Genomic DNA, 121423 nt, shown 5'->3' with positions numbered 1-121423 from the left:
TGGAGGGTGACGTGAGGAGCACACTTGTCACACGGGCTGCAGAAGGACAGCACAGGGGTGTCCCTTCCCTTCGGTCTGCAAACCCTTCTGTGCTCCATCCTCGGCTCCCCTACTCATGCTGAAGTGAGAAAAATGCATGGAAACATTTCACAGTGGGGAAAATACACAGAGGCTTTGCACAGTGGGGAAAATGCACAGAGCCATTACACAGTGGGGAAAATGCACAGAGACATTACACAGCAGGGGAAATGCACAGAGGCTTTGCACATCCCTGTGTGGCACTGGGAGAGAGGCTGTGAGCTGGGCAGGGGGCAGCTGTTTAGGTGCTACTTGGGTAAGGAGGGAGCAGAATGTTCTATTAAAGACTCCCTTTCTTCCCAGTTCTCATCAGTTCAGGAATGCACAGGCCATGCTGAGGAGCACTCTGTACTCCTGCCCTCTGCCCTGGGCATCTCTGCCTGGGAAAGGGTGAGGAAATTGCTGAGTCCAAAACCCAGACAAGGAAATCCTTTTGTAATTTTTTTTGGCCATCATGGGACACCCAGGATGCAGGACACAGCACGTTTAGAGCTGTTGACCCAAGGGTGAGTCCAGCTTGTTCCTCATACCCCACATGGTTGCAGTTGGCAGCCCAGACTCCTACAATGAATTTTTTCATATTTCATTTTAAGTAGCCTCTTTCAAATCCCGGCTGCACACCCAAAATGAGCTACACAGACCAACTGCAAGCAGAGGAGAATCAAAATAATGGGCTTAAGGCCAGGAGTGGGGTTGCCAGGCACAAAACTCCCACTAATTAGATGGAACAGTTAAATGACAAAGTCCAGGTGGGGGCTGGGGGATTGGTGTAGGGATTTCTCACCAGAGCAATCTTCAGGTGGCCTAAAGTGCACATAGAAGATTGTAGGGGTCATCTCTGTCTTTTGGGTGATGGCTGTGGGTGGTGGGATTTGGGAGGGGGTTTGGAGGATGTCAGTGTCCAAGAGTGACCAGGGCTGGGGAAGTGTGGCTGCTGACACTGAGAGCTGGGGGTTGCATTCCAGGGCTTGGCTGTGGATGCCATGCAAGCACCTGAGGCTGGCTCAGACCCTGCATCAGGCAAAGATCTGATTCTGAGGGGGACCCATCTCTGGTGGAAGCTGAGTGAGGACCAGATCCTGCTAGATCTGGCATGCAAATTCCCTAGCAATCCTCTGCAACAGGGAATTAGTGTCAGGAGGCAAATGCTTGAGTGGGGTAACTCTGGGAGGTCATTGTAGACTGAAGGAAGAAAGGATCTTGTGTTATAAACCCCCCAATATCCAGCCAGGAAATATCCAAACACTTCATATCTCATCTAAGGTTACCTCCTTAATTCTGTTTTAACTCTCCCACATTTGTGGATGCAATTATTGTCCTATGAAAAAAAAAATATCCTCCCACACAAGTGAGATGAAGACTATTAACTGGAGTCAGCCACTTGTGACAAGAGCTGCTCCAAGAACAGAGAGCTGTGTTTATGGTGCTCTGGTAAGAAGCAAAGAGCACACTTTAAAATAATGATTAAATAAAACAACAGCCGTTCTCCTCCTTCTTCGAGAGCAGCAAGCCCGGCTCCAGCTGTGCCTGTCTCCCAGATGTGCCCGTGGGTCTGAGCGTGGGACTCCTGCCTGCAGACTCGTCCCGCCGGCAGACTCGTCCCACCAGACGAACCAGTTTCACTTTCAGAAATAGGAAGTTCGCCGGGAAGGGCCGGCGAGCGCCCAGACGCGTGCGGGTAGCGCGGGCCGGCAGGATGAGCTCCCCGGCCGGCGGCAGGAGCCCCGCATCCCCCCTTTGCCCGGCCTCCCGGAGCGTGGTGGCATAGCCCACCGCATCCAGAGCATCGCCGGGCATGGAGCAGTTCGTCAGGAAGCGCCTGACCTTCCTGACATCCTTCTGGAACAAGCTCCGTCCCCGCTCCGTGACGGAGAGCTGCTCGCTGGGGTATCTTGGCTCTGATTCCGTTTCGCTGAACTCGGAGGCGACTTCCATTTCCTTCATCCCCAAGTCCTCTCTCTGTATCGCTTTGTACGCTTTCACAGCCCGCAGCGCCGAGGAGCTGAGCGTAAGCGCTGGGGACAAACTGCGTGTCCTCAGAGAGGAGGGCGAGTATGTCCTGGCCCGGCGGCTGCTGGGGGAGCCGGCCATGGGCTACGTCCCTGCTGCCTACGTGGCCAACCTCAGCCAGGGCACCTCGGCTCACCGCCCGTAAGTATCCCCCGCTCTGGATCCACAGGGGGACGGAGGCTGGGCTAGGGCAGCGCATCCCGCAGGGAAAGGCAGCGCTCGCCCTCCACAGCGGCAGCGAGCGCCTGATCCTCATCCCCTGCTGTGGCCATCAGCGGCGCGGGGACTGAGCGGGGACCTGCCCTCCCCTGGGCACCCCTGCATCCCCTGGGCACCCCTGCATCCCCTGCAGCCCCTGCATCCCCTGCAGCCCCTGCAGCCCCTGCAGCTCGTGGCAGCGGGGTGGAGGTGTTCTCCAGAGGAAGCGAGATTTGGGGGATGAGCCAGAGATGCAGGTGTCCCTTCGTGGCTGCATCACCCTCGCACGGGGTGGGCTGGCTCTGGGCTGGGGTGCGGGGTGATGCTGGGCAGGGCTGCAAAGGATCCTGCTTGCTCCGGCTGCTTTCCCTCTTGTTAAAGGGGAGCCAGAAAGAAGAGAGGGAGCTGTGGAGCTTGTACCTGAGCTCTGCCAGCTCCAAAGGGCTTGGGAGCACGGGAAGAAGCATTTGGGGTTGGTACCTGCCAGGAAGCCCAGAGCTCTGCAGGACCAGCTGTTGCTGCCTTCCTGCTTATCCAGGGCTGGGGTTTCCTCCCGGTCGGTGCCTCTCCCAGCCGACAGGGAGCTGGGGGCATGTCTCAGCGCTCTGGCAGCCGGGGAAAGCCCAGGCTCCTCGTTGCATAAGGCAGCCTGGTCCCGACACGTCGGGCGAAGCGCCCCGAGACACGGCTGTTCCCTCTGTGCCCTGAGTCACCGAGCGCGGGGCTGCGGCGGGCGTGGCACCCTGGGGACCCCTCCGCGCTCGCCCTCTGCTGAGTGGGGTAAAGGAGAGGAGGGAGAAGCCCGGGGAGGGTCCCCGATGTGCAGGTGGGATGGGAGAGACCCTCCCTGCGTGTGCTTTGAGCACGGCAAATCCAGTCCGGCTGGGCTGTGCTGGGGCCACAGCGATGTGGACCGCGGGGTCGGCTCCCGGCCTTATTCCCACGGCTTGGGACAGTTGGACAGGCTACAGGGGAGCGTGTAGCACACACACAGGTGTGTGTACCTCTGTGTGTGTACCTGTGTGCATGTACCTGTGTGCATACATATCTGTGTACATGTGTGTACCTGTGTGTGTACGTGTGTGTGTACATGTATGTGGTACGTGTGTGTGTGTACCTGTGTGTGTGTACCTGTGTACGTACATATCTGTGTACATGTGTGTGTACATGTGTGTGTGTACCTGTGTGTATCTCTGTGTACCTGTGTGTGTGTGTATCTGTGTGTGTGTCCCTGTGTGTGTGTACCTGTGTGCGTACATATCTGTGTACATGTGTGTGTACATGTGTGTGTGTACCTGTGTGTATCTCTGTGTACCTGTGTGTGTGTGTACCTGTGTGTGTGTACCTGTGTGTGTACCTGTATGTGGTATGTGTGTGTACCTCTGTGTGTACATATCTGTGTATGTGTGTGTACATGTGTGTACGTGTGTGTGTACATGTGTGTGTACCTGTATGTGGTATGTGTGTGTACATGTGTGCACCTGTGTATGTACCTGTGTGTGTGTACCTGTGTGTGCGTACCTGTGTGCGTACATATCTGTGTACATGTGTGTACATGTGTGTGTGTGTGTGTGTACCTGTGTGTGTGTACCTGTGTGTGTGTGTGTACGTGTGTGTGCGTACCTCTGTGTGTATGTGTACCTGTGTGTATCTGTGTGTATCTGTGTGTGTGTACCTGTGTGTGTGTGTGTGTGCACCTGTGTGTATCTGTGTGTACCTGTGGGTGTGTGGGTGTGTACCTGTGTGTGTGTGTACCTGTGTGAGCAGCAGCCGTGAGCAGCTCTGCCCAGCCACATCCTGCGGACAGGGAAAGGGCGCTGCCAGGGCGTGGGAGGGCAGAGGGCCGGACCGTGCGCGGCTTCCAGCCGGAGCGAGCCGCGAGCACGCCGACTCCGTGGAGCCGCAGGTCGGAGCTGGGTGGTAATTTGTTCACCCCATCACGTATAATTTCCTGCGCGGCTTCTCAGACGCTGGCGATCCCAGCTAATGAAACTGTTGGCTTACATCCTGGCTGCCTTAGGCTGGATGGAGCTGCGTCCCCCTGTGCATCCCGCTGTGTAGGGACCCAGCCAGCCACCGTGCCTTTCCTTACGCGACTTCAGGGATGAATGTCAGTGATGTGACACAGACAAGGGTTTGGCTGGGTCCTCCCCCGTCTTGGTACTGTGAAGTCCTCAGACGTCACTACCACAGCTGGAGCAGCAAAAGGCAATTGCCAGAGATGTTTTCATTGATGCCATTTGTTCCTGGGCTCAGAGCTGGTTCTGCCCGTGAGCTGCAGGTCAAGAGTGCAAAGGGATCCTGCGCCTGCATGTCCATGCTGTCATGGCAGGACACAGGGACAAGCTCTCCAGAGCATCTTCCTCACAGTGCCAGGTGGTTTGTGCTTTATTTACCACAGGCTATCAGCCCAAAAGTGTAAATCTCACCTCAGGGTTTGGGATGGAGCTGAGACGTGGACAGCAGTGTACAGACACTGGTGGAGGAAATGCCCCATCCCTGGCAGTTCAATACCAGGCTGGATGGGGCTTTGAGCAGCCCAGGCTAGCAGAAGGTGTTCCCGCCCCTGGCAGGAGGGGTGGAATGAGATGAGTTTTAGGGTCCCTCCCAATCCAAACCATTCTGGGATTCTCTGATTCTGTGAAATGGTCTGCAGGCAGTGAGCTGCAATAAACTGCAGCATGTGCCTGTAAAGCCCACCCAACGGAACAGCCCTGGTGCATGCAGGCAGCCACATCTACAGGTTTTGAGACATGTTCTAGCCACCGTGCCACTTGGTGGCTGCAGGAATGAGCAAACAGTGGGATCCCAGCAGCTGCTCCCCCTCCCAAGCTCAGAGGATACAGAATCCCCTGAAATGCATGCAGACCCATCTGTGCAGCATCCCCTTGCCCTGCTCTGACCCCTCTGCTCTGCTCCCCAGCTGGTACTTCAGCAAGATCAGCCGAAATGAAGCGGAGCAGCTCCTCCTCTCGCCTCCCAACCAGCACGGCTCCTTCCTCGTCCGGGACAGTGAGAGCAGCAAGGGCGAATACTCTCTCTCAGGTGACCTTGTGGCAATTATCCAGATAAAATTAGCACAGGGAAATGAAGCAGGCTGTTACTTAGGAACAGCTCCTGGTTTGTTTAGCATGGGGTGAAAACAAGAATAAGTTTAAAGCACTTTTCAGCACCTTGTTGAAGGGAATGGGCGGCTTTCTGAGGGTGAGGGGAAAGTTTACAGAGCAGGGGTGGATTGTTGAATCACTGTGGCAAAGGAAAGTGCGTGGCTCCTGTCTGGGATACAAAAGCCATAAACATTTCACTTCAGCACTAACTCCCAGGATTTCATTCCAGCAGCTTTTGTCATCTGAGGGTTGCTTAAAAATATGCTGCCACTCCAGATTACCAGGGCATGGGCTGCTCCCACATACTGAAATCTGAATTCAGGAGGTTTTGGACCAGGCAGTGCCATTATGATTTGTTTTAATCCCCATAAAAGTAATCCCAGGAAAATTCATGGCAAACTCTACATCCCACCATCAATCCCTGAGCTGTGGGAGTCACAGCCACTCCTGGCTTATCCTCTTTGAGCAGCTCTGATGTTGTCTGAGCAGTCCATGGTGGAATTATGCCTGGGAATAAAGCTTATTAATTATCCCTGATAATAAAGCATCACCTCTGTGGTCCAAAGAAGCCTGGCTCACAATGGCCAAGAGTCCTCTGGGCCAGGAGGTGTGAGCAGAAGGGAGGTGGGGAGTGGGATGAAGCAGTCATGGGGAGAGCTGTGTTGCTTTAACTTTATTAGAAGGCTTAGAATCTTTAAAGGAGAGCTGGTGGAGCCAGCAGGGAGGTGGGGAGGGACTGATCTTTGCATGAGCTGAGTTTTCCCCAACCTGGGCTTCCCCACAGTGCGCAACAACACCAAGGTCAGCCACTTCCGAATCTGCAAGAGCCCCAGGGGCAGCCTCTACATCCAGAAGGGACACCCCTTTCCCAACATGGAGGAGCTCCTCGCCTTCTACACGGAGCACTGGAAGGTCATCCAGAGCCCCCTGCTGCAGCCCTGCAGCCCTGCGGTGCGTACGGGCACAGCTCGGCCCCGCTCCCCGCCTTCCCCACCTAGGAAAAGGGAGAGGGAAACAAGGAAACTAGAAATAATTAGTCTGTCCGTTTGGGTTTCGAGCTTTATTAAACTAAATTTAAAGCCCACCATTAGTATAGCTGCCAGCATCACCTTTGATCACCACGTTAAGGCTGGGCGTGGTATTTATAGGTATTTTTGACCAAGCCAAAATGCACAGAATTTTCTGAAATGTGTTGTCTGTCTCAAAGACTGGAAACCAAGTTGTTACAATCCCATTCAGTATGGATTCTGGAAATGCACTTCCAGTTTTTTCCTGAGAATATAAGACAAAACACATGGCTTTTATAAAGTTTTCATACTAATTAGTGCAGTGCTCATAAGTCTAATTACAGTATTAATCCCAAATTGCCAGCTCATTTCCTGATTAGAGTTCCATCCACTGATTATGACTTGGAAATAGCAATTAACCATCTGAATAATCCAAGAGTGAAATTGAAAGGTGTGGGATAAAAGAAATGCTAAATGAACCGAAGTCTAAATCAGCCATAATAGCAGTAATATTAATTCATGCATTTTTATTTATTGGTGGAGATGGAGAAAAGCCACTTTTGAGGTCTGATGAGGAGTGAATTATGACTTGAACTCCTGGTGTTTCATGTAGTCTCCAAACTCTCCCCCTTGCACAGCTGGGGTCCCAGCAGGGCTCAGGCAGAGGATGCCCCAGGTGTTCTGTGCCCGCAGTGAACACGGAGGGAAGGGCAGTGCTCAGGCTCGGCCCCTGGCTGGTGCAGCACCATGTCCTGCTCCTCTGTGGGCACCGAGGGCTGCTGCAGGCTCCAGCAGCAGGTCCTGCCTGGCTGGCTGGTCCGAGTGTGCCATTCCATGTCCATTCCAGACTCCCCCCGAGAGGGACGGTTGGGAGCGCCCGCGCTGGGAGTTCACCCTGCGGAGGAAGCTGGGAGAGGGCTACTTCGGAGAGGTGTGGGAAGGGCTGTGGAGGAACACGGTGCCAGTGGCCATCAAGATCATTAAAGGTACGTGGAGAATCAGATGTTAACAGCAGCCAACTTGTTCACTGCCATTATCATTGACCCTCCTTTATTTTCTCATCTTCGTGGCCACTTTGACTGTTTCATCATGCAAACTGCAGTAGGACCTGGTGAGGAGCCACTGGAATATTTCAGTGCACAAACCTAAGTTTGGGCTGCGTCCCTATAAAATGGCTCCAGCCAGTGGGTGTGTGACAAGTGACATCATATCAAATAAAACAGGTTTCTGATATATCAAGTCCTGATGGGACTGTGATCCTGAAAATGAGACCCAAACCCCCATGGAAAACATCTCTTTGGCTCTGAAACACAGGTTGTACAGACCTGAACTTTGAGAGCAGGGATGGGCTGTGAGGAGGTAAAAAAGGTTCTCATCCCATTTGGAGGCACTGAGGTCCCAATGTCTACATGAGAAAGTGGCTCACAAGGGCTGTGTTGGCTTTCTCCCACAGCTGACATGAAAGCAGAAGACTTCACCAAGGAGATTCAGAACCTGAAGCGCCTGAGGCATGAGAAGCTGATCCAGCTGCACGCCGTGTGCTCCCTGGAGGAGCCCGTGTACATCATCACCGAGCTCATGCGCAAAGGCAACCTCCACAGCTACCTCAACAGTGAGTGCTCTGCTGGCCCCACAGGATGGGGGATCCTGGGGCACTGCTTCCTGTGCCTCAGAGCGGCCCTATGAATCTGAATGGGGACCCTAAGGGAGTGCCAGCCTGGTTTCTGCCCTGTTTGATCAGTGGTAACACAGAGCAATCCATGGCAGTTGTGGGATCACAAAGTCTGCCATGATCCTTTGGATGTCCATGTGGGCTGGGTCTGTATCAAACCCTAGGAGCCCAAGCTGGTTGGTAGGGACCTTCATCCCTCCCCCACCTACCCACGGTCTGCCAGCTCCCACCAGAGCACACAATCTCACTGCTGTATTTGGGCAACTCCACCTTCTTTACCAATGAAACAGCCAATCCTCCCCGTGGGTTTATTCGTGTGCAGAGCTCATAACATGCCGTAGACCACTCATCACATAGTTTAATTTCCTTGGCCTTTCTTTCCCTGACCCAGCACAATCAAACAAACCGCTCCCACCAAGACCTGTTTTTCTCCAGGGTGCTTCCCCTCCCACCCACACTGACCTTGTGTCTGACTGGGGCTCCAGCAGCAGAGCTGGAGCTCACAGGTACAACAGGCTGAGAGGCCTGCAGGGAGATTGGCATGGCAGAAGGTCACCTTTGGCTTTGAACAAGCCATGGATATCTGTGACCTTGGTGCTCCTCAGAGCACCAGGCTGAGGATGCAAATTTGCCGTTTTACATATTCCCCATGTCCCACACTGCCAGCACAGGGTCTCCTTCCAAACCAAAACACCAAAAAAGTTGTTGGTAGATTGCCCCCAATGCTTGGATTGTCTGGATTAACAGGTCCTGAAGGGAAGTCCCTGGGCACCTCCCACCTGCTCAACATCGCCTGCCAAGTGGCAGATGGGATGAGGTACCTGGAGGAGAAGCACATTGTCCACCGGGATCTGGCAGCCAGAAACATCCTGGTTGGAGAGGAACTCACCTGCAAAATCGCTGATTTCGGGCTTGCCCGGCTCCTCAAGGTCAGTTCAGGGGATGTTGTGGTCCCTCCCTGCCACTATCTGAGCTCATAGAGCTGTCCCATGATGGAGGCAATCCCTGCCAGCCCCAAAACTCGTGTCTGTGTTGTTCACCCCATCCCTCATGTCCTGTCTGCCATTGCTTTTCAGGATGACATCTATTCCACTAGCAGCAGCACTAAAATCCCAGTGAAGTGGACAGCCCCAGAGGCAGCCAACTACCGCACCTACTCCCTCAAATCCGACGTCTGGTCCTATGGGATTCTGCTCTATGAGGTCTTCACATATGGACAGATCCCGTATGAAGGTAGGGCTGCTGCCCCTCTCCATCCACCTGCTGGGCAGCTTGTCCATGGTCCCCAAAAGCCAGAGGATCATGAAATGCTATATTGTCCCTTCCCTAAGGGATATGGAAGCAGCTCCTGGAGCATGAGCAGGTTATTGTCCATTTAGGGATGGCTTAGAGGGCTATTCAAAGGTTGCAGAGTGGGTGCAGGAGTTGGTCTGGACCTCCCAGATCCTCTTTTCTACCACCCCTCTGGCAGAGAGACACTGTTTCACAGCATCACCAGTGACATCTTGGCCACCGCAGGTGTACCTTCAGGGCATCCTTTGGGGACATCAGACTCAGGGGCATCTTCTCCTTCCTTGCAGGAATGACAAACCAAGAAACCGTACGGCAAATCACCAGGGGCTACCGCCTCCCCCGGCCCAGCCCCTGCCCTCCCGAGATCTACAGCATCATGCTGGAGTGCTGGAGTGGCAACACGGAGGAGCGTCCCACCTTCCTGGCCCTGAGGGAAAAGCTGGGCTTCATCTACAGGCGGCTGCTCAGCTCCCTCTCCTGAGGGACCCCTTCCCACCATCCTTCCTGCACAAGCCCCTCCAGGCCAGCTCTTGCCGACAAGTTCCTTCCTTCTGGTTTGCCCTCTGACAGGGCTACAAGGAAAGCACATCCCCCCAGAAAATAGCCTGTGGTCCCTCTCAGCCAGGGTGCAGGGAGGTGGCCAAGGGAGAAAGCAACAAGTTGTGCAGAACTCATTGCCAGCACTTGGCTGTGTAACAGTTTGGAGAAGCCCCATGGAGGCATCACTCAAAGTTTACATCTTCCTTCACTCAGTAGGGTGGGAGGCCCCTGCTGCTCCCCACACAAACGTGAAGGTTTGCAGTTCATGTTCAGTTGTGGCTCTGCTTGATTTATCTTGTAGTGTGTGTTCGGTGTATTTATCAATAAATGTGTGTGCATCCACCCACAGGAGTCCTTGCAGGGCGTTGCTGGATGCTCCTCCCTCAGCACACTGCTCCACTCCCTCCCGGGAATCATGGAATGGCTTGGGTTGGAATGGCCCTAAAGCTCATCTTGTTCCAAACCTCCCCTGACACGGACCCCCCTTCCACTAGAGCAGGTTGCTCCAAGCCCTGTCCAGCCTGGGTGTGAACACTTCCAGGGATGGGTTCAAGGAGCCCACCAAGGACAGGTTCAAGGAAGCACTGATTTGCAACTAGCCCCACTCTTGGAACCACAGATAAAACCATTCTTGTGTTTCTTTGGACTGTCTGCACCCAAGTACCCTGTGTGCCTCTGCCACCCCTTTTCCAGGCAGCAGCCCCACATGCCCTGAGGAGTCTGCACAGTCAGCTCTTGACTGGGCTGCTCTGCTCTGGATCCTTGTCTCACTCACCCTCCTGTGGTTATTCCAAGAAAAATGAATGTCTGGGTTCTAATATTGAATGAGTCCTTATCCCAGGTGCAGGCAGCAAAGCTGAAACCCTGCATCAGCCTACTTTGCTCTTTATTCCATCCATGGGGAAAGCCAAGAGATGCTCCCAGCACCCTCAGCTCCTCCCTAATCCCAGGATGTGGCATTGCAGGGGGACCTTGAGCCTCAGGTCCCTCCCTAGCCATGGCAGAGTTTGCTGCACCAAGTCCCTCTTGCCCCCTGCCCATGCACGCTCCCAGAGGCAGGACTGTCCTTGGCAGCAGTGGAAAAACACATGGAAAATCAGGAATTGAGCAATGTCAAGGCTCAAGGCTGGTGCAGGCAGGGGCAGCCTGAGTGGGGCTGTTAGAGCCCTAACACAATTGTGGCACTGGTGGCAGGAGCAGACAGGCTGTGGGTGAAAAGCAACTGGCAGAGGTTTAGAATTCTTCCTGACAAGCTCATCTTGCCCCTTTGCAGGTGACCAGTGGGACTGAGCCAACAGCAATGTTGGAATTTATAAAGTTAATAAAGTTTATATAACATTCCCCATGCCTGGGCAGTGTCCATGCTGTGCAGAACAGCAGAAACAAGTCTGGCTGTTGGCTGAGCAAGTCTCCAAGCACGAGGGGCCTGGAAAGGGGAGGCAGGAATGTGGTTTAGGGGTGGGATGAAGCCTGCTCTGTTCCCGTAGAGCTGCAGCCCTGTCCTGGGAAGGCAGCAGCTCCTGGTTGGAGTGTTCCCAGATGGAAAAAGCAACAGGTTGAGTTTGGACAAGGTTGCAAGAGGAAATCCTCTCCTTGCACAAACATTTTGCAGCTTGATCAAACACCTGAGCAGAGAGCACAGCTATGTCCAGCCCAGGTCCTCTCCTGCAGGAAAGTAAAGACTGAAGGCACATCCAGCAGGTGAAGGGTTGTGGCACACTAAGGAAGGGCAGGGACACGGTGAGGGGAGGCTGCAGCACCTCAGAATCACAGAATGGTTTGGGTTGGAAGGGACCTTCAAGATCACCTTGTTCCAACCCCCTGCCATGGGCAGGGACACTTTCCACTAGACCAGGCTGCTCAAATAGCAATAAAGACTAAATTTGCAGGTCTGGCTGCCACCAGATGGAGCTCAAAAATAAGCAGGAGGAGAAGGGCGTGCGTGGGGTGATGGGGCTGGTGTGGGGCACAGCCATCCATGGTGGGGTACCCAGAGATGCCAGGGGGGCTGGCAGGGCACCAGGCTGTCACACACATGGCCCAAAACCAGCTCACTCAGCAGTCACAGGGAGCTCTTGGAGATGTAATGACACAGTGTTTCCCACAGCAGTTTTCCTTCCTCCTCCTCTTCCTCTGCTGCATGAAAAGCCTGGGTTTGCCCTCCATCACAGTCTGCTGGGTTTTGGCATTTCTGAGAGTCATTACTTGTTTTCTAAAAGTAGATAAAGTTGGGGGTGGGTGGGGAGGGGAACCCAAATTTTCCTATCTGCTCCCATGATCTCAGCCTGAGCTGGGCACTGCAGCCCTCCCCCAAAAACTGGACCAGGCTTTTCCTTAATCCACTCCACAAAGGCAGGAATGCTGGGGTCCAAGTCCCTCCAGCACTGCTCTGGAGTGGGCATTGCAAATCCTGCTGTTACAGGCACCTCCTGCTCCATTTGCAGCCTGGCATGTGCCCGTTTGAGGATTCAAGGATGGGAGCCTTGACCCAGTGGCATTTGGAAGCAGCCTCGGGCTAATGTGATGTATTTCAGCTGCACAGCTCATTTCTATTTTTAAGGTCCCACATCAGCGTTTGAAGGGTGAGGGGGAAGCAGAGCTGCTGGAGGGAAACAAACCAAACCAAAACAACCCCCAGCAGCAAGAGGCAGGGAATGGAAAGAAATACTTCTGGCCGGAGGCGGTGGGGTGGCACGAGGGCTGCTGCAAAGGACGAGTGAGCAGAAAACACCAGCGAGTTTTTAGCAAATATGTGCATTAATCAACAGTTAAAACACCATCGAGGGAGCAGAGGGGGGACGTCAGTCCCTGTGGAGTTGATGCCATAGGAGGTGCGTGCTTGCCCCTCCGTGCAGGAAGAAGGGGATTGATTAGGGAGCTGTACAGTGTATGGGGAACCCCTTTCATTACCTTGCTTCTACTGCACAATGTTTCCCTTGCTATCCCACCACAGCAGCAACACAAGGACACAGGAAATCAGCTGGAATCATAGAATCACTTAGGTTGGAAAAGGCCTCTAAGATCTTTGAGTTCAGCCATTCCCTCAGCACTGCCAAGGCCACCACTAACCCATGTCCCCAGGTGCCACATCCACAGGTCTTTCAAACCCCTCCAGGGATGGGGAATCCCATGCTTGGGAACTTTCTCAGTGTGGAGATTTGTCCTGATAGGCAACCTAAACCTCTCCTGCCACAATCTGAGGCTGTTCCATAGAATTGTGTAATGAGAGTTTTCTCTCATCACTTGTTACTTAAGACAGATACCCACTGCAGTGGAGACAGAAACAGAACAAAAATAAATGTGCTCGGCTGTCAGATGCTTTTCCAAAATGTCTGCAGGCTGTGAAAGGGCAAGAAAGGCCCTAAAATCCTTTCAATCACAAGCAAAAAAAGGCAATACCAAGGGCTTTGCTCTGAGAAATGCCATGAAGCTGCCCAGGAGCATACCTGGGGGGATCTGGACTCTATCTCCACTCCCAGCAGAGAAGGAGTCTGAGGCTGTGACACTTCACATTCAGAAAAACAGCCTTTAACTCATCAGGGGTTTTCCAGGCAGTTTTGCTTCACTGGACAGGGAACCATGGGCAGAAGGGCAGCCTCTGACAGGTGTTGCAGTCCCTGCTGTAAATCCAACCCACCTTGGAGCAGTGTGGGAATGAACTTAGCCTTCATCCAGCATCCAAAAACTGGACAGGGGAGCATCCATGTGCTCATGGCCTCACAGAGCAGCTCACTTAGAGCTGGATCAGGCTGGGGAACGTGCCCAGATGAAAGCCAGGGATGTGGGACTGGTGCCTTTGCTCTGTCACTGCCTCCCCTGGGTGCCTGAGGACAGTTGCTGGGTTTGTCCCTCCATGATCACAAGACCAACAAGCAAATACAGAGATATTGACTTTACCTTTATGTGTCCACACTGATTTCCAGGCTTGGAAAAAAATATTTGTCTCTCCAAAATATGTGGCTTTTGCTGGCAGCCAGCAGCAGAGGAGACCCCTGAGGCACCCTGGGGTTGAGCAGCACCCAAAGGGATTTGCTGAGCCCTGGGAAGACCCTGGGGCAGTGCCACAACCACATGTCCCAGCCAGCCACCCCTCCTTGCCTTGTCTTAGTCAGAAAGGGTTTATTTTATAATGATTTTCCTGTGTTTCATGAAGTTTAAAGGCTGCCATGTGCAGCCCCACAACAACAACAGTTTGCTGCCTGACTGGAAGTCACATCAGGTCAGATGCTGCCATGGACATGGGGGTCACCTTCGGGGTGCTGGCAGTGCCCAGACTGCTGGAACACTCCTGGAGCCATCCCCCTTGGATCCACACACTGATCCAGGGGGAACAGAGGTGCCAGTGCTGCCCTGGCCCCTCGGAGGGACAGGGGACACAGACACTCTGCCCCCATGACAAGGACCAGTGCCTGGGAGAGCAGAGCTCAGTGAAAAGCTTACTCAACACTTTCCACTGTAAAAACAACAGAACTGGAAGTGACCCTGGATGCCCCTGCAAGCAGCCACAAAGCAGAGCAGCCACTTGCCCCCAGCTGCTCCCTGCCCTTTGCTCTGCCAGCACAGGACACCAGGAGGCAAAGTCACAGCTCAGGGGTCCCATGGCCTCAGCTGCCACCAGGGCTGCAGCACCTGGTGCCCACAGGGACAGCCCCACACCTCATGCTGTGGCTGGGAGCAGAGCAGGAAGATTTGGCACCTTTAAATCAACAGCTCCAAGGTTTTGTTTTTTTTTTTTTTTTTGCCTCCAGCAGGAACAAAGGCACTCCCTTCATGCAGGCTCTTGTTTTCCCAGCTATTGGGCTGGTCACGGAAGGATCAAACAGCCAAACTGAACCATTGAAGGCAAAAATCAGGTAAAACAGCACTTGGGGCAATTGGGATCCAGGGCTGCAAACCCAGTGCAGCCTCTGAGCTGCCATCCACACCATGAGCTCCAGCCTGATAGCCAGGTACATAAATGCATGTCTTGAGCAAGTTTAATCTCTCTTCTCATTATGGAAGGGTCACTGTGCACCCCAAATCCTTCCCCCAGCCCCAGCCACACCTGCTCAGGCCCTGGCACTCGCTCCTAGCCTTCAAGCTACCAAAGCAGTGCAGAGCAGCCGTGTGTTCAGGGAACAAAACAAGTTCAGTGCCAGCAGGGACAGGCTGTGTAGCCAAGTAAGGAGAGAAGAGGGCGAGGGGAGGCGTTTGCAACACCACCACAGCCCGGCCAGATCCTGCTCATGTGCAAAACACACATGGCCCAGTGAGTCAGGCTGGCACGTGATACCTGGCACCACCACATCCTGCTGCTGCTCTGTGCTGTGTCCTGGTCCAGCCCCACCAACACCCCCAGCACCGCTCTGCTGTCCCCCTCCCCGGACAGAAACAACCCACAACGTTTTAAAAGGCTGCTCAAGTTTATTCATTGCCATTGTACGAGTTGAAGGTAATAAAAACGTGTTCTGCTTCGAGAGGGCTTAGTTACACCGGGAGAGAGTAAAAAAGGCTGGAGTGGAATCGTCGGGGTTGCTGCGCTTTTCCATCAGAAAGCAGCGCATTTTTTTGCTTGGAGCAGCCGGCTATTCTACAGGGGAGGGGCTGTGCCCGCCGGGGTGGGAGGGAGCACCCCCGAGCCGGGATGCTCGCCCGCATCACACCGTGGGGCCCGCGCTGGACTCGCTGGCGTGGCGCCTCCGCCCTGCGCCCGGGGCTGCCACCAGCCCGCAGGCTACGGGTCCCGTGGCCACCCGCAGAGCTCCCAGGCTGTAACACACAGCAGAGAGACAGTCAGCCATCGTGCCAGCCCCCAGACGTGGCACTACTGCTCTGCGTTTGTTCCTGCAGCGAAGGCGCGGGAGCCCTGGGCAGGACGCGGTCCATTGGGTCAGGATGCGCCCGGGGGGATGCAGCAGGGACAGCCCCACGTGGCCTGGGTGCTGCATTGGTGCTCCCCCGTGTGAGCACTCACCTCTCCTGGGACTCTGACACCGTTGTCATGGCTGGGTGAGTTGTCTTCCCAAAGAAGAAGCTGGCCCACCACTGGCCGGGGTCAGACTTGGGCAGGTCTGAGGAACGGCACATGACAGGGAGAGTCCAGGTCAGGGCCAGCTGGGCACCCCAGCCTCGCCCCACAGGAGAGGCTGGGTCACCTGCAGTAAGAGTTCCCAAGGAGGGACTGGGAGCAGAGTGAGCCAGGACAGGTGACACTTACCCGGGCCATGGGGGATGACCTCCCCAGAGTACTCTGAGCTGCAGGAGCTGGTGCTGGATGTGGAGCTCAGGCGCCCTGTGGAAAAATCACGGCCATCAGAACCACTGCTGACCCATGGCTGTGCCATGAGAAGGAAAACACAGCCTTGGTGAGGCTGTGCCTGGGTGATACGGCTCAGCCTCATCACTGACTCACTCCACTACTTGCCCAGTTTAGTGCCAGGCCAGTAAAAATCACTAGGAAGAGAACACTGGGGAGATTCCAACCACAGGGAGCAGAAAAACACCTGGACACCTCTGCAGGAAAAAACCTGCAACCCCAAGGACAAAATTGAGTGGCTTTGAGAGGCCTCTGCAGACGACTCGAGGCCAAGAGGATGCAAATAAATTCCTGTGTATAATCCATGTGCTTTTAGTAAACAGCCTGCTGCTTGTTTCATCTCAGGAGAATCCTTTAATTCCCTCTGGTTTAAGCAATCCATTAAACCAGAAACTCTCTCCTGGGTGAGGTACCAGGAGCAACCATTGCCCAGACTGGTTTTGGAGCTCACTATTGAAGCAACAGTGCAGGGTGAAACCGTCCACCCCATCCCCTACAATCTTAGTAACAACTGAAGAGATTTGAGCCCCCTCACCAGCTGGTACAGATGGGCTGGGGGGCCCCAAGGAGGGTCTGGGCAGCAGCAGGGACACTGCTGGCTGTGCCCTTTTCTCAGCAAACACTCACATGGGGCTTCAGCTGAAAGCACAGACCTGAGCTCAGCTCCATCTCTGCTGGAGCCACAGCCCCCCACAGCTGGCAGAGACCCCCATGTGCTCACCCACCACCCCAAGCCCCCCCTGGCCCCCAGGCTGCCCTTACTTCTGCGATAGTTGTGCGTGGCCATGAGCGAGCCGCTGGATGGGATGGATGCCATGGTTCCTGATCTTGGTTCTTGTGCAGATCTAAACCTGGGAGCACAGAGGCAGCTGTCAGCACCCACCCTGACCCGCCCCTGCACCCCCAAAAGCTGCAGGGGTGTAAATGGAACCAGTGTGAGTACTGGACGTGCAGCCCTGCACTGGGAACGGCGGCTGGTGCTCACTGCACACGGATTAAATCCACAGAGCTCCAAGAACTACGTGCAAAGCCAAAATAATTCCGTCATACACGACTGCCTGCGCAGAGCACAGCCTGGCACAGCTCCTTCCCGAGCCCCCAGCCCCACCCCGAGTGTTTTTCTTGCAGGAACCCAGCTCCCCTCCTTGGATCAACATCTGGAGTTACAAAATCGCGGGCGGATGTTGCATAAGAAGCAAAGAAATGTTGAGCTGGGTCACACACCGAGGGTGTTCCTGCAAGAAGTTCCAGCCCCAGCCTGTCCTCAGCAGCCTCCCCATCAGCCACAGCCGGGACAAACCTGCCCGCCCTTCACCTTTGATGTGGTCCAGCTCCAGTTCTGAACTGGAGAAGTTCCTTCCCTCTTCCGGGTACAAAACACCTTCCTGCCAGCAGCTAACTCTTCCCCCAGTCCGACCCAAGAAAGCTCTAAGAATTCCCCAAAAAAGCTCTAAAAAACCCCTCAGGGGGTCAAACGCGCCAGCCGCCAACAGCTGGCGGACAGCCCGAACCAACCTTTCCTTCGCGGGGAAACTGAGGCACGGGGAAGTTCCTCCCGACAGCCACCCAGCGCAGCCCCCTGGCAAAGCAAAGCCTCGGGGCCGCCCCTGTCCCCCCCGGCAGCGCACCTGGGCCGTGTGCGGGCTCCGGCGGGCTCCGGCGGGGCCGGGCAGGGCAGGGGGGTCCGGCACGGGGCCGCGGATCGCTCGCACCGCACGGCCTGAGCCGCGGCGCTGCCGAGCCGCCCCCGCAGCGCCGCTTTATCCGCTCCGGCACCGCCGATGGCAGCGGGGGCGGTCCCCGACACGCCCCTGGCTCGGTCGCGATTGTCGCGGCAGGGAGGGGGGACACCCGCCGAGGGATCGCGGGACGGCCCGACAGCGGCCCGAGCGCGGGGAGAGGGGGTTGCTCCCAAAAATCCACACCCCGCTCTTCATCCCGCCCCTCATCTCGGAGGTGGTGCGGCTCCAGTTCCGAGCTGGAGGAGTTTCTTTCTCCTTTCAAGCAATGCTGCGTTTAAAATGAGGGTAAACATGAGAAATAAATAGATACGGATTCGAGGGATTCTGAGTTGGCTGGGTTTTATCAGTTTTGGAAAAGAAGCCTTTACTTCAGAGGAAACGCTTGCAGCTAGGCCAAAGTACAACCCACAGCACAGAGCAGCTCCTCTGTGTTTGGGTACCAGGGTAGCATCCTGTACAGGTGCTGCTCATAAACCACTGGTTTGTGGGATGTGAGGCTGGGAGAGCCAAGGCAATAGATGTGTGTATGAGGAAGCAGATCTGTTGAAGAGAAAATTTCTTTCTGTTTGGAATGGAAATGAGGTTGAGAACAAAACACTCTAAGAGAAGCCAGAGCCTTAAGGTATCTCCACAAAGGCAGTTTGGTACTTGTCATACCTAAAATGTTGCTCATTTTCTCTCCCCTAAAATTCAGTAATGCTCCAGAGCAGAGCTTTGCAGCCCAGCATGCTGAGGGCTGCAGTAAAACCTTGCAGTTTGGGTGCAGCTGTGGGAAGGAACATTTTTGGGGAGTGATGCTTTAACCATTTAGTGATTGAAGGCAGAAGGGAGCCCACATCCCAACCCGGGGTGGTTCTGTCACAAACTCCTCCAGCAATGAGCTTCATTCCTCTCCAGTTGTTTTTTTCCTTATTAACCTGGAGTTATTCTTTAATCATCAGGATGAGGAATCAGTGCCAGGGGAGGCTGCCCTGGGTTGCTCCAGGACATCGATCTCCCTGCACAGCTCGTGGGGCAGTAAAAGGGCCGAGCTGCCCTCAGGGGTGTGTTTCTCAGTGGGGTGTGACCACCCCAGCATGGGGACACTCCGTGTGAGCCATGTCCCCAGCTGACCCAAGAAGGCCACACTGCCCACTGCCATGGCTGCTGGCATGGACACTGCACGCACCCTCCGAGGACAGCAGCCAGCACAGCTTTCAGGGAAAGCCTTGGCACCACAAGTCTGTAAATAAATAGATTCTTTCCAAAATTTACCCCAGAGGTTAAAGCACAACACAAGCACGTGTGTGGTCCAGCTGGGGACTGAGTTCCTCCAGCCGTGCCTCAGTTTCCCCACTGATTATACTGACTCAGCGCTTTCCAGTTTGGCTGAAGGTTGAGATGGACTTTGAATACACGAATTCCAACAGGCAGTTTAAACAGCCACGTGGTTGTTTTCATGCCCAGCATAAGGCTTTGCTTTTGTGCTGCGTGACTGGGTTTGATCATTGGTTGGATTTCAGGGTCCTGGCACTCCCAGCCCATTTGCTCCCAGCCCTGCCTGGCTACACAGCATGGAGAGTTCCAGGGCACAGGCTTGGGAGATTTTCCTGGCCTGGAAGGGAATGATAGAAGGCTAAAAATTCAGTGCTTCAGACATGAGAAGTCACTTTTGTTTTAGTGTAGCCTGTGTCATCTCTCAGGTTCCTCCTCAGCTCCCTAGAGATGTATTCCTGCATCCTCCATCCCCCTAATAATGCACAGAGCAATTAGAGTGTATTGATAGAAAGATTATATTCTATAAAGGATTATCTTCTCCCCAGCAGGTACAGGATGGCTGTGTACCCCACCGAGCCTGAACAGGCTAATTGCTTTAATTAATGATAGACCAGAAATGAACAAACCTGCCCCAGTCCCTCTGTGCAATTACACCACTTACACCCACATTTGGGGCTGCTTTTAAAGGATCAGCTCATTAAGCAGATAACACTGGGGGTGTGATGCTGCCCCCACAGACATGAGGGGTGAACTGGGGCTTTGCTACTTCAGGGGGATTCGTCTCCAGCAAATCGTGCCTTGTTCTGCTTTTCCTCTCAAAATCAATTCCATTTTGCCTTAATGATGCAGCAGGAGCAGCATGGGTAGGACAGGGCAGCCAGGGGAGATTGAGCAGCCAGTCTGGTTTCCCAGGACAAAGCCTGTTCATATCAGGTGTGTTGAAAAGAGGAAGATACATTTCATTTCTATTGATCAAGAAATTGTACTTTTAAAGTGAGCAGATGACAAGATTTGGATAGATTTTTCTCTTCGGTTTTCCTCTCATTAGAGCCTCTAGGTTAGAACCCAGGACTGCAAGTCTATCCAGTTTGCTTTTTAGCAAGGTTTCTGTGTTTTCCTTTTTTTTTTTTTTTTTTTAAACTGGCTTTTAGCTTCTGGCAACTGGCTTTTGTTATCTGCCATTTGTGTGGGCCATTGAGGAAGAGGCTTTTGTGTGAGTTTGAACTTGGCAGAAATTTCTGGAAGCTGGCAAAAGCTGCAGAGCTGAAGGAGCTGCTGGCTCTGGACTCCACTAGCACTTGTGGGCCAGCATCAGTGGGTGTCTGGGGTACCCCAGTGGCTTCATGCTGCCACCACAATCTTCCTAGGGATGTGACATCCCAGTGGCTCCAGGAATTTGGTCAAGAAAAGTTTGCCCAGCAGCCCCTTCCCCATCAGAGTATGCAGCAATTTTCTTCCTGGGTAAGAAGGCAGCACTTAGTCCTGGCACAGCAGCAGAACCACAGACTGGTTTGGGCTGGAAGGGACCTTAAAGCTCAGCTCCTTTCAGCTCCCTGCCATGGGAAGGGACACCTTCCACTAATCCAGAGGTTCTCCAAGCCCTGTCCAACTTGACCTTGAACACTTCCAGGGATGGGGCAGCCCCAGCTCCTCTGGCAGTCTGACCAGTAACGCAGACCTGAGCTCTCCAGAGCGCTGTGCAGCCTGATCCTGCCCCACGGAGGCGTTTCCTTGATTTTCCCTCTGCTGAGGACCTCTTGCTGCAGAGGAGGGAGCAGGCAGGACCTGTGCTCAGGGTTGTCCTCCTTTTCCCCTCCTCCCTCTCTCGCTCCTCCTCCTCTTCCTCCTCCCCTGCCTGTTCCCGGCTCTGTTTCTCGCTGCCAGGTTTGGGATTAGGGCAGCGGCCGCCCGGCACAGGCAGCTGCTGCCACCTATGGATAATAAATACCCAAAATATTCATCCCAGATGCCACACTGGGGCCATCTCTGGTCAGAGCCAGAGCAGCTGTGACACCAAGCCCATGCTCAGGTTGTGGCCTGACAGAAATGCCTGGACATCTTCCCCTGCCTATATGGGTTTAAATAGGAAAAGGGAATGTCCTGGAAATGCAGGGAAAGACTTTCCTGAAGCACAGTGCTTGAGCAGCATATTTCACCTGTCCTGTGGAAATTGTGCTCTGCCTTTCTGGGACATGTGCAGCAGTGACCCAAGTGCCTCCTTGGCAGGAGAATAAACCAAAGTCAGATCAGGATATGGATCGCTGTCCCCATGGTGATGGGAGCAGCTCTGCTCCTCACCTCCTCAGCTACTGTCCTCACCTGCAGTCTGATTTCCAAAGGCACAGGGAATTGGCATCAGGACCCCCAGAACTGTGAGTCTGATCTGAAAATACATTGTGGAGAGAGACAGAGAGTCACAAAGTGTCTGATTTATCTGTGCAAAAGGGATGTCTCCAATTTGGAAAAGCCAGTGAAGAGAGATGACAGCTGCTTGCTGTAATCCAGAGGCTTGTGGTGAACTTGCTTCCACAAGTTCCTGACTTATGGTTCATTTGTTCCTCTCTAAAAACTGGAAAATCATCTTGCAGAAACCAGCAGCAACACTGAGCAGGATCCATGTCTGCAGAAAACTCCTAGACCAGCAACTCCTTTGTGGGATCAGAGAAGATGCCACCACCAGTCACTACCACCACATGAAAACAAATTATTCACCAATATAAAACCTAGGGCTTTGATGGGGGTTGGTTCAGCAAAAAATTTCTCATTAAATTCTCTGATCTTCTTTTCACCCTTTGGACGCACCCATGGCTTATGCTGCTATCCAGGTATCTCCTTTAACATTTCAAATAAAGCCATCAAAACATGTGGGCAGCCAGGGCTCTTTTCACTCAGTGGCTGTGGTTTGCTAGGAAAAGCCATCCCTGGGATTAATCAGGCTTTTCCTAACTGAGAGATGTGCACAGCTGCCAAAACAAACACATCAATCTGCTGTAGCTTGACACAGCACCAGACATCTTTGCTGAAAACCCAGCATGGTCCAGGGCAAGGCAGCATCCTGCAAACAGCACTATACCACAGGGCAGAGGTGCCTTATCTCATTTGGGCTTGACCTAGATTGGGCTCTGCCCCATCCTCAGCTCACGAGGAGATTTAAGGGATCAGAGTCTTGCAGACCCCACAGATGTTGCATCCAGGCACCAGAAATGTCACAGTGTCCCTGATGAGATGTGGATGAAATGGTGTTTGTCTCCTTCCCTGGTGCTAAAAGATATTTCAGGGCATCGAAATGTTCATCCTGGCTGCTTCGCAGATGGACAGCAGCTCAGGATGTGCAGTTTTATCCTCCACAGCCTCAACCCCATAACTCAGATATTTGGTGGAAAAGGTGTTCCTGGAAGAGTTCTGAGTGCTACCACGGACACCCAGGATGAATGGGGACAGTTTTCAAGGCCTTTAAGCATTGTCCCTCCAGCATTGCTACCTCAGATCACCTTGGACCCCCAATGGCTGTGACTAAACCCCACTGGGCAGGTCCCAGTGGTGTGAGCACCATGGTGGGTCCTGAGGAGCAGCCCAGCCTGCACTAGGTACTCTGCTGTCCCATCAGGGATGACATCAGACTCCATCCCCAGCTGGCCAAGTGGCTGGAGGACTTGGATGTCTTGTTATCACTTCCAAAGTTTATTTTTAAATCTCTGGCTCCAATTTAAAGGTATCAGCAGCATGAGCTGAGTGCAGGACCTCAAAATACTCCCTTTCTCCTCTTTCCCCTGCCTTTCTGTCCCATAAATCCTGTCTTTCTCTCTCCTCTCCAGGTCTACAACATGAGCATGAGCTGAAAAACCTGCTCATGTTAAAAGTCCATGAAATCTACTCCATCCCTGGAAGTGTTCAAGGCCAGTTTGATGAGTCTTTGAACAAACTGGTCTAGTGGACCGTGTCCCTGCCTATGACAGAGGGGTTGGAATGAGATGATGTTTAAGGTCCCTTTCAACCCAAACCAGTCTGGGATTTATAATCCTTTATAATGATCTTTTCCCATCTGGTGCCTTGGGCCAGGAGTGCTGCCAGGCAAACACACTGGGAGGGTCATGGCATGTAAACACAGGGACTTGATCCCAAAGCCAGCCCCAGATAAAAATGCTCTAGAAACCCCTGGGATGTACAGCAGGGAATGCCACCCAGTTTTAACACCAGTTAATCTGAGGTTTAGCTGCAATGGGAATGCCTGGTTTGTGTGCACCAGCAGTCAGGATTGCCATGGGATGCACGATGAGTACACGAGCAGAGGAGGGTCAGTGCCTCGGTGTTTTGAGCTTGTCCATCCACAGAAGATGGTAAATACTGAAATATCAGGGTGCAAAACCTCAGCAAAGCCTCCACAGCTGGTGTGGAAGGAGCTGAAAGCCTGAACATGGGAAGAAGGAAACCTCACAGTCTCCACTCTTTCCACAAACCGCCTTTTAGAGGACAACCACTGCCCTACCCACCTTGGATCTGCTTTTCCTATGGCTCTTGCCTGAGGCCAGGCTGCACTTCTTCCTTTCAAGGACTCTATTTCTTTGCATAGAAAGAAAACAGCAATTTACAGCCATTCCTCTGTCCAGCCCCAACTTCTCCCTTGTGAGACCAGAGCTTCTGGAGCAACATCCAGGCTGGCATTCCTCGTGGCTGCCATCTGCCCTGCCCAAACCCCCTCCTTCAGAGACCTGCTGCATTTTATAACCACAAACACACAATTGCACAGTGAGCTGAACACTCACGGGCAGAAACACCCCCAGAGCCAAGCAAATCCAGGCAGGCAGCCTGGAGTGTTCACATCCCAGATCCATACAAATTACCAGCACTGCGGATTATTCCCTCTCCCAGTCACACTGTGAGGGCCTCTTGGGGGGAAAAAAAAATTCCAGTTGTTATGTCTGGGCAAATGGAAATTTTAGCCCAGTTTAAAGCACCAGATCTCAACCCAGGGGCTGTGGGGCTGGATGGGGTGGAGGTGAGGATGGTGAAAGGAGTAAGAGGTCCCTGCCATGTTTGTGTGCAGCCTGCCCATCCCTTCTGAGGAAGGGGGTTTCTGTTTTCTTGAGTCATCCTAAATCATTTGGTGATGGCTTACAGGGAGGGTGAATCAAGCCCCAGTATGATGGAGGGGAATTGTTCCAGGGGGCCGTGGGTCTGACACAGATGGAGGGAGACGAGGTGCTAAACTTCAGCCGCCCTCAGATTTCACTTCCTCGGGTCTCTTATTTTACACGGCTGAACATTTAAGGGAAAATTTCCACCATTTTTTATGAGGGAAAATTATTCCACTCAGGCATGGCAGTTGAGCTTGATGGTCCCCGGGCCCACATGTGCTCGGTGAAGTCCTTTGCCCCGGGTGCCAGCCAGACCTGGGCACACAGCTGTGGCTTTAAGCCTCTCCAGGCTGGGGTAAAGTGGCTTAAGGGAGCCAGGATTAGCCAGGTCTGACAGCCCTCTCTCCTGCTCAGGTCCTGGACTATTTATAGGCTGATGGCCTGTCAGGCTCTATTTCAGTGCAGAACAGGGCACTGCCCAGTTCCCTTCTTTCTGCCTGGGAAAAGGGGTGGAAACAAAAATTCTTTTTACTGGAGAAGGAAAGGAGGCAGGAGAGGCCCATCCCATGCTCACCTGCCAGAGGTGACCAGGATTTACTCCATGCCCATCTTCATTATTAAACTCAGCCATTGCCCTGCTCAGGGCAGTTCCCAGGCTGCCTCAGACCTTGTGTAAAAAAAGGGCAAAGCACTAAAATATGGATAGGAAGAATAAGGGATTTATAAACCTTTCCCTCCTCCACGTTATCACACTTGCTGTCCATCTCCAGCCCATCCAGACCTGTGGTAAAGCTTCTACCCCTGTCCAAAACAAGGCTGGGGTAATCGCTTTAAATCCTCTTAGAGCCTTCTCCTTGGAAGTTTCTTTTTTATTTTTCCTGGCACTCAGTGCATTTTATGTTGTGCAAGGAATGCTTCATAAAAACAAAAGATAGCTTGACTATCATATTTCTAAGAAAATACCAGAGAGCTATAATATTCATTAAAAAAAGCCTCCCTTTAAGAACTAATGAGAAGTTAGGAACATTTTTATCCACATGATAAGTTTTTAACCATTAGTCTGGGAAGGTAAGAGTATTTTCATTAGGGTATCTAAATTAGCTGTTAAATTCACTGGAAGGATGGTCTGGGCCATAAAATTGTTCTGGGTTATTTCATAGCTTTAGTCAAAATTAGCTTTCTTTTGACCTATATTTGGCTTTGGGACACAGAAAATTTTGGATTTGCCTTGGAAATGCACAGTTGACACAGACATAAATATTCTGACCACTACATATTATTTTTTTATGAAAAAAATGCCATTATATTACTGAAGATTTATGGTTTCCTTGTCCTCCTAGGACTCAAACCCTACTTCCCATTAAAAATGAGATGATGTTGTTAAATCACAAATCCATGAGCAGCCCCCACACGTGTTGCAGGTGCAGAAATCTGTTTTGCTGTGTTTGTCCTTTGCTTTGTCACTTGCTCCTGGACTGATGCATTCCCAGCGAGGCAGAGATGTGGGCCAGTGCCCCCAGGGTCTGCCCAGGGTGTTTGTGGCCCCTCTCCTCCCTCTCCTCCCAGCCCCGGTGGGAACACAGCCCTTCTGCACCACTGGGCCCAGAGCAAGGGATGTAGGATTTGGTGGCCCCCTCCAAAGCCAGCCCTGTCCCTTCACTCCCAGGCTGCCATATGGAGTCCAAGTCTCCCTGGGCCAGCACTTCCATCGTTTGCCCTGTCTTCCAAACAGCCCTTCCCTCCATCTACCTGTCTTCCTCCCATCCCTCTGTCTGTAGTCTCTCTATTTCCTCCATCCCTTCATCTCCCTCTCATGACTCCATCATCCCTCTCTCCTGTTTCTCCATCTTTTATCCTCCCATCTTTCCCCCATCCCTCTATCCTCCATCCTGCTGTTTCCCTCTGATTTCAATCTTCCATCTCTCCATCTTCCCATCCCTCCATTTTCCACCCCTCCACCTCTCCATTTCTCCTCCATTTTCCCCATCCTCCCATCCTTCTGCCTCCAGTCTCTCCACCTCCCTCTCATGCCTTCATCTTCCATCTCTCCTGTCTCTCCATCTTTTCTCCTTCCATGTTCCTCCCACCTCTCCATCTTCCGTTTTGCTGTCTCCCTCTGACTTCAGCCTTCCCCCCTTTCACCTTCCCATCCCTCTATCTCCCACCTCTCCATTTTCCCCATCCCTCCATCCTCCTCCATCCCTTTATCTCCCATCCTTCCACCTCCTTCCCATCCCTACACATTCCCTCCCAGTCCCCCATCTCTCCCGCCTCTCCCTCCTTCTCCTCCTCCTCCTCGTCGTCGTCCTCCTCCTCCCCTCGTCCCCCCCGCGCCTCCTCCTCCTCCTCCTCCCCCGCCCGGTACCGCATTGCCGTAGTGCGGGGGGGCCGCTGCATTGCGCTGCCGCCGTCGATAGGTGGGCCCCTCCCGCGGAGATAAAGCCGGCGGAGCCCAAGCCGGCAGCCTCTGGCCGCCCCGACCGCCGCCCCGGTAAGAGCTGCGGGACCCCGGCGGGATGGGGGGGACAGCGGGGATGCGGGGGGGGTCTCCTGCCCCAGGGGCTGCGGGGGATCAGTGCCCCCCTCCCGTGTGTGGGTGCTGTCAGCCCCTGGGGTGGGGGGTACCCCGAGGAGGGAAGGGATGGGGCTGGACCATTCCTTTATCCCGCAGGTGCGTCTTCCCGCAGGTGGGAAGTAACACGCGAGCCGTGGTGCTTCAGGACGTGGAAATCCTTCTAAATGTCGTGCATGAGGAGGAAAAACCTGATAATCCCCCCCAGTTCCCCCCTCCCCTCCCCCCACTCTGCCTTTAGAATCATAGAATCCTCGAATGATTTGGGTTGGAAGGACCTTAAAGATCATCTCGTTCCAATCCCCCGGCCATGGGCAGGGATGTCATTAGTTCCTTGGGGAAGAAATTAAAAAAAAATCCCCAATTCCCAAAGCATCCTGCATCTCCCCCCGTGTGCCAGGGGTCTGCGGGGGAGAGAGGGACCCGCACCCAGGACTGGGAGCTGCGGGACCGAGCATCTCAGTGGAGACGCAAAATGGCCAGATCCGGGCTGGCTGGGTTCAAGGGCAGGAGGGACGGGACAGCCGCCACTGCTGCTGCCCAGGGAACCTTCTCGCTGGGAATGTTACCACCCGCATGACTGAATCGCTATTAGAGCGGCAAACTCCTCCTGACCTCCTTTACTTCTACGGGCAGATTCGTGAAATTGGATTTTATTAGACGTCAGATTAAAGCTCCTAATTGTGCCCGGTTTGTGTGCAGCTGCAGAGCCATGGCAACGCCGGGAGATGCCAGGACAGCTCCCCGGATATATCCGTTTGCGTTTTTAGCCTCCTCCCTCTGTTCCATCCAGTTTCACGGCAGCAAAATATAATAAACCCCCCAAGTGCGGGCTCAGAGGAGCCCTGGGCAGCCCCGCTGTTCCAGCCCTGCTCGGGGGAGCAGGCGAGGGCTATTTTTGTCCGCCCCGTTTTGCAGACACTGTTGTCACCTGAACTGTGCCCAGCTGGGGAGTGGTGGGGGCAGCCCGGGAGGACGGGCACCCTCGGCTCCTCCCAGGGCATGGAGGAGATGACCTCGGGTTTGGAAAGAGCGAGAAGGCAGCAGGAGCAGCCCTGAGCGTCGGGAAGGTTTTCCAGGGAGGAAGGGCACCTTCCAAGCATCGATGACGTAGCCCTGGGAGGAACTGGGGGTCTCCGTGGTGGAGGGCAAAATGCCGAAAAACAACGGCGTCTTGCCGAGACTTGGAGGCTGGACGTGGCAGCCCGAAATAGCCCGGCTGGCCTCCTCCGAGGGCACGCTGGCTCTGACCCAGCGCGGGCAGGGCTGCCAGACGAGGCCGGGCACCCCCGGGCGCATGGTCCAGCGGGAAGGTGGGGCGAGGGGAGGACAGCCTTTCCCGAAGGGCTGGGAGGGGGCTGGCACAAGGGGGGCTCTTTTGACGCTCCCGACTCTTCCCCCGCAGCCTCCCCCCAAAAGGCAGCTGCGTTCCCACCGCCCTCCCCAGCGCCGCCCGCCCCGGCCAGCCCCGCGTAGCCCAGCAGCATGGGGAAGGAGAAGACGCACATCAACATCGTCGTCATCGGGCATGTGGACTCTGGGAAATCCACCACCACCGGACACCTCATCTACAAATGCGGGGGCATCGACAAACGGACCATTGAGAAATTCGAGAAGGAGGCTGCCGAGGTGAGGAGCCCGCCCCTCAGCCTGCCCCCCACCCCGCATTCCCACCCGCGGGGATGCTCCACGCTGATCCCCGCGAGTATCCCGCAGGCAATATTCCCCTTCTGCTGGTGCTGCCCTTCTCTTACATTCCATTTCTCCCTTTGTTCCCACCTATTTTTCTCCCTCTGCACCCCTGGGTCTTCCCGACTTCTCTGGCCTTGGGAAAATAGGCCATTTGGGCACTCGCCACCCTCTTTTCCGGAGCTGGGGACTCCCTGCTGCCGGCTGTTAATGAGGGCAGGGGCACGGCGAGGTCTGCAAGATGGGTCAGGGAACCAGCAGTAATCACCAGGATTCTGGAAAAGCCACAAACCGTGGTGCTTCAAGGCATGAAATTCCTTCTAAATATGGTGCATGAGGGGGAAAACCTGATAATCCCTCACTGCATGGGTCAGGGCTGCCTGAATTTCACTCTGAAGCATCAGTTTCCAGTGCCTGCTGGGGACAAGGTGCAGCATCAGCTGGACCACTCATTTGATCCAGTTGAAAAACCTCATTCCCATTTTCCTCAGGCAGGTGGTCTGGTGTGTAGTGTGATTGGCAGCCTATGATACAGAAAACTGGCTGGAAATCCGAACATTGGCGTTCAATTCTTTTGTTTGACCCTATCAGTGGTGGCATTTTATAACAATTTTATTGTGCATGCATTTAGAAGCTGTCACACAGCAAAGCACCACCCAATACCACTACCCGACAATGTGGCAAAGCCCAAGATTAAAGAGGAAGAAACAGTCTTGGGAAGAAAAATGTTAATTGGGAGTGTTGAGAAATTAATGATGGTAAATTCTAGAGAGGTGGGTGAGCCAGGAACAGCCTGGCTGTGTTATCCATAGGGCAGCTCCTGTCACTCAGAGGATGGCTTGTCGTCATCACTCTGGGAATGCAGATATCCTTCCTTTTTTTTTAAATTTTTTTTTCCTGGCGCAAATCTCACATTTCATTGACAAAAAAAAAAAAAAAAAAGAGATTTACAGAGCTGCCACTTTTGATTTCAAATTTTGCTATCTGTCTGTCTTAACCTTTTTCATTTGCCGATAGCATCTGAGCTAAATCCCTTATTTTCCTGCCTCACTTTCAGCCTTTTTTTTTGCATCCTTAAGCCAAAGAACCTCTCCCTTCATACAAAATGATCCCTTTCCCCTGGTTTAAAATGATTGCTGATATCCTTCCACAAATTCCCCCCCTTTACCTATAAGATCAGATAAGGCATGGTAAGGGTATCGTCGATGTGATTGCAGTGATTTTAATTGAACTGGCACTTTCACTGACTTGCCAGGATCTGCAAGCACCGGAGGCTGCTATTAATAGCCTATTGACTGAGCTTACAGACTCCATTTTCTGATGCAGGGCTGGGGAAGGGTTTGCTTCCATTAGGTGGCATTCACAGGAAATGGAGGCCTGCGTGCACCCAAAAGGCCAACAAAAAAACCCCAGGGTCTGTACTTTTATTTAAGAAAAAAGAGTGAGGATTTCTCTTTTTTCCCCTTTAGATTGAAGGGCAGAGGTAACAGTATCTCTGAAAGAAGAGTTGTTCTGTTTAAAAAAAAAAATTAAATAATCAGTATTTGTGGCCTCCAAATAAAAAGCTGTCCCTCCACTGGGGTTCGATGAGGGAAATTCAGGCTATTTCTGGCACTGAACAGGGAAGGTATTGTGCAGAGCTAGATAATACCCTGGGTTTTTCAACACCAGCCCTGGGTAACTGAATACACCCCGTGAAAGGAGGGAAACTGTTTGCTAAATAAAGGATCTCATTTGTCTTCATGTTACGTGTGATGCCGAGCTCTGGGGGGTCTCACACGTGATGAGCAGCTGGTTGTATGTGTGGACATGGCTGATGGCAAGAAGGTGCTGATTCCCCCTCAGCTGCCCTGGGAGAGCCAGGGGTCTGCTCTGTGCCTCAGTTTCCCCATCCATAAGGGAGGCAGTAGGCTGCTGATGGGGGAGAGGCTGTGGGATGTGCTGATTGACCTCCTGCCCGAGAAGAGCCCATTATTAATGCAATGCACAAATGCACCATTCCCTGCTGTGTCTCCATTTCCAGCAGCAAATGAGTGCACTCTGATGACTCCTCCCTGTTCCTTGGGAAGGGGGAGTTTGATGTGCATGCTGGAAAGGGTTAAACTGGCTCCATCCCTGGAAGTGTTCAAGGCCAAGCTGGATGGAATTTGGAGCAACCTGGTCTAGTAGAAGGTGCCCCTGTCCATGGCACAGGGGTTGGAATGAGACAATCTTTGAGGTCTTTTCCAACCCAAACCATTTTGTGATTCTAAAAACCTCCAAGCTCCTCCTCTACCCCCTTGCTAAATCCAGGGTCAGGAAGATGCTCAGGAGCAGAGACTTGATTCTGGATTTTTCCATGCCAGTGAGAGCTCACAGCTTCCCAGAAGAGATGGGGCATCACCTCCTCGACCTGGCGTCCCCTCTGAGGAGGGGAAATCTTGCCCCTGGCTTTAGGATTTTGCCCTTAATCCTCCGGAGCAAGCTGCAAAGTCATCGCAGCACTCAGCTGTTATGAAACAGGCTGTCACCATTAATTCCTTGTGCTGGCTAGGAACAGGGCTGGAGTGTGGGAGATGGAGCAGACCAGCCCCCAGGCATGGTGTGGGCAGGCAGGTTTGGATGGGATGCTGTGTTCTCTTTCCTGGGGGGGGCTCATCACTGGAGTGTTCAGTACCTGCTGTCGGGAAGTATTTCCCTCTGAGTGGTGATTGATAATGGGCCAGAAGAAACTGGGATTGCAGGGAACAGATGGATGGATGGATGGATGGATGGATGGATGGAGGGATGGATGGATGGAGGGATGGATGGATGGAGGGATGGATGGATGGAAGCAGGGTATCACAGCTCTGACCTTGCATAACAATAGGAGACCATTAAATCATCTGCAAATGACCTAAATTCCTTTCTCTACCTTAAAACCTCCTTGTATCTGAGGCCAAGAGCTGATGGCTGCAGCCCATTTTAACCCCTTGCTTTGGCCAAGCTGCCCTGACTGCCCCAGCTCATAGTGTGGTCAGCAAGGGTGGGCTTGTCCTGCCCCATCTCCACCTTGGCAGAATCCCAGCTCAGACTGGGACCACCTTCTCCACGCTGGAGGGAAATCCAGCTCTCCCTGGTGCAGTGACGTCAAAGGGCTCCAGCCCAAAGGACAAGGCCTCCCAGAAGTGCCACTGTGGTTTTACCAGGGAATGTGCTTTATCACAGGGCAGAAAGATTTACTGGAGCTAATCTCCCCCAGCGTGATTTCCTGCATTACAATGTTGGCTGAGATTTTGGCCATTTGGCAACGACAGTTGGTCTGGCTGCAGCTCACAGTAGCTTTTCCTGTGAATTTGCACACTGTGGCAAAAATCAATCACGTTTCTATTCTGCTCGTAGCAACCATCTCTCATTTCATTTTCTTTTAACCCATTCCACCTCTGCCAGTTTTGGGCTCACTCAAGTAGCAATGCCCTTTCCCACTAACCAGCTGCCTCACAGGTCTGAGTCATGGATTAAAATCACAGAATCAGAGAATCATTGAGGTTGGAAAAGCCCTCCAAGATCATTGAGTCCAACCAGCACAGGCAAACCCACCACTAGACTACGTCCCTTTGTGTGCTTCTCTGTGAAACCATGGGAAATAAAATAAATCTCATAAACAGACATTTTTCAATAACTCCATTAGCATTAGGAAATAGGATAAGTACATAAATATCCTCTCAGAGACATTTAGTGTTACAAGAAGCAGCTTTAAATGTTTCTGTACAGGATTTCCCAGCAGCAGTGCAGAACCATGGTGTTTCATTAAGGAGACCTCATGGGCTGCTGCCTCCAGGTCCTGCCCACCCAGCCCCACTCACAAATTCACTTCATGGCTCTTCTTCAAGCCTCTCCTGCGTCCTGTTGAGGAACATGTTGAGTACAGTATCTCCTTTCACCTGTATTTTTTAGTAAATAGACCACCAACAGATCCTGAATTTAGGGAATTTTAACTTTAAATGTTTGCAGTGTGACCCTGTGCGAGCTTGGGGAGTGCCCTGGAGGGTGGGAGGCCCTCACCAGTGCTGTGGGCTCAGGTTTCTCACTAGTTCTTGCCTCTGTGTTGGCCAGATGGGGAAGGGGTCCTTCAAATACGCCTGGGTGCTGGACAAGCTGAAGGCCGAGCGCGAGCGTGGCATCACCATTGACATCTCACTGTGGAAGTTTGAGACCACCAAGTACTACATCACCATCATTGACGCCCCTGGCCACAGGGACTTCATCAAGAACATGATCACCGGGACCTCCCAGGTGAGAGATGGGCCCAGGGCATGGGGGGCTGCTGGAGGGGGAGGCTGAGGTGTGTTCACAAGCTCAGGGTCCTGCAGGTGCTGTTGGAGTCCTTTGGGAGGTGGGGAGCTGAGAGAGCAGACATGGAGGAGTGTTCAGCAGGGTCCAGCCAAGAGACTGGATGGCACCAGGGGACTCAGCACGCCATGGTCCTGCTCCTCCCTGTGTGTCTGGGAGAAAGGGTGTCTTTGGGCACAAAGAGGTGGTTTTTCCACCCCATTTCCACCCACATGAGAAGGTGGGATGAATGTGGCCTACCTGGGAGATGGGTTGCTGTGAGCTGCAGGGCTTTGTGTGAGGGCATCTCCACACAGCCAAATGAGATATACAAGAAACTTACAACAATCCATTAGGTTTTATTGGATAAAGGAGGCTCCACGGATCTTCCCTCCTTCCTTTTCCACAAAACAGCTGTCTTTGTCCCACATTATATTGCCAAACCCAATGGCCTAGCTTTCCTGAGTAGGGTGGTTTTCTCTCATTGCATTGTGGGGTATTCCTGCATCTCCCTCTGACTGATGGGTGCTGGGTGACTGATGGGTGTTGGGTGAACCCCACTACATGCCCAGTGAGATTTCCATTGAAGTGCCAGTTGGGCTGGGCATGGATTTCTGCCAAACCCAGGCAGCTTCTGCTGTGTTTTGGTACAAAACTAATCTGGGGAGCACTTTCCATTCCTGGAGTCACACCCATCACCCAAGGAGGTTTTTTGCAAGACTTCAGTAGGGTTTTAGATAAAGCCTTGTCTGTAGATGATCAAGATGAGGTCCTGGTCAGAGTCCAGGAGGGATCCACACTGGTTTCCCACCCACAATGCGAACCATGTGGGGTTGGCAAGTCTGAAATAGCACAGCTGGGTCACTTTTAAGGCAGATCAGCAGCTGGCAGGGAGTCATCTGTGACTCCCTCAAAGCCCTTGGGGTGTCACCAGTGCTGTGCAGCAATTCCCTTGCTCTCTCCCCCCAGGCTGACTGTGCTGTCCTGATCGTCGCTGCCGGTGTGGGTGAATTTGAAGCTGGCATCTCCAAGAACGGGCAGACCCGCGAGCACGCCCTGCTGGCTTACACCCTGGGGGTGAAGCAGCTCATCGTGGGCATCAACAAGATGGATTCCACAGAGCCCCCCTACAGCGAGAAACGCTACGACGAGATCGTCAAGGAGGTCAGCGCCTACATCAAGAAGATCGGCTACAACCCAGCCACAGTTCCCTTCGTGCCCATCTCGGGCTGGCATGGAGACAACATGCTGGAGCCCTCTCCCAATGTAAGTGTGCCTTGTGTTACACTTCTCACCCCACCCTGAGGGTCCTGGCCCAGGCTGAAGATGAACTCCATGCTCTGCAAGCATTTAATGCACACGTTGTGCACACCGTGCTGGCCGCAGATGATGTGTCATGGAGCTCTACTTGGCCCTGGGCAGGGTGGATGGGCTCACTGTTCATGCGTGCTGTGCCCAGGTCAGGCACCCCAGCAGCTAACCATGAGCATCCTCAGGAGATGATCTGTCTGGCTTTGCTTCTGGGCCGGAATTTGAAGTTTTCGCCTTGTCAGAACTCGTGGTGACATTAGAGCAGCAATTGTCACTCTCAGGAGGAGCAGTGGGTGTGTTTTCAGGGCATTGTTTCTGAGGGGAGTAACACAATCTGGGGTCAGGCTTGGAGCAGCTCCCACAGTACAGTCGAGCTCCCTTGTGCTGGGTCTCAGCTCCCCTTTCCCATCGATGCTCTGTGTCACTGTGGTGACCAAACCTCCTCTTCCAGTATTGGGATCTCACTCCCACAGGTGGTGTTTTCTCCAGGAAGTACCAGGTTTCCCATGCCAAAACCACAGCTCCCTAGAGCATCCATTTGAGGCTGCTCCTTTTCCAGCTGGTTTTTACTCCCTCTGATGGGGATGGTGTGGGGACAAAGGCAGGGTGCTCTGGGTGGGCCCATGCCATCATTTCATACACCAGAAGGAAGAGCTTAAGAAGGATGGAGGTTTTTGGCAGACAAGCTGTCCATAACTATTCTGGCACTGGTTTTGTGGGAGAAAAAGCTACCTCAGGGTTAGTCTTTTAAATAAATGATGAGCTGGAAAGTTCTGGCCAGAGGAAGGTCCCTGCTCTCCTGGTGACTTCTGTGTGACCTTGAGCAAGTTGCTCAGATCAGAAACCCCAGGAATCTCTTGTGAAACCAATGGGAAATTTGATGCTTAGGGGGACTTCAGGACATCACCTGTGGATTAGGGCAGGGCTCTGTGATGAGTGAGGCAATCCATGAGTCCAGCAGCAACTCAGGGAGGTCAGGGATCACAGCCTGAGGAAGGGGAATGCTGCAGTGGAAACTCACAGAGTCATGAAACACAGCTCCTGCCCTGCACAGGAAAGGCAGCTCACTTGGGATGGCTTGGAAGGAAGGAATTACTGGGGTGCTTGGGAGATTCCTGTTCCCTGAGGAGCAGAGCTGGGATAAAGGTCAGCCACGGCCATGCCAAACCCAGCCCCGTGGTTCCTGAGTGCCTTAAATCAGGCAGGCTCCAAATGTCAGCAGCTGCTGGGTTGGGAAGATGATCCTGAACAATTCTCCTATAAATAGGCAGCAGAGGGGAGGCACGGAGCAGGAGGGGCTCTGTGGCCCCCTTCCTCCAGAGGGGTCTCAGGGCAGGCTCCCAGTGTGATGTGCTGCCTGAGAAAAGGCAGGGGATGAAACAACTCTCTCATTTGTCCTAAGGAACTAGCTGGCTCCTAGGGAATTGGGAAGAGGACCTGGCATGGTCTGGAAGAGCATGATCTCTTCTGGAGAGAGTTGAGGGACAGACTCCTCCTCCTCGTATTGCGCCATCTCTGGGAAAGCTTAAGCAGGAACCTGGTGTAGATGTCTCTTCTCTCTTTCCTCTCCTGAAAAAGCTCTGATTATTTTCACTTGTAATTTCTGGACAGGTTTCACTGAAGCACAAGGCAGTCAAGTGACTTGTCTGTCTGTCAGGGGACTTATCAGAAAGTGGGGATTAGAGCCATGATGTCCCTGCAGCTCCTGTTGCCTCTGAGCAAGGGGGGTGTAGTGGTACGTCAGGCTGCAACTGGCTCTGTGTGGGAGACTCCAGCCCACAGCCCTGTTGCACAGAATCCCAAGGCCAACTGAAAAAATGACAGCTGGGCAGTGCTTCCATCAAAGTTTGGCACTGGAGAGCTTTTTGGGAAGTGGGGTGTTCTGTGAAGCAGTTTTGTGATGCTCCAGCTGGCAGAACGGGGCCATTCCTTGTGGTTTGGGAGATTTTCACCCCATGGGAAGCTGCAACCCAAACACTCCCAGTCTCTGGTGTGGTTGCCTGGGGCTGCAGCCTCAGCACTGTGGTGTGTGTGTGGGGGTGTTGAGGTGCTCATGGGCTGGGCAAAATCAGGGAAAGGTGGCTGCTCTGTAAAATAAACTTTGAGTGTTACAGAGCTGGAGCTCAGCTGTTATTTTGAGGAGCTGGAGCCTGTCTGCCTGCAGGATTTGGTCAGATCCTGCTTTTGCCATAGGAGTGGTGGAGTAGGAATTATTCTTTGGGGGCAGATTTGGGGAATACCTGACAGAGGTTTTATTTGGATGGCCATAGGAGGCAGCACATACCAGGACTTGCAGATGCTTTTCACCCTGAGGCCATGCTGAGGTTTTACAGATGTTTGTTCCCAGGTGTCTAAGTTCATCTTTGCCTGATTCTTGGCATGTCAGAAATCCCCTGGAGAGAGGGACAGCTCTGACAGCCAGGTGTCATGGGCAGAGGTTGTTATTTTCCTGTGTGCCAGAGCTGTGTGGGACACGGACAGGAGCTGTGGGCACTTGGTGGCCATCGTCCTCGAGAGCAGAGCCTGTGGGCAGGTGGCCACCAGGCAGCTGCTGGCACAGGTCCCTGCCTGGCCTTTGGGCCATGCAACAGCAGAATGGGGAAGGTCTGAGTCATCCTGCACACAACACGAGGCTCCCTCACTGCCTGGATGGAGTCTTCATTTTGCCAAGCTGTGCCTGGCTCTGGGTCTGGCTGCACAGCGAGAGCTGCAGTGCCCTGGGAAAGACCCACTGCAAAAGTGTCCCCAGGCTCCTCCTGCCACTGCCACCAAGAAAGACAAGTGGTGTCAGACGTGACCCTCTGAAGGGGCTGACTTGAATGCTTTGGATGCAAGCTGAGTTCCCTGGCTGCATGCTGTCTTTCCCTCTCTCCTTCCCAAAGCTGCTGCAGATTGCAGGATAGGAAACCAGACTTGGATATCCACATCCTGCAGGGATGGCTGGGAAGCTGGGGGCACTTTGGGGGCCTTGCTTCACCCAGCCCCCCATGCCCACTGCACTGTGCCACTCGTGCTGGTGCTAAGGGAAAAAAGCCACATCCACAAAATGTGTGATGGATTTGGGACACATAGGAAGCATTTGACATTGGAATGGGAAAATACTGTCTAACCCTCTCTGTGCAGAGAGAATGGCCTTGCAGACTCTGACCTCTGCTTGTTGTGTTAGGGTTTTCTCAGACCCTGGACTAAATTTTTCTTTCCAGCAAGCTCCAGGTGTTGCTACAGTTTCCAGATGTGCAGCATCACCCCACTACAGCACTGCAGTTCCCTGCATTTAACCATGGTACCTGAGCACATTTCCACCCCTCTCTGCCTCTTTTCTGGGCAATTTTTAGTTTCAAAACCCACTTTAGGGCAGGAGAAGGATCTGTGAAAAGCAATCCTGTCTCTTGGCAGCTGGGTTTGCAGCATCCTCCCAAGCCAGGGTTTAGAATGCAGACCATGGAGGGGTGATAGCAGGAGTGAGTGGGGAGAAGCATCTCTGGCACTCGCCTTAGAGAAGCTTGGACCCCAGGACTGAAGGTTGAGCACTTTGTGTCTGGTACTTGGCTGCAGACCCTGTGGTCCTTGTGCTGGAGGCAGCATTCCTGGAGGGTGGGATCCAGGCAGCTGAGCTGGTGCAGTGCCCTGGGGCTGGTGTTGGAAGTGGGGGCTGTGAGTTTGCTGGCTTTAACCACTTCCATCCTTTATCTCCAGGTAATGGATGTTTTGCTTGTTTCTAGAAGAGGCAGAGGGAGGTTGAACAAAGGGGAGCAGATAAACCTGCAGGGATGGTGGAGTGGAAGGAGCTCCCCAGTGCCCTGGTAAAGCCAGGACGTGGCAGGACTGACTTTATGGATGTTGTCCTGGTGGGACAGCTCTCTGTGTTTACCTCTGGGTGCTGAGGACAGGCACACTCAAGGCATGTTGAAAGGGTTGAAGGCCAGGTTGGATGGGCCGTGGAGCAATCTGTTCTTGTGGAAGGTGTTCCTGCCCATGGCAGAGGGGTGGAACAAGATGGTCATTAAGGTCCCATCCAATCCAAACTATCCTGTGATTCTATGGTTCTCTGTTGCTGCTCTCTTCCCAGATGCCTTGGTTCAAAGGCTGGAAGGTGGAGCGCAAAGAAGGCAATGCCAGTGGGGTGTCCCTGTTGGAGGCCCTGGACACCATCCTGCCCCCGACCCGCCCCACAGACAAACCCCTGCGCCTGCCCCTCCAGGATGTCTACAAGATTGGAGGTGAGCCTTGCCGTTCCTCTGCCTTAACTGGAGTCTTCATTCCATAGAAATTTGGGAATGACATTTCCAGGTATTGGGAAACTGGGGGGATTTAACTCTTTAGACCAGAGATAGCATTGGAGAAAAGGGTGGTAGCTCCAGGGCAAAAACCCCATTTGAGCTTGGGCTGTCTGGGGTGGAGGTGGACATGCCCAAAGGTGCCCAGGGACCAGAGAGGAGCAGCAGGTTTGTGAGCTCTCCCCCAGAGAACACATGATGCCAAAATGGCTGCAAATTTGTGTGTCCCAGAGGTCATGGCTGGCCAGGCAAGTTGGAGGCAGCAAAAAACATTCTGTGACCCAGGTGAGAGACAAGACCAGCAGGGATGGCCACTGAAGCTGGTGCATGGCAGCTTGGTTGTGACCTGCCTGAGCTTCCCAGATGCTGGTATCCATCATTGGCACCTCCTCCTGCTGAGCTGTGCCAGCCATGCTGGGAGCACCGTGGCTGACACATGTCCTCTTCTCTCTGGAGAGGTGATGGGGACACTTTGCTCAGCTATAAATACCCCGTGAGCTCTCTGACCTGCTGGCATAAGTGGACAGCACTGCTGACTCCCTGGCTGCTGGATCAGGCGGGCACAGACTTTTCCAGCTCTTTCCCATCCTTTTCCAAGGACACATGCACTGCAAGGGTCGAAAGTGGGATTTTAGCTGGGTTTTTAATGCAGACTGCTGTTGTTTGCAGTGGACAGGAAAGGTGGTGAGCAGGTCTGTCCTCCTCTAGCTCAGCTGGGGCAAAGGGATCTGGTTTTACTGGGAGGCAAGTCCTTGGGGAGGAGAGACACTGTGGGAAGAGGGGAGGTGGAGGCAGCAGGGTGGATGTGGAGGACCAGATGGGTCCAGCCAACCTCTTCAGTCTCTTTTCAATGTTGTTTCTCTCAATCATTCTTCACCTGCCTCCAAAGGGGAATTTTCCCAGTCTCCTGGTGACACAGGGTGAAAAGATCCCAGCATTTAATGAGCCACCCTCATTCTCTGTCACAGCTGGTGGTGTGGCCATCAGGGATGTGGACAGTGTTGTTGCACACATGCTGGGATGTCCCAGTCCTCCAGGCAGGAGATGCCACAGCTGCTCCAGGAGAAGAATTTTTGGGACATGCAGATAGCTCAGGACTTTCTGACTATGGGTTACTTCTTTTTTTAAAAAAGCTTTGAGTAGGACAGATGGACTCATAGTGATTTTCAAGATCCCAATGTTGATCTGCTGAAAACTTGGGTGTTTGGGTAAGGAGCAAACATGTCCTTTGGTGACAACCAGTGGAGAAATCTTGCTTTTGCTCAGTCCAGGTTCTGGCCCAGGGATATACCAAGCAGATTGAGTTTTGTTGCACTCTGTCCTTGTCTCTGCAGGGATCGGCACAGTTCCCGTGGGCCGAGTGGAGACCGGAATCCTGCGGCCTGGCATGGTGGTCACCTTTGCCCCTGTGAACATCACCACTGAGGTGAAATCCGTGGAGATGCACCACGAGGCCCTGAGCGAGGCTCTGCCTGGCGACAACGTCGGCTTCAACGTGAAGAACGTCTCGGTGAAGGACATCCGCCGCGGCAACGTCTGCGGGGACAGCAAGTCGGACCCGCCGCAGGAGGCGGCGCAGTTCACGTCTCAGGTGAGCGGGGCTTCTTGATGCCACCACGCCTAGCTTGCCACCGTCCCCCAGCTCCCAGCCTTGCCATGACACTGCTCTGTCCCCCAGGTGATCATCCTGAACCACCCTGGCCAGATCAGTGCTGGCTACTCGCCCGTCATCGACTGCCACACCGCACATATCGCCTGCAAGTTCGCCGAGCTGAAGGAGAAGATCGACCGGCGCTCCGGCAAGAAGCTGGAGGACAACCCCAAGTCCCTGAAGTCGGGTGATGCAGCCATTGTGGAGATGATCCCTGGCAAGCCCATGTGTGTGGAGAGCTTCTCCCAGTACCCACCCCTTGGTAAGGGAATAGCTCTTTGGAGGTCTCCTGTGGAGGAGCATGAGGGCTCTGTGGGTGCAGAGCTCACACCAGACATGCTGAGCTTCTCCCAGCTAGATGGGGAGGGAGCTGAGGATGGTTTTTTGCTCCCCCATGTGCTGCTGAGCTGGGTTTGCAAAGGCTGGGTTTTCCATCTGGGAGCAACAAGGCCTTTCCTTTATGGTTACTCAGCTGTGATAGTTTCTGAACACAGAAACATTTCCTCCTCTCTGCTCTAAAACAACTGGTCAGGAGAAGAAAGAAGGAAGCTTGCTTAGTGGAGGCCACCTTTTAATGCAGGGAAATGACATGCTTGAGTTCTAGGACAGTTTGGATTGGAAGTGACATTAAAGGCCATCTGTTCCACCCCCCTGCCATGGGCAGATACACCTTCAACTAGACCAGGCTGATGTTGCACATCTGGAAGCTTTAGCAGTGCTGGGAGCTTGCAGAGAAGAAATGGGGTTTAAGTTTAAAATCCAGTAATTTAAATAGAGGGGAGCATCAGGACTAGCCAGAGTTGATAGCTCAGGGCTTGTCCCTGCAAGAACCTGCTCCAAGGGCAGGGATAACACACGGCACCATGAGTAGGGGTGTGTAGATCCCACCACCACCGTCCCAGAGGAGCTCAGCCTCGGTGTCTCACTGGCATTCCTGCTCTGTCTGTCCCTCAGGCCGCTTCGCCGTCCGTGACATGCGGCAGACCGTGGCCGTGGGCGTCATCAAGAACGTGGAGAAGAAGAGTGGTGGGGCTGGGAAAGTCACCAAGTCTGCCCAGAAGGCCCAGAAGGCTGGCAAATGAATCGTGGGCTCCCAGTGCATCGCGCAGAAACCATCCCTGGCACCAGGACGCTGCCACCGACTCCCCCGGGCGCACGTGTGCACATCAGCTTGTAAGAGTTTATATGTCAACGACTGGATGCTCACCATTAAGGTCCAGTGGAAATTCTTTAAAAGGAAAAGCATGTTCCAGCGTTTGTGAGGCTTCATGTTAATTTTACCAATAAAACTGGTACAACATCCACAGTGGAAAAAATAAAACAAAACAAAACAAAAAAACAAACCAAAACCAGACAAATCCCCCCCTCCCCTAAAAAAAACCCAAACCAACCAACCCAAAAGGTGTGGAGCTGTGTGTGTGTGCATCTGTTACTGAAAGGGGCTGGTTTGCCTGGGGGTTGTGTAGTCTCAGAGTAGATGGTGGGGATGGGCACAGGAGGGGCAGGGATGGAAGTAAGGAGGAAGGAGGACATTGGGAGCCCATATTCAGGGTGTCAGACAGCACTCAGCCCTTCCCCAGTTTGCACCCCTTCACCCAGGTGATTTCCCTGGCCTGAAGAAGCAGTAGCTCTCACAGCAGTTTTGAGGCTCTACTCAAGCCTCTAAAATAATTTTCCAGGGTTTTTTATTATATTTTTTTTCAAGCAAAACAGGCTTAAATTGAGCTCCTACAGTTATGCCACTGAAATAGAGGAAAATGGAGCACCCCATATCTCTGTAAGGGTGAGCAGCATCACTTTGGGTCTTTGTCATTCCCCATCATTTTGGGAGCTGTGACTGAGACTGCCTTCTCTCCCCACATGCTGCTCTGCCTCATACATGGTGGATCCCCAGCCCTTTCCAAACAACACAACATTTCTTCCTGACTGAAGCCCAGACATGACTCAGGTCACACAAGAAGCCCCAAAACTCATGGTCTTCAGCCAGGGCAGTGTCTTAACTCCCATCACAATCTTGCAGTCCCTGGCAAGGTGTGCAGCTCTCCCAGCTCCACCCAATGCAGCTGCCCCAGTCCAAACGGTTGTGGTTGCTGAGTGGTTGGGATTGACCAGAAAGCCCCAACCAGGAGCTGTGAGGGGTCTGAGTAGGAGCACTGAGTGTGAGGAGGAGCTGTAGGTGATACAATGGGGCAGGGAGAAGAAGGGAGGTGGTGTGAGAGTTGTGCTTCCACTACATCATTCCAGGGATGTTTCCAAGGGACATTTCCTCCCTGAAGGAGGCATTAGCAGCGTGCTGGGGCATCCTGAGCTTGTCTGTGCCCATGACTTGGCTTCCAGGAGGAGCCAGTGCTGGGAACAGATGGCCCTACACATCTCTTGAAGGGCAGCATCATGCGAGGCCCTTCCCAGGAGAGCTCCAAAGGCACCAGCATCATCATTACTGTTTGTGTCACAAGGCCCTTAATGATCCTAATTAACATCTGATGCTCTGCAGTGCTGAGTGTCCCCAGGCAGAGCCTCAAGGAGCTGACATGCAGCTGAATTACAGAGGGCTCTGCATGATCTCACCCTGCCTGCTCCCCCAAAACTCTCCCCATCCCATGTCTGCATCTGGCAGCCCATGGACACAGACTGGCTCCCTGGGCCAAGATCCCCAAAACTTTGCACAGACTGCCAAGGCTCCTCACCCCTCTCCGCACACCCCACATCCACCAGCTTCATCCACAGAAATCAATTTGATTCCCAAGGTCTTTGCAGTATCTGAGCTCTCTGAAGTGCCATGTCCTTGGCATGCCACAAATTGGAAGGGGATCTGGGGATCCCTGCAGGCACAGCACAGCCACAGGAGAAGGCTGTTTTCCCACTGATAGTTTAATCTCATCTTCCAGCTCCTCCTGCATTTCCCAGCTCCCAAAGCATGTTTTTCCTGAGACAGCTTGTGCCTCTTCCTGGGTATTTCCAAGCAGGAGAACATCCTCATGTGCATGATCTTCCTGCAGCCTCAGAAGCAGCAGCAACAGGAACTCCTGTGGGAATATCCCTCCCACGCTGTTCAGGATCCTCCAGCTCCCTATGCCCCATGGAAGCCAGCCCCTGGCACAGCAGGAGTGGGGACAACCGTGGGGTCAGGTGGGGGACAGAGAGGAGCAGGCACAAAGTCTGCACCTCTCTCCCTATTTTAAAAGCAAAAACAGGCCTGACAAAACCACGGCTTCGTTTCCATAGAAATATGCCAGGGGAGCTGTGAAAGAGACTCTGGTAGCACTGCACAAGTGGTGAGGTAATTAATGATGGAACTGCAGAACAGCAAAAATATAAACCCCAGAGGATTTAACTCAGACTTGCTCATGGCTCAGAGCAGGGCCAAGTTTTCAGCCTCATTTCAATGTGGGTTGGCACCCCAGGTGATCTGCAGGAGCAGAAAGAAGAGATGGTGCCTGCAGTGAGATCTCACCAGCAGCAGCATCCTCCTTTTTGGGAGGTTTGGGTCAGGATCTTTAGTGAGACAGTATTAACAGAAATATTGTTATTTAAACCCACTTCAAAGCATGAGGTTCCCAAAAGAAAAAATAATATGAATTTCTGGGCATCTCAACAGTATCAGTGAAGCCACAACATGTTTCCAGCCAAACCTTGGGTTTGATTCTATTGTGGATCTGTATTTTGGGATTGGACCAACAACCCACCAAGTGCAAATCACTGCCTGGCCCCACAGGGCTTGCAGGCACACAAGCAGTGATGCCCTTAGTTTGACATGATCCACTTTGGGGTCCTACCAAAACGATAAACAACCCAACAGCCCCCTGAACTGGACCACAGGTGGATTTTGGCAAACCCTGCAGTGAGCTCAAGCTAATTTTGAACCATCAGCACCGTGCTGGAGCAGGTGGGTGTGTATTACCCACGGCAGGTGATAGAGCTGTGCTGGTGAGATGGATTTTAAAACACCAAATTCTCCTCCAATTCCTCCCTGTCATGGCCAGGTGTGCTAGGATGCCACAAGCCAGAGTTTAGAGGCATTTTTTCATGGCAACTTTTATTATATTGGAGTCGTTTTCCATCCCCGTCCTCCCTGAAGGCGTCGCGGCGGCTGCTTCCCGTGGCAGCCTCATCGGTGCCATCTCGTGGAAACAGGGACAAAGTCCTCCAGGAACAGCTGCCAAGCCGAGGAAATCCAGACCCACGTCCCTGATCCTGGCAGGCAGGCAGCGCAGTCCAAAACAAAAGGAATAGATGCAAAGTGCTTATTGCCATTTCTTTGGGGACCAGAGCTTGCAAATGTGATTTTATTTCCTGAAATTTGAAGCTGGTGGAGGGAAAATTAATTGAGGTTGTAGGAAAGTCAAAAAACATCAGGGCTGGCTCTGCTGTAGAGCTGGGGATCAGCTCTTCAAGAGGAGAGAACCCAAAGGGCCTGGAAGAGGAGGGAAGGAGAGGGAGGTGTGTGGGGGCTGGATGTGAACCAGCACCCAGTTCCCAAAAGGAACATCACCTCCACCATGCTGCACACCCTGTGCATAGCATGGCACTGATGCCTTGGTGGGGGCTCCTGATGGAGAAGGGAGGATCCCATGAATGGAACCATCCTGTAGGTGTGAATGGACACCTCTGCCAAACCCAGCCTGGTGCTGACTGCTCCTGTGGCATCCACTGGAATGAGGAATGAGTACTTCTCCTTTCCCACCTCTACCCTTGTGTCTGGCTGCATGCTGTTAATAATTTAAAGTAAGTTTTCTTAATCCACTGGAGCTGATTGGCCAATTCAGCAGGCGTTTGGGGCTGCTCTAAAAAATTTATAAGGCTTTTTCAAGATTGCAAGTGGAATCTAGGCTGCAGATGCTGAGCTGGGGGAATTTGAACTGCCTGCTGCCCTTCTGCACTTGGAGGGGAGTTAAAGCATCAGCCACAGCCCTTTGTCAGCCTGGGCAGGTCCCTGCAGAGACCCAGCACAGGCCACACGTCACCAGCACACAGAGAACTCCAGTCAGGGCAGCTCCTCTCCCATGGCTCCATCATCTGTCAGCAGACTTTGCTGGACCTTAACCCCACATAGGCAGTGAGGTCCTGCCTGTGTCACGCTGACTCAAAAGTCTTGGTGACTTCTGAAGCATTTACACAGCATTTGAAAATACATCCCACTGGGGCAAAAAAAAGCAAACAAAGATCTCCTGACCTCCCGTTCTGGTTTTGCTGCCTTGGAAGCCAATGCCACTGACTGCCAAGGTGCTGTTCAGCCCAGAATTCCCAGAGGACATCACCCAAGGGAGTCCTGCCATCGCTGCTGGTGATGGAGATGCTGAATCATCTGTGGCAGTGGTGGGAATGATGCACATGCAGCACAGAGTGGCTGTGTGACCTCAGACAGTGACTTCATCCCTGAGCAATATCTTCCCTTGTGTCCCAGCAGATGCTTCTCTTCTCCTTGGGAGTTGCACAGCACATTTCCCCTTGCAGAGCTGCACTGCCCTGGGCAGCTCTCCATCCAGCATTGGTGTAAATCACCTCTGCTCTGCTCCCCAGCACAAGTGTCTGGGCTTGGCCTCTTTCCTAAGCAGATCTGCACAATGTTGGGCACCCAGGTCAGAGCAGATGGGGCTGAGGCCATCCCCACAGTCTGGGCAGTGCCTGGCCCTGTGGGGATGAGGAGTTCTCCCTGGGTTTTGTGTCCTTGGGGCTGGTCACACACCCCTTGGACTAAACCTTCTTGGGAAGTAGAGGATGGAGGAAAAAGGAAAAAGCTGATCAGGGCAGAGAACATCCATGCCTGGGTGGGTCTCATGTCTGCATCCTGTTTCCATCACACCCCCTTCACAAGGTCCATCAGCTACCCTTGACCCCAGAGGTACAAATTCAGAGAGAAGGGTGGGAAGCCAGGCTCTCCCCCAGCATTCTGCAACATGCCAAGGGCCAAACCTAGGAGGTTTTGACTGATTTCCTTTAACCACCTCCCTCTGCATTTCCCCAGTTTGAGATCCAGGTGCACCTGCAGCCAAGGGAGCACAAAGCAGCAGCTCTGGCCAGGGCAATGCACCACGTCCCATCCTCCTCTTGGCCTGTGCTTTACCCTGTGCAGAAATATTGCTGAGCTGAAGAGAAACTGGAGCTGTGGCGCAGCCCAGGGTGCAGCTTTGGGCCAGACTCTCCTTCTGCCTCGGGTAGCATTTAGCCACTGTTCTGATGCTTTATGTAGAGGTACTGCAGCATCTTCAAATAACTCATTTCAGCTCTGCTCACAAACACTTCTTTGCTGCCTGCAAATTTAGGATGGCCTGGTTTTGCTTAGTCTAAATGATTTGTAATCACCCTGAGTCTGGCACAGTTCTCATGCCTTATATCTGCTAAATGCTCTCTGCAGTCCCAGCCAGCCACAGCCGAGCACTCAGAGTGATGAGTCTGGCAGCAGCCAGCTTTGGGATGGCGATACAAGCAGGGCAAAGAGAAGAGGACAATCCCCAAATATCAGCTTTGTGGGGATGTGGTGGCTGTGACAGCAGTCACCTCGCACAGGCTGTGGGTGTCTGAGCTGGGTTTGGGTGAGGAGCAGGAGCGCAGGGCACACGGAGTGTGTGTGCCAGCCCTGCCACCCCTCACATCGGCGCGGTGAGAGGATCCTCTCCAAGGACACAGCGGGGAATTGTCCCCCAGCACTGCCCTGAAGGGCTGCGGTGAGCAGCGAGGGCGGAGGAGGTGGCAGTGATCGATGGGTCCCCCTGAAGGGCTGCGGTGACCAGCGAGGCGGAGGAGGTGGCAGTGATCGATGGGTCCCCGTGGATGCTCCGGCTGTTCCGTCACAGCCAGGGCCGGGAGGGAAGCGCTGCCGCAGCCCCAGAGCTTTGGTGTCCCCACACAGCCACAGGGAGCACGGGGAATGTGCCGAGAGTGGGGACAGGGCGGGCTGGCCGAGGCTGAGCTCGTCTCCAGGTGCAGCTGAAGTCCCTCTGCCCGGACAGGGGGACTGTGCCCGGCTGACAGCTCCTGTCGGGCTGCAGACACAGCTCGGCTCTACAGCTGCCTGCCCTGCTCTGCCCGCTCAGAGATGCTGATGGAGGGGTTTTGAGGGCACAGCCGAATGCCCCGAGGACAGGAACAGCGTGAGCAAGGCGAAGTTGCGAGAACAAAAGAGGGGTTGCATGAAAATCAGGCTGGAAGTGAGGAGATGCCACCCTGCAGGCACAGCACCTGCGTTTTCTCCTGGGGGAACGTGCCCAAAGTGCTTGATCCTGCCCTGTCCAACACCCGAGGGGTTCAGCAGGTGCTTCCTACACAGGATCCGAAGTGAGCCCACAAAGAGGGAATTTCATGACCAGTAGAACCAGGGGTGCCCATTTCCCCATAGATTTATGTTCCTAATAATGTCCTGGGGTTCTCTGATGTCCATTATTATCGGCCCATGCATCACCAGTTCCTGCAGTGAGGAGATTTCTGTCCTCTCTCTCATCACGTATTCTCACTCAAAGCAATCTGAAATGTCCCCCCTCTCTTTAAAAAATTGCCCAAAAGCTCTGCAGTTGTTAAAGGAGGGAAGAGAGATGCAGATGCACGTACACCAGCTTTCCTTAGGACCTCAGGTTAAAGATAAATAAATCATAAACTCTTGCCCTTTTACGTTCTTTTGATTTCCCAGGTGTCCAGGCTGAAAGACTGACGAAAGCCTGCAGCAAAAGCCCATGGTGCAGAGAAACTATGAATTTAGTTGCTTCAAGAGTTTTTCTTTGCAGATGACACATGGTATGCTGTGACAGAGGCAGGAGCATGGAGACAGCCACGTCTGCCTGGCAGCTTCCCAACACAATACTTCCATTTTTTTAACCTGAAACATGGATCAAAAGCAGCCCTCCCAACTAAAATCAAAATCTAATATTCTTTCTTTAACATTTTTGAAATGAAAAAAAAATATTACATGGAAAAAATGTAAAGCAGATTTTTTTTTTATTTGGAAGGGTTTTTAAAATCTCTCTCAATAATGAAGAGGTAAAATAATTAGCCTTCAAGCTTTTCAGTATTTCAGTAATTGGGTTTGGTTTTCTTACTTGCCAAATCTGTAGATTTTGACATTTCAGAAAGAAAGAAAAAAAATTATAAAAAAGCTTTTGCATAAAAAAAAAAAGAAAATATATTTTTTCTGCATGCAGGTTTAGACCTTTTGCATCTCCTCATGCTGCTCCCCTCCTGCTGGCAGCCTTGTACCCCCTTTCCCTGCTCTTCCCTAAGGAGCACCCCATCCATGGGACAGGGTCAGATGGGATTATCTCCTTCAGAGACCCCCTTTGATCCTGCACAGCTCCCCACGTGCTGTAACCCCCACAGAGCTGGAATCCCCCTCACATCCTGCCCCAGCATTACACACCATGTCTTACACCCCTACACCCTTTTCTGCCCCCAGCACCTGCCAAGTTTGGGCTCTAGGAGGTCGCTCCCAACCCAGGACACCTGGCATCTTCTGGAGCCTATTTATTTGAGCTGGTTTCCCTCCCATGTCAGGAAAAAGCACAGATCAATATGATGTGCCCCTCCTTGCAGAGATGATGTGTCAGAATCAGCTATTTCAGTATGGGCTTGTTTCTTTCGGATGACAACCTCCAGTCCCTAAATATTCATGCAGGTTTTGATTCAGCTTTGAAGTCAGTGGGAGGCAGGTGCTTGAATGGGAACAAAGCACCTAATGGGCTTTGTGGGACTGGGTCTCAGCCAGGATGCAGTTATGGTTCTGGGAGGTGCTTTACTGGGACCAGAGCCAGGCCTGAGCTGGATTCCAAGCTCCTGAACCCAGGCAAGACTGGAAGAGCTCCCAAGTGAGACCAAGTTTAGTTTTGTTGCTGTAAGTTGTGTACTGTGGAGGGCACAGCGCTGGTTTGGCGACACTGGAAGGGGGATTTTGGTGGGCAGGCTCCTCCATCTCTGAGTGGTTGTCCCCAGGGAGCTTGTGGTAGCCATCAGGGTGTGGGAGGAGGTCTTGGAGCAGCCTTGGCCTTGGGGATGAGGTCAAAGAGCACTGAGGTGACGGCAGTTTGACGGTGTGGCTTTGGTCCTTGTGGGTGCAGGAGGAGGTGGAAACCCAAGGAGGTCAGGAGGAACAACGTGAGCACTGGGAGACGTGAGGGATGACTAAGAGAGCTAAATTTACAGAGTCTGGGAAAAGGAAGGCTCAGGGGCAACTGTGGTCACTGGCTAAAAATACCTTCAAGGTAACTGCATAAATGAAGAAAAGAAATTACACGTGGTCCCAAAGGAGGTGAGGGCAGGAGGAGGAGCTGGAGGGCAATGACAGAAGTGTGGAGAGTAGAGATGGGGAAGGAGACCTGGCCAGTGGGGAATTTTCCAGGAGAAGGGTCTGTGTGCACTGAGTGGAACAGAAACAGAGCAGTCTAAAGGTGACTAAAGGGAAATGGGCTGGGTGCTGGTCCCTCTGTGACTTATACATACTTTGTGGATGCTCTGAAAGTAACACAACTTAATTCAAGAGAATTCACCTTAATTTTGCTTTTCTTCCACTTGTTTGTCCTTCCACATGCCCAGTTAAGCAGATGTTCTTTCCAGAAACCAGTTTTCCTTAAAGTCAGGCCTCCGCAGCACAAATTAATATTTAGACCTCAGCAATTTTAATCACCCTTAGAAAGGAGGAACATAAATTTCTAGCTAAGAATGGAGCATGTGTGTCTCCCAAGTCAGTTCAGCATAACTTGGAGAGATTTCTGTTCATACAGTTAGACACTTCCAGCTGCAGCTCAAGCTGATCTCATACAGCAGGATTTGTCCCGGGTTTTTCTGGAGCAGCCTCCAATGAGGTCGGTGCTGTCTAAGAACAGGGCAGGAAGATGGATGGTGGCACAGAAATTTTGCATCCAATAAATATGTAATATAAAATAAGCAGCTCTGTCAGCAGCAGGATGAAGGGAGCCTGGCTTCTTATCAGCATGTTGCTTGCAAATTCTGATTGAAGATTTTTAGTGGCTGGGAGGCGTGGCCTCCTCATGGGCACCTTTTCCTGTGCCTGGTAAAGAAGAGAATACACTTTAAAATCCCCTTTGAAGGGGAAAGAATGAGCCACTGGGGAGTCTCTGTCTACCAGGGCTTCTAGTTATGATGAAAATGGATAGAAAATTAATTAGCATTGAAACAGATGACTGTCAGATTTGATCAGGACTGGAAAACCATCTGGTGCATCTTCATTTCAGGTGGTTTAAAAAAAAAGTCTAAAAAAATCAGTGCTGATGCTGTGGTTGTGACTGATTGCCAAAAGCAGTCTTTGCTCTCTGGCCAGTTTGAACCCTCTTGCCCTCGAGGTGGTCCTTCTGCACCAGTGTCCTCACCACCCTGCACATACTCTGCAGCTGTACCACATCTCTTCATCCCAGATGTGGAAGCTTTGGCTGAGCACTGCCTTCTATTCCAGCCAGAAATGCCACACTCGCCTTTCTCCTTTGGAAATATGTAGATTTCTCTATTTGAGCACAGAAATTATCTTTCCTACAGCCTTTTTCCCCTGAAGGCTCCACCTTACACTGGGGAAGCATCTCCTTCCAGGTCGAGTTCCTTGTATGAACCAACCTCTCTTGGGTCAGGGCTGCTGGTTTCAAAGCCAAAACTGATTTGGCATGTGTTGGGAAGAGTCAGGCAGGGAAGAGACATGAATAATCAATAGACAGGAGCTCCTGAGGGCTGTTTTCTGCTCAGAGAAGAGGATAGGGGTGGTGGGAGGTGAGGGGGAGCTGAAGCAGAGTGAGATGGGTGGACACTGGGTGCAGGGAGACCGAGCTGTTCATGTCTTTTCCCTTGGCAGGTTAGTGTTGCTGGGATGTTGCAGCATCCTGTACAAGGGGAGGTAAAGCCATCTGCTTTAGGGTTTGAAAATAGCTCTGGGAGAGAGCTGTGAGTGACAAAACCCAAGCTATGGGTAGCACAGTTCACACAAACCACCAGCTGGGTGGGGATGGAGAAAGGGCTCTCGTTCAGTGTTTCAAGCAGAAATTTATCCCTAGAGTCATTCTACATTATTTCACACCAGTCATTTCTTACTACATCTCAAAAATCGCCAGGGGACAGAGCATGGACTTTCTGTATCTTAACATGGATTGATGGATTTCATCCTACCTTCAGGGTCTAAGCTATCTGCCATGGTGTTTGTGTTTTAAAGCCATCACCAATGTTGAAAGCAAAGGACTGACTCAGTAATTCTGTTTGTTTGTGGAGACATAATGTCCTTGGATCAGATAAAAGCACCTTCCCACTGCTGCTTTTATATACCTCATTAATTCCAAGTGTTAATGGCTGTGTCTTGTCTTCTGCTACCCCGCAGAAGTGGCACACAAGTGACTTCATCTCCAAGATTACCTGCTGCAGGCTCTGTGCAGGACATCACAGCTCAGTAAGTGTTTGAGTCCCAGTTGTTCCCTGAGACTGCTGCTCCTCTCAGGGCTGCAGCTGGCCAGGCACTGGACACTGGATCAAGGGACAGTTCCTGTGAGTGACACGTGGGGGTGGAAGGGGTAAAGCCATGTGCTTCTGAACACTCAACTGCATCTGGTGGTGCCACCCATGGGACATTATAAAAAGTTAGAGATGCCCTAAGGGTCCAAGGTAAAAAGAAAGAAGGGATGAGGCTAGAAGAGGCCTTCATCCACAATTTCAGGCCTTTTCCACCTCCTAAAGATCACTCTATTTACAAAAGGAGTTAATCCCTGATGCCAAGGCCTTGCTTGTCTTTGAGGTTTTTCCTCCCACCTGAGTGAAACAACAATCCCTGACAGTCCCTACAACCACAGCGTGCCTTTCCTCAGCCCACCCATGGCTTGGAAAGGGTGAGATCCCACCCCTTACCTTTCCCACTCCTGATTTCTGGTGGTCTCAGAAATGCAGGACACCCAAAGCTGTGCTGCAGTGTGACACTGCAAATGACCAACTAATTAGGCAAAGAGGAGTGTGTTGAATTTAGATTCTTCTTTAGGGCTCACAGACTATTTGTAATCTTGAATTTGTTAATTGAAAATTGCTTCCTTTGTTTGTTGTTGGCCTTTTTGTGGAGGGGGATATTTCCTGCTTTGGGACTGCGTCACTGGATCTATAATAATGCACTTTGTACATTAGTGCCAGGCACATTTGTAATTGGCCACCCTATTAAAGAACACTAATGATCTTACAAGTGTTCACAAATAATGAATAGAATGGCCCCCTCATTGAATTGAGCAATTTATTCACTGACATACTTGCAGATCTGTTTTTCCAGTATTTAACCCAGCTTTAGTTTTCTGCCTGCCTTGCAGAGATGGATTCTCTTTCAGCCATGTGTTGGAGAGAATATGGGTCACAGGAAACGTTCTGTTCATAAAAAATGTAGGGCTGCTCCACACTCACTCTTCTCTCAATGTGCATGACAGGGTTTGGAGAGTGAGAGGCAGCAGCTTTAATCTCAGTGCTCCTCTCATCCATTAGTTCTCACTGGGATCCTCCTGAAAAATTAGGAGAGGACCAAAAAGCCAGGACTTGAGAAGAGCACTCTGAAAGGTTATGCTGATTTTCTCATTTAAATATGAATTTCGGGAAAAGCTGGCAACAATACAGAGTGGTAAGATTGGTTTTCCAATGAAACCCAGCCCTGAGTGGCTCCTGCAGCCATAAAACTCAGGGCCACCATTTTGCTGCTTTTCTACTCACATTGTATCAAGGTATTTATGATGAAAGGTGCAGCCTACCTGAGATTGCTATTTAATTTACATCCAAAAAGTTTTGTCCTAAAGCCTTGTTTTACTTACAAAGAACATGCAGAGGTGTGCAGTTCACAGATCACCTGTGATTTTTTTGGGTTGTAAGGGACAGAAATGTCACTGGGAAGTAGATGATGATCTTGGGCTTGATTTTATTTGATTGGAGGTCTTCCCATTGCACTGCAAAGAACCCTTTCCATGGAGGAAAATTATGTGGGGCAGGCACCTCTGTCCTGTCTTCTGCAGTCTGCCTGTCTTCTCCTGAGTCCAGTGAAGGTGTGCCAGCAGGAAATATGCCTTGGGGCAGAATCCAGACTTGGTGTAAGGGGGGAAAATGCTGCTGCTGGACTATAAATAGTGGGGTATTAAAGAGCTGATTTGGGTCAGCACATCTGGAGATGGACTTTCTGTGCTGGGAGCTTGGCCTCCAAACAGTTTGGTGACCATGTCACGGTGCAATTTCAGCATGAAAGCTGAATTTGGGCTACCAAGAGGATAGGTTGGGCCTTTGGGAAGAGTGGAGAAAGGGAATGACTTTGCACAGTGGGATTTGTGGAGAGGTTGAGCAGGTCTGCTGCTGAGTGGGCTCACGGAGATGGGGCACAGATTGGGTCCCCCTGTGACACTGTGGCAGTGTCTGCACGCCCTGCCAGTGGGAGCAGGGGGATGGCATCCCAGCACAGGCTGCTGCCCAGCCCTTCCCGGGGGGCAGGAGGAGCCCCCTCCGCGGTGGTCTTGAGGGGGGTGCCAGAGCCTGGTTTAGGGAGCAGACACCGGGCTGGGGGCAGCAGGAAGATGTTGTACCTCGGTCTGAGGGTGGGATGTCCGCCCCTGCTTTAGGGGAGACCTACATTTAGGGGAACAACGCCAGACACTGCTTTTCTTGGTGGGGGGCGCGATCGGACCCACTTTTTTTTTTTTAATTTTGAGGGGGTGAGGAATGCCAAGCCCGGATTTTTAGGAGTGGGGAGGGGTGTGTGTGTGGGGGGGGAGTGCAGGAGGCTGCTGCCGGCNNCGGCCCCGCCGCCCCCCGCCGCCACCATGGTGCAGAAATCCCGCAACGGAGGCGTCTACCCGGGGCCCGCCGCGGAGAAGAAGCTCAAGGTGGGCTTCGTGGGGCTGGACCCGGGCGCCCCGGACTCCAGCCGGGACGGAGCGCTCCTCATCGCCGGTTCTGAGAGCTCCAAGCGGGGCAGCATCCTCAGCAAGCCCCGCTCCGGGGTGTCGGGCAGCGGGAAGCCCCCCAAAAGGAATGCTTTTTACCGCAAGCTGCAGAATTTCCTCTACAATGTGCTGGAGAGACCGCGGGGATGGGCTTTCATTTACCACGCATACGTGTGAGTAAAAGGGTGGGGGGCAAAGCTGATGGCAGAGACCCCCCCCCCCCTCCCCGGGTCGGAGTGCCCTCCTCCACCCGCTGAGCCCCCAAAATGCGCCGGAGAGGAGGGATGCTCCAGCTGCAGAGCGGGTGCGGGGAAGGGATGCCGGGTGCCAGGGCTGGCTGGGGAGCCCCGGGGGATGCTGCGGGGGGCGGAGGCTGAGCCGCTCCCCCACATCCTCCCCGAGATCAGTCGGGCCGCCCGGCCGGGCCGCCGCTGCATCCCGCATCCCGCATCCCTCGCCCCAGCCCAGGCGGTGCCCGGGGACGGGGCGGTGATGGCCATCCGGGGAAGGGGGCGGGGGGGAGAAGCTGTCCCTGCAGAGCTGGGGGGTGGCTCCCAGGAGAGGTGAGCTGCACCGAGCCCCTGTCTCCCCCTGCCCGCTCCTGCTTGCGGGGGAAGGGGCTGCTCATGCGGTCGGTGCAGCGGGAGTGATGGGTAGCGACTGTTCCTCCGTCTTGCTTGAAATCACCATAGCAATGCTGTGAGCACAGGAACAAAAAGCTCTGCTCAGGCACCGTCTCTCCTCCCCCCCACCCCCCAGCATCCTTCCCTCCCCGGCCCCATCTTTGCCTGCTGGGTGGCTGCAGTCGGTTTGGGGCCGGGGTTGGTTCTGGGGCTCTACTCAGGGTTCTGGAGGTATTTCTTGTCCCCGGTGGGAAGCGTCTGAATGGGAGATGTGTCTAGAAAGAAATGCTAATCAGTGTCTGGGTCTCCTTGCCTGTACAGCCGAGCGGTAAACAAAGGAGCATCCCTGGGTGCTCATCTCCCTCGGGTACCCGGGTTTTGGGCAGAAATGGCCCAGCTGACCCGCGTTTGGCAGAAGGATTCCCTGAATCTCTGAAGCATTGCTGCATAGGAGTGCAGATGACTTCCCGTTGTTCCCAGGATTGCAAAGGGAGGGTCAAGATAAATCTCGGTGTTACTGCAACTCCCTTCCCTCTGGGACTTTCCACAGTCCCACCGGGCTCTTCTGCAGGCCTGGGCTCAGGCTGAGGTTCATGTACCCTTGGTGCCAATGCTTTTTTTGTTTTGTTTTTGTGGTTTTCCTCATGGCCAGAGCCTCTGTCAGCCACAGCAAAAGGATTTTTGGGGCCTTTTCTGTTTTTTTTCCCCCCTCCATCCTTTTGCTCTTATGCTGCTGTAAGATAAGGAGTTGGGATGTGCTTTCTGCTCCTCAGCCATTTTGTACATTGAGGCCTTCCCTGGAGGTGTTGGTGGGACCGGTGGGAGAGGGGAGATCCTTGCTGGGTGGAAGGGGGAGGTTTGCCAAGCGCTGCAGCGAGCTGGGGTCCTTGGAGAAGCTCCTCTCCCCAGGGAAATGGGAGAGGAGAAGTGAGAGCATCTGTGGAGCTCAGCTGCAGCTACCAGGAGGAGTGTGAAGTCCAGCACTGGGCATCCTGAGCACCTTTCATGCTCCTGCCCATCCTCTGGAGTTGTGGGTGGTTTGTGTCGCAAAATCTTCCAGAATGGTGTGGAGGGGCCGAGTGCTCACGCTGGGAGCTGGGTTATTGCCTGTGTGTGCACTGAGGGTGGGATGTTGTGTGCAAGGTTCTGTTAAATACACGTGAGACCCCAGCCGGGGGACACTGGGGTGGCAGTGACGGGGATGGAAGGGGCTGAACACCAAATGACAAACAGCAGGGGTAGCTCTGGCTGTGAGGGCTTTACAAACATCTTTGGCTTCTTCAGCTGCTCTGGCTTAACTTCTGACCTGTTTGCCTCTCTGCAGTGGCATTTGCTTGGGCAGCCAGGAGTGCTCCCAGGGCAGGAGCAGGGTCACCCCAAACTGCCCTGTTCCCTGTGCCAGGCTGCTCCCAGTACCCCTTGGCTCTCACCACGTAGCTGCATCCCCTCAGCCCAAGCAGCTGCATTTGTTCTGGGCTTGTGACTCCACTTGTATATGCTGTGGCACCACAGGGAGCCTGTAAAACCAGCATCTGCCCCCATCCCTCACGCACCTGCTGGGAAATGGAGGCTGAATCCAGGGCTGAAGTGGTAATTGCACCAATGTCTGTGAAGAGTTGGTGATATCATCCTTTTTTTACAGTGTATTGGGAAGTTCTATAGACTCCAGTTTTCTGTACTGTACCCAGGACAGGTTTAGCCTTGGCAGTTTGCCGTTACAGCTCTGGAAGAGCTGAAGGATATGGGAACCTTCACACAAAGCTGCCAGGATAAGCTCATGCCTCAGTTATCCCCCCTTGCTGCCCGGGTGAGCCTGGCATGGCCTGTGCCAGGTCTGGGAGTGTTGGAATGGGTTTTGTAACTGGAAGTCAGTAATGCAGACAGACAGGACAGATGAAAAGCTTATTCAAAGGTGTGAGAGGATGACAAGCCTGCCTCAAGGTCACAAAGTTTGTGTGGAAGGGCTGGAGCCATTGCCATGTGCCAAAGGCCAGTGCAGTGCCCTACCTGTGCTATTGGGGTTCCTCTGACCCCTTGTGCCCCAAACCTCATTTTGTGACAAAGCCTGGAGCACAAAAGCACCTTTAGCCCTCATCCTGCAGGAATGGGAGTCCTGAATCAGGCTGTGGATGAGGGTACCCTGTCCTGCCACTGACCTGGCTTCAGTCAGCCCTCTCTAGTGCCAGCACCCCAATTTCCCCGCTCCTGCTGCTCACAGGGACTTCCTTGCATGAAGATTTATTTCCAGTGTGAGTGAGTTTGTGATGCTGCAAGGCTGGGTTTTATCTCACAGAGATGCTTGCAGCCCCAGCTGCCTTTGCAGGCACGGAGCTGCTCCAGGGCTGCTCAAGGCAGCTCCCTGCACCCAAAGCCAAGACAAAAACTATTGGGACTCTTCCAGCAAGGAGATGTTTTAATAAATATGAGAGGTGCCTCTGGGTAAGCACCTCTGCTAAATTCCTGCCTGCAGAGGCCCAGGCTGGTTCTGCATGGGATTCTGCATTGATGCTCTGCCTTGAGAAGCCTGTGCAGGTTGCATTTATTTCCAGTGCTGCATCCTAGATCCAATCCATCTGATTTCATTCCCCACCTCTTCCTGCTGTCGATCATTCCCTTTCTCACCATTTCATGCATAAGAAATCAGGGAAATTCAAACCAGGGAATCTCTCACTCCCCCAGCCCTGGTCTCATCTCAGATGTTGCCTCTCTAAAAGCAGAGCCGTTACCTCTGTGAGCAAAAGCAGGATTTTATAATTCTGTGTTATGATTCATTTTTGTACTTAATAGCTCTTCCTACACTGATACAACTGGGTGACCTGCTCTTGGGAGCTGTGTGTATGATATATATGATATATAATATATATTTTGCATAACCCCATGGACAGCTGAGCCTGGTGGGCCCCATTTTTGAGTGCAGCTAGAGGTGCTCTCTGGCTCCCAGAAGTCTGAGCCTCCTTTAATTCTTTAATTCTCACCTTCTCCTAATATTTCTTATTTCTCTCAGTACCTTTCTTTTCTATTTCTTGCCACCTTTTTTTTTCTCCTTTTTTTTTTTTTTTTTTTGACAAATCCTTCACATTGCAGCACATGGCTTCGTTCTGTTCAAGGCTGAGCTGAAACTTGAAAAGTTGAGCTGTGTCTAAAGAGCAGGTCAGGCTTTTTGAGGGGTGCAGTAGCACTTAGACCTCAATCTAGTTCTTTGTACAGGTAGGCATTTGGCTCCTAAAAGTTTTCCATTTTATTACTCTGAATGATTCTTTTTTTCCTTCTAGTGCTTTTGACTTGGTTTCTGTCACCTGTCATGTGCACAGGAAGGGTTTAATACTTGAAAGTGATTTTTTGTCCCTATCTGCCATCTTATTTCAGGAGGGATCACTGTGCCAGCCTAAGCAAGGTGCTCACACTGGGCTCCCCCATGGTCTGAGGTGTCTGGAGACACATTTGCTGATCCCTGGGTGAGCTGCTCAGCTTTGGTCCCTGAGCTGAAGAAGGGGCTGCATTTGGACCAGTGGCAAGAAAACAGCCTGGGTTCAGGCACTTTTAAAGCTGTGTGCTCAGGAACCAACATAATTCTTGCATTTCCTACTTAGAATTTACAACCCTAATGCATCTCTTTAACTGTGTTAAAAATAGTTTGGGTGCATTTTTCATCTGCATACTGTGCACCATACATTTAGTTAATTAAGCAAGTGCATGGACTTAAATTATAATAAAGAGGAACATTTCCTCCCTGTCTAATTCCATTCAAATTTCCTTGTGCCATCCCTATTCCATTTGTTCTTCCCTTTTCACCCAGGCAGGCCACCTCTGTCTCCAGTGCCCTGCCTGCATCCTGGCATGGCCATGGCTGGCACAGGGGAGCACAGAGAGTGGATGAGGTGCTTCCCTGGAGTTCCAGGGTTTCTCTTTGCAGAAGTGGCCTCTTTTGTGACTTCTTTCACTCAGAGCTGATGGTTATTTCACATAGATCCATTCCCAGATAATCTGTTACACCGGAATTTGGGGTGAATGTCGTCTGACAGTCTCGATTGTCCATCCCCAGACCCTGAGGAGTGGTGGTTCATGGCAAGCCCTCACCCTCAGACAGGGTTGTTGGGGCAGGTACGATGCCACCCAACCCAGCCCATCCACCAGTGACCCCTCCTGGATTCCCCTGCCCACCTCCAGGCTGAGTGGGATGAAGGGGCCAGTGCAGATCTCCTGCAGGTGCTGAGCTTCATGGACCTGCTGGGCTCTGACCTCCAGAGCTTCTGCCCTGAGCTGAGGGGTGGTGTCTGAAATAAATGGACAGGAGATCTTTTGATGCCTTTATTAAAAAGAATCAGCTCAGGTGGGGAGAAACCGACGGGTCGCGCCCATGCCGCAGTCGCTCCCAGGAATGACACGGAGGAGGAGGATGATGATGATGATGCAGCTATGTCCGCTGGTCTGCAGGCAGAGCTGGGGATTCCATCCTCACAGGAGATTAGGAGATTCCCGCCTTTTCAGTTTAACATTTCGGGTCCTCTCTCCAGTTAACATCTTTTCAGGTGAGGGTGAGAAGTAAAAAGGATCTTAGCAGGTACTGGACTACGTTCCTCATCCTTAGACATCACTTAGGTCTTTTAATTCTATGTTGACTCGTTGTTTTTAGGGTTTTTTTTCCTGGAAAGTTACAAAATTCAGTGAAATGCATTCTGATCTGCATACTAGCTCTGAGGTCACACCGTTCTCCTGGTACCTGCAGGGCGTCACTCCCTGGCAAGCATCAGGGGGACAATGGTTAATCACCAACAACTAACAGGTAATTGAAGAAGAACTCTCAACAATGAAGCTAACTTAACTTAATTTGTTTTAACTCTGCAACCTTAAAAAAATAGGTAACTTTTTATCCATAACAGTGTCCACCCCAGGAGCAGGGGACCTTCCTGGTGGGATGCCTCACGAGCTCCTCTCCAGCTGCTTAGTCAGAGCTTGGTGGGAGCAACCTGATTTCAGTCGCTTTAATGTGTCACGTTCCAGCCATCATATTCACCCCACACTGACATTAAGGAAATGAAAAACAAGCTGATCCCCTGGGTGACCTCCTTTTTGTGCTGCAAAACACCTCAACCAGATGAGTCTTGCTGTGGTTTGATGTGTTAAAGAAGGAATAACCCAAAATGCAAGCCCAAAATTCTGTACTAAAGGGAAGATGGGCATAGCTCAAAAAGATATAGTTACAAAAATCAGGTTTCTTGATTTTTTTTTTTTTTTTGCATTGCAGCACAAGGAAAGGGTGACAGGGTGAGACACTGTGCCCAGGTGAGCAGAGCACAGGGTTTGCCAGGCATCAGTGGTGCTCACAAGGATAAAAAACCTGTAAATTTAGTGTTTGGCTTCTGGGAGTTAAGCAGCAAACACTTAGCCCTGCATAACCCTTTTTAAGGTAGCCCAAATGCTCACTGGTTTCTTAGTTCATGAGGAACAGATTGTTCTTTAAATTGTGGTGACAGGGAGATATGCCAGTCCCTTTTCCTGCCGTGTAATCTCCTGTGGAACAGATATGGTAGAGCTGAGAAAGGTGGGGAGTGGTTCCTACAGAGGATTAATGGCCTGTCCCTGTTGGTGTGGTGCCCCTGCACATCAAAGAGAGGAATCTCCAGCACTGAGACACGCATTTCTTTAGAGTAGTGCAATGATTTTTCACCCCTGATGGTCCAAAAGGAACCGCTTTGCAAAACCAGATTGTTGTGGTGGTCTGGACTGAGTTTCATGAATGTATTTAGAATGCATTTAGAGTGTATTTAGATGTACTTGACGAGTGAAAAAAATGGCACAACCAGTGCAGAAGGACAGGGGGTGCAGGGTGCTCCTCCACCATACCTTTAAATGGCTCCTAATCAGGTTGCAGGACAAAAAGATTTGGGCTGTTCTGACAGCACCTGTGATGAAAGATGATTCCACCAGGACTGCAAGAGTAGACATTTCGATGTAAATTTTGTTTTCCACTGAGAGCAATCTGTGTGATGAGCACCTTGTGGGAGCTTGCTCTCTCCCTGAAGCTGTGGTGACCTCGGCTCCCCACGTGGCTCTCGTGGCCTTTTCCTGGGCAAGCTGCAAACTCAGCCTCCTGTGACACTGGCAGCAGAGGTGTCTTGGGGGCGTCCTGGGCATTTATTGTGAGGCACTGAAATAATTACTGTGGTGTTGGATGGGGAGTATCTCGCAGCAGGAACTGGCTGGGATGGCAAGAGCTGCTTCTTTACAGCCTTGGGGCATCTTGGCTGTACAGCTGTCAGTCAATGAGGGGAGGCAGAGAGCTCCTGCAGAACTCTCTGCTCTCTCTTCGGCACCACTCCAGCCTTTTAATGTGCTTTTTAGATGTGTGGAAAAGTTTTGGTGTTGGTAAGCATCCATAAGGTGATTTTTTTTTTTTTTTAGTGGATTGGATGTCAAAGAGCTGCCTTTTCCAAGAGAGGCAGCAAGGAGACCTCTGGAATCTTCTCACCTCTCACTCTTGCTGCTGTAGGGAGGTGATTTAAAGCTACATCAGAGTCACTGGGGTGGCTGGGTGCAAGCCCTTGTGACTGAGTAGTCATTTGATTTGTCTTGGGATCTATAATGTCCAGATGTTTAAGGTGCAGTGGGCTTTCATTGTGAATTTGGTGATGCTCAGACACTTACTGGATTCCTCATGAAAATCCCACAGCAGCCTCAGTGCAGGGTTAGGTGGGCAGGTTTGCCTTCTGGAGGTGCCCATGGCTCTCTGTCGATGGCAGAGGGAGCCTGACTTCTCTTGAAGACCTTAGTGAGAGCTGGGTGGGAGCAGTGCAGGCAAGGAGGAGAGAAGACAGAGCCTGGCATGATTTTAAACTGAAAAACAGGAGTGAGAGGAGGCATCTCCCACCATCTGGCATAGCCTGTGGGAGCTGGGGTGCTCAGAGGCAGAACTGCACTGTGGACACCCCAGCAGGTAAGGTGAAGGGGAGAGATGAGGCTGATCCACATTGAAACGGGGTGACCTGGATCTGAGATCCACCTTTGAGAAGTGGTTCTGAGAAAGGAATCTTTGTAGCAAGCCCTGGTCGACTCTTCTGATCTGCAAGCAAGACTGGGAAAAACCAGCATCCACCAAGCCTTGTTGACACCGATTGTAGTTCCCAAGCAGCTCCAGTTGTGTTTCAGACTGAAGTGCCCAGGTGCCATCTTCATCCAGAGATCCTCCTTTTCCTATTGCCACCCCCGGGACAGTGGAACAGGGAAAAGAAACAAGAGGACAGGCAAAGGCAGAGGGAATCACTGAGTTAGGAGGGAACTGCTGTCTGTCTGAACTTCCTGGCAGCCCATCGTGGCTGGTGCTTGCTGTCTTCAGGACAGATTTTGCCTTCCGGAGGGTCTTTCCCAAGCATTCACAAATTCCTCATTTGTAAACAAACCCTGATCTGCCTGGCAGTTCTGCTCTCTCGTTTAGAGCTCTGCCAGCCCTGGGGAGGTGACAGTGTGGGAGCAAATTAGGGCTGGGGCGGCAGCAGAGCTGCTGTCACGCACTGCAAGGGATGAGCACAGCAGGGCAGGCGCTCCTAACGCAGCTTCCACAGCCAGCCTGTCACTCTCCATGAAGTTATCATGATGCCCAGGAAAAAAATAAGCTATCAGAAATCCTGGCTCAAGGGTGGCTTGTGGACACCTCGTGTGTCTCCTGTGTGAGGGGAGCAGCTTTTGTGTCCGGGCACCTGCTGTGTCTGTTTCTTGCAGATTTGGTGTGGTGGAAAAAACTAATATGGGGTGCAAAGGAAAAAGAAAAGTTAAAGTGAATAGAAAGGGGAAAATATTATTCTATTAAAATTACAGCAGTGTGCAAGCACCCCTAAGGGGAGTAAAAGTCTACAGCTTATCTTCTGCCCATCAAATCAAAAAGAGCCAGTCCCTACTGGAAGACTTGGTGTACTGAGCATCCAAGACACAGAAAAGGCATAAAACAAAGTGTTGGGGCACTGCTGGTAAATGCTCTCTTTGCTCCACTTTTCTTTTTAACAGCATTTCCTGTCAGCTGATTTGCTTTTGGATTGGTGTTTTGGTTTCTGTCTGTGCTCCTTGGGTTTGCAAAGGAAGGTGGGGTTGGCTTTGGGCAGCCTGAGAAGCTCAGCAGGGCTGACTCTGGGCTGGGAGGATGAAGGTGGCACCTTCTCAATGACAGGATCACCCACAGAGGGACAGTTTGCTGTGATCTCACTGTTCGTTACAGATGCAGCACAGAGAGGGCTGTGAATGGGTCTTATTGGCTTTCTCCTGTTGGGTTGTTACATGTGGCAGTGAAATGACAGCTCTGGGAGATGTTCTCCTGCATGTTTATGGGCTTGTGCTCAACTCAGAGTCTCAGAGTGGCCATTAATTTGGTTTGTGCTTGCTGGGAGATTCGTTAACTCATCTGAAGAATGTAGTAAGGGATGTAAGAGCACACCATCTTTCACTCAAGAGGAGAGCAAAATAGGTAAATATAAATATCTGTATATTATAGCTGGACAAACAGCTGGAGTGAGGCTCTCTTTCCTCCTGCCACTTCAAGCCATATGGTGATTCAGCCTGAGTGCTTCCAGGAGGGGCAGTGGAAAACAGAACCTCTCCCTAATAACAAGGACTACTCAGTGCTCTTGAGGCAGGTAGACTGCAGGAAGGGCTTAGGCTGGTGTGACCATTGCCTCAATGTTGGACATTGTTATTTTTGAGTGGTTATTCGTCCTTCCTCTTCCTTTATGCCTGGCAAGTTTGGAAATGCCAAGTCTTGCCCAGTTGACCTCTTGCTAGGCCTTCCTCCAAGCTTTCTGGGGTTTATTAGCAATGATTTGTGCTTTAAGGACTGGTGAGATTCCTGAGTCATCCCCTTAGGCAGGGAGCTATTTATTTCAGTGTGTGTGTTACACTCCCTGGGAGTGGGTGTCTCTCTTCCGCTTTTGGATCCTGCCCTGACACTATATAAAGACTCCAGGCTTGAATGAGCAACAAAACCAACCCTCAAACTGGCTCCATCCTTTGGGAGGTCCGTGCTGCTGATCCCATCTCTCCTGGCTGCAGGAGCATGGCTGTTTGGAGCATGGGTAGGAGCTTGCATGGGATGTTTGTCCATCTCGGGGTGTGGAGCTGCTGGGACAGCTCCTGGGGACCTGAGCGTGCTGCATGTCCTTGTCCAGGAGCAGATCTTGCTCTCCAGTGGCTCATGGCTGAGCGGGAGGTGGGATTTGTACCTTTTTTTTTTTTTCCCCAGAGGTTTCTCTGCTGATCCTGCTGGGTTTTCAATTAGTGGGGGTTTCATTATTTAGAAGAGATGAGGTGTTGAGTGGCTGTAGGTCTCTGTTGGTATCACAGCAGGGACTGGAGGAGCCATGGGCAAACGTGGGTGGGCTCCTCTGAGACACTGCCAGCGCAGGAATTTTTGTTGTGTCCTTTTCCCCAGGAAGGGCCTTTCCAGACACACCCCATGCCTGCAGAAAGCTGCCCTGCAATGAATTTGGGGGGGAAGGAGTAGCACCTCTCTGGGACCTGCACAGAAGCCAGCCTGCTAATGGCAGTGCTCATCCAAAAGCTGACTTCACACCCAATTAAGCATCACCCTGAGCCAGAGGGACAAGTCCTCATGTCATTATGTCTTGAACTCAATTGCTGGCACTTCATGAGGGCTATGTCTCCACAGCCTGAGGGAACGGAGCATTTAATCCGTATCAGCACTAAAGAAACTTGGTAAATGTGATCTCTGGTTTGGTTCTTGTGGGCAGGGGATGCACATCTCTGTCATGGTCTTTTTCTTAGTTATGGCTATTCCTGTAAGGAAGGGAAAAGTCTTAGAGAGAAGGAGAATTTCCTTAGCTCTTCATAATTTAGCAGAGTTTTGCATTGAATTTTTCTTCTCCACGTTTTCTTCTTTTAACATCTTGATGTTTTTAATGCTATTCTTAATTAGCAGCTTCTTGCTTATCGTGCCAGCTAATGAGGGATAGGAAGAATTTCTGCACTGACCTTTTGTAGCTGATGATGTTTTTCTTTTCTGCAACAGAAAACAGATGTAATTATGTAATTTGAAACTTTCTCTAAGCTGCCCCTCCAGACCCAGAGGCTGCACCCTCCCTCTGCCAAGGCAGTTGTGGGTGGTGGGAGCACCTCAACTCTTATTAAATGGCACAGAGAGAGCTGCTGAGGCTTGCTGTGAGGATCAGCAGATTAATGGGATGAATAGAATCATAGCATTGCATTAGAAGGGATCCTAAAGCTCCTCTTGTGCCATCCCCCCCGCCATGGGCAGGGACACCTTCCACTATCCCAGGTTGCTCCAAGCCCTGTCCAGCCTGGCCTTGGACACTTCCAGGGACGGGGCAGCCACAGCTGCTCTGGGCAGCCTGTGCCAGGGCCTGCCCACCCTCACAGGGAAGAATTTCTTCCTAATATTTAACCTAATCCTGTCCTCTGTCAGTTCAGATAACACCATGCGGGCATCAAACTCGGTTTTAAATTGGGGTTATAAGTGTAGGAAAAGGTAATAGAAGTGTCTGAATAAAACAAATAAATAGGACTGTAAAGTTGTTTCTCTCTTACTGTTTTTACCAGGTGGTGGGGATGTAAACATCTACAACTGTGTGGAGCATATCCCAACCTTGGGTCTCCACCCAAGATTTGGAATAGCCAAATTTAGGAGACCTACTAATAATTCAGGGCTTGATCTAGCCTGGACTTGGCCCATCCATGTGCAAGAACTTGGGCACCTGGGGAGCACCTGCACCAAACCTGCCATTTTTGGTTCCCCTCTTTGCAGACAGCCTTTTGTGGGTGTGTGTTTGGCAGAGAGCACCTGCCCAAACCCCAGCCTGCTGAACTGAACCTCCAAGAGGAGTTCAGTCCTCTCTGGCCTTGCTCTTTCCCCTCTGGGAGGTGATGGCCATTGAAAATCACAGAGCAATTCATGAAGGTAATGAATTGCCTCCCCATCTGTTTCTGGGGAAATGCATCTACCCTGCAGCCACATCCCTGTGGAACGTGTTGGGAAGAGTGGCTGGAGTCAAGCCTGACCCTGTGATGGCATTCCCTGCTGGCTGCAGTGGCCTGGTGGGATGTGCATCCCATCTGGATGAGCCCAGGGCAGCAGCATCAGGCACAGGCCTGATGGGCTTGCTCACTTATTTTCCATTTGCTAAAAGACAGCAGAAATTAAATGAAGATTAATTAAACTTTCTTTTCCCCCTCCTTCCTGCTTCCTCTTGCTCTTTGCTGTTTCTAGGGAAGACTGAAAATATCTGCTGGAGAGGAAGCTGAGCTCTGAGCATCCTTTCACGAGTGCAGCATATGGCTCCCATGGGACTGCAGGGAAAGGCCCTCTAATTATGGGGAAAGTCCTGTGAGGCCAGGTTACACAACCAGCATGGAGCTGCTCCTGCTTTGGTTCAGCAGCAGGCTGAGGATGCTGTGACTCCAGATACTGTGACTTCCACGGTGCCAGGTTATAAATTGTGCTCTGGAAGTGCTGTTCCCACATCCCATCACCTCCCCCTGCAGATGACAGTGGCCCTGGCAAACCTGCCTGGCTGTGTTAGACCCAGGACTGTACCTCTAGCTTAGAGAAGGTGCGGATGCAGAGAGGAGACCCAGGGCCAGCTGCAGATCCAGGCAGCTGCTGAGCTCAGTGCTGGTTTCCTGTGGCTCCTGGAGCCTGCAGTCCTGGCTGCAGTTTGCTGTAATTCCCAAGGTCAGATCTGTGCTCGCTGCCTGGAAGGAATGGGTGGTACCTGCAGCTCTGCAAGAGATGGTTTGAGCAGCACAAACCCAGCCGTGGTCCTGCTGTTGGTCATTCCCTTGCTGCAGCAGGGTCTTGCCCCACAGCTGGGCACATCTGTGTGTGCCTGCACCAGGCACCTGCAGCATCCCCGAGTGGAGCTGCTGGATGTGACCCAGGCGGGAGATTCCCTGTTTTTCCAGAGAATGAGCTGTGGAAGCTGCCTTGGGAGCAAGCTGGGAATTTGATGCCTGCTGCCAGGCTGGCTCTGATTTCCTCTGGAGCCCAGGGGAGAAGCACCATCTCCTTCTCCTGTTCCCGGGCTAAGCTGCAGCAGCTCTCCCAGGCAGCAGTACAGCGATGCCGCAGGGCTGGGGGAGCTGCTGGGGGACTTAGATCATGCCTGAGAAAAGGGGGTTAAAAGCAGGTTTTTGCAAGCCTTTGCCTGCCATTTTAAACGGGAAGGATGTTTCCCTGGCAACGAGATGGATGCTTCCCAGCAGAGCATATGGCTTCCATCGACTTTGATTTACCAGCGTGTTGAAATGGCAGCTAGATAATCTCTCTCCAGCTTTACTGTGTCCATGCCATGTGTCCCTGTTCCTTAGGAGTTTTTAAAGGGTCCAGCCCCTGCAGTGCTGCCCCTGCTCCGGTCCCAGGGCTGGGGTTGCTGGGGTCCCATGCCAGGGCTGGTTTGGGGACCTTTGCAAACAGGGACCTGCACAGAAGACCTGAGCATCACCCAGAGCAAGGAGATGGAGGGTGGGAAGGAAAACCTTCCTTGCCTCTGCTGCTTTTCCCCAGCCAAGCAGCTCCTCCTCCTCAGAGATTATAATCCACAGACCTCTCTTCCTATTCTCCTCCCTGCTTTAAATCATTTTTAGATGTTTTCCACCTTTCACCACACAATCATCTGCCTCCTGCAGCTTGCTATTTATTGTTGTGTTTACTGGCACAGGGAAATAAGTAGAGGGAACAAACCTGTCATTTGCTGTGCGGGGGAACGTGGGGGAGCTGCTTTCTGGGAGCTCGTGGCTTTCCCAGGCTGGCTGGTGTGTGCCAGCCCCATGGAGCTCATGTGGCAGCGTCCTTTGAGGGGCAAAAATGGGGGAAGAGGTTCTTATCCCCACTGCTGCCCATCACTGTAGCAAACTTGATGAAAATCAGCCAGCAGGTCCAGATTTTCGGTAGAGACAGGGAGGCAGCCAGACAGAGCATTTGTGTGAGGCTCTTCCATTGTCAGGGGATCCACAGAGGTTTGGTCACCACCTGGTTGGTGCTGTCTGAGCCTGATTCCCATCTGCCCATGTCTGGGTGCTTCATAGCAATGAGCAGCAGTGAGGGACGGCTGTGGGGTTTGGGAGCTGGCTGGGTAATGTAGCCTCCCCTGAAGTGGAGAGGTTGTGCTGACCTGTGAACTGCTGCATTGCAGGGACAGCTGGGGGGCACATGCACCATTCCTCCCCTCTTCCACTGATGGAGATTTTGGGGAAGTGAGGTAATGTCACCTTTTTTGCAGGTATCCAGGTGAGCACAAAAGCCCTGGCCTGCATGTGCTGGCTCTCAACCCCAGCCCTGCTTGCAGCAGGCTCCCAAAGCTGCCCAGTTCAAACGAGGCTCCCTCATTAACTGAGCTTGCCTTGATCTCCTGTGGCAGGCCCATGGCTTTCCTCCCCTTTCTGCAGGGTTCAGCTTTCTGGGCAGTCTCTCCCTCTGCAAAAGGTTCTCAGTGTGTGAGCTGTCCTCTCCTGCTCCCATCCACACCTGGCCATCCACCTGCAGAATCTGGGTTTTGCCAGAGAAGAAGTGAGAGGTGACAGAAGTGATTAATTTTCCTTTGGTGCTGGGGATTAATGTATCAGGTGAAGAGAGAGGCTGTGCCCTGGCAGAGCTGGCACTGTCTGTGCAGGTGTCACGAGCTGCCCTGAGCCAAGGAGGTGCCCATGTGGGTGGTCCAGGATGATGTCCCCATGGCTCCTGGGGAGCACAAATCTGCCTGCTGCTCAGGGAAACTTTGCTGACAGAGAGGAAAAGGTGGAAGAGGACTTTTGAATTCAGAGTTGCAGTTTTGGGAGTCTCAAAATAGTTCTGTTAGTGGTGAAGTTGAGCAGGGATTGACTGGCAGCTGGTGTGGTGTTCTCATCTCCCTGCGGCATAACTGTGCTGGTTCAGCAATTTTTTAGGGCTAAAGAGCACTGTCTTCTAAATGCTGAGCTCTCCAAAGATCCAAGTTTGTTTTGTGTCCCTTCACCCTGGGCAGCTCCTCTGGGCTGCCTGTCTGCATGGCCCAGATGCTGCTCCTGGAAAAAATGTCCCCATGTTGACAGGAGCAGCTTCACAGGCATGGAAACACCAGGGCTGTGTTCTGCCACCCTGCTGTGGAGGACCATGATGTCCTACCAACGTGGGGAGGGGATGCAGAACTCCAAAACTACCACTGGACCTTTATTTCAGTTTGTTGGACCTAATCCTGCATTGTCTTTGCCAAACTCAGGTGTCTCTCGGTCATTGCAGGGTTTGGACTCAGCTGAGCTGGAGCCTCTTCTGTGGCAGTGCAGCCCCCTTGGCTTTTAGGGAGTTATTCCTGATTTGTGCTGGAGTGGGTGAGAGGGAATGTCAATCCAAATTATTGTGGAATTTCTGTTATTCCTCAGGTTACATTTTTTTTACCCAGGTTGGGAGTCATAATATTTGGGGGACTGAAATCAGAAGGCTGTAAGCCAATTCTTTTGCACATTGCCTGTGAGCTCCTGCTCACTACCTGGCACAAGAGAGGTAAAATTAAACAGATGTTGAAATTACCAACTCTTACATTTTATATGGACAGTTTGTAAACATTTCCTTATTTTTCCCAAGATTCTGTTAATTAAACAAACAAATGAACAAATGAAATTAGCAGGGCTTTGGTAATCCTTGCATTTTACACTTTGGTGTTATCCATTAGCCTCTGGTTCTCAGAAACCACATCCTTGTCTTCTGATGATCAAGGAATGAAGCTGGGGATGAGGCCTGGGAAGTGACTGGGCATCTGCGTGCCTCCAGCATTGCCAGTATCTCAGCCATTCTCCTTCACTCTTAGCTGGGAGGGAGCCCAAGAGCAGCAGTTGTGGGGTCCTGCTTTTACAGGAGCACAAGCCAAGGGCCTCCCCCATGGGGAAACAGAGGTTTTTAAAGGCAGCACAAGGATTTGGAGCCATTTAGTTGCCTTCTGTGGGTCTGGACAGTTCTGATGGCTCCTGAGAACTGCTGAGCCCCTGTGGCAGCAGGTCCCTAAGGATGCTCTCAGCAAGGAGTTTTGGTTTTGAGGTGCTGAAATTCGTGGTGCTGTAGAACTAGTGCCAAGGCAGAGATGGGGAAGGGAACCTGCGGAAGCTCAGGAGGATGGAGCTCATCCTTTGTGGGCAGGAAACCTCGGGCTCCAGCTGAATCCCTGCTTCTGGGACAGACCTTTGAAAAACCAGCTACTATTCCTGTCTGTTGCAGGAACCAGCCCGATTGGAGACAATCTTCCTATCTGCAATTAGACCAGAGCCTATTTTTGTATATCACATTCCCTCGAGGAATGTTTAGATGAGATGCAGCATTACATTTTATAGGGACAGCTTTCTTTTAACCCAGTTCTAGAGCTCACCTCAGATCAAGTGACTTGCCCAGGTCAGACAGAGGAGTTTGACTTCAGCAAGAAGAATTTTAATTCCTGCCTGCTCCAGCCATGCAGCATTTCCTTGGCTTCTGAAATTTATTTTTCTTGAGGTGTTGCAGAAAAGCAAGGCTTAAGAAACAGAAATAACTTGATCTTCAAATAGGGATAAAGGTTGGATCAGGAAGGTTTGTATTCCTGTGCTCACTAGCAGTGATTTCTCCAGGGTGGGGAGGAAGCAGAGGCTCTTTTGGGGGAATACCCTGTGGGATGAAAGAGAGACAGTGCTCAGATTTCAATCTGAATAATGTGGGTATTGCATGAGACAGCAACTTTCCCTCACATTAAAATCAATGAACATGATCTGAATAAATGCCTGCACAGACATTTTAAGAATTACTTAAATGTCCAATATTTTATACTCTTAATTTACCTCCCAATGCACTGTAATTGCACCGTGGGCTTTAGGATTCTCTCCCATGAACCATTTCTGCAGCTGCATGAATATATTTCTCCCCACCAAATTTTTTGAAAGAAAGCCTCAGCCCAGCAGAGCTGGATCCCAGCAGGAACAGACTCTTCTGGCAGGTGCACAGGCTTGATTAATACTTTGGGTTTTCCTCCAGACATCTGGCTCCTCTGAGGCTGCGTGTGCAGGGCGAGGAGAATACGCAGACAAGCATTTCCAAGTGATTCATTCTGGGTGAGGACAAAGCAGAACATTGGAGCTAGAACTTTGCATGCAGTCATTATTATTAATAAGGCTTTTATTCAGCCTGAGTTAAATGATTAGAGCCAGCCTGTAAAAAACCCAAGCAATTCCTTACATTTAACTCCTTTTCCCACTGTAAGGGTTCAGATCTTGATCTCCATTCCCTGGCATTTCCAGACAGCTTTTGTTCTTTGAGGCTTCAATCCAGAAAAGCTCTTAAGCTCACTCTTGCTCCTAAGTGTGAGGATACACAATCCTTTGCTGGACTTAGGACAAATTATTTCATCGAAACCCAATTTCAGCTCAAATTCCTGCAGCCTATGGGTTTGGGTCAGGACTCTGGCACTCCTGTTACAAGCAAGGGCAAAAGGCTGGAGGAGCTTTTGGAGTGGAAACTGATTTCAGAAGTGGTGGATATTGAAGGAAAAATTTCCTAAATCCTGCTTTTATTTCTGAGAAATATGCTTCCTCAGTAGGAGGGAGGCAGGGAAAGAGGTTTTCTTGTGACTTGGTTGTGCCACTTTGCCATGGTCTTACAGGGGGATTTCACAGATGTGTGGATGTGGCACTTGGGGACATGGTTTAGTGGCCTTGGCAGTGCTGGGGAAGGGTTGGACTCAAAGATCCTGGAGGGCTTTTTCAGCCTAAGTCATTCTATGATTTTCCTTCCCATCCCAGGGCCAGCCCTTTAACATGGATCTCTGAGAGCTGTTTCTCTGTAGCCTGATGAATTCTCACCTCCCAGCACAGCATTTAAAGCCTCATTGTGCTCACCACAGCCTTCTCTGGAATGCTGCTTTGGTCATCTGGAGATGCTCCAGGGCTCCTTTCAGACCACCTGCTCCAGTGGAAGGAGTCAGCCCCAAGGCAGGGACTTAGAATTAGGTGATCTTTAAGGTCCTTTTCAACCCAGACCATTCCACAGTTCACCCCACAGTCCTCAGTGCCCTTTATGGCTTTGTACAAGCAAGGGTTTCTTATCAAGGCTGCTCAGGCATCACCTGAGTGCACTGAGAATGCACAGGAGCTGTAAATGTTGTCCCAGACAGGCCTTTGATAGTGATTTATTAAAAAGTTTATAAACCATGACATTCCCTGCCTTGGAGCCAGCCACTGTGCTCATCACAAACAAAGTTTCATACCCACATGGATGCTCAGGGATCCTCCAGGCTCATCCAAGGAGCAAAATCCCAGCACAGAGGATGGGGTTGGGCATGGCCAAACCTGAGGGGACTGAGATGCCTTCAGGAGTTATTTTTGGGAAGGAGAGCATTTATTAAGGAACAGCACCAAAAGGCAGGACTCTCCACTTCTATTTCCAGCTCTTCTAGTGACAGATTTTGCCTTGGGAGATGATTTTGGCTGAGACCAAGTGATGTGGGAACCCGGAGTGAGGTATTTAGGCTTCTATTCAGCCTTGGAAATGAGCAGCCAGGTTACAAGTCACAGCAGGATTGCTTACATGAATAAAGATGATGGATGCTCCTGGCTAAGGGTAGGTGCCATACGACAAAGTTTTTATCCCTGGAAAAGTCATGGCTTTCTCAGCATTTTGCTTCTGACTCAATGGAGGTTTAAATTGAGCTGCAAATACTCCCATTCTGATTTTGAGGCTTCTGAGCACTAAAAGGCATTTGCCAACCTCTGTTCCTCTTTGCTGTGGATGCCCTTTCACCTTCACTTATTGTCATTTCTCTATTTTCCTGGCCTTTGATTTACATCAAAGTTTTAGGTACTTGAACTGCAGGGTTTTACAGAGCCCACAGCAAGTGGATTTACTGGGATTGCACATAAGCACGTCAGTTTTGTTTTAGCACAATTATCAATGCCTTGTTTACATCCCCAAAGTAATTTTCAAGTGTTTTAAATGTTTTAAGTTGCTTTTCATTGTGCAGCTCTTGAATGCCTATAGTGAAATACTCCTTCCTTTCCAGCTTTGCCCCTTCTAATTAAACAAATCATTAATAGCCTTTTCCAATTCCAGGGAAAGCCGTCAAAGTGGGCAACAAGCACTGTGGTTTCTTACAAGCTTCTGTCACCTCCTTGTGTTGTATCCATCTCCATCACATCCAGGAACCCAGCTGCTAATTAGTGGTGCTCCATCAGAGGAACCCCAACATTTCTGAATGTCAGTGAATGTTATTTGAATAGGAGTATTTCAGGAATAAATTTAGAGGCCTTTTAAAATTCTTATGTAAATGGGCATGTAGATTCCAAGGGGGTTTCTTTTGGAAGGCAAATTAGATGATTAACCTGAGGAGCTTTATGATGATTCCATCATGTGCTTTCACTGAGGAAGAAAAATAAAAAAGAGAAGGACAATCTTTCGTGTTTCATGCATTTTAAGTATTTTTATTTCCAAGGGGGAGTTCAGTCATTCCTTTTTCTGTTGCTAACCTGAAGCACAGTGGATATGAATTCTGGATATGCAGATTTTGTGCTGGGATTTAAAAACTGTAATAAGAAGCTTGCACAGGTGTTTTAAGTCAACATAACCTTTGGATGTAAAGTCAGACTTTGGAGGTCTTTGGATTTACTGGTATTAGCAGCAGTCAGATTTGTACAGCTGAGTCTTGGCTGAGCTTAAAGGTCTCAGCAACAGGTGTGGGGGATACCAGAGCAGCAGAAGGTGCTGGGGGCCTGCAGGAATGAGAGGTGGGTGAGAAAATCCAATGAGATGTCCTTATCCAACAGGCTGGAGACAGATCTCTCCTTCCTGTCACTCTGGAGAGGACACAGTGGTCCCAAACCACCCTGAACCTGTCCTGAGTTTTGGGGATGCTGGGTGCTGACTCCAGCCAGGCATCAGGCAGGACCTGTGTGCTCAGGAGGAGGATATTGTCTTCTCCAATGTTCCAAGAAGAATTGGCATCTTTAATGTAAAAATCATTAGATGGGACCTAATTAATGTTCGTTATTGCAAACTAACATTTCCCAGAGTCAGGCTGCAGACGTAATTTACTTTCATTAGATAGGTAGCTTTAAAAATTAGATTCACCCCAACTGCTACACTATTTATTGGCTTGTTTCCCTTTCCTTAGCTATCCATTATTATCTGAAGCCCTTTCCTGATCTGTCTGGGTAGATTAGGTGGAATTAAAGCAGAGTCCAGCTCTGAGGATACATGCCCTGATGTGCACGTACCTCTCAGCTTTCACTCCTCTACAGATCCCTCAAAGCCTCCCAGGAGCCACACAGACCTCAACCCCCCAAATGCAGTTTCCTTACAGAAAGGTGCCATTCTCTGAGTCTCCTTTTCCAGCCCCCCAGAGGCTGGTGGGCCACACAGGAGCTGCATCACCCTGGAGCTATTTTGGGATGCGTGTGCAGCTCATCCTGTGCTGATCCTGCATCCCTTGCTGGCAGGACTGCTCCTTACCTGCTGGCTGGGACAGGGAGATCCCTTACCTGTTGGGACTGAGCCAGGGCAGGTTTTGTCCCTGTGGGATTTGGCCATGGATCTCCCATGCTCTGCTGGAGAAGCTGGTGCATTCCCTGCTGCCTCCTGTGCTCGGCAGAGCTGTAATTAATGCTGGCCCTGCCAGCCTCATCTGCATCAGGTCTCCCTGGCAATGGAAGCCCTGGGGAGCCCAGAGTGGAAATTGCAGCAGCTCTGAGCTGGCCCTGGGGAGCTGAGGAGCACAGAGAGGCTGGGGATGAGGCTGCAGGGATGTGCTGGAAGGGGGAGAAGCAGCACCCAGGTGTCCAACTGCTCCTGCAGCACCTGGAGCTGCCCCAGCCTCCCCATAACCACGGATTTCACAATCCATCCTTGGGATTTGAAGTGATAAAGCAATTTCTATTCCTTCCCCCCTCCCATCAATATCTGTCAGCTTAACATACAGGAGTCCTCTTTTATTTTTTGTGGTGTGTGTCCCTGCCAGGACTCATGAGTTGATACTGGCTTTATTCTGGATCCATCCAAGGTGATCAACTGAGCAAACACAGTGTGCAAGCCTGCTCTGATATTGGCATTTTGCTTTTGGCCCTCCCTCAGGCACTTTACAGTAATGTTTGGTCACAAAAGTAAATACAGCTCACATTCTACTTCTTTAATCAGAAAATGCAGAATTCTCTTTTCCCTTGATCCATTTCCATTATAGTTATTTTTTTGTTGGTTTGTTTTCCCTCTTTCTTCTCTCATTGATTATTCATTTGTTTCTCACTTCAGCACAGAAGTTTGCAGCAAAATCTGGGCCATTCCAGGAGTGCAGCAACCTAGTTGCAGCTCTGGAGTGTGGGATTCTGCTCCCCCTGCCACGGTGTGGGCAGCAGTGGGGCCCTCCTCCAGCTCCCAGGGCATGGCCCCAGCAGTGTGGAGGATGTTGGGATGGATGGATGGATGGATGGATGGATGGATGGATGGATGGATGGATGGATGGAGCCCATCTGACTGCAGGGCAGGTTGTGGTGGGATTGTTTATGGCAAGGGTTTTAAGAGACCAGCTTGGAGAGAAAAATATTGAAGTGGGATCTGGACAAGGCATTGAGTGACATCAGTGACATCGTGAGTGGGATTGCAAGTGAGGTTTTCTTACTCTCCTGAGGCTGTTTCAAGTGTCTGCACACCAAATCTGGTGTGAGCAGTGAGAAATCAGGCAATTATCTCCTTGATGCTGGATTTATCTTGTGGCTTGATAAAGCTCAGCCTTGGCTGAGATGGCTCTGAAGGTCCCTCGCCTCCTTCAGAGAAAAGTCTCTTCCTCACCACCACGTTTCAGCCTGTGGTTTGAATAAATACTGCAAATCTCCCTATTTTTACTTGTTACTGTGACATTAATGGTCACTGCAAAGCCACAAGCACGACCTGGTGGTGTGAAACTCCTTTTCTTTATTCACCAAAAAGCAACAGACCCCACCAGCAGAACCAAACCTTATAAATATTCACAATGCAGTTTGTAGGAATGTGAGACAAAGTCAGACAGATGAATTATTTAATGCTCTTAAAGAATGCAGCTTTTAGTTTCTCCTTGCACTGGCCTACTTTATTGTATTAGTAAATCGATCCTGAGTAAATTAATTTCCCTGCTTTTGCTGGAGCAAGCAGTGGGCAGGGGTGGCAGCCTCCATCCTTGAGCAGATGCCAGGACACCTCAGCAGCTGCAGATTCAGGCGCTGAGTGTCAGAAGAGAGCCGAGCTCCTGTCACTCATTCTGTGCCCTTTGATTTGCATCAGAACATCCAGCACTGGGCAGCCTGGATGGGGGCAGGCAGTGAGTGACAGGCTGGGCTGGCACTGCCCAGGCTGCTCCTGGGAGGCTGCCCGTGGATGGAGATGTCAGTGCTGGGGTTTGAGCATCTCTCTGATTTTGTGGTAAATTGGAGGCTGAGTTGATATCGAGGTTGTATCCCCAGAGCTTGTGGTAGGATGAGGATTCTTTTGTCCCTGAAGAGCTGGGACAGAGACCAGCCCAGCTCTCTCCCCAGTGCCAGCAGCACCAAAGTCACATTCCCTTGAGCTGGATCAAAGCCCTCTTCTGTTCCATGTCTGGCCACAGAAGAGCAGACTAACAACCACCCACCTCCCAGTGATGCCCCAGCAAACCCGAAAAGTCACCAGTCTTTCCAGGCAGCAGGGAATTGGTGTGGAGTACCTGCCTGACAAAGGAACATTAAATCCACCCAAAAATGTCCTGTTCTGGCAAGAATCGCAGCACCACTTCTGTGTGAGTTTTTGTGGATGTAAATGCATAAGTAGAGCCCCATGCTCTCAGGCCATGCTCCCACTCCTCAGCCAGTCTGCTCCCCTCTTATCCCAGTTAGAAATGCCCCTGCTCATTTGGGTGCTTTTGGATGTGTGTTGCTGAAAGAGCTGACACTTCCTAGGAGAAAAAAATGTCAGAAGTGATCAGAGCAGCCAGCTGGAAGGGGAACTGGACTGGCACTGGCCAAACTGGGGATAGTCCAGTGGGTCCATCCACACATAACCCTTCCACTTAGCAAAACTGGGCACTTGACTTACACTTTCTACTTTCTGTGCAGTAAATACTCAGAGAGAAATATATCTAAAATTGCTCTCTGAGTTCGTTGGATGAATATGAAAATTTACTGCCATTAAGACTGACCTTTTCTCTTTTTGTGTTCTTTAGTTTTCTACTAGTGTTCTCCTGCCTGGTGCTGTCCGTCTTTTCCACCATTGATGAGTACCAGAACAGCTCAGAAGGGGCTCTTTACATCCTGGTAAGTGGGGGCTGACAGTGAGGTATTAAAATAAGGTCATAACCACAAAAAATCCTGAGATGGGGTGTTTGAGGCAAGAATTTAAGCTGTCCCTTGTGAGAAGGGGACCACTCAGGCCTGTGGGTCAGGAATGGGAAAAAATTGTTAAAAATCTGGGGTTGCTGGATTCACCATCTCCTCTCCTTTTGTCTGTTTTCCTCTTCCCCATTCCTGCCCTACATCAAATCAAAAGGTGCTCCAGACTAATTAGGGCTTCACTGGGTTTGACACATGAGAAAGGTGAGACAAGATCTCAGAGGGAAGGGGGCATTCACAGGATATTCAGGTGGAGATGGAAAGAGCTGGTGTGGCATCAAGGGATGGAGGATTTACACCATGCCTGCACCAGATCTCCCAGCACACACAGGCAACCAGCCTGTTTTCTAGGGAAAAAGCTGAAATCCCCTTTTGTCATCCTCTAGAATTATTCCTGTTCAGTGATTCCCATCTCTGCTCTTCCCTCTGCATTAACTGAGTTGAGTCCAGGAGACTGGTGGTAGAGAGACAGCGAGGTGTTTATCAGTCCTGTGGTGGGGGAACAAGCACAATATGAGGAGGTGTAAAACTCCAGTTCATGACTACAACGTGCAGCACCTCTCAGCACGCTGGGGAGGAGGAGGGAAGACACAGAAGCAGAGATCTGATGATCTCTCCAGCCTGGGCTCTCTGTCGAGTGGTGCAGACTGCTCAGTGCTGTATTTTCTGAGGTCGTGGGTTTCTCCTGGATTCCGGAGCATGCTCTCCACCATCCTTTTTCCCCCACTAATGGCACTGTCCTCCTTCTCCTCGCAGGAAATTGTCACCATTGTGGTGTTTGGGGTGGAATACTTTGTGCGGATCTGGGCCGCCGGCTGCTGCTGCCGGTACCGGGGCTGGAGGGGACGCTTGAAATTTGCCCGCAAGCCTTTCTGTGTCATTGGTAAGAGCTGAGTGCCTGCGTGAGATTCCCCAGTCCGGGATGGCCATTCCAAGCACTGGCTTGCATGGTGCTCCAGTGTCTTGCATGTGTTTTGGGGGTTAAATTTCAACTGCTTCATGCTCACCTTGAGAAAGGGAAAAAACCCCAAAGGCATAATCCATGTCCTAATCCATGGCCATGCTTTTTGTTACTTGTCACAGGGCTCTCCCTGTTTTCTGCTGGCCTGGGAGCCATCCCAGTGCCCTGCATACCTCAAGTGTCACTGACAGCTGTCCACAGCCACAGAAACAGGGTTGAGCCAGGAGAAGCTGAGCACAGGAATCTGGAATCCTGCAATCCTGCGTCCAGCCTCCACACCAAATTGTTCCCAAGTCATTGAGACTCCGTGTCTCACTTTGCCTTCCCTGATGCTGATGAGCTGCCTCACAAGGGAGCTGTGAGGCTTAATTAATTATTGTTTGTAAAGCACTCAGTGAGTCTCCTGTGAGAGGGGCCATCTGGGCACAGCAGTGATATTTTCTGGGATTAGAAATGGACAGAGTGGCCGTGCCCTTCGCTATGGAAGCTGCCTTTGGGAGCTGGCAATGGTCATGTGCAGGATTTCAGTTTATTCCACAGAAAAACACTCTTATAAAATTTGTGTAGCAAATCAGAGAAGAGGGAAGTTCATGGGATGTTTGATATGTATTGAGCAAGACTTTTTTTCTTGGCCAATTTCTTGGACTTTCTTTGTCCTTAAGCACCTTAGGACTGCTATGGAGGATGTATGGATTTTCATTCCCAGTTTAGATGGGGGAATTCCCTGCTCTGTGTAAAGGTAGCTATGGCTGATAAAAGAAGGGGCCTTTGGCAAGGATTTAATCCAATGTTAACACTGAATCAGATCAAAATCCATTTGCAGCATTTGACCCATTTTCTATGGGAATGATGAGCATGGAGAAGGAAACCAGGATGTTCCCACAAGGTGTGCAATGGCTGCTTTCATCCAGTTTCAGATTCGTGCTGTGTCCTTCCAGCAGGGGACACAAGTGTAGGGGACCCCAGTCATGCACAGCCCGAGGCAGCAGCACCACCATTCCCTTTGGTGTTGATGTGGCACTGAGGGATTCACATTCTCTGAACCTGAGAGAAGCAGTGAGAGAAGCAGAGAAGAGAATGATCAAAACAATTCTTATCTCATTTGCTGCTCCTGTGCTGTGCCAAAGTAGAATGCAATATGGAGACTGTTTACCCAAAGTGATGGTGTTTTTTTTCCTTGGCCTGTCGGGGCTAAGTGCATGTGCTGTTGGTCAGGAGACAGCCACGAGGTTTTGTTCAGTTGAGTGTTTGTGCAGTTTCAGTTTAGATGTAGTGGAATATACGATAGAATAATACAGTATAATAAAGTAATTAATTAGCCTTCTGATATCATGGAGTCCTCCTCATCATTCTTCCCTTCATCCAGGGGTTGGCTGTTTTCCGATCTGGCAGTGCTTCCTCACCTTTCCCTGCCCTGTGTTCCCACAGACATCATGGTGCTGATCGCATCCATCGCCGTGCTGGCAGCGGGGTCCCAGGGGAACGTCTTTGCCACCTCAGCACTCAGGAGTTTGAGGTTCCTGCAGATCCTGCGCATGATCCGCATGGACCGGCGCGGCGGCACCTGGAAGCTCCTGGGCTCTGTGGTTTACGCACACAGCAAGGTGAGCAGGGCCCAGGCAAGGACGTGGAGCTGCTCTTCGTGTTCTCCCCACCACGGACACTGCTTTGGTTCAGCTCTCCATCCCAAAGTTCTTCCAGGCCTGGGGAGATTGGAAGGACACCGTAGGTAGCACAGGGGAGCAGCACAGGCAGAAACACAAGGTCTGATGGAGTGCTCCACCGGTCAAGAAGGGAAGGGATAGAGAGATTCCAGTCATGGAACCAAGCCCTGGTGTGAAGGCATCAGTTCAGGAAGAGGTTGTTGTTAGTTTTTTGCTTCCTGATGCTGTATTTATGATTTTAACATTTCTCCTGCTTCTTTCACTTTCTTTTCCCCAGAGAAAGCCAGCTTCTCCAGCACTGTGTAAAAATCACAGGAAATTTGTGTGTCTCCTTTGTCCATCCTTGTACTAATCTAATCCAAAAAGAATCACTGCTGTGAATTCTGAATTAAAATTTGTGGGATAGTCCATCCAGACCCCAATTTCACAGCTCCTCTTTTAGTGGTTTGGACCTGCCCTAAGCAGAATCCCCAGAGATCTGGGGGTTCCTATTTCAGTTTCAACTCCACTTCCCTATGTGAACTGGGAAATTATCAGAGTTTATAAAGTCTCAGTTCCAGTTGTTGCAATAATGGAGCTCTTAACCCTCCCTTCTCCATTTGCTGTGTGTGTTTGGATGATTTAGTCTTCAGGCCTGGCAGAGCCATGGTCCCATCACAGAAAGTGCCATCACTGATCTCCAGCCAATGCCCCAAAACCTTACCAAGTGCAGGGCAAGTTCAGATCCAGCAGCAAGCAAGAAACTCAGTGTTTGGAGATGCACACTAGGACTGCAATTATTCTCTTCTTTCTTTTAATGATCTCACAGGAGCTGATTACTGCCTGGTATATTGGCTTCCTGTGCCTCATCCTGGCCTCTTTCCTGGTGTACTTGGCCGAGAAGGGAGAAAATGAGCACTTTGATACATACGCAGATGCACTCTGGTGGGGTCTGGTAAGTAATTTCCATAGAGCAGCTGCTGGTTATTAAAATAAAATGTCCATTAACCCTCCATCTTCTATCACTTACGTGAGGTATCGACTTAGAGAGTGCTTAGTTAACATTTTTATTAAATGGCCTCAGGCTGTTCCATTTAGCTCTTTTTCTTACATAAACCTCATAGAAATTGTTAAGGGATCACGTTTCTGTATTGGCTGGAGCTGAAGGGGAGCTGAGGACTGGTGTGTTCCCACTCGTGGGATTGAGCTCTGTCATGACAGAGGCAGGTCAGAGAGAGATCCCACACCACGGGATGCTTTGATCATTGTTTTGACAAGTATTGCTGCCCTTTAATTACTTAAATTGCACTTGTGCGAGGCGCTGTCGAATACCCTGGAATAAATTTCATAAAATTAATAAGGCCTAAGTAGCAGAAAGGCTCCAGTGGGCAAGCACTCGCTGTCACATTTCTGCTGAAAGGGCAGTACTTGTTGTTTGCTCTGTGTGTGTGTGTGTGCATGTGAATTATTGGATTACCCGATTAACAAAGAGGGAATTAATGACATTCTAATCTTCTTGCATTATTGTTCTTCTGCTGCATCACTAGTTTGGCCTTGATTACAAAGCATGTAATGAAAATCCCCGATCTGATCAAATCCCAATAACAGGCTTGGGGAGGAATCGGCTGATCAAGCAGCTCCTCCATTCCAACAAAGGGAAAGAGGCAGTAAATTGCTTTTCAAGCCCCTTAGTTACGACAGAAAAATAAAAACAAAGCCCAATTTGTCATAATGAGAAAATAAACAATGAAGGAAAAGTGACAGCCCAGATTAGAACTCAGTCTGGGGAGAACCATGGGCAGATTTATCCCTTCTGCTTCTGAGACTGTTTTGCCATTGAGAAGTTCAGGAAAAAAATTGAACTTCATTAAAATAAACAGTTTTTATCAGAGTCCAGCTCATGTATCCAATATGGGCAGATGTTGAGAGATGGGACAAACCAAATTTCAGGTTCAGAAGCTCATCCCTTGGTTTACCTTAGTGTATCCAATGCTTCTTGTTGTCTATAGAAATTACAAAAATATTGTAAACCAGCTTTGCAGTGATTATGCAGAGAGCCTTGCTCCGACTCTGCATTTCAGTAAGGATTAGCCACATTGATGCATTTTTTAACCACTTGTTCAAAATAGCATCTAATTGATAAGGCTTTTAGTGGGCCCAATTAAAAGGCACTTTGGGATCCTTCTTCCATTTGTGTAAAAGTGATTTTTTATTCTAAATGGAATGCATGTTTCCAGTGCCACATCGGCATGGTGTCGGTTCCCATCCCTGGGGCCAGCGCTATCCATGGAGGCTGTGTGACAGGGACAGCCTTTGAGATCAGAATTCCCAAAGATGTCTCTAATCAGACCATCCCTCTCTGCCTTGTCCTGCCAGTCCCAGGCTCTCCAAATCCTCTTGGAAGCCTTGAGGTTATAGCCAGCATTTCCCACTAGTGATATCCATGGACTGAAGTGGGAAAACGTGTCTTTTTCTGCTGTTTGAAATTCAAGGGACTCTGTCTCCAATAAATCTCTCATGTTCTTCCCCAAAATACAGACAGCAGCTTGCCAGTTCTCTCCTGGTGCACTGCAATAGCACAAAACCCATCTCTAAATGAGGTGGTGTGAAGGAGCCATAATTCATCCTCTCACCCTAACAGGCTGTTGTTAAATAAGGGAGTGGAGACCAGCTGATGGGCACTGCTGGGAAGGCTGGGAATAAACAGCAGCAGACCTTTGTACATGCCAATAGCTTTCCTGAGCTGCCGAGAGGCACTTTGGGGGAACGGAATCGGTTCGCTTCTCCTGCCGAAGGCACAGCCCCTCCTGGGGGAGGTTCCGAGCCACCGCCAGCCTCTGCACCAGATGGCAGCTCTCTCTGTGACAGCAAAAGGCACCAAAACGCTCCCAACTGGTGTGAAACTCAGCACGTGAGCAGGACAGGCGTCCGGGTGTCTCTGCATCTCGTGGAGCTGCCCATCCCTGCTGGTCCCCGAGCTGCACCGTGCCTCGCACAGCTCCGGGCGCGCCATGACCAGGCTCCTCGTGTGCCACTCGGCTGTTGTGGGAGTTTTGGCTGCCTTGTTTCAGTTTTGAGGCTGTCTGACCAAGGGCTGGGCACTGATCTCCTCCCTGCAGATCACTCTCACCACCATTGGCTACGGGGACAAGTATCCACAGACCTGGAACGGGCGGCTGCTGGCGGCGACCTTCACACTCATCGGCGTCTCCTTCTTCGCCCTTCCTGCTGTAAGTGGGTGCTGAGCCTTGTCCCCAGCCCCTGGAGCTGGTGGCACTCTAACAGCTGTGATGTGATACACTCAAGAGACCTCCTGACTCTAATGCTCTGTGGCTTTTGAGTCAGAAAATGAGGGAGAAAAATGGAAAGCCTGTTTGAATATCCACAACTTGGGAATCATGTGCATGAGCAAATGGGATGGGAACTCTAGATTTGGCTCTGCACAAATATTTATGGAAGCAATAAAAAGCATTTTTTTCCCCAGAAGGCTGTTCCTTGGGGTAATTAATGACTTTAAGATGACAGAGGGTAGGTTTAGATTGGATATTAGGAAAAAATACTTTCCTGTGAGAGTAGTGAGACCCTGGCACAGGTTGCCTAGAGAAGCTGTGACTGCCCCATCAAGGCCAGGCTGGATTGGGCTTGAAGCAACCTGATCTAGTGGAAGGTGTCTCTGTCCATGACAGGGGGTCAGAATGAGGTGAGCTTTAAGGTCCCTTCCAACCCAAACCAGTCTGTTATTCTGTGATTACACCATTTCAGCAAATTCCTCCTGTCCCTTTGGCAGTGCATTTAAATGTGTTGCAGATCGGGATTCCAGTGGGGGTAATCTGCTGAATGCCAGCACGCTGGGGTTCTTTTGTATTTTATCAGTTGGCTGGAGGTAGTTTGGGAAAATTTGCCATTCCAGTGAGTGCCAGCAAAGTCTGCTGCCCCTTGGAGAGTGTATGCCATGGCTACCAGAATGGAGGCTCCCTCCTTCTTCTATGTTTGAATCAAAAAATGAGCCAGGAAAAAACCTTTGGAGGGAAAGCTGGCCACAATTTTTAAGTGGAAGCTTAACTAAACCCCTGCTAGTGGCAAATTCTTGTTCTTTTCCCCAGGGCATCTTGGGTTCGGGATTTGCTCTGAAGGTTCAAGAGCAGCATCGACAAAAGCACTTTGAGAAGAGGCGAAACCCAGCAGCGGGCCTGATCCAGGTGAGGATCACATCCAGGGAGCCTTGTGGTGACACCATCCTGGTTTTAGGGGGCTTCACAGACTTAGAAGTTGGGGAGGAGACAAATGGGGCCATGTGTGTAAGGTGTGAGACAGCAGCTGGTGACTGGTTTTGTCTGGGAATAAATGCCAGCAAATCAGCTATGGGAAAACAGCATATGTGGTAGGGAATCTAGAGAGAAAAGGGATGGAATTCAGCAAGCAGCCAGCTCAGCAAGACAAATGCATTAGGACAGTCTGTTTTCACCCTTTTTTTCTCCCCAAAGAGAATATTTATCCTGATTTAAAGGTACAGTTGGGAGCATTTTCTTCATGAGAACAGATGTCCGTGCAGAAGGCTTGCCTAGTTGTGTGTCTTGGAGAATTGGAATTAGTCATTTTACATTCCCCTGCTCCTCTCTCTCCACATTTTTCACTTCTTAATGGGCAACAACACCCATCCTGACCTCAGCCTGGCAGTGAATGCCTGGGACCTGCAGCATTTTTAACTGGACACACATGGTCAGGAGTATGATGGCACCACCCCAAGTTTGCCACTTACCAAATCAAGAGGAAGGCAGAATGCTGGATCCATCCCATAGGACTGGGTGTTGGTTGAGGTTTATAAACCCAGGGGTGGTTCTGGCCATGCCTGGGTGCACAATCCCAGTGGGTTTTCTCCTGCACAGGCGGCTTGGAGATTTTATGCCACCAACCTGTCCCGGACAGACCTGCACTCCACCTGGCAGTACTACGAACGCACCGTCACTGTCCCCATGTACAGGTACCTCCTCCTCCAGCTTCTTCCTCCACTGCCTTCCTCGTGATGCCACTGTCTCCATAGTTTTTTTTGTTATCCAACTATATAATTTTGCTTATTTATTTATTTATTTTTTTTTTTTTGGTTGAAAAGTTGAGTTTGATTTCCTAAGGGCTGGTATATGCTTTTGCTTTTGGAAGTTTTTTTTTGCTTTGTATTTTTTCATTGTTTTTTCTTTTTGACTTGGTTTTAATTTCCTTGTTGCTTTGTGTTTTCTTTTTTTCTTCCCATGTCTTTGTGTGTGTACATGCTCTTCTTTTCACCTTTATTTCTCCACGCCTGCTGGTAGTTGCATTGTGTTGTGACAGTTGCCGTGCCCAGGTGTGAAGACTTCCCTCCAAGCTGCCCTGGATCATAGGTAAACACCACCCTCACCCTACCTGCAGCTCCTTGTGCCCTCTCAGGCTCTCCTTGCTGGTCCAACTGGTCTCTAATGGTCCTTCTGCCTTTCAGCAAACTTCTCTCCCACCCTTGACCAGCCTGGCCCTCTCCCAGGTGCATTTTCCCTGGGTCCTCCTTTCCTTTCTTTTCCTTTTTTATCTCTAAGAGGAGGAAAACTAACTCGGGATTCAGGGAGCGTTTTCCCATTTCTTGTATCTCATTTATCTGTCCCAGGGAATTGACACAAGCAGGGAATGACGTTGGAGCTGTGATGGATGAGGCTGCTGAGCACCAGAGTGTTTTAGCAGTACCCACCTGCCTTGCTCTACCTGCAGTAAAACCAGGCAGGTTTTTATGGTGAAACCACACAGGTTAGAGCAGCGCTGTGGAAATTCACAGCCTCCTGGGATTTGGAGCTTCATGGAGCTGGGGACAGAGTTCCCTGCCATGCCTCCCAGCCCTCCAGGACATGGGGAAGCACTGCATCCTTCATGTCCCCTTTGGGCCTGGTGGCTTCTTCAGAAGCTAAAATGCACAATGTTCTATTCATTTTCACCCCACACCTCCCTGTATCCTGGGCAGGGCCACGTGCCTCTTCCTGGTGTATTTTTAGAGCCTATCCGTGACTCTCTGTGTTTGTAGAATGGTTGGATATGTTTGTTAGATGTTCCTGTAGCTCTGTGGGGTTTTGTTGGGTGCGATGGGGCTCCCTGTGCCCCATCTCCCTGCTCCCATGCAGGGCTGTGGCCCAGCACTGGGCTGTGCCACTGCAGGAATAATCCCTTCCTGATTTCCCATATTACTGATGCCTTCTAGCCCTCAGGCAGACAGCCTGGATGTATTTCCTGGGGTAAGCTTTAGTGTAATTCACACACAGCAGCCAGCCTCTTAGCCCATCATAAAAACCTGTTGGAAGTCCCATTGTTGTGGTCAGTAGGTTCTCATTGGATTCATTCCCAGTGTGTGTCTGATTGGTTGCTTTTTCCCTAGAAATTTATGAACCAACTTGAAGATTTTATCTAAAAAACCCAAACAACAACAGCAACCCAACAGAACAGAGCAAAGCTGTTTTCCAATAGCATTAAACCCACCCATTGAAACCCTCCCTCCCAGTACCTGACCCTCTGGCTGTACCTTTGCAGCACTGCCTGGGATCAGCTACTGGAGAGGATGAGGATGGAGCTTGGCCCAAAATCCACTGCAAAATGCAGGCACTCAGGGCTTGTTTTCAGTGGACTTTGCCAGATTTTACTGCTCTTTGAAATACTGAACTTACCATGCAGCCAGACATGCAGTGACACCCTTTTGATTACCTGTTACACAACCCCCTTGTTAGAACCTGTATTTCCACAGAGCTAATATGCAGGAGGAAATCTGAGCTAAAAATCTCCAGAAAAGGCTAAATAGAAACTCTGGGGAGGAGAAAGAGGGAAAAAAATGTAGTTTGGAGAGCCTCTTATCTTGAGTAAAAAGCCAGGACAGATTTGTAGCAGGGTTGTAGCAGTTTTGCTGGCTGCTGCTGTGGGTTCTGCTCAGCCCCACACAGCAGTGTCACCCTGGGCTTCCTTAGAAATGGATTTCTCTGAACTCTCAGCTTTTCCCTTAAATCCCAGCTCTGTTTGTGCTCAGATCAAGTGAACATCACTTGGGTGAGCGAGCTGTGTGTGCACCCATGGATTCAGCCCTCAATGAAATTGTTTTACCAAAAACCAGTGAACTCCTTCTGGTTATATTTTGAACGCTGTCAAATAAATTAAGTGGATTTTTTTTTTTATTTAAGAAAAAAGGGAGTAACTGTATGTTCTGGCTGCAGCTTGCATCACTCACACTGACCATCTCTCCTTGCCTCCCCACTTCCCCAAGCCAGCTGCAGGCACTGGCAGCCCTGTGCTGCTGCTGCAGCCACAGCAGCACGTCAAGCCCAGCACCCTCTTAAGGCTGTGGCTGCTGACATGTGGCTGCAATGCACAGTGTGGTGTGGAAGTGGGCTAGAGGAACACAAAATCCCCTCTCTGGTGCCCGGGGATGATCTGCAGTCACCACTACCTCAGCATCCTTTCTGCTCAACACTGAGCTGCTCATTCCTCATAGCAGGAGCCTGTGCCTTTAGCTCATCTCTCTTCCCAAGGCATCTCTGGAAAGGCTTGGCTGCTTGATGTGAGAAAATTGTTACACATGCCTTGGAGGAGCTTATATGGCTCCAGAGCATCACTCCAATCACTGCAGTAGAGCTACTCTGATTTGTTTGGGGGAAAATATGGTGGCCTCTGAGAGAATCCCAGATTTCATCTTCAAATCCAAAATGTGGCAGAGCCAAATTCTGAAATATGCACAGGGCTTCTGTGTGCGCAGGTGTGGTTTGGGTTGTGATGCACGAGTTGGCTTGGTGCACCCAGACATCATAAATAACCTGTTCTGCGTCAGCCACTGGATTTATTGGGAAAAAAAATCTGCTCTTATTGTCACTCATGAGAGCAGGACCCTGCTCTGAACTGCTGTCCTGTATTGGCCTTCACTGAAAAAGCCAAACCCATGGGCACATCCTGCCCGTTCAGCAGCCCAGCCCAGGGTATCCCTGGCTGGTGGAGCCAAGGGCTGTGGACGTCCCATGGAAGGTCTCTGGGAGGCCCCCACACTTTCCCTGCCCCGTGGTGCCCATTTGCTCTCAGAGCAAGGTGCCAGCTGCCTGTCCCCGAGGGTGACACGGGCGTGCCATGGCTCCTGAGCCAGCCACAGCAGGAGCCAGCTCAGTCCATGCTCCTGTGCCCACCTGTGGGCCTGGCCACAGCATCTGCTCCCGGGGACACACTTCGTTCATATGCTAATTTTCTTTATTCTGTTTCTTTCCCCCTCTCCTCCACCCCAACTTCCCCCCCTGTTTTTCTTTCTCTTACCCCTTTGGTTTTCTTTGGTGAAAACACTTGAAAAGCACGCAAACGCAAACGTATGGTGCCTCCAGGTATGAAGTGCATGTGACTCTGAAAGTGTGTGTCATGTCACTCCTTGTTCTTCATTTGGGACTGTAACATGCAAAGCCTTGAATTTAAAAAAAAGCCCAAAAAAACCCAACAAAACAACACAAAAAAAAAGAGACAGAAACCTTTGAAGACGAGTTTTTTTTCCCTCATGAGTGAAAGCCCAAAGCAGACACGCCCTGCTGCTGCTACAGACTAAACCCTGCACCTCCATGTACATTTTAGCTATTGGTACACACGAGTGTTGGGAAACTGCCAAAAGGATGATGTCAGGAAGGAGGAGGGGAGCGTGCTTGATAAGCTTGCTTTGTTAAGGATGATTTCTTGATGGTCTTTCCAACCTTCCCTGATCCATGCAATGCTTAACAAGAAAACATCCCCATTCATCTTCCATTGCCCTCTGCCCTCAGTCCCATGTGTTCCCTCTCTCCAGCCCTCTTCTCCCATCCTTCATTGTGTCATTTATCTGGCTCTGAGCTGCAGGAGTTGTGCCCACCTGGCACTGAGTTTGCTGGTGTGGTGGCACCACAAGGCACATCAGTGGTAGCACAGAATAAACCTCCAGAGCAGCTGTGCCTGCTTTTGAGGGTAAAACCTGGAGAAGAGAAGGATCTGGGATGCTAAACTGATGTGATCATTCATTTCTTCGAGTAATCCAATCTGATTTTTTGGTGAAAGAAAGCTTCATCTCAGCAGGACTTTTCCATTTCAGTTTTTAGTTCCAAGACCCATCTAGAGCTAAGCAGTTATTAGCCACAGTTATTCAATTTGGGACTTAACCTTTTGGGATCAATCCAAATGCAAAGTCCTGGATATGGCTGTGTAAGATTTATGATAAATAATATTATCTCAGGTTCTGCAGAAAGGAGTAGATTTGCAAATCACAGGAGTATTTTATATGAGATGGGTATCTGAAGGTGTAGTCAAGTTAATATTTTAAGATGGGGAATAAACGACTTTCATTTCAAGACTGCAGGCCAAGCTCTGTTCTTAGAGCAGTTTAAATCCTCCCTAGATGTAGTAATGCCACTAGAGCTGATGTAATTTAGTGTCTGATTTCGAAACCCAGTTCCAGTTTTCACAGATGCAAGTTTTACAGCCTTAGTAAATCACACTTACTGCTCTGTGTGCTTAATTTATAGCAAATTGCATCAATGAACTGCAAGTAAAATATTAAGAATATATTTTCCTGTTGTGCTGAACAACAGCCTGTTTTGAGAATCAGACATTTTTCTACTACTGGGAGAGGAATAATAATGTGCCACTCCTGTTCCATTTGTTGTAATGAAGTATTTTATAAGCTTCACAAATGTTCTCAGTCATGAAAAATAGCTTCAGTTGGAGACATAAAGTCAAGGTTAGGGCAAAAATTGGCTGCTCATAGAAACTCCAGCACTGCATGGAGGCTCATTTAGGTTCCCATCCCATTCCAGCACCATTCTCCTTGTCACCGTCTCCTTAACTGTTCATCCTGGGACTGTTCCAAAAAATCATCATGGCGTCCGCGAGCGTGTCGTGGTGTGTCCGTGTAGCTCCCACCGTGTCGTGTGCTGCTGCCCTCCTCGTCTTGTGGGCTTCTGGTGGTGTCCTGGCCCGAGGCATGACCTCCCTCCTGTCCCTTAACGCTTGAACAGTTCTCTGTGCTCCCAGGAACAGCGGATCCTCCTTTCCCTGCGGATACGGGAGCCAGCACCTGGAGTTAGCGCGGCCTTTCTCTGTGCTGTACTGGGAGGGGTGGTGGAGGCAGCTGGGGGGACCTGCAGCAGCTCAGAAGTGTTGCTGTGGTGGGTGGCATGAGCTGTGTGTGTCCCGTGGTGTGCACATTCCTCAGCCAGCTCCCCCTTAACCGGAACGCGCTTCCCTTGCTAACCAGTGACACACGGACCAGGAGGAGAGAGAGAAAACATGAGGAGCCCCGGCCAGAGGTTCCTCCTGCACCTGGCATGGTGGCACCTGCGTCCCCTGTGCCCTGGGCAGCATGCTGTGCACCCAGCATTCCGCAGCAAAGCTCAGTTCTGAGCTGTGCACAGTTCTGCCTTTTTTCTGTTTTTTAAGGTTCTGGAGAAATGGTGTGGTGCAGTGGCTGCTCTTGCAGTGACAGGTTAGGCTGAGCACTTAGTTGAGATTAAATTGCAGGTCAAGTATATGTTTTCACTCATTTTTGATGATAGTTATTTCATTAAAATACTGTTTTTTTCCACCTCGTGTACCAGGCCCATGAACCAACCACAGAAACGGTGAATTTCTGTGTTTGTTTTGTCTGTACTTCCTCATGGAAGCATCTGTGGTGGCCCAAGAGGTGGCCACCTTCAGCACACTGCAGACCACGGGCTGAGGTAAAAGAAGTCATTCCTTTTGGAATCCTGAATCCTCCAATCTTTTGAGCTAATGAGCTCCTCAACTGAGACTTCCACCAGTGAGAGCCCGGGATTTGCAATCCCAGCTGGAGAAAATGGGGTGATTTTCCTGTGTTCTGCTGGGTATGGACCTCCCTGGGGAGTTAATTCACCAGAGAAGAGCTGTGCAGCCTTCATTACCTGCTGAGTACACCCTGTGCTGGATTTATGCACCACCTCTGCCAACCTGGAATGCATCTCCAAACCCAACTGAAGAGAGGTGACAGCCCAGCACTCATGCACAACTCCACTGCATCAAGGTCAGCTTCTTCCTGATGTCTGGAATGAAGAGGATCATTAATTCAGCAGATCAGGATGTGCTTTTCTCTGGATGGAAGCGACTGAGGAGCTGAGCCAAAATTTTTCAGGCCTATTTTTACTCTTTTCTCCATACTTAGAATTGGAAAATTTTCTGATTGCCTCAATCTTGTGAACACAAAATCTCTGCTGAACCACTGTGGTTTTGAGGATAAGTTTTGTGCCTGCAGAGAAGAAGCTTTTCCAGTTGAATTGGATTTTTTTTTAGTTAAAAGTGTGAAACTATTGGTCTCATCATGACTGAAAGAATGCAGGCATGAATATCTCCCCCTTTATTTTAATAGAAACCTCATTTCTTACAGTCTCCTCCTGACACCTCCATCCCATGTTTCTCTTGGTTGAAACCTGGCTGGGAATATCAATATTAAATATTTATAGCAATCCCTCCTCTCCCAGGGTCTCAGGGAAAAACCCAAAAATGGATATGGAGCTAATTCAATGGCTTTTAAGCATAAAAGCAGGATTGGCCACAGGATGTTTGTTCACTGGATTTTTAATTCTTACCAGGATTTCCATTGTCAGATTTTTTTTTTTTTTTTTTTTTTTTTTTTTTTTTTTTTAACTGAGAAGGGAAGGAAGCTCTATGTATTCTGGAAGGCAATGACCCAAGATTTTTGTCTCATTTTAGGGCAAAACCTGACATGGAGAGTAGGGAATTGGTTAAACTTGACCCTGTAGCACACTGCTCTTTCTCCTGGGATGCTCCCAGCCCCAGGTCCTTGTTTTCTCTGCTCCACAAGCTTCTCCTTCCCATGCCTTCCCACATTTCCAAGAGCAGCAGGGTTGAGTTTTCCTATTTCCCCCCAAAGCTGGAGTTTCTCTCCATTTAGCAATGCCAACCTGCCAGACTACAGCTCTGCAAAAACACCACCGGGCTGCCCAGGAACCCTGGCAGCTGCTTGGATTTGGGGAGATTCAAAATCCAGTGGTGCAGACAAGTTTCTCTCTCTCTCTCGCTGTCACTTTCTCTCTCTTACCCACTGCTCTGCCTTAGGACACTGTTGGAAGTAGCAGCCAAACCCCTCTCCATCCTTCCTGAGCTGTCCCCCCGTTGCAGTTGGTGGCACAAAGCTGGTTCTGGTTGAAAGGATGGGGCAGCAGGGGAAGTTGCCGAGACAGGAGGCTCTGGAATCAGCTCTGTCTGGATATTAATGCCTGTTGTTTTCTCCCTCTAGACTCATCCCTCCTCTGAACCAGCTGGAGCTCCTGAGGAACCTGAAGAGCAAGTCGGGACTGACATTCAGGTTAGCAGCAGAGTTAAGAGAGTTTGGAACGCACACACTTTGCAATATTTTTGGGTTTTTTTCCTTTTTTTTTCCTTTTTTCCTTCCTGCCTTTTGCATATGGACATCCTTGAAGAAGAAAGAGGTTTGACAGCTGGTCCCACATGGGTCACTCAGTGACCTCCTCCCTGCCCCTCTCCTGTGCTCTACATGAATTCCTTCAGCCTAACTTGGCTCTGGAGCAATGTCACGGTGCTTGACTGACAACTCAAAGCCATATTCTCAAAGGGGCTGATGGAGGTAGTGATCCCAGTCTTCCTCTGACCTTTCAGCTCCTCACCACTCTCAGAGGACACTCAGGCCCATGATGTGTTAATGCATTCTCTGTTCCCTCCAGTGACAGCAGGCAAGGTTGCAGCAGTGAGACATTTTTGCTAAATTGGCTGTGGAAAGTTTTACATTAATCCCCCAGAAGGGCAGGGGTCCTGCACCTTCACCCTCTGCTTGGGAGGGGTAATTCTTTAGGTTTTTGAGCCCTCAAGGCTGCCCTGTTGGTGAATGGGGAGTGTGCAGACCCTGGGAGGGATGGAGAGTGCCAGTGGGCATCGGGGTCAGCTGGGGGCTGTGGGATGGGGCCAGCCCTGGGCTGTGTTCCTCCACCCCTGGGTCAGCCTGAAAATTTTGAAAATTCTAAAATGTGAGTATTTGAGCTAGTGACTGAGGCTGGGCTTCCAAGCTTTTCTGGGCAAGAAGCAGAGGTGGGGGGAAGGAGATTTTTCTTAGTCTCTCCAGGCTGCTGCCTTTAGCTGAGGGAGAGGGATCAGGCTCTGTGCAGGTCTCAGTGGTCACTGCTGAGAAGCATCAGGGGCAGGGCTGCTGCAGCATCTCATTCAGAGGGCACCTGTGTTAGGGGAGGCAGAGCTGTATCTGCTGAGAAAATACTGTCTGCTCCCTCTCTAGGGGGCTGCAGGGGCAGGGCTGGTCTAGGGCCCCACTAAACACCATTCCCCAGTGTAGGAATTGTGAATCAGAGCAGCTTTTCCTCATTGCTGGAGGGACATACCACCAAAATGCCTGCTCAGTGAAGGGGAGGGGTGTTTTTCAGTGTGGCCTTAGCAGTGTCCTGGCTGCCCTTTTGTAGGCATTCAGCTCACTCTGTCCTCAATGATTTTTCAGGGCAATCCAGTTTTGGGTCATGATATGAAACTGCAAACACTGACTGTGGTGTCCCACTCCCTCCATGTCGCCTTTGCCAACTACTTTGGTAAAGTAGCTGCCAAAGACTCTGGAGGCATAAACCCCAGCTGAGGTGTCAGGATGCCAGGGAAGGGGGTCCGTGCTCCTTCCCACCCATGTCCAATCCCAGCACCTGCCGTGAATCCGTGCATTCAGAGATCTGATATGAGCTTTGTCCCCATGGCCAGGGAGGAAAAGCGAATGCACCGAGGTCATGGGAGCCATTCAAACCCTTCCCAATGTGCAAAACATGAGGGCAGTGCATTTCCAAAGGAAGGGGGCTGCTCTCTGAGCCCACGGAAGTCCTCCTGTGCTCACACAAATCACACAACCCTCAGGTGTCTCAGTGGTGCATAGGCACAAGGATGGGTTGGGATGAAATCTTCAACCCTGTGCGTTGTATGTGTCTTCTCTGAGGTTGTGTGAGTCTCCAGTGATCTTCTGTCCGGGCCAGAAACTCCAGGAATTAAGTGCTCCTTTCCCTTTCTTCTGTCCACAACTTCCACTTAGTTGTATTGTTGGTATTGTCGTTTCGTTATGTTTTAACAGTGAAGCAGCAACATCTTTTGCCACCTGACACCATGCTAATGTACTATTGCTTCTGTTTAAAGGAAAGAGCAGCAGCCCGAACCATCGCCAAGGTCTGTATCACTGCCAACACGCCATCCCCATGCATTCCCTGTAGATTTCTGTGTGTGTGCGTGTGTGTACCATGTCGTGGCACCATCGAGGGAAGCATTCCTAGGTACTACCGTGCTTTTCCTGTGCTGTGCAGTCCGATGTATCTACGTGTATGCTGGACCTTAAATCATATCTTCCCTCCAGTCTGCCTTGGGCTGGAGCAGGGCAGCGAGGCTGGGGGGTATGGAGAGTGGTGGCAGCACAGGCAGAGCTGGCAGACACTCACGGGGTGACAGCAGGGCTTTGGTTTACGCTTCTTTATTTTATTTTGGTGCTGGGGTTATAGCTGAGTAACTCTGTATAACGCAGGCTCAGTGCGTGCCCAGGGGCAGGCGAGGCTTTGCCTGTGTCTCTGTCACCCGTGCTGGGCAGAGGTGACGTGGGGAGCATGAAGCCATCGCCACGTCACCACTTTGGCAACTTCTCCTGAGCTCCTCTCGCTGCAGGGCACGGCCTGGACCTGCTGCTCCGTGGGACACAGGAGGGCTCTCTGGCACGGCACGAGGTGGCATGGCAGAGACACCTCGTGCCCTCCCCATTCCCTGGGGAGGAGGCACATTCCCTGCTCCATCTTCCCTCCACGCCTCGAGCCCACGGTGCAGAGCGTGCTCTGGATCGTGGCGAGCACCTTCCAAGGGCAGCCGTAAATCTCACTTGTGGTAGAGCTTTTCTCCGTTCACAACTCCCAGGGAAAGCAGCAGGGCGGGTGTTTGGGATACTTTTAGGACACTCTTCATCCACTTAGAAATATTTAATTCTGGGATTTTTTCGTCCTGTATTTTCCAGTTCTTTTAAAAAATAATTCTGGAACTGAATCTCTTTTTTTTCTCGGCTGATGAGACACAAACTGATGATCAGTGGAGATCATCTGCTCGGCTTTCTGATCTTCCATCTCATTCCTCAAAACACAGCTCATAGCCTAAATTTTGTAAACAATGAATACATTTTTCAGAAGTACAGCTAGAGCCTGGCATTCTGCAGATGTACCTCTCTGCCATGCCTCTTAGCTTATAAGAGGCCAGAAGCTAATTTTTCCTTGGCATAAAAGCCAACCAAAGATATCTGGGTAGATATACTGCTGACTAAAGGGTGGAAAATTTTATCTTTCCTTCCTTCCTTCTCCTTCTCCCCACCCCCCCTTTTTTTCCCTGTCACTCATTTGAGCTTTTCTTTGCAAGCAGAACCTTTTGTAGCACTCCATCTACTTTCCTGCCAAATAACCCAAATCTCCAAGATCATGTTTCAACTATCCAGATTTTTTTTTTTTTGTTTTTTTTGCTTAAGTGTAGCTCAAGTGAAGGCAGCCTCCATCCAGCATTATTAAAGCAGGGAGAATTACTTGGGAATGGCTCTCTGGGAGCAGACCAAGGCTGAAATCTTGGCCACCTGCCTGTGGCATCAGGAGGGTCAGAATTTAATCCCAGGGTCTGGCTGCTCTGCTGCCCTGCCTCAGCCAGTAATAAACTTTGGATGCATCAAAGGGTAAGCCCACATTTCTTACAGTGCAATGAGACAAAATCCCTGTTCAGCCCCATCTGCTCCATAGCCAAGGAAATTTGAGGTCTGACAGTCCCCTACAGGGTTACCCCAGCCAGCATCCCTGCAATCTAATCAGAATAAACAGTCTTATTTCTGAGTCACTAGCCTTATTTCTAATTTTTGAATTTTGGTCCTGTCTTGCAGGGTTCATATTTATTTACTTGACACCTGAAGTTGAGTACAATGTTTCTTCATAGAGGTTGCAGGTTTTTCCCTGATAATTTTCTACTTTCTCAACCTTATGTCACAGAAAGAAGTAAAAATAGTCCTTCCCTGTGCTTTTTCAGAGTGGTTTTTACTATTTATAGGTTCTTCATCAGAGTCATTTCCAAGTGCTGTTTCCTGCTCCTATGGTGCATCTGTCTCTTGTGACACCGATGGGTTTTGTTGCTAAACCCCAGCCCAAGGAGGGCTGAAGCTGAGGGTCTGCAGCTGCTGTGCAGAGCTTTAAGGTTTATTCCATATCCTTCACTTCTGCTGCCATGGCAGCACCAAAGCTCCTTCCTTCTGATTTGTTAGGGCAATACCAATACCTGTCCCCACTGTCCTTTTCCTTCCATCTGATGATGCCTCAGCCCTCAGGAAGGAGTTTTGCGTTCAAGGGGGCCCAAATTGCCTATTTTCCCCAATAAAATTTTCAGGGTGTTTTACATTCACATCCCAAATCTTCCACCCACTCGAATTTCCAGCAGCCTCTCGGTGATGCTCAGTGTGTCATCCTGCCCTTAGAAAAGAGAACTCATCCTGTTTCTCTGCCCACCTGACAGTTAATCACCCACTTGCTGGTGATGCTTCACTCTGGAAGCTCCTGGGAATGAATTGTCTCTCTTAGCAGATCCCAGCTCTACACTTCTACTGCTTCAGCTGGGAAAGGATTTTCCACTTTACATTTCCGTTGCTGTAAGGAAACATTCTTACACCTGGAGGTAGCTGGATCTTCCTCCTGTTCTAGTGATGTGTAGGGAGTGGCTGATTTCCTATATCCTTCTTTCCATAACCGATACACCCCAACCCCCCTGCAGCAAATGGAACAGAAAGAGCTTTTTCACTATTTTTCACCTCATAATATTTCAATTTAGAGAAGGCATGCTGGCATGGCATATGGGATTATGCTATGCAGGATAAACACTGTCTTGCAAGGGCAGGGAACATCCCAAGCATTCTGCCAGAGCACAGGGTGGCTCTTGGGGTCCTGCCCTCTGACCACAGTGCTGCTGATTTCTGCCCACACAGCGCTGGGAGAGCTGCTGCCCAGGCTGGGAGGGCATGAGGAGGTGACGGGGTCAGTGTGGCAGAGGCTCAGGGTCACCTGGACTTTCTCTTGGGTGGCTTTTGATTTAGTCTTGGCACAATGGGACAGCTGATCTGAGAGACAGGCTATGTCCTTTCTCTATGGTTTCTGCTTTGTTTTTCCACCACAAGCTTGTCTGCATCCCCATCCGAGTGCTGGGAACGCTCTGTGCTGTCTTGCTTGGGGGCCAGCAGCTCACCTCCGCCAGAGGTGGAGCCTAGGCTGTGATGAGCAGAAGAGATGCCAGCCTTTTCCTACATGCCATGTACCCCTTTCCCCTTTTTTATTTTCCTCCCTTTAAAAAAACAGATGCTTTCAGAGCCTCCTGTTGCCCATCACTTCGGGTGTTGTGTCCCTGCCCCAGCCAGGCACTGCCCCCTGCCCCTCCCCAGGCTGGCTGTGCTGCCAGGGCACCAGGACCCATCCCACCTCTGGGACAGCACTGCTGCCCTGCAGGGTCCAAACACAAATCCACTCTCCCTCATATCCCCAGGGAAGGGGGCCTGCTCTGTGCTAGGGTTTTTCTCACCCCTCCTGCTGCAGAAAGCCAGCAGATCAGAGTGGTAATGGGGGGTGATTACTCTTCTGTTAATCAGGCTGAAAATTAGCTGTGGCATCTCGTTTCTGTTTGTTTTGCTTTGATTGTAATGTCAAAAAGACAGACACATGGTTCACCAGGGCTATGGAGGCTTCTGTATGAAATGTGAGCTTCAGATGCTCTTTAACAGATGGTTTGAGAAACATCTGAAGGCATCCACGACCACATTTCTTCCTCTTGCATTTTCAAAAAATACAATTGGGTGAGAAGCTAAAAATTAATGAACCAAATGATCATAATAACACATTCATATCAGAGAAAAAGAAACAGAAGGATTCCAGGGAAGTGGGAAGCTAAAACTCAGATTACTTTGTCCAGCATGAGTTCAGTGCTGTAGGTGATGAGAGGAACCTCTTTGGAGGGTTGTTCTCAGCTGTGGTTTGTCCTTGGCCCCAGTGAGCTCAGCAGGACCTTGGCTGTACTGGGTGAATGCTGGGCTGGGTCCTTGTACCGTGTGTGTTTATCTGTGTGTATATCTCTCTCTCAGTGTGTGTATATGTCTGTCTGAGATACACACAACCCCAAGATCTCTCTTCAGGGGTGTGATTAAGGCTTCTGTACGCACTGGAGGATGCCTTTGGTTGACTCAGTGGGCCCCTGCTCATCCAGCCAAGGATGTCCAAGGTGTCCCAAACCTCTACTGCCCATGGAAACCAGGGTCAATCATGGTTGGGCCACATGAGCCTGGGCTGGTGTTTGGCCTTCTAACCAATTTAACTGGTGTCAGAGACTCATGCTGGGACTGACAGTAATCTGGAAATAATCGGTTGCCTTTAGGGGAGCGGATTATTTGCACGGAACGAACTGCATCTTTCTGGAGGGACTGCAGAGGAGACTGAGAGGAGAGAAACCCATGTGTCTCCCTGAGGCTCTGCATGCTCAATATCCCATTCCCACGCCAGCTCCAGGACAGCCCTGGTAGCACCACCGGCCCCTGGGGCTACCTGGGGATGCAGGATCCCTTTGTGGACGCCTGAGGAGTCCCCAGGATGCCAAGGGTGGTGTCAGCTGAGCTTTCATGGGATCCTTTGCCCGTGAGCTCCTCTGATGACCCAACTCAAGTGTAAAACAAGACTGGATTTGATGCCCTTCAGCCTTTCCAGTCTGCCCCTGAATTCGGCAAGAGCTGCCTGCTGGTGGTTGGTGGCCTGGTGGGGTGATGGGGCCACGTCATTCCCCTTCCACAGGTAGAGGGCTGCTCCATGGCGTGGAGGACCCTGGTGCTGGTGGGGATCTCCTGGCAGGGCAGTGCCTGAGCAGCCATTTGGGATGGAGCTGTGGTGGTGCCTCCTCAAAGTCAGCAACTCCCCAGAAGTGGTAGGGCCTGTCTGAAAATCATTACAAAATCCAGATATGTGAACACAAGTGTTCAACTCCCTTCCCATAAGGGACTGCACCACACCCTGTTTTTTATCGATTTTTTGTTTTTTTTCAATGCCAGGCTTAATAGAATGGTATTTTCCATATCAAATAATTGACAGATTAACTAGCTCTCTTTCTGAGTGGGGTTTTTTTTTTGTTTGGTTTTTTTTTTTTTTGTTTTTTTTTGGTTTTTTTTGGGAAAAGAAAAAAATAAGAAATTTGAGCTTTTTTGGATATTATTTGACAAAATAAGTTAAAGTTTTTGCCTTCCATGGTTTACACAATTTGAAAAAACTTACGTTTTTTTAATATATTCAGAGGAAGAACAGTGTATATTTTTGTTTCCAATACAGATGAAAAATCTTCCTACAGTTAATTGTAGATAAACTGACACCACCAACTCAATGAGCAGGATGCCTCTTGTCTAATAATTAAATTTACTGATCACAGTGAAACAGATTTCAGAAACCCTCATAATTTTTGATTTACTTTTTTTTTTACCTCACTGAACACTCAAACAGAACAATCCTGTCATGAACCCGGCCCTCAAAACACCTGTCTTTTAAACCCAGAGTCCATAATCAAAAGTTTCCTGTCTGGCATTTGCTTCCAGGTCTAATTTTTACTCTCCCCTCATTTCCAGTAAAAGCAAACCGTGCAGAGAGTCACTATGCGGATGCTGCTCAGGAAACTCTAGGTACCACGGGAAATGCGTCGCACGAAACTAATCAAAAGCTGCACGGCTCATTCTCCCTCTACCCTGCTACCACCCGTTCTGATCACTTCTCTGCTTAATAGAGGTACTAGATGAGTAAAAAAAAGGTGGGAGAGCCTCCCTGCTGCCCGCCCCAAAATTAGAGCCTTCCCTGGCTGCCAGTTGTGCAGAGCACACGAAGCAAAGGGATGAGGATGGGGAATTTGGGCTGGGCTAGCCAAGCCAGTGTCTGCTCAGCAAGGGAGGAGGCCAGGAAATGAAGTTAAACAAATAATGGAAAATTAAAAAAAAACAAAAAACCCAAAACAACAAAACGAAAAATTTTAATTTTTTTTTTTTTTAAAAAGATTCCTTCCTCCCTATTGCTCCCTATCCGTCCTCAAGGTCCAGGGAATCCTTGCAAATTGACTTGTGCTGTACAGCAATGTCCACTTAGTAGCATGAGAAATACCAGCTTCCTGCCTCTGCTCAGTCACCATTCCTTTGGCTCTCTGACCATGACAAATTGACCTTTCCTAGCCTGGTGGCCTTTGGAAGCCACAGCTTGCCTATCTAGCACCTCTACTACGCAGCTAGAGAAGGACTAATCTCAGCCTGTCCCGCCAGACGTAGGGGACAGGGCTCCCCTGAGCGTTGACATTGGCCTTGTGAATGGTTCTGTTTCTAGACCCCGAGGGGGACAGACAGCTTTAGCTCAGGGCTTTGTACGAGCAGGGTTTGCATCTTTTTCATCCAGCTGACAACTGCTAGGTGTTTTCAGGGACTTCCCAACCAGCATCCCTTAGCGCACCCATGGCCATTTACACAGACACATAGATCTTATCTTATGCATAAATACTTCCACACCTGCACTAGAAGAGTCTCTGCCCCCACCCCTGCTCCTCAGCAGCAAACATGCACCTTCTTGATCTCCCACTGCCCAGAGTTTGCATGCTGTGAATGCTGGCAGGGGACCCCCCAGCTCCTCGCCCCGCAGCCAGGCAGGTGGACAGCCCAGGAGTGCAGGGCACTGAGTGATGCCGCATGTTTGTGAACTCGGATTTTTGCATGCTCTTTTTTGGAGTCCGTTTTAATTCTCAAAATCACCAGTCTCTGTATCCCTCAGAAAGCCAACAAACTACAGCTCTGAAAGTATAAAACCGCAGCTCTAACAGTATATGTATCTCTGACTTTCTTCATTAATTGTTTCAACCTGTATCTTTTCTTTTCTTGCTATTTTTGCTGGCTCTTTCTATTCTCTGTCAGTCTAGAGGGTAGGACTCATGGCTGAGGTTTGCGTGTACCAGGTGCTCAGAAGTAGAGTGGTAAATCCCATCTCTGAATGGGTAACAAAGATGAATGGGGCATGATCTAGGGTTCATAAAAAGTAGTTTCTCCATGGTAGGAAATACTTTACATCTGGATAAATAGCCTGAACCTCTGAGTCATCCTCCTGTTACGTATTTGGTGGTGCTATGGCCTTCCTTGAAGGTTAGCCTTGAAAAGTGTGCGTAAATATTGGGTGATCATCAGTTGCACAGGCAGCATTTCAAGACAAATGGCAAAGATTTGGTCAACAGTCTAGCTGGAAAAAATGATCCTGACTTCTGTGGTGTTTCCATTTGCCAGGTGAGGTTGTTTTATATGTGGAGGTGTAGTGTGAGCAAGGACTTCTCCACAGAGAAAGCCTCCTCTTAGTTGCTTAACACTGAGGTTGTTTTTGGCAGAGATGAAAATGAGCAGTGCTGTTCGTAATCTGTCCTCTCATCTGTTCATGTCTAGTTCTGTTTTCTGGAAAATCAGCCACTCTGATCTCAATGTCTTCCTTGCATGTCTTCCTAGGCATGAATTTTTAATTGCTAGAGCCAGTGTAATTTTTTCTGTTTTCTACTGAATTCCTTCCCACTGTGGTCCTCATTTCATCTCCCCGTCTTGAGTTCTGCAAGGGAAAGGGAGGATGAAACAAAGTGTTACCTCAATATCTTCTTAATCTGTTGGAGAGTCTGAAAAGGAGGATGACAGACTGTGGTTCTTCCAGGCAAAAAGGAGCCTTGAACTTTGGAGTACTTACAAGAGCATCTTTGTTGCCTGCATCCATCCTGAATGTCATACACCCTGTGATTTAGTGGAACTGTGGGTTAATTGTTAAGGGATGCAAAAATAATTCAGATGTCTTGTTTCTCTGGACCCTTGGGTGTCTGCCACCAATCCCCACTGCACAAATTCATGGGGCAGATGCCAGCACTTTGATGCAGCTCAGGCTGAGTGCTAAAAGCCTTCATCTAGGATGCACATAACGAAATAACAGCACATGATGAGGCAATCATGGAAAACTCAATGTAGGTAAATTAATAGGAAACTCCTTAGAAGCTGTGGTTTCTTAATGTACTAAACCAATGATCTTTAGTCAATAAATGCAATAACACATTCATTTTTAGACAGTAATGTAACTACACCAAGCCAGATTATCAGCTCTATCATATTCTGCTTTGTAAGAGACTTTCCCGGCACACTCAGAGACGAGGGCACCTCACAGTGGGAAGAGCACCCACAGCAGTGAAGGAGAGGTGTTTGCAGAGCCCTTGACTGGCCTGTGGCTCTGCGTGGAGCAGGTTCCTTAAAGGCTGGTTTGGGAATGATCAGCCAGCTCGGAGGTGCAGCCTGGCTGCTTTGCTTTGCTCCCGAAATGCAGAACAGCCGAGCTGGCAAACAGCAAACGGCTGGGAGAGGATGCAGGATGTGGCTGATGTGGTGTCTGACAGCGCTCAGCATCAGTCTGGGAGAAGAGGGCTGGGAATTAGGAAGAGCTGGGTGATCATAGCAGAATGCTGCAGGACAGCAAAGCTTACAGATGTGAGTCTGGCTCCACTGTCCACTCATCCAAGGCCCTGTGCTTTTCTGTGCTTGTGGGGTGGCTGCAGGGATGGTGCAACTCCAGAATTCACAATCACAGTATCAGTGGCTCCCATCCAAGTCTAGCACCGTGGCTGTGGATGAGGAAAAGAAGAGGGATTACTCACCGTGACAGGATCACTGGCTGATGTTTTGTTCCCCTTATGCCCAGGTTTCTCTGCTTCTAGAAACTGCGTTCTCTAGACTGAATTCACCTTTCAGCAATGTTTCTTTCTGGAATCACTGGAGGCCAACCAGGCTTGATCCAGGCCCTCTCTTGGTTTTTGTTTTAGTCGTGGTAAATTTTGCATACACAGTTTTATTTTCCTTTCCTTCATGTCTCCAGTAATTGTTGTCTGCCTCTTACTCACAGCAGCAAGCAGACTGGAGCCTTGTGATAATCACAAAGGCCATCATTCATTCCTGGCACTCCTGCCTGGTTTTAATGAGTTGTTCTCATATGCCACAAGCTCAGCACAAACTCTTGATTTAAAAAAAGCCCCTCATTTACCAACAGGAGACAGCCTTTTTTCTCCTGGCCACAGCTTCTCAGAAGGATGAGCACTGATACCGGTTGAGTTTGGATGCAGAGATGGATCTGGGTCTGTGCTAGTCAGACTCATTCTGGCTAGCTGAGAAGAAAATGAAGTAATGGCTCAAGCATGGTTTAAAATCAATGACAAGACCTTACAACTGATACTTTCTATTGATCTAAAATTACTGCTAATGTAATGAGTCCACATTTTTTTAAAGTGCTGATTTAATACTATAGAGAACTGGAATAAACCCCAAACCAGAGCATTTCAAACAGGAGCTTAAACCCCTGGCATCCTAAGGAGGCTGATGGCAGCTCATTTTGAAGGTCAGTACTTGTGCCTTTCTCTGCTGAGTGCTGGGCAGTTGGACTTAACCAAAATGCAAAGCCCACTAAAGCAGTGAATGTCATCCAGTTTCTCCAGCATGGACTCTCATTTTTTGACTGGCAACAGAGAAAAGTCAGCTCAGTTTCTATCCTTAGTTAAATTCAAGTAAAAACCTGAATATTTATAAACCTTTCCCACAGTCAGCCTGGAAAGGCAATTTTTTGCTATCAAATCTGTTTTCATAGGTGCTGTTTGGAGTGGACTTAGAATTAAATCACAACCTGATTTAAGCCTGTGATTTAAACCTGATAGGCTGTTGTGGCTTCCCCTAATCTGTGCCTCTGGTTGCAAAGCCACAGTTCCCTTTCCCTTCCCTCCCCTGGCACGAGCAGAGCTCCTGCCCCGTGCTCACGCCGCTGTCACGACTGTGAGCGTCCATCTGTCCCTGCTGTCCTCACCTTCGTGTCACCAACACCTCCCACTCAACTGAGGCTCATTACCATCCTGGAGTGACATCCCAACACCACCTCTCTGAGGCACTCTACATTCCCCTGCATGACTTTCTGGTTGAGTGAGAACATGATCTTGGATTAGCTGACAACATATATCCCTATGTATGTCTGTATTTCTTTGGGATTTTTTCCCTGCCAGCTCCTGCAGACCCCAACAGCATCCTCCTCTGCAGGGATTGTACTTGCATGTGATTCCAGGTGTCGTTTCCAATGAGGGAATTGCATGGCAGAAGGAAAAATTCTATAAGTTGTTCATGATGTCTCATGTCGTCTATGTTAAAACCAAGAAGTTACATCAAGTGCTGGGTTTTTTTCCCTTAGTGAGTACTTGGGAACAAAACCCACCCGAATCTGAATCTTAATTGTTCATCAGATTTCTATGAGATTTTTTTAATGTGCTCCTCCTCATGCTCTCAGGATCAAAGCTCTTTGCTTGTATCCCTCACCAAGTTCAACCCTTTCTTTTTTGCTTTTTGTGATTCCTGCAAACATTTGTAGCACATTTGTTGTGGGAATGGAAAAGAGGCTCCAACTAAAAGGTGCTGCCATACTCAGTGAAAGGCAACTGGTTTTATGCTGGGATTGGTGATGGGAGAAACTCAGCAGAGGATAGGGCACAAAGGGATCACTTTCAATTCTGAATATTGCTGTGTTGTTAAAGCATTTTGATAAAACTTACTTTTTAAAAAGGTAATTCAAAGTAATACTACTACTGAAACACAGTAGATTCAAGAAATATTATTCTTTAAAATCATCAAAAATAAAGAAAGAAGATCCAGTTGGCCTATTTAGAATCAAATGATGAAATTTCAATCTGGTTTCTAATCCAAGAAACTCAGAGTGAGAATTTCCTTTAAACCTTTGGCACATTATGTACGATGGTTTTGGTAGCATTAGTAATGAAGACTTACATCCAGAAAGGTGTTTAGGCATGTGCTTATTCCCAGAATCCTGGGTGGATTTGTACCTCTGACCTGGATTTCAGCTCTGCTGATACCATGGCTTTCAGACAGACCCTGCAGATGGGCACCACACTGGAAATTCAATCCCCAGCACTTACCTGAATTAAAATTCATCTTTAACTGGTATAATTCTGCCTTTTTAATTTGGTCATGAGCAAATTTTATTTTCTTTCCAACCCATCTTTCAATGTGAAATTGCTGCTGAGCTTATGGCCGCAGCCAGCCCTTCCCTGCAGCCCAGGGGATGCCCTCCCCACAAAACTCTGCAAAATGCTGCCTAAGCACCTTTCTCTCCCTGTAAACGTTTGTTGTCTCGCAATGTAAAGTGACTTCGTAAAAATAGCACCTTCTTACTCAACAAATCTGCTTCCTGAGTGTCCTCGAGTCACATCTTCTTCCTTGGCTGGCCGGAGCTGGTGTCTGCTCCTGTCAGCAGGGAACAGCCGGCAGCTGGGAAAAGGGAGCAGCGCTTTGCTTTGCTTCAAAACCAGCAGCCAAGTTCTCGCTGAGGAACCTCGTGCCAGTTTTGAAAGCAAAGAAGGGCCGTGGGGCTCTGACTTTTAAGTTGGTGCTGCTGAAAGACATACAAAAAAAAAAAAAAAAAAAGAAAAAGCAGGTCTTTGGTTGGTGATGTGGAAATTAAAATTTCTGAAATGTTCTTCCCGCAAATTGCGGCAGAGAGTTGGCAGCAGAATGATAAGTGGCTGCTGCAATGGTACAGAATGCTGGGAATTCAATCCCTGTCTTCACTCAGTTTTGATATACCTATATATAAAATATTGGCTATTTGTGCAACTATCTTGCATTGGTTGTCCAAGCTCTAATCAGTGGAGTTGAATCATTGATTGCTATTAAGAAAATACGAAATTATCCAAAAGTATTTGCAGTCTGCTTTCCTCAGTGCTGTCTCTATAAGGTTTGTGGTTTCATAAAGATTCACAAAAACTCTTTGTTTTTAAATTTTCACATGAAAATTCAAGATCTTCATTTGGGTGAAAGTCTTTAAATGCAAATTTCAGAATTTGGAAATTAATTAGAGGTGGGTGGTCACAATTTCCCAGTGAGGTCTCTGTTTCTGGAGAGACCTTCTTTTCCAACCATAACTGCAAGGATTCTAGTAGTAAAAAAGGCACGAAAGTGTCATATTCTGGAGTTTTAAAATTTTGCTTTCCATGTTTATGACAGCCATAGCAGACCTCGAGGGAGATGGCAGATAGCTTTTAGATGGGATTTTTATAGGATACAAAGGAGTTGCAGTGTTTGTATTTATGTGTTTCAATATGTAACTGGATAAAGAGGAATTCTTTGGAATATATAAAGGGGGCAGATCATGTTTTAAGAGGGAGGAAATACAGGAGCTGAAGAAAAGGAAAGGACAGATCTGAGCACCGGAAGTATTTGCACAAAAGTTTTAAGATGGTGGTTTGGGGTTTTTTTAATTGGTATTTTCTTTTTAGCCATAGTGTTTTGGAAGGCAGTTGTGAAAGAAAAGCTTCCTAACTCGTGATCGGAGCCGATCAGTGATTTAAGGAATCATAACCTCATTGTTAATGTCATTCTGTCCCGCCAGCCCTGGCATCCCATGAGGGGCTTCTGTTTAAGTCCTCATTATTTTCTCTCTCTTACAAACCATTCCCATTTCACTCATGATGACGGAAACATTTCTACAATGCTTTCTTTAAAACAAAAATAAAAAACACATTTTGGAAAAAAAAAAAAAAAGCCAACAGCAAAGCTACATGTCACTGCTGCTTGGAAGTGCTCTTGGTTTCTAATGGCTGGTGGGGAAGGACTGCGTGGTTTCCAGAATGACTCCTCCTGCTGTCTCCTTTTTGTCTTTGTTTCAACGTGTTTCTCTGAACAGTCAGAAGGTCAGTTTGAAAGATCGTGTCTTCTCCAGTCCCCGCGGTGCTGGCACCAAAGGGAAAGGCTCTCCACAGGCTCAGGGCATCAGGAGGTCCCCCAGTGCTGACCAGAGCATCGAGGACAGCCCGAGCAAAGTGCCCAAGAGCTGGAGCTTCGGAGACCGCAGCCGAGCCCGGCAAGCGTTCCGCATCAAGGGAGCAGCGTCACGGCAGAACTCGGAAGGTGAGGGCTTGGGCTGCTGTGCTGGACCCTAAATTCCCAGCTGGCCCCAACATCCTCTCCCTCCCCACCTAAGAAGGGTAGAGCTGCCAGCCAAGGTGTTGGGACTCCTTCCTCTCCCAGTCTTTTAGCTTGGAGTAGCCTGAGCAACCTGACCAAGTAGAAGATGTCCCTGCCCATTGCAGGGCGTTGGGCTAGAGGGCCTTTAAAACGTCCCTTACAACCCAAACTTGTCAATAATGATTAGAAGAGGTAAGAAAACCCCTTCTGATACCCATGATAATGTTGGTATTTCTGTATATAAGGATGGGGAAAGGACAAAGAGTCAGGCATTGGGACAAGACGAAATGACCTCAAGGTGTGCTGGGAAGGGTTAGGTTGGATATTAGGAAAAATTCCTTCACTGAAAGGGTGGTCAAGCCCTGGAACAGGCTGCACAGGGCAGTGGTGGAGTCACCTTCCTGAAGGGATTTAAAACACATCTAGATGTGGCACTTAGGGACATGATTTTGTGGCTGGGCTTGGCAGTGCTGGAGGAATGGTTGGACTTGATGACCTTAGAGGGCTTTTCCAGCCCAAATGATACTGGGATTCACTGATAATAGGGATGGGTGAGAGCTGCACTTGGCACTGCTGAACATCACCTAAGCACATCCTGGGAAATGCTCTCGTCTGGATGCTCAGCAAGGGCTTCTCTGCTTCTTCCCCTGGGGTTGCTGTTTTTGATCTGCCTCATCTTTCCTTGTGCAGCACTGGCACAGCAAACAGTAACGTGTTGTGTTTCTCCTTCCCTGTCCCAAACCCAGAAGCAAGCCTCCCTGGAGAAGACATTCCTGATGAGAACAAAAGCTGCAACTGCGAGTTTGTGACAGAAGATTTGACACCAGGGCTGAAAGTCAGCATCAGGGCAGTGTGGTAAGAGAGGGAGAGGGGGGAAGCGGTCCAGAAAAATAAATTTTAGAGAAGAATGAGAAGTGTAAAGCCTGAGAAGTGCTGGCAAATGCTGACATGTGTGTGTTGCAGGCTGCTTTTCCCCTGGGTGGCCTGCCCTGCTTTGCAGACAGTTTTGCCAGGAAGGGCAATTTTTGCTTAGGGAAGGAATAAATGGAGAAACAGGAAAATCCCCCGCAGGGATGCATCCAAATGACAGTTCTCACCAGCTCTGAATGTAATGCTGACATTTCTAAAAGTGGTGCAGAGAGCACATGCACAGATGACAGTCCAAGGGGCATCAGGGACCCCCTGGTGCAGACAGGGCTTCAGCCACCAGCCCCCGCAATCCCCTTCCTCTCTCCTCTTGCTGCATCCTCCCCCAAACCCACAGGGTTGGGATTTATTCCATTTTCCTTCCAAAGCAGCTCCCTGCAGTGTTTTTTTCTGCCATTAAGCAGGTCAGGCTGCACCCAGGGGTGTGTTATGATTTTGCTCTCTGTCTCCTGCAGCATTATGAGGTTTCTGGTCTCCAAGCGCAAGTTTAAGGAGAGCCTTCGGCCCTACGACGTGATGGATGTCATCGAGCAGTACTCAGCTGGGCACCTGGACATGCTCTCCCGGATTAAAAACCTTCAGGCCAGGCAAGAGACCCCTCTCTTTGCTTCAGTTTCCACTGCTTTTTGTTCACTGTGGAGGTATTTTCAGGAGAGAGACACTTCCCTTTGCAGCTACAGCTTATTCTTTTCCTTTTTAAGACAAATCCCCATGGAAGACATCAGCGCTTATGGCTGGAACCCAGAGGGATAAGCAGGACAGGGACTGCCCTAAAACTCCCTTACTGCCCATCTCAGGACATACAAAAATCATGGCTCATCCTCCTGCTTTATTTTGGGAGCTTTTGGCGATATGGTATATCCCATAGGAAAGGCAGGGGGGTGTCTCCACGGTCCTCCTGGCAGGGTGCAAAGGTTTGGTGCCCCAGTGTTAAGGCTCATGTGGGTCACTTGGTACCTTTGTGGGAGTGAAATAAGACAAAATTTGGTGTCCTGGCTGTGGCCCTGCTGCCACAGGCACAGAGAGCAGTGAGGAGGCAGCAGCTCCCTCCCACCGTTGGGATGCTAAGCTGCTTCAGGAGGAATCCCTCTTCGGATGGCACAGTCTGCTGAAAATCCATGCAGATGGGAGTTTCTCATCCAAGCCCAACGACGTAGGTGGGGTTTAGCTGAGCTGCATTTCAGCTCCTGTGCTCGGATTTTAGGGCAAGATGTGCTCATTTTAACAGGAGAAGGAATGTGGAAAGGGACAAATGGAACCAAGAAGGTTTCATGTTTTTCATGTTTCTCCTGGAAGAAAAAAAGACCCCTCAAACACAGAAGTTTGATTCCTCGAACAGAGGATCAAAGTTTAATCTTTTAGTCTGACCACTCTTCCCTCAGCCCTGAAGGGAAAAGTAGACCCCAAGCCTCCAACAGCGCTGGTTGTGTTAGCTCAGCAGAAGCAGCTCCAGTTCTGCAGAGCTTGAAGGACACTCAGAACTATGGCAGGACTTGGCCATGGGCAATCTCCAGTCAAAAAAATACACCATTTTCTTTTACACTTGGAGAATGAAGTTGCTTCCCTTGATGGCTGTGGCAGCTCAGCTTCCCCTAGAAGCCATTGAGGAAGTTTTCCTTTAATTTCAGACCCATTTAAGTCCCTGGTAGAGTCAGCAAATGTGAAGAAAAAAGAAGTGGGTTTTTTTATGCAAACAGCTGACATGAACCTCAGGAATGAAGTAGGAAAATTGTCTTGGGAAAAAGAGGAATCTCTGTTCTTCCATGAATCTCTCAGAGACCATTTTAACTCTGCTATTTTTGATGTTCAAGACGCAGAGGTAACTTTCTCAGCCCTGCTGCACACTGTGCTTTTCCCAGAAGGAACATTCTCCCTTGCAATGGAGACCAAAATATCCTGGAGAATTTCCTCTGTGTGAGCCTCTCACTCCTGTTCTGTACAAATTCAGTGATCATAGATCCAAGATGTGTAGCTGAATATAGAGGGAGAAGGGATTGAGATTTCCTAACTTTAGAAACCTGAAATAAGAGGCCTTGAGGTCACCTCTGCAGTGGGTCCTGGGCATTGGGGTTGTCATCTCTGCTGGCTCCAGGTGGGATGCCTGCATCTCCAGCACCCTGAGGGCTGTGGCAGATTGCCTCACCACCCATCCAGGTCTGCCAGTCCTTCAGGGACACGTGCTGCAAAGACAAAGCAGTTTGGTTGTCTGTTTTTTTGGGGGAAGTTCAGGTAAGGAATTGCAGCTTTCAAAGACCAAACTGGATTCTCCTCTTAGCTGTAGGTCTGGGACTGTGAGGATGAGGTTCTGGGGCTGGACAAGGCCACCACCCGTCCTCTCAGAGGGAAGCCAGGAGGACCAGGAGCTGCTTCAAAAGCATGAAGCACCTGGATTTGGGATCCAAGACTACCAGGCAGCTTCACTGATTTTGCTGTCCCCACTGAGCAGGAGATCAGTGATGGTGATGGGAGCAGACCCCTTTGGGCCACCCTTTGAGCACCAACCAGTCCCGTGGCTGGGCACCTGCCCAGTGCAACTGGAAGGGCCCCCTGTAGACAAGGCCATGGCCAGTGTTGGACCTTGCACCCATGTGATGGATTGCAGGGAGGAAGTCATGGAGCACCTTGCAGAACAGATATTTTAGTGTCCCTTTCCTTCATCAATCAGAGCCCCGTGTTCTGCCTGCCAGCCCAGCTCGGCAGGGCTGGCTCTGACCTCCCCTAGCCAGGGCCGTGGTGGATTAAAGCTGCATCCAAGCACATTTCTGGGGTGTTTACATGTACTTTCCTCTTTAATCAGTAAAGCCTCTGTCACTGTGTCTGCAATGTGCTCTTTTCAGTGTTGTGTTCACATTGTCTCGTGTTCCATCCTGACACCTTGCCAACCATGGATGTCTCCCATTCATTGAGTTATCCAGCCCTGCAGCGTTCCTCGCCGACTCCCAGCAGCTCATGCTTCCTTGAACTAGCTGAGGATGTGTTCTAGCACTGGAACTGAAAGGAGGATGAATATATGTTGTTTGATATCCAGCCACCTCAATGGGATATTGCCACACATATGCAAATATATTCCAGAGGGTAAAGCACGGTGCCTGTTATATCTGGGGTGGGGGGAGCTCCTAATGATGATGCAGTGGTTACCTGAATCTCCAAATCTTACCCTGAGGTGGGTAAGACTCTGGTTTTTCACCAACAATCAGGTGGTAGGCGAGAGCCTTCTGTTTCCAGCGGAGTATATTTTCAATTTCTCTCTCTTTCTCTCCCTGTCCTTCTGTTTCAGTTGTTTCTTTCTGCGACTTTTCTCTGACCAACTTTTCTCTACGTGTTGCTTCATTATGCATTTTGCTGGTGTCTTTTTTCTTATTTACTTTGCCAGGATAGATATGATTGTGGGTCCCCCACCCCCTTCAACTCCCCGGCATAAGAAGTATCCAACCAAAGGACCCATGTATTCTTCCAAAGAGTCTCCCCAATACTCGCCTAGGTTAGGATTCACCAAAATGCCGCTTTCTCCGGAATTTTTTTCATTTGCTTAATGTCAAACCCCTTTCATGCCAGTTATATGACGGCATTTCTCACTTAGCAGTGCAGCCTGCTAAATCATGACTCGCAAGGGTTTGCTGCTCTGGGTGTGCTCTGATTTGCCTTCAAGCCAGAGGGGAACAAAAAAGGGGATGTTCATTCAGTCATCAATAACCATCAGTCCCTTCATAGAGCCTATTTCCTATTTTCAGTCTTCTTCGAGGTGTTGGAAAGCTAAATTGTATCTTTTTAAAAGATTTATATTTTATTAGGCTGTCTTCAAATGTAGAAGAAGGAATATTTACCCACAAAGCCAATATAAAGTGAACAATCCACTTCCTAAAGAATGACACCATCCACACACAAGCAAAGGAGCCTCTGCAGCTCTTTGGACAACAAACTGAGTTTATTTCAGTGGGCAAAGTAAGAATGAAGTGTTTTGTAGCTGATGAACGCAGTGATCTCTATTTCCACCTGGTGCCACTCTACTGACCATGGAGGAAAAAATTGTGTTAAAATACTACAACCATGGGACTCATATTCTGAAAAATAAGAAATCAATCCTGATTTTCCAAGCAAAAGAGCAGGAGTCAAACCCAACCCTCAGTCACACAGTGAGATAATTCTCATTAAGTTCCCTCCCTAAGTAAAACCATATCTGAAGCTCATGCAATGAGGAATATATTCTCACAAAAATTCCCAATTTAGGGCATTCTGAGGTCTGGGCAGCAAGGCCATGAGCTGGGCTGTTTTTTCTCCTTGCACTGAGACCACTAGAGTCCAAGCCAGGTATAAATATTTGCCAGAAAGTAATTTTCCATGCAGGAATAGCAGGTGATTTTTAAATGCAGTAATCTTAGCCTCAAATATTTTTTCCCTAAATATATTTGCCTCCCTAAGAGCTAATATGTGACAAATCTCTTGATTTTTATTTAAGCTGCTCTGAGTAATCTTCACTAGAGAAATGTAAGTAAAAGGAATATTGAAAGCTTACCTTTTCCCACTCAGCTAGCTCAAACACAAAAAAAATTGAATTTTCTAGAAGCTCAAAGCTTAATGCTTGAAAAAAAAATGCTTTCAGAAAAGTAGTTTTCCCCATTCTTCCTCCCTGCCATAAGAAGTCTTTGAAAACAAAATAACCTTGCTATGTGCAGAAACATTTATATTTAAATTTTAAAATACATATTCAAATGGATTTTGTTGTATTTAACTTTTAGAATTATATGTCCAACAAGCCTTCACTAAAAGCAAGATTTTCATGTGAAAACTTGTGCCTCACACACAGCAAAGGTGATTGATGGATCTGAGGGGAGGAGGCCTCAAACTGGAATATTTATTTTATTCAGTCCAAGACTGTTGCTGTATCAGCTTGATGCTAATAACTCTCCCCCCACCAGTTTCTAATCAGTTTCTAATACTGATTTAAAAATCTTTGCACATGCCCACAAAGCTCCTGGGATGTTTAGACTTTTTTTTCGTAAATTATCCCTTTGCCAGTGTTTTTTTTCATTTCCCCCTTACCAAGCTGTGGCTGCAGAAAGCAGCAAGATACAGAAGGCTGCTGAAATCTCTGTTCCCACCCATGAAAAGGCATGTGCTACACTTAATTTTTGGCAGTTTCATCCTCCCACAGACACCAGCAGCACTTGTGAGGTGCTCAAGGGGCTGAGGGATGAGAACCAGAGCTCTGAGCAGCCCCAAACCCAAAAACCCTGGGTCAGGCTCTGCTGCTGCCATGGTCTTTGTCACCCCAACACCACGTGGGTCTGTGTCCTGTGAGGTCCCCATGGATGCCTCCAGCCTCTCCTTTTCAGTCTGCACCCCTTGTTTTAGCCAAGTACTGCCCAGAGAAACATTATGGGACGGATGTCCCATGAGCTGTCTTGACCCCATGGATTACTCAGTTCAGCCAAAATCTTTCTGCAAGCAGCTCCCAGAAAGGTCTGGGGGACCCTGGTAGATGCCCACAGCTGTGGTTTGGCTGATGGTGTTTGCTCCATGCTCTGCACACAGGCAATTTGGATAAAATTCCCTTGATCAGCTGATTTAGCTTAGAATAGGTGCAATCTCAGCTGTAATTTTTAGAAAACAGTTGTTGATCGAAATTTGTCCAGAGCAAATTTTATTGCCAAATGAAGGGGTAAGTAGCCAGTCCTGTGACATGGATGAAGGGGGTTTGGCTTCAATGCCTGGATTGTTTATGAAAATTTATAAGAGATAAAGGAAAAAAAAAAAAAAAAGGAAAATACTTGACTATCTATTCCCAAACACTTCATTTTTATCTCATTTGAGCCGTTTGACCTTTTGATGTCTGCTTCTGGCCCGAGGCTGACATATTACACCTCTTTGCATGCACTGTTAGCATGAAGCATAATGAAGCATGAGAAAACCTGCACTGTGGCTGATGCAAGAATTTACATTTTTTTTGTATCATTAGAAAGAAGGAAAGACAGTAAAGTCCACTTTAAAGAGCAATCCCCTCTTCTCTCTCCCTCCCAAACTGAGGCCCAGCAGAGCCGACCAAGAACAGCAGATGGCACAGTTGGTTGTGCATCCTTAGAAATCTCTGAATCCTCTTCTGCCAGGAAAGGAGGAACATGGGGCTGGCTCTTCCAAAGCTTCAGCTGAATTCTTCCCTCTGCACATGTTTATTTTGCACAGCAAAAATAAGTATTGACAAGACACAATCTCCCCATGACCTGTAGTGTAGAAGTGGGATGGGAATCCCAGAAGATTCTTGGTCCTCTGTCACGCAGTAAGAACATGAATTATTCCCTTCTGCTTCCTAAAGTGGAATATGTTCCTTCTTCTTCATCTTTTGAGCTTTTTTGCCCAGTTGGGACAAAATCTCAAAATCTTGTAATGGCTAAAAGGACCTCCTGCTTTTGGTGGTGTTGAGCTAGGTGCAGGTGGGTTGGGAGCTCACAAGGCATTTCCTCTTTTCTCTTGTATCACATAAGGCACAAATGAAATCTGGGCTTTGCTGAGGGTAGGAGCACTCTCCTGTGCTCCAGCTTGTGCCATGGGAAGCAAAGGGGTGGGAGACCTTGAGACTGGTTTCTCCCATAAAGAGAAAAGGACTTGGTTCACCTTCTCCCCTCCCTGCACTGAAGCCAGAGGCCCAGAGCTGCTCCCCTGCACCATCCTTGGTGCTGCTCTGCCTCCTAGGAGAGGTCTGGCTCTGCTTTCTCACAGTTGTGGAAGACAACTACCCCAGGAGTCAGGACTATGTTCAGGTGTAGAGACAAATGGAATGAATCAAGAGGGAATTCTGGGCTCTGGTGTCAATTTTATAATGGGAAAGGGCTTCTAAATGCTTTATGGGTGAGCTCTGTGAAGGGCTTCAGCCCTGCTCCTAAATCCCAGCAGGTCTAAAGGCAATTTGTGTCCTTGAAAGTGAGCAACAGCTTAGTGCTCTTCTTAGTGATCACTCCAGCTGTGAAGTGCAGCTGGCCCCTGAAATGTGAGATTCACTCACTGGATAGCTCTTCTCTTCAGATATGAAATGCAGCAGAAGTCCTGCCTTGGTTTCTGCAAGGTTAGAATTAGGGTTACGATGCAATGTTGGGTTCTCCTCTCTGTGTCACAGTCTGTCCTGCCTCCCTTCTCTACTCCACAGCTGCTGAGGGATGTTTCATTTCCATTAGTGGACATATTTCAGTGTCACTGTGGTGCTGGATGCGACAGGAGGACAGAGTACTCTGATTGTTCTCGGCCTTCTGCAATACTCAATAACATTTAGACTTTGGGCCTCTTTAAACTCATGTTCATTCTTTTACCAGTCTACTTGCTTGTGCATACAGGAGAGGAGTTCATACAGTGGCTGTACCACGCCTTGGCTTGTGATTCCCCACCAAGGTAGCCCGAGGTATCCAATTTAACAGCTCTTTGCTTACATGGTAACGACATTGTCCTAGGATTTCTTGTGCTGTATGTCCTGTCAGTAATTGCATCCCTCGTGGGGAGTTCCTGTAAATGTCAGTGACTTCCTTCTCCCATTACAAGAGAGAAATAAGGCATGCATATTCCTCACACTTGTAATTCCAGCACTTGGTGCTCCTTGTACTCCTGTGCTTATATTGCTAAGCAAATGATCAAACATGGCTTTTTAAGCAGAACAGATTTCTGTCACATCCCTGCCCAAATCAAGTAGCTTCTGGGATCAAAGCTAAACTCCGAAACAATTGTTGGCTTATATTTTCTGTCTTTGGTATGATGTGCTCATCCGCTTCATCCCTTTGAGCCAGATCTGGTGCTGTAAAGTGCTGTTGCTCTAATATAAGCTAAGGGAGCCACGCTGGTCCATTCCCACTGGTACCTATCCCTCAGTGTCAACAGCCAACATCAGTATGAAGTCCCTGTCCAATGTGAAGCAAACAGATGGCTCTTGTGTTGGAAATAGTCTCACGTCTCATTCCTTTCCTTGGTTTTTGTTTTGTTCATTTTCCCCTGTCTGTCTGTGTTCAGCTTCTTCCTTTTCTTCCTCCTGGTGCATGGACCCATGGCCCACACGGCAGAACTGTGTAAGAAGCATTTTGAGTTTTCGCTCAAGATTCCTCAACTTGGTTTCAGTCAGATTAATTAACCCTTCTTTCCCCCTGCCACCCTTACGTTTGGTGCATTATGCAAGAGTAAAGTTTGCCCAGCACAGAATTATTCTATAAACCTGTCTGCCATTAAGAAGTTATTCCAAAAATTAGTTGCTCCCTGGACTTTGGAGGGATCAAGAAGCTCCAGTATTTACTCCCCAGAAATTTATATTTGATGCCTCTAATAAAATTGAATTCCAGCTTCCAGACTGGTTCTACCCTCCTCCTTTTCCTGCACATGGAGCTGTTAATCAACCCAGGTGTTTCCATACTGGGAATAAGGAAGTGCAAATGTGACATGTGTAAAGAAGACAGTACCAAATTATGTGCCTGGTAACCTTTCCCAGCTGATTTGGCAGGAGCCTTCTCTGCTCTCCCAGCTGGGAGCCCTGCTAATAAAAAACACTAAATCTAGCAGTACAGGTGTGAACTGCATTGAGATGAAAACAGTTTGGTAATGTTTGGCGAGTTCAGGCCAAATTCAGCCTTGATGTAATTCCACTAAAACAGTTATCATTGCACCTGTTTGTCTGGATCTTAGGACAAGCATCTTATTTTCATGGACATGAGAATTACACATGGACATTTGCATGGAGGAGAGGAAACTGCTGCAAAGACTGAAAAAGATCCCATTGATATTTGCTAGACAGAAAACTTGATCTTCCCCCAAAACAATAATTTCTCAGTTCAAATAAGAAGTTAATCAATTTGGAAGAAAGCCAGTTAAAGAAATTCTTTGCCGTGGGTAAATTTACTGTGCATAATGTGCCAGGTTTTATCTGTATAAACAGAAATGGATAATTTCAAACTCTGCTAATACCGCTCTGAATTTTGCATCTGAATTAACACTTCAGTGCCACTGCGTGTCTGTGAGTAATTTGGAGTGTTAGCTGGGAGAGAGGTTGTTGCTTTGTCCCGTGGAGGCACAACAAGCAGTGTCCTCCTCACCTGCTGCCTCCAACTGACTCCAGTCCTTTTCCGGGGGCGGGGGGATTTTCTGATCCCGGTAGAGTTGACCAGATTGTTGGGAGAGGATCCTCCATGACCGACAAGGATCGGACCAAAGGGCCAGCAGAAGGGGAGCTGCCTGAAGACCCCAGCATGATGGGCAGGCTTGGAAAAGTTGAAAAACAGGTATCTTGGGTCAGGAAGGGGTTCTTGTCAGCGGGTGTTGCATGCATTGTGTTGGTTTTTCCTTGGCTTTTTCCTTCAGTGGAATGTTACCTTTTAGTTGCCCTGAATACTTTGAAAAAGAAGAAAGGTGGATGTTATGAAAGGGCACTAAATGCATTGGAAACCTAAGTGCTACTTTCAAACCAGGCACTTTGAGTCTAGTTTAGTGAGTTTGTCAAAAGCCTGCATTATTTTTGAAAATGGCACATTGGTTTCTTTGCCACCACACTGGACACATTTCAAATGAGTCCCTGAGCATGGCTGCTGGAGCTGCTGGTCTTGCTGAAGATTTAAAATCTTCCTAGAGCATAAGGCTCAGAAATCCCGATGGCCTTCTGAGCCCAGAGAAGTGCAAAGTGCAGGAAGGAGCTGGAAGAAGCAAGTGTGTTCCAGCTTTCCTAGAACTTGGTGCCTGTCATAAAGATTAGAGGAGCATAAGGAAAATCCTGTAACAAGGGAAACCTTGTAAAAAGGGGGAGAATTAAACCCTTCAGAACAGGAAAATTAAATATTCACTAAAAGTTTGAGATGCTGTGGGTCAGTGTAGGCTGAGGTGACCTGTGAAGCCCAGCCCCACACTTGTGCCTGGGTGGAAGTTGCTCATCCTCAGGGTGTTAATGTGCTTCAGCCTGCATGTATGCTGGAACTGTGGTGTTTTTGCAGGTTCAGTCCATGGAGAAGAAGCTGGACTTCCTGGTGAACATTTACATGCAGCGGATGGGCATCCCACCAACGGAGACAGAGGCTTACTTTGGGTCCAAAGAACCAGACCCAGCCCCTCCCTACCACAGCCCCGAAGACAGCAGGGAGCACATCGACAAGAACGGCTGCATCATCAAGATCATCAGGTCCACCAGCTCCATGGGTCAGAAGAACTTCTCTGCCCCACCAGCCCCAAGCAACGCCTGCCCGCCCTCCACGTCGTGCCAGCGGCAGAGCCACGGCTCCTCTCCCATCGGAGACCCCGGCTCGCTGGTCCGGATCCCACCTCCGCCCTCCCACGAGCGCTCCTTGTCCGCCTACAGCGGCGGGCACCGGGCGAGCGCGGAGTACCTGAGGAACGAAGACATTACAACCAAACACCACGAGAGTGCCATGAGAGACAGCGACACGTCCATCTCCATCCCCTCGGTGGACCACGAGGAACTGGAGCGCTCTTTCAGCGGCTTTAGCATCTCCCAGTCCAAAGAGAATTTGGACATCCTTAACAACGGTTGCTATGCAGCCGTGGCCAAAATCAGACCCTACATTGCAGAAGGGGAGTCAGACACTGACTCTGACCTCTGCACGCCCTGTGGTCCCCCCCCGAGGTCGGCCACGGGCGAGGGACCCTTCAGTGACATGGGCTGGTCAACCCCCCGGCAGTGAAGCCTCCCTGCAGCCGCCGAGCCGAGTCCAAGCGCTGGCAGCTGCCCGCTCCAGCTGCCCACGTGTGGAACTTCTCAAGGAGATTGACAGCTAAGGTTTTCCTCTTTCTAGGACACCCTTAGCTGGCAGATACTTTTCTTGCAGCTTACTCTGGGGGGAACGAGCAGGTCCGAGGCTGCATTTGTGGAAGAGGTCACGGTGATGAGCGAACTGGAGCCGTGAAGTCCAGATTTCTTTCATACTCTCTTTCTAAGATCATTAGGTGAAACTTCCATGGCGCAGAGTAGGCAACTTGCATTTCTTGGGAATCTTCAGAAGCGCAGGGCAGGAATAAATCACCCAGCCAGGGCTTGTGTAGATCCCATTAACTGGTGGCTGACAAGTGTTAGGTGGGAATTGCTATGTCATGGCAGGAGTTGATCACACCTTTAGGTGTTTTGGAGTAACAGACAGAATACATGTCTGTTTCTGGCTTAGGTTTCAGAGCACGTGTAATAATGAGGGGTTGTTACTCCACAGTTCCTCGTTAGCTGTCAGGAAGGCGACATAATTCCAATATAATACATGGAAAATCCCTGGAGGAGAGGGATGGTGGCTGGGATATTTCCATGAGCAGACGTGGCCTTAAGTGGGACTTGGCGGGGTACTGCTCTGAACCAGAGCAGTTTGGAAATAATCCCATCTTGGGAAAACCTCAGAAATATGAGCTTGAGTGCAAGAAGAGGGTCAATCCAGAGGGCAGAGAAATGAGACAGAGAAGGAGGAAAAGACACTATGGGGATGGAATTTTATATTTTTAACCATGTATTATATTTAATTATCTCTCCTTCTGCTGACAAGGGACTTGGGGGTGGTTTGAAAGCAAAGACGAACCAAAGGCAACCCCTCTGGAGGGCTGCCATGATCCCAAGCCATTCCTGTGGCCAACAGCACTGTTGGGGAGGCACAGCCACCAGGCAAAGGGGAAGGATGGACATGCAGGATGCTGTGGTCCCTGCCTTGCTGTGAGTGAAGTGCTGAGCTCCATCCTCTGGAAGCCCTGTTGGTCAGAGTGGGCACTTTTCTTACAGTTTGCATCGTGCCTGAACACTTTATTGCACACACTATGCCCGTGAAAATCTTTCCTTTCTTCTTCTGCCCTGCCAAGAATCTCACCCCCACATTCTTGGGACATCCTTTGGTTTGTTTGGATCCCTCAAACTGAGTTAAGAGGCTGTGCTTTATTTCTTCATGGTCTTTCAGAAGCCTCTTGCCCGTGCTTGCCCGCAAGTTGTGCCAATCCCAGTCTGCTCCTTTTCGTTGTGGAAGCACTTTCTCTTGGGAAGGTCATTGTGTCATTACCAGGAACCTCAGCAACTCCTTCAGCTGGGGGAAGGCAAGGGGAAAAGTGATGCTCCAAGTTTCTTTTGGGACCAAAACAAAGCCACAAAGTGATCCTTTACATGGATAAGTTGGTAGGGGTTTTTATTTGCAAGGGGGTGGATCAGAAGTTGGCTTAGGATCTGTTTCCAGGGCTGGGACACCACGGCTGGCATTGTGCCTCTGAACCTTGGTGTGCATCCACAGCCCAAATCCCACATGTGTTTTCTGCTGTGATTTCAAACCCTATCTTTCCACATTTTCCCTGTGTCATATCAAGAGCCTGTTAAGGCTGTTTAGGTGACAACTTCATTTCTGTGTGGCCTTTGAGAGGTTGGACATTGATTTGCTTGGGGTGAAGGGAGACTCAGCCTTTTTCTCTCCTCCTATTTGCTTGACCAAACACAGCAACCAGGGGAGACCCAGGATAATTTTGGTCTTAGGGAAGATGTGGGTGCAGTCTAGCAACTTGCAGACAGGAAATAAAACCATTATTTTGCTAGTGCCCAGGGCCAGCACACAGGTTTTATAATGGAATGAGGAAGGGGGAAGTGTCTTCACAACTTTTCCTGCCATTTTTCACCATTCAGGAGGGGGAAACCTTGTTCTTAGGAAGAAACTGGGCTTCCAGCCACGCTAGTTCTTTTCTTTCCCCTCTTGAACCATGTTTTTGTTAATTTCTGCAGTTTTTCCCTCTCTGTTTGTGCTCCAAAACTCCTTCTGGCTCCATATTCCTTTGTGCACAATTAACACAGAATGCCCTTGACTTCCACACAGTGACAACTTTAAATGCCAAATGGCTGTAAATTGTGCAGATTTGCCTCTGGTGTATTCCAAAATGAGATCCTTTCTGCTAGAACAAGAAGTGTCAGCAGGTCCTAAATCAAATGTGTGGCCTGGCCTTTCTACCGACCACAAGAATGGAAATTGCATTTGGTGAGGCAAAAATCAACATTGCTCCAGCCAGCTGCTCACTGCAGATTTTGTTCAAGTCAGAGACAACAAAGATTTATTCTCTTATTTGTTTGCAATTACTTTGCAAAGCCTGCTAGAAATTTGACACGGAGGCAGGAATGCCAGGTGAGGATGAGGATGAGGATGATGCCATGCAGTCCTATTGCAGCACAGGTACATGACTGGTCTTGAGTAAGAGAATCACAGAATTATCCATTCACAGAACCACAGAATGGTTTGGGTGGAAAGGGATCTTAAAGTTCATCTTCAGGGGTTGCATAGGAAAAATTGAGCTTTTCTTCTTCAACTTCCTGCACTGGAATCTATAAAAATCTTTTGACTTGTATCTTGAAAAGTTGTTGGATTTGTCCCATAATCAGTGATTGCAGAAAACTGGTTTTATACACATTTCACATAGAATTCACATAGAATTTTTCTTTGAAGGTATGAGATCTATTTTTCTGTGGCATGATATCAAAGAAATTCTGACACACCACCATGCACAACCATGCCATAAATCATCACTTCTCATTCACCCAGGGAAAACCCCATGGTTTTTGGGGTTAACTTACACTAGAATTAGCTACAAATAACACTCATCATTTCCATGAAATTATTTAAGACTGCATAAACAATGACAGGTCCTGCTTGTTGCTTATTGAGATAAATAATTTCATTCTTCTCCTAAATCATAGTCCAATACTTTGTGAAAAGTCTTCCCTTCTAATCACTCAGCTCCCCCATGTCTGTACCACACATTCCTGGTGGGAGTTTCCCGCAAGAACCACCAGACTTCAAGAAAATAAATCAGTTTTGGGTTGCTGATAAAGCAGTCCTGATGACAAAGACCTTTAAAAGGGTGGGCAGGCAAACTTTGTCCCTCTGTTGAGCCTCTCTTGGGCTACTCTTTGCTTCCCTCTTCCTCCCAGATCTTACCCCATATTTTTTGGAAGACAGAAACAAGTTTTAG

The 121423-nt window shown here is 49.9% G+C and overlaps 4 protein-coding genes across 9 annotated transcripts; 3 read left to right on the top strand and 1 right to left on the bottom strand.

Annotated features, from left to right (window-relative positions):
- The first annotated feature begins 1731 nt into the window (after positions 1–1731).
- SRMS (src-related kinase lacking C-terminal regulatory tyrosine and N-terminal myristylation sites) lies at positions 1732–10247 on the top strand. The gene is made up of 8 exons (XM_041399148.1): positions 1732–2229; positions 5210–5331; positions 6178–6344; positions 7248–7386; positions 7854–8012; positions 8820–9001; positions 9149–9305; positions 9653–10247. Exons 1-8 carry the CDS (start codon positions 1874–1876, stop codon positions 9844–9846), a joined length of 1476 nt encoding a protein of 491 aa, XP_041255082.1. The 5' UTR covers positions 1732–1873; the 3' UTR covers positions 9847–10247.
- A 5041-nt stretch (positions 10248–15288) lies between these two features.
- PPDPF (pancreatic progenitor cell differentiation and proliferation factor) lies at positions 15289–17982 on the bottom strand. Of its 2 annotated transcripts, none has more exons than XM_041399165.1 (5): positions 17829–17982; positions 16963–17051; positions 16102–16176; positions 15859–15955; positions 15289–15653 (listed from the first exon to the last, which is right to left on the bottom strand). In XM_041399165.1, exons 2-5 carry the CDS (start codon positions 17015–17017, stop codon positions 15542–15544), a joined length of 339 nt encoding a protein of 112 aa, XP_041255099.1. In that variant the 5' UTR covers positions 17018–17051; positions 17829–17982; the 3' UTR covers positions 15289–15541. The 2 variants fall into 2 exon arrangements, with proteins under 2 accessions (XP_041255099.1, XP_041255100.1); XM_041399166.1 differs by lacking the exon at positions 17829–17982 and adding an exon at positions 17716–17737.
- Positions 17983–26442: 8460 nt separating this feature from the next.
- EEF1A2 (eukaryotic translation elongation factor 1 alpha 2) lies at positions 26443–41366 on the top strand. Its single transcript, XM_041399145.1, has 8 exons — positions 26443–26765; positions 28252–28475; positions 32610–32789; positions 33795–34091; positions 38206–38356; positions 39748–40004; positions 40092–40326; positions 41019–41366. The coding sequence occupies exons 2-8, from the start codon at positions 28332–28334 to the stop codon at positions 41144–41146; spliced, it is 1392 nt and encodes a 463-aa protein (XP_041255079.1). The 5' UTR covers positions 26443–26765; positions 28252–28331; the 3' UTR covers positions 41147–41366.
- Positions 41367–53806: 12440 nt separating this feature from the next.
- On the top strand, positions 53807–118140 carry KCNQ2 (potassium voltage-gated channel subfamily Q member 2). 5 transcript variants are annotated; one of them, XM_041399151.1, is made up of 17 exons: positions 53807–54102; positions 76710–76800; positions 77632–77758; positions 79265–79440; positions 80309–80434; positions 82599–82709; positions 83583–83678; positions 84366–84460; positions 87807–87836; positions 91742–91810; positions 93637–93666; positions 106284–106507; positions 107311–107419; positions 107947–108078; positions 110865–110972; positions 116610–116733; positions 117436–118140. In XM_041399151.1, the coding sequence occupies exons 1-17, from the start codon at positions 53807–53809 to the stop codon at positions 118138–118140; spliced, it is 2649 nt and encodes an 882-aa protein (XP_041255085.1). The 5 variants fall into 5 exon arrangements, with proteins under 5 accessions (XP_041255085.1, XP_041255086.1, XP_041255089.1 ...); XM_041399152.1 differs by lacking the exon at positions 110865–110972 and adding an exon at positions 99140–99193; XM_041399155.1 differs by lacking the exon at positions 110865–110972 and having other exon boundaries at positions 106320–106507; positions 107314–107419.
- The last annotated feature ends 3283 nt before the right edge of the window (positions 118141–121423 follow it).

The sequence above is a fragment of the Onychostruthus taczanowskii genome, unplaced genomic scaffold, assembly GCF_017590055.1.
Source record: "Onychostruthus taczanowskii isolate IOZ18803 unplaced genomic scaffold, ASM1759005v1 scaffold157, whole genome shotgun sequence".
NCBI classification, from domain to species: domain Eukaryota; kingdom Metazoa; phylum Chordata; class Aves; order Passeriformes; family Passeridae; genus Onychostruthus; species Onychostruthus taczanowskii.
This window is presented reverse-complemented; position numbering and strand designations above follow the sequence as displayed.

What these genes read in the sequence shown, in the direction of transcription:
- SRMS (XM_041399148.1), top strand. Translation starts at nt 1,874, where the DNA reads ATGGAGCAGTTCGTCAGGAAGCGCCTGACCTTCCTGACATCCTTCTGG. An exon ending in GGCACCTCGGCTCACCGCCC is followed by an intron (nt 2,230 to 5,209) that starts GTAAGTATCCCC and finishes TCTGCTCCCCAG; the next exon opens with CTGGTACTTCAGCAAGATCA. An exon ending in TGCAGCCCTGCAGCCCTGCG is followed by an intron (nt 6,345 to 7,247) that starts GTGCGTACGGGC and finishes TGTCCATTCCAG; the next exon opens with ACTCCCCCCGAGAGGGACGG.
- PPDPF (XM_041399165.1), bottom strand. Translation starts at nt 17,017, where the DNA reads ATGGCATCCATCCCATCCAGCGGCTCGCTCATGGCCACGCACAACTAT. An exon ending in CACGCACAACTATCGCAGAA is followed by an intron (nt 16,177 to 16,962) that starts GTAAGGGCAGCC and finishes ATTTTTCCACAG; the next exon opens with GGCGCCTGAGCTCCACATCC. An exon ending in GGTCATCCCCCATGGCCCGG is followed by an intron (nt 15,956 to 16,101) that starts GTAAGTGTCACC and finishes GCCGTTCCTCAG; the next exon opens with ACCTGCCCAAGTCTGACCCC.
- EEF1A2 (XM_041399145.1), top strand. Translation starts at nt 28,332, where the DNA reads ATGGGGAAGGAGAAGACGCACATCAACATCGTCGTCATCGGGCATGTG. An exon ending in TGATCACCGGGACCTCCCAG is followed by an intron (nt 32,790 to 33,794) that starts GTGAGAGATGGG and finishes CTCTCCCCCCAG; the next exon opens with GCTGACTGTGCTGTCCTGAT. An exon ending in GGATGTCTACAAGATTGGAG is followed by an intron (nt 38,357 to 39,747) that starts GTGAGCCTTGCC and finishes TTGTCTCTGCAG; the next exon opens with GGATCGGCACAGTTCCCGTG.
- KCNQ2 (XM_041399151.1), top strand. Translation starts at nt 53,807, where the DNA reads ATGGTGCAGAAATCCCGCAACGGAGGCGTCTACCCGGGGCCCGCCGCG. An exon ending in ATGCACTCTGGTGGGGTCTG is followed by an intron (nt 80,435 to 82,598) that starts GTAAGTAATTTC and finishes TCCTCCCTGCAG; the next exon opens with ATCACTCTCACCACCATTGG. An exon ending in TTGGAAAAGTTGAAAAACAG is followed by an intron (nt 116,734 to 117,435) that starts GTATCTTGGGTC and finishes GTGTTTTTGCAG; the next exon opens with GTTCAGTCCATGGAGAAGAA.